Source organism: Homalodisca vitripennis, chromosome 5, assembly GCF_021130785.1.
Source record: "Homalodisca vitripennis isolate AUS2020 chromosome 5, UT_GWSS_2.1, whole genome shotgun sequence".
Lineage (NCBI taxonomy): Eukaryota > Metazoa > Arthropoda > Insecta > Hemiptera > Cicadellidae > Homalodisca > Homalodisca vitripennis.
The window spans coordinates 140817980-140962158 of NC_060211.1; the positions used below are offsets into that span (position 1 = coordinate 140817980).

General features: G+C 29.5%; 2 protein-coding genes across 3 annotated transcripts; one reads left to right on the forward strand and one right to left on the reverse strand.

The window, feature by feature from the left end:
- Positions 1-3928: 3928 nt before the first annotated feature.
- On the reverse strand, positions 3929-71816 carry LOC124362935 (lachesin-like). Of its 2 annotated transcripts, none has more exons than XM_046817833.1 (10): positions 71747-71816; positions 27250-27347; positions 20381-20588; positions 17972-18130; positions 17179-17307; positions 10215-10352; positions 8330-8479; positions 6646-6714; positions 6141-6254; positions 3929-4812 (listed from the first exon to the last, which is right to left on the reverse strand). In XM_046817833.1, the coding sequence occupies exons 1-10, from the start codon at positions 71805-71807 to the stop codon at positions 4670-4672; spliced, it is 1269 nt and encodes a 422-aa protein (XP_046673789.1). In that variant the 5' UTR covers positions 71808-71816; the 3' UTR covers positions 3929-4669. The 2 variants fall into 2 exon arrangements, with proteins under 2 accessions (XP_046673789.1, XP_046673788.1); XM_046817832.1 differs by having other exon boundaries at positions 20381-20594.
- On the forward strand, positions 11231-11628 carry LOC124362936 (H(+)/Cl(-) exchange transporter 5-like). Its single transcript, XM_046817834.1, has 2 exons — positions 11231-11277; positions 11473-11628. Exons 1-2 carry the CDS (start codon positions 11248-11250, stop codon positions 11617-11619), a joined length of 177 nt encoding a protein of 58 aa, XP_046673790.1. The 5' UTR covers positions 11231-11247; the 3' UTR covers positions 11620-11628.
- Positions 71817-144179: the final 72363 nt, after the last annotated feature.

Sequence of the window (144179 nt, forward strand, 5' to 3'; positions counted from 1 at the left end):
GAATGTCAGTCATTATTTCGAACAACTGTTTGAATTTAAAGATGATTTTCTTAGCTAATTTATCTTGGTAACATAACGCCATTGTATAGAGTTTAACCTTAGAAAACTACTATTAAATAAGTTTTCAGAATCTCGCGAAAAACCTGGACAATATTACGAATAAATAAACGTTCCTGGTGCTGAAACATACGATGCGGATTCTGTAGCAGGCAAGGACAAAAATGGCCCGCGTTGTATTTTAATTTCAGAGGTAGTTGCGGAATGGAAATGACTTCATTTCCTTATGACTATGGCAACAAAGTTAAATCCACCAGAACAATGCAGCGCGCAGAACAATAACATATCTACCAAATAAGTACCAAGATCTTCAGTCTTAAATTGTGAAAGTATTATACAAAGCATAACCAATGTTAATGAAAATAAATGAAAATACTGCATTTCTAATGCCTGAGAGTTAACAAGGGCTATTAACTAAGAGACAGGACAGTTTTCAATCTGACTGTATATATGTTATAAAAGAACAGTTAAATGGTTAACCTAGTTATACATTTCTCTGTATATCCAGCTAATATCACGAGAACGCACTGACATATAAACTAGGAATCCTGCATGTATCGTCAACATCGAGTTTGATGGTAATGAATATCAACTTCATGAGAAGAAAATGAATAAACGTGAACATTTTTACATAAGTTTTATAGTTAATTATAATGAATACCAGGAGCTCATACAATAAGCAATCTTTTCAACTGACTTCATTAAAAAATAATTTATAATGGTAAGGCGATTTTTCAAGTCAATCAAGCTCTTAGATGTTCCGTTGTATTAGTTTATTTATGAAAGAGAAAAGAGATAGAATTTGATTATACGCTGTCCTTTATTGAATTTAACCAAATGTTGGCAAAGCTTTAATTAATTGAGTTATAATCTTATACAATGTATATCTTGCATAGCTATCACTAAGAGATCTAGCAAAATCTATATTCTGACTTGTTTCTTTCAGCTGTGTGTCTTTTTTCTGCTATGTGACTCAAGAAAAAGTTGAGTCATGTACTAAACATTTTTCAACTGTCAAATTTCTATCTAGGTATCGATAGGTTTGATGAAAGACACGGCCCTTTATGTATGTAACGAAGTCTTTGTGCAGTCTAATTATCCGTAGGATATCTTGAGGACGATTTTGACTGTATCCTTTAAATGTTGCGTAAAGTAACATAAGCAGGAACAAGCATGAATAAACATGCAGCCTGTTAAAAACAAAATCTTAAGAGAATTCCCTTTGAGCCATAAGTAATTTATTATCAGTCATGCGAAAATATTAAAAATATATAACATGTTATTTTAGCTCACTTAATTTGTTTTAAAATTTTACTGCAATTACTATAGATTTAACGTTAAGGTAAGAGCTGATAATATTACAAAAGGAGTTTTACGCTAAGCTGTAGTGGATTAACTGCACAATCTGAGCGGCTATATTGCGGCTTTTAACTTGGCTGAATTGTTGTTCTCCGTCCAACTCACGCTCGACAATTGTTTCACCATCGCAGTCCAGCAACAACTTCAGGTAGTTTCTCCATTCTCTGTGGTAGTTTGAGAAGTTTTTCTTGAAAAGCTCGTTTTAATGAAATCTCTTTGGGGTTTAAAATGTAACACATTTTCAGCTACAATATTAATAACAAAAAACTAAATTTTCTACAACTATAGTTTTTATTAGAGCTCCTTGTATTATTTACATAATATCATCACAGATTTTCAGTTTACGGTTGAAGGTGTATTGGAATGTCATCGACAAACAAACATAAATCGGATATAAAAATAGATAATGTACAATCGTACAGGAAAAAACTGACAGACATGTTACGGTCGGTTAAATTCTGTAGTTAGAATGCACCATCACAGAACACTTTTATGTAGTTTCCTTTATAATTTTAAGACTGAGTATGAACTCCTTCTCAAATTAGCTTGCCACATAATATTATTATTTTTCATTAAGTTAGTTTTCATTGCATTTTTCAAACACAGAGTGTTGGTGATATCAGATCAGACATCTGTTGGTGGTTTTAAACTTTATTATTATGTTAATTTTACTCTTTAATTAAAAGTATTACATGTTCAAATGTTATTTAATTATAATTAGTTTGTATACACATTTATTTAATCTGGTATTTTCTCGTTGCTTTTCATGGTTTTCTCCGAATACCATGGAGTGACATGATTCATCATCAAACTCAATGACGCTTACATACTTAGGAAAAATTTTAAGTCTATTGTTCAGTTCGTTTCCAAGATATTGTTCGGACAGAAACACAGATAAAGAGAAATTGAGGTCAATCTAATTTGGCAGTAAAAATTTAGAGGACACACATATGTCCCAAGTCTTACTAAGGTGATTAGAATTATTTCAGTGTGACTATATCGTATTAAATTATCGTTATCTAAAATATATTATAATTCAGACCTAGTTGTAATGATAGAAAATGGTTAAGGTTATCTTTTGTCCTAACTAATTGCATGATACATTGAGTATAATATTTACCATTTTTATTGTTTATTTTCCTGGTTTCATAAACTAATAATAAAAAGAGCTTTTCATTAACTCCACATAAGTGTTGGTACCTGGCAGTAACATTCACTGTAGAAAGCCAATGTTACCCTTAATAAGTAATAACTGCAATCTCAGAGATGCTTTACGATCGAATATTTTGTAAACTCTGCACCAAATTAATCAGATTTGAGTAATTAGACGGAATAATGCAGTAATTTACCTAATATAAAAACCTTGTTGAAACTCAAGAAAATATATCATCTTTTAAGCTTTTATAAGTTATTCATAACAGAAAAAATTGTTATGTCTTGTTATGAGATCTAACAATCTTAAACTATTCAACTGTGTCAAGAAGTCAAAGCTGATACTAAATAACTGAATAATGATCAAACAAGATCTGACAGTAGCATACTGCTCCTTCGTCTGGATCATTCATTGTTTATTGCCATATAAATATCGACGTTGAGAAAACAATTCTTTTGTACGTCAAAAATTGTGCATAACTCTTTAGTATTTAAATATTTGCTCGTTCATAATTATATATATATATATATATATATATATATATATATATATATATATATATATATATATATATATATATTTATACATGGTTCTTAACCTCAACAACGTTTAAAACATGTGTGATCAGTTATTAAAATATTGTGTGTATATAGCAGATAAATGTCAAATATACATATTTAAATGGTTTAGTAAAACAAAATAACATAAGTTTTTTGTTATGAGCTTGTACAAATATAAACGTGTGAAAAATGCTTGTGAATTCATTAGGTTAAATTGTATACTTGAGAATAAAACATTACAGTAACAAAAAATAGAACAAAATTGGAGAACTATATATATATATATATATATATATATATATATATATATATATATATATATAAAGAAGTGATAGTAATGAAATTTGTATCCAAAGATAACTTGTAGTCATCCAATGTGATAGTAGATCGTTGTAATAGTTTACATCACTTAACTACAGACAGAAAGAAACATGACCACGCACAATTTGCTTAGCAGAAAATAGAAAAATCTGCTTAGTGTGATCTGTCAAACCACCAATGATAGGATGGATCGTCCCAACAGATCCGTGGTGAGGTACTCGCAAAGAGAAACCACGAATAATCAACCGCGCAGCCGTTAGTAACCAAGGAGAACCTTAGCTTGTTACCGCTTAACTCGGTTACTCTGCTATAACCACTATTGCACAAATCAATGGTACAAAGTCTTTAGTCGTCCTTTCCATTACTTTTAGGAACAATTTCATATGTTAGGTTCATTCCAAATTATCTATCATTTTATTTAACATATTTCACCCAATTTTCTTTTAATAACGAGAAAGGTTAAGATAAAAAAGTAAAGTAATAGCAATATAAACTGTTTATTTACAACAATGATTTACAACATGGTGTTCCTAAAATCATACCAGTCAGGAGATCCATAAACTATAAATTACTAACATATTGCGGGTTTATGTTTTATACATATTTTGGGACAGATATTTCCGTCAAAAATATCATTTAACACGCATATATTTTTACATATATTAATATTTATTTGAATTACACTGAAAATAAAGAAAATTATGCTTGTGATGAAATTATTAGTAATATACACAACCGTTTTTGAGCATTTTACAAAGAATTTCAGTTCAAATATTTGAATCTTTTTTTACATTTTTCTATTTACATTCTATACAATTTTAATCTTTCTGTACATTGATTCACACCATTAAGATCTTTGGTCTTAAGCCAATAATTAAATACAAATTCGTATATTTAATTCATAAAATTTTAAATACTATGGTAAATACAAAATTTTAAATAAACATATATTTAACATATTAAATATTACATAGCTTCATGATACATGTATGTAAAGTGCCAGAAATAAAATTTCACAATTTACCATTCTTTATTATAAAATAAATATACCACTATTAATTGCAGTTCTCAGTCGTGTCTTTGTATTATAAAAATGTCATAATATACTTTGTAACAACTATGAAACGTGTGAAAAGACTGTAACCGATAATGTTTTTGTAATAAAGTGTAAAGTTAGTTTATAAAAGATATAGCCCGATATGATATAGCAGCGGATGGTCTAAAACACTAAAATTAACGAGGTAAGGAACAGGAACATGAAGACACTGAGGGATGGATAACCCCTGACGTCACTGGATAGTCTGGAGCGGTCTGCCTCTCCTGCTACCAGCCTGTTGTCCCTCATCCCTTTCCTGGTCTTATCTGTATCAAAGAATAATTCACAAATAACGTAAAATATGAGTACTTCCAAGACTGCTGATATAAACTAAGAAAGTATATTTCAATAACCAAACTACCTACACTTTTGTGACAGAAACGGCCAAATCAAAAACAAGTTAATCGTAAACAAATGTTTTCTTTAAGAAGAAGAGTTCGTAGTATAGTGAAAATGCACTAACTTAATATGTATGAGTTCCAGGTTCGAGTCCCGGTAGAGCAAGTACTTTTGTGATCCAAAGTTTATTGAAAATAAAGTTAGGCTATTGCCACTTATACAAATTTAGATTATATATCTATGTTATAATTATACATATTTTATATATGTATATATATAATTATAATATATATATAATTATTATATATATATATATATAATATATATATATTATATATATATATATATATATATATATAATATATATATATATATATATTTATCGGGTTCGCTTATTTTATATTAAATCATTCTAAACATACAGACACACATACATTCACATTCATATATTCGGATTATGATATGTTTTTATTTACAATGTCGTTATCGGAGAAAATGAAAAAAACATTTCCAGAAATTCTGTCAGGAAGCCGATTACAATTAGCAGATTTCGTTCTAAAAACGTGACGTAATATTGTATTTTTATACGTATGAAAGTTTAAGATATGTAAAGTTTTAATGGAACCTTTCGCTTCAATTGCATATACTTTTGGTTTTGTTATGTCTAACATAACATTTTTAAAACAAAGTATATACACTCTTGAGAAAACTAAATCTTGCAGCATATAATTTATCAACGCTGGTCACTGTGAGGAAGAATTTTACACGGTTTTGTTGCTCTACAACATGAAAGTAATCTATTATTTACAGCCTATTGAATAATTACGTTGTAATTTACACAAACAGGAATCATTACACCTAAAAACAGTAGCAATCCATTTACTAAACAAATTAATGATTTAGTAATAAACCTTTGTGGTTAAATGCGTAACGGGACTGCTATGAATAACAAAATAAAGATAATAGTAGTGCACAATTACTACAGATGTGAAAGTTTTTCCAAAGACTTGCTAATATATGATTTTTCTTTTAAACGTTGTTGTTTCCAGCTTTGTATAATCACTCAGAAATGTTATAACTTTTTAAATTATGAAAACAATGGGAGTAAACTGCGATGTAGATTTAATTAAAACTCGTTCCTACTTAGTTGGGAGAATGCGACAAGTTTTAATGAGATTTTTCCTGAAGGGTATGACAAGCCAATCGGAACCTCGTTTGATCCGTATTCTACATCAGAAATTGCCTGGTAATTTACCGATGCCTGTGTTGAAATTGACTCCTTCTAGCATCAATCTGAGGTCGTTGCTCTCTTGGTTAATGCTGGGACGCTCCTTCTCTCGTTCCTTCGGACGTGGCGGAGTAGGGATCTCTGAAAAATGTTATTTTGTCTTGAAAGAACAGTTACTTGATATTATATGTTAATTTGATTGAGACATAACACTTTATCTCTATCAATTACAGGTATGTCACAAACCCAGAATGCAACAATTTATTAACATGTATAGTGCTAAACAGAAATATAAACAAGCTAGATAATGCGTAAATGGCAGTTGTATAGGTTCTTCCCTTAAACTGTTGTAAATTTAATTCGCACACAAGGCTTAGGAAATATTTGTGCCCAATACAAATATGTAAGATTGTACAGAAACAATACCTTAGATTCGCCTTGGACTAGTGTAACTGGAATTAACATAATAAGGAACGTAGTAGAAATTGTAGCTAAAATAACCATATAAGAATATTGTAAAATTAATTCTCACCTTGAATCATCGTAAATATAATTTGCGTAGTTGGTGGCGTAGTAGCTATTGTAGTTGGAGTTGGAATTTCTGAAAAAAAAAACAAAACATTGAGCAACGTAATTAATAAGTACCTAAAATTTAACTGTGCAGGTATATAAATGTAAAGTTTATCACATAGTAATTACTTATTAAATAGAGAACTTGTAAATAGTTTTATTCGTTGCGACCAAACTGTGGGGATAGTGAATAATGTGAGATTTGATGTTATGCTGTTTGCATATTTAAAAAAAATTGTAGTCCCTTAATTCTTGAGAACAGATTGGTACCTCGAAAGTATTTTTAAACTTTTAATGTAAAGAATTAAAAATTGTTTACAGGTTTAAACTGTTCATACCGTAGATTTAAACTCTGAGGGACAATGAACCCCTGACTAGGCCCCTTTCCTAGAATCAGGCAGTGACCTTTGTCTAGGGTTTATTATCGGGCAGTTGTCTAGATCGGAACTGTAGCCGTTTTCCTTTAGCAGGACTGCTCGATTCTTTTGTCTCATGTTTCATTATTCTGGCCTGACCATCTCACCTACCCCTCCCTACCTCCTCCCCACCCTTATTACTTGGCCGCGAGCTATAGTTGAAGGACTGGCTCATCGTTCTCCAGATCTGTGAAGCAGCCTGATATAAGTAATAAATGTCCCTGTTTCTCCAATCGTCATCAGTTTTAAGTCGCCATCTGACTTCATTAAATCGTATGATTTTGATATTTAGATTTAAAATTGACAATTAAATATAATTTCCTTATAATTTGTGAGGCCAAAAATCCTTACATATCAAAGTAATAATTTTCCTGTTTACTGTTGGCAACGTTTAAAGTAAATTTTTGTTTTTAGGAGACTTTCGAAATAGTTTTTTTTTACTTTCGATTTTTAACCATTTAAAATTGTGTCGGTTTTTTCTTTTGAGTAAATATTTTAGTTATAAATTTTTTAATGTTTTCAAAAGTTCATAAGTATTTAATTGTCAATAAATTTTTATTTGTATATTCAGTCCTCGTTACGTAAAGGAGCTACTTCTGCGCACTTTTCCAAGGTATTCCACTTCGAATAAAGGGAACTGAGTGAACAATCCTAACTTTCCACTGTGTCTTAGTCTTCAGTAGAAATACATTGGTGCAAAAATCTCCTCACCACGTCCCAACGTACGAGACCTGCTCAGAAACATAATAAAACAACAAGTTTTTCACAATTGTATTAAAGAGTACAGGCACAATTTATTACTGGAATTTTCAAAGCCATATATTTTGTCAACTAATAGACATGGGTTATAGAAGAATTATGAATACAATTTTTTGTTTCATAATTATCAATATGAAAGGATGTTGAAAAATGTTTATAAGAGTGCGTTTTAAACAATACAAAAACCGATTATTCCCATTAAGGTAACGTCGACATTGTAAATTTTAACGTAATAGTAATCATTGTTGAAATATGAAACACTTTACACATTATTATTGTAATTTTAATCAATTATCTATTCACCTAGAATATTTTATTAGGTCTATATATTAAAAACTAAAACAAACCACTACTTAAAAAAAATAGCTTTATAGAGACCTTTACAGTCCTAAATCTGAGATAAGCCTGATGTTATGTTATGTAATTTACAGCGTCTAATAGAGATAAAATGTAGCAGAAAGGAGGATTTACGGTATAGTTTGATGCTCCCGTCAGTCTCTCCCAGTGAGTTCTTGGAGACACAACGATAGGCGCCATAGTCTGCTTGAGTCACAGATCGAATTGTCAGCTTCATCTGTACTTTATACGCGTTGTCCACCAGCACTGGCTCGTACTTAGGCCCTATAACACGTAATATACAACGGTACAGTGCAAAGACTATTACTAAACTCGTAGATGTAGAAACATAATCTAATCACGCCATTGTGTTGCTCACATACATTATCATTTGGAAAATCTTAAACCATATGCCCAAATATTATTGAAAAACAGACAAAGTATATAACTATTACTTTATAATTTTATAAATTTATTCATTAAATTTCCACATTGAAGTGAGAGCAACTATGTTGTAAAATAGTTTCTACTTTTAAGCTAAGATTGCACTAACTCTTGCTCTTTTTTAGGAAGTCGTTGGATTTGGATGTTCTGGATAGAAAATTAATATAATTGTAATAATCAACATAATATAAACTTTATAAATAATTCATAGGAAACCTGTCATTATAGTATAATAAAAATAAATTGTTTTTGATAAATGTAACGTGAGTAAATTACTACATAAAAAGAAAAACATAATGATGTCAGTAAAACATAACACTTTCTACTTTTCTAACAAACGTGTTTCTTAATAATTCCCGTTATCTACTCTACATGACTTTTGTAGCTCATGTTTGATCTTATCAGTAAGGAATTTGTATTTCTTACCTACTGAAATCCATTGAAATTATGCAATTAACTAAATTTGTTTGAAACAGAAAGGCCAACTTACCATTAAATTATTAAAATAGGCGGAGGATTTCCTTTGATATAGATATTTGGAATGTTGGTATTTAAGGCCGAGAGCAGGGGAGTACTTTAGCATTTTAAAAGTGTCAAGTACTCACGAGTATCAAGTGAGTATAAATTAATATATTAATGTGGAAAGAACTCAGTAACTAACTTAGAACTCATGCGTACCTTACACGAGTCTAAAATTGTGATAAATCAAACCTACAAAAATATAGGTAAACATTATTTCACAACGTATTCTATGGCAACATTTATAAAATCTAGGCCTATACATAATCTAAATTGAGCTATACAGAATAAACATTTGGTGTGCAAACAATACGTTAGTATAATGTATTTTCTATATCAGTCAAAAAAATTAATATTTAACTTTTATGCTACAATATAAATATTATATTGTACTAAGACCAATCTATAAGTACCACTAGCTATTTTTTTAACTCACTCTTTCAGGAAAAATAATTAACTTACAGTACGAATGATGCTTAATAATAAAGCTTTCATAGTAGGAAAATGAGTCTAAGGTCTAGGCCTACTCGCTATGAGTACGTACATATATGACAATGTTGCTAGTTTAGATATATTATAATATTGACTTTTAAATTACATATAATGAATTCAATAATACTTATTGCTAATTCCTAAATCATACATTAACGTATACATAACAGCTAATTATACTGAATAGGATTGTTTTAAATATCTTGTGTGTAATTAAATGTATTCTGTAACAGAATAAAGTTAATTGGAAACAGTATTTATTTACAAAACCTGGAATTTCATTGTAGAATGTACCTTAATAAATCTCAAGTGGGAGGATTCATTCTCGTTTTCAAAAAGTCAAAGTGAATAACAGCGCGACATTGTCTGTGAGAACAACAGATTTGTTTTCCGTTGAGCAAACATCTTGTCGACAAAAACACCCGCTCTTTACTTGTATGTGATTTTCCCTACACAGGCTTTTGAATAAACAATGCACATATGTTTATGTTGTTTTGTAAACAAAATTTTTAATTTTTTCTAATTATAAAACAGTCAGCAATTATAGTATTTTACGTGTAATTACCGTGTGCAATGATGTCCCCCTTATCTTTTGTCCAGTAGTTGATGGATTTGGGGTACGCCTCTGAATGACACTCCAAGGTCATAGACTGTCCCAACATGGCACCCACCAGCTGGTTCTGGATCGTGATCATTGGCGGAACTAATAAAAACAAGATAAAAACCTGTTTACTAAAAGAATTTTCATGTCCAAAAATTACTACATTATGACTAAAATTACAAGTAAATATGAGACGCTAAAATATCCAACCATCTTAGTAAAATAATGTAAAAAGACAATACGTACACGTGTGAATTTTTGCTGATGTTTTCCTTTTAAGAACCGTTTGTATTGGTGGCCATATTAATTTAACTACATTAGAAAAACTTATAACCCATAATCATGTAGTGCAGATGCAGTATTTGTTTTAATACATGTACAATGGTTGGGTGCAGTATCTCTGGTGGTGATCATGTTCAAGCTGACTGGTGGAGTACGCTACATTGTCCTACTGATGGCAGCTGCTATGGCCAGTAAGTGGGTGGTGGACCGACAGGAAGTCTACAATACCCACATCCTCTAATAGTGCCTATAATCATGTAGTGCAGATACAATGTATGTATTAATACAAGTATAATGGTTGGGTGCAGTATCTCTGGTGGTGATCATGTTCGAGCTGACTGGTGGAGTACGCTACATTATCCTACTGATTGCAGCTGCTATGGCCAGTAAGTGGGTGGTGGACTGACAGGAAGTCTACAATACCCACATCCTCTAATAGTGCCTATAATCATGTAGTGCAGATACAATGTATGTATTAATACATGTATAATGGTTGGGTGCAGTATCTCTGGTGGTGATCATGTTCGAGCTGACTGGTGGAGTACGCTACATTATCCTACTAATGGCAGCTGCTATGGCCAGTAAGTGGGTGGTGGACCGACAGGAAGTCTACAATACCCACATCCTCTAATAGTGCCTATAATCATGTAGTGCAGATACAATGTATGCATTAATACATGTATAATGATTGGGTGCAGTATCTCTGGTGGTGATCATGTTCGAGCTGACTGGTGGAGTACGCTACATTATCCTACTGATGGCAGCTGCTATGGCCAGTAAGTGGGTGGTGGACTGACAGGAAGTCTACAATACCCACATCCTCTAATAGTGCCTATAATCATGTAGTGCAGATACAATGTATGTATTAATACATGTATAATGGTTGGGTGCAGTATCTCTGGTGGTGATCATGTTCGAGCTGACTGGTGGAGTACGCTACATTGTCCCACTGATGGCAGCTGCTATGGCCAGTAAGTGGGTGGGAGATGCATTGGGCCGACAGGGAGTCTACGATGCTCACATTAACTTAAACGGCTACCCCTTCCTCCTTTGCGGTATGGTATATTCTGCAAGTGTTATATTATGAAAATTTTATATTCTGCTTTCAGACATGCAGTAAGTCTATCGATCCATTTTTACTCACTATCATTCCAAATATTTATGACCATCTTGCCTAGAATGTAGTTATATAATATGATCTAGTATTTTTATGAAGTTAACAGACCGTATTATATTGCTAAGCTAAATGTATTAAGAATAAATAAACTTATATTGCAAACCTTTTGGTAACAGTTTGAATCATTTATACAAATCATGATTACACGTCTTGTCTTCGGACGACTTTACTCTCTTTATGTATATCATCCTTTTAAAACTTAAAATTTAACTTATTTTTTAAGATGAGGTAGATTATTAACTGATTTTCCTGTGATTATAACTTAAATGAATTATAAATGGAAGTTTTATAACTGAGTTTTACAGTTACATAATTATTAATTAAGCTAAAATTGTAATAACTGGAATGTTAACACTTGTCTAATTTACTAAGTAAAAGCTTGAATAATTAATATTTTTGTTTAAGGAAAGAATAATACCGTAATAAATTATGTTATTTATACGAGACCTCATTATCTACAATGACTAAAATAACATAGTACACAATATATCATTTTATGATAAATGCAAAATGTAATGAAACATAAACCACTACAGAAAACTGTTTTAAAACAGCATGATTACCTGTATAAAGCTATTAAAAGTCGTATCCAATAAGACATGTTAATTACGCATTAGTTCAGTTTAATTATGATATATTATTTGCATACATGATGAATGCCACTAAATCTAAATGATGACAAATTTGCTCAACACAAAAATCATATGCTATACATACACATATATTTATATACTTCGAAAGTAAAAGATGATTTACCACGTATTTTACAACTCAAGCTTAGTGACGAAATCTGTGTTTGGTCAGCACTGACAGAGGCACCTAGTAGGCTTATTGAAAAAATTTTATTTATATTTTATATACTATTTCATTATTTTCCGGCCTTGTTACAATAAATAAGAAAAAGAAAAGACATTGTAAAAATGTTGACGTTTTGAGTGGTATTTTTAAAATTTTCCTCAGTAAATAAATGTAGGAATTTCGGATATTTTCTAAGATAAATGTTGCAAGTAGTTAAAATAAAGTGGTATCCTACATTTTACGAACACAAATTAATAAAACTTTTCTTTGACAACAAATCATTAAGATTTCTACGATAGGTATAAAGGATACTTATTTTTACTCAGAACATGATATACTGTATAGCGTATAGTAAAATGTCCAACGTGTATTAGGTAAAACTTGCATTAATGTCAACAATTATGACATTTCAAAGGCTGAAATTATAATAAATGTAACTCATCTTTATGCTTCATTGACTTATTAATGTTATTTAATTTAAATTTTGGTCTACATCCAATATAAATCGTCAGTTTGATGATTTTCGCTCTCCTTTTTTGCAGCGATTTGGCCCCTTTTACTAGGCTCTATAGGGTAAATAAATGTTAATAATAGGTCAAAACAGGTGAATAAACGCAAATAGAATGCTCTAATATTAATGTGTAATGTTTTAATATTATTTCATTCAAAGAGAGAAACTAAAAATAAACTTAAAACATTTATTCGAACTAGGGACCTTGTGTATAACATTTGTAAATCAGAATCGGACTGTAAAATTAGCTACTCAATGATTGTACTGCGAACAATTTAGGCGTGAATGGTGGCATACAGGTATCAGGATTCATCGAAATGTTAGAAAGATCACCGTAATAATACAATATAAGATAAAAAAAATACCATGGAGAAGGACATTGCCCTCTTTCGAAGCGCCCGAGCTATAACGTGACACATATAATTGCTCAAATTTATATACTTAAAAATTCGTATGTGTTGGACATTGAAGGAAACTAAAGACTATGGTTGTAAGAAAAAACAAATTTATATGATGGAAAACGATATGTGATCGTGAGCCGATAAAGGCTAACATTAAATTCAGCTATACCATTGCTTAGCTCTAGGATGCAATATAAGAAGGTTATCAGACATAAAACAGCTATCTAGATTAAATATATTCTAAGTTTTTGTTCTGACAAGCACCTTTAGGGATATAGTTTGTCAGTGTCAAATAAAGGACTATTAGTACTGATATTTTTTATCACGACAGTACAGCATAAAACAGAAAGTAGGACCAGAAAACATGTGAAAATTAACTTAGGTGTTCTATATTGTAACATGATATATTGGAAGTATTTCAAAAGACAAATAGTGTTAAAAGCACACAAAAAAACTAAATATTATAACGAAGTGCTTATATCTGTCTCTCGTATACTGGACAGATGGATTGTCAAAAAACACTGACGTAACTACTTAAAAGTTGCTATGAGACCGTTATTCCTTCTCCCATTTCTTATATTATTGGCCCTAATGAAAATTATACTTTAATTATCAATTAAGAAGAACATTTCATATTTTTAAGGGCAATTTTATAGATAGATGGAAATAAAATTATTTTCAAAATATTAATGTCACTGACGTTGATTAATATTAAATATAATTCACAAAGATTTCTAGTGTAGGTTAAATTATTCAATACAGTACTGGCAGAGTAAACTTGACAAGACATCATTAAAATATCAACTACCATTACAGTACGTCCAGAATATACACTGTACAAGATATATACTATCGAAGGGTAGTTTAACATGTCATAATATTATTTAAACGGTATACATGTTCGTGATGTTCGCCCTTGGTTAAAGCTAATTCGATGTGTATAAACCACAGAGTAATCAGAACATAAACCCTCTGAGTAGAACAGCTGTATAATTTAAAACAAACACAGCTGGAAATGTACCCGCCAACAGTCTGCAGGCTAGTTTGGAACATGGCGCTCAAACAGAGCGGGCCTGACTTACGCCCCTAGGGCACAACTCCAATGTACTCGACTCGTATTCATCATGAAATAAATATAGAAGGATTACTTTTGATGTTAAACTGTTTCGTGAGCTTACGGTGTTAATTATTCACTTGTTGGCAATTTTTGTATTAAGGGAATAAGTCATTTTAATAAATGAAATGTTTACATTTAACGTGTTCTTTGCTAAACAAAAGTCACATAAAATTTGTTTTATAATCCTGAAAATAATCCACTGTACCTAAGAATAATATTGTTATAATATTATTCTCGATTCCACTTCATGATTTCACGATACAAACAATATTTTATAATTATATCTAAAAACTACTTCTCGTAAATTCCTAATTTTATTATTTAAATTATTCATGATTTCACTATACAATAAATATTTTGTAATTAAATATAAACACTGTTCCTCAAAAATTCCTAATTTTATTATTTTAAATTAAGGAAACAAATAAAGACTTATATCTTAAATCTTGATGTTGAAATGCTAATGACATTTCAAAATAATAATAGTCTAATCATAAAATAAAGGTATCCTGGTTCAATGCAGTTTGAAGTGTAGGGAAGCGAGTTAAGTACCTTACTGATAGCTGGAGTAGGCCCGTGAAAAGGAAATTGTATTCCCGGATGTTCATTAGAACTGCTATTGCTGTAAATGCGTTAAGCTGCAATTACGACCAAATGTAACGATCCTAAAATTCACCGGTTGCCTCTTGGTGTCTGAAATGGAGGTGGAAAAACGTCAACGAACTGAGAACTAACGCGATAATGTGGCCATTAAGTTTAGAATAGACTAATTAGTTTTTTGTTCCTGAATGAAGTCTAAAATGTGCCACAGACTATGATAACTAACAAGAATATTTTATCGATTTAAATCGAATTATGGGATTAATTATAACATTCTCACCATCTAAGTTATATTGGGCAGAAACAATGCCATTCAAATACCAATTTTAATAACCAATTACACTTTCATATAGATTATTCATTCTCAAGAATAATTTAGTCCAAATATGTAATAATTTAGTAAACGAAACTAGTAAGGAAAACAAGTATTTGTTTATTTAATATCGTTTGTTAGTACAACGTGATAAAAAAGTATTTTAAGTTTCACCAACTGTAAAATCCTTGCACATTTTCTAAGAAGAACAATTTTATTTCCCCTCGCGTTATACATTACATTATTTATTATACTATAAACACAGTTTTGGAGAAGTTGGACATAAATAAAACTAATTTGTGTTTTGGTTACATGCATCCGCTTGTTTTATCCAAATAAAAATTCTGTAATTGTATTTATTTGCAAGAAACAAGAATCATACATTTTAATTGCAGGTGCAAAAAAAAGATTGATTAGATCACCGGCAATTGGTTTTTTTCCCAAGCGTAATAAAAAAAATACTACAAAACTGTCTTTGAAACATTTGATAAGGGGAGTTTTGAATAGGATCTGGAGGATTGTAAGTGTGTCGTACCTACATATCGTGGAAAAATCAAGAATGTTAAACGTGCCACACATGTGGTTATCAAACTTTCAATTAAAAAAAATTTTATATATTTTAAAATTTCAGGCACTTTTATATGTTTTAACCCTCCATCAGGCGCTTAAAATTAGAAACACCATCAGGCGCTCATGGAAGTTTCCTCCAGGTTAGCGAATAATGGATATCATAGTAGTTTAAACTGTTTTTATTTGCTTAAATATTCATACGGATTTAATTACAATGTAATATATTCATTTTTTAGAAGTTAAATAAAAATTACTCTCTTATGTAATGAATTTTCCAAATAAGAAATTCAAAACCTTAAAAATGTTATTGTATAGTAACAAAATGATTTATTTTAAGGAATAATGCAATTAATTGTAAAAATATTTAGCCTACTGTTATAATATATGGAAATTAATTTAGTTTTTAACTTCTTACAAAAACAACTTACTTCAATTCTTGAGTTATTATACAATGTAATGTCAATTATTACTCTGAAATAAAAATTTATTCTTTACTAAATTTTTTTTTAATACTACACAAAGTTTCAAAACATTTTCCTTCTGGTTATTATAACGACAATGTTCACTCCATAAAAAGTACTGAAATGTTCCCTAGCACACGGGTACTATACTGACAAGTCTCTCGTCTTCTTTCTCCATTTCACAAAATTCAAATAAAATATATTGTAAAACTTAAAAAGAAACCATCACAGGTCATACATTTAGGCGCACACGGATTATTACTCCATAAAAACTAAACACAATAAGGCGCTCACGGAGATTTCGTCCAAGCACTACAAACACAACATCGGGCGCTCACGGAGGAATCGTCCAGTCTCGCACGGAAGTAGACGTCATACTGACAGATTTTGACAAAGATAAGCGGGAGGCTATTGTTTCGATTCCCCGAAAGATGTTCGTGAAGTACACTGCGGGAAACGACTGCCAACATCAGAAAAGTAGTACTATTTTTAATAATAAAAAATACACGGAAGAAAACTCCGTTTAGCGCCCGATGTAGGGTTAAGCACTTGATAACGAAACGATAGTTCTGAAACGTTTAGTGGACATCAAACACATTTTGGTAATTTTAGAAATTATATAGTACATATTTTAGGTATTTATGACTTTCGTTTTGAAGAGTAAACTGTACTGGCAAGGAAAAATAAATCAAACTTACAATGAACAATAAGCATAATCCTCTTGCTGACAGAGGGAGGTACACCATTGGAGGCGATGCAGAGGTAGGCACCCATGTGCAGTCTGTTAACCCGGGATATGTTGAATGTCGAGCCTTCAATAGTTGATACTGCAAAAAAATGTATAATAAAGTGATTAAACCATCCAGGATTATAGAACCGGTTTATTGAATATTGAATTCGTAATATGTGTTGTTATGTTTGGTTTATTATTTTGTATTTTTTTAATTGTACGCTATAATTTTTCAATATACAGGGTGTTATTATCAACCTGGTATAATTGTTTGGCTATACGTGTAAATCTTTCCAAATTGAAATATGGTATAAAAGGGATCATTAAGTACGTGTCATATAATATAAAGGTCAATACCGAGGCGAAAGCAATTACGTCCTGGCTGCAGAAGTCAGTATATCATATCATAAATGATAATTTATTTTTCTTCAGTGGGTGGTAACATTTTGTGTAATTCAGGCAGTTAATTTCTTTGTCGTTTGAAAATGTGTGTCTCTTTAATTTTCTAGGAAGCTATCAAGATAGTTAAAGAGTTACTTGAAAAGGCATTCACTATTACGATTGTAAACAGTTTTACAATTTGCTGGTGTTAAAAGGATTTTAATTATTTCTTTACCGATCTACAACTAATTCCAATTGATGTAAACTCTTTGAAAATATATACCTTGTACCAAAACTTGTATAACAATTTTTAAAGGTGTGCTAATTTTAAAATTTTATATACCAAAAATATAAATTATTATTATGTAAACGACTAATACCTTCTTGTCCATTGCCAAGGGGGATGCCCTCGCCTCCTTCTCTCCTCCACGTCACGTTGGGAGTGGGGGAACCTGACGCAGCGCATCTCAAGGTCACGTTCTGACCCTCTCTTATTACCATATCCGTGCTTGTAGGATAGTCCAGGATGTCTGGGGGCACTGAGGATTAACATTTATATTTAGTTACATTTAGATTATTATTAAGTTACGGGAAATAAATCCAAGAAGGATAATTTAACGGAATTTATTTAGTAACGTATGGATAGTTTCTACCACATCAATCAGGGTTTCCAAAAAGTTATAATACATGTACTACTCTGGTTCATATTCCGGTCAATTAAACTGTATATTGGTTGTTTTAAGCTTACGTTTTCAGGGGAATCAATGCATGTAATGTGTTTGGATTGAGAGATTCAAAACTATTCAGTTCTAAATTATAACGTATTCATTATTGCACATTGGCATACTATGGAATTAAGCATGAGCTCAAAATAGTGTATATTCTGATAAATATAATAGCAAATATATTTAAAAACTAAATAATTGAACTAAGTATATCTAAACATGAAATAATCTGAAGTATTTTGTGATTATTGAAAATATTCTTTATGTTACACACTTTAATCGTGTTATTATAATAAATATGGAAAAGGAAAAACATTTCAGGGCATTTCTTGTCACTATCCAAACTCTATAAACTTATTTTAAATAAAAATGTGAATAATTAAATCTGTAAATTGTGCTCAATGTTTTATAATTAAATGTTCCTTCAACTTCTAGTTACATCAATTATTTGATTTTTATCATGTGTTTAAATTGTATTCTACATTACAATTTAAAAGTTCAGTATAGCCATTGTTAATGATTAATGAAACCAATATATACCATTATTTTAAATATTATCTTAAGAATTTGGCAACTGTGTTACTTTCTAAATGTTTTGCTTAATTCATCATTTTCGCTTTCCGCCACCTAACTGATAGTGGTAGATTTTGTTATTTATTTAGTGCAAGATAATGTTTATCCGTATAAGAGTCAAACCTTTCATGGTGTTTTTGTTATGCCATGAACTCTCATTTTTCGTCCTATATGTAATTTTAGGCCCTTATGGTATTCTGATAATTATTATTTAATTTATTTTAAGGTTAAAATCTGTGGTAATATATAAATTATATTCTTCTTCAGTATGTAGATTACAAGACTTTTTAACGAAGAAGATATCAAATTATTTTTATTAGCATTCATGATAAGGTTAAATTGACTGAAATATAATAAATTATTACAGGCATACTTATCCTTTCAAATAGCCTACTGTTTTAGGGGAACTTTAAAGGTGTTTGATTAACTTGTACCGTAATTTTGATATTTAAAATGATATTTTTAATGCTTGTAAATTTCCAAATCAGTTTTAAGAATGAGCAAAGAAGACTCATTAAAACAATTTCTAAGTAATTAGGCTGAAATTAAATATCTGTTTCATTAAAACATGTACATTATACGAACAGATTCACAGCAAACAAACGGTTTAGTTACTTGGAAAGGTTTTTCTATGTATCTTTGTTTTCAATTTTATAAAATTTTATTTAAAATAACTACATATCTTTAATATTTACATATTGAAAAGACCTATTTTTCTGATTATTTTGAAGATTACAAGGAAAACTACTCATATAGATTACATAACTTAGGTAATGTTTCACCGTTTCAGAAGAAAAAATATAGTTACTTATTTATAATACATTATGGGTTAATACAATAACCGTTCGGTTTAAAACGAAAACCCCTAAAACAGGCATTATTAAGACATAAGTAAATTAAATAGAACGTGTTTTCAAAATAAACTATTCTACTGAACTAACAAAAAACGCTGATCTAAATAACAAATTATTTTTATTGAGTTAGGTTTTAAATAAAAATGTCTAAATCTTGGAAAATATTCGCCAAAAAATAAAAAAAATTTCAAATTTATTTAAATCCAAATACATTCTACTTAAATGTCCTCTTGTTCATGTTACAATAACAATTCAGATATTTATTTAAAGTAATATGAAGTATTATTATTATGAAGTGTTATGATGTATTCAAAAATACATGAAAACTTAAAGTCATACAAATCAATAGGTAATTAAGTTTTATTGGACAGATTTATAATTTGCATTTAAAAATGTTGTACATTGTTTTTGCTACTCAATAAATCCATCAAGCTTTAGAGCGGCTATATAGAGATAGTGAAGCATAACGTACGCTAGGTGGAATATATTTTAAGGGCCATACCAATTATAAGTCATATATAAGGGGTATTGCATGCCATTATCAGTGTAAACGATATTTGAAGTAAATGTTATTGAAAGTCATCCACGCTGTGCTGTATATTGTTCGCTAGCTTTAACAAAGTATTTTACAACTTACCTACTACTTCCAAATAGCCGACCTGACTCTTCATAGGGTCTGTGTTGATCTGGCACATGTACCAGCCCTTGTCTGTCTGTCTAACATCTTTGATGTGTAGGTACCAGGTGCGGTGGTCACTGTGAGTCACCGCTATCCTGTGGTTCTTGGTGATCACGTGACCATGGATCGTCAGGATGGTTTGAGTGTCCACTCGCAGCCATGCCACCTGCCACTGATAACGTTATAGTCTAGTGGGAACCTGTACTGTAGTTATCGTTAAAAGGTGGAGGGTGAGAAACTAATTAATCAAGATTTGAAACTAAACTTTGCACTCGCAGCCATGCCAGCTGCCACTGATAACGTTATAGTCTAGTGGGAACCTGTACTGTAGTTATCGTTAAAAGGTGGAGGGTGAGAAACTAATTAATCAAGATTTGAAACTAAACTTTGCACTCGCAGCCATGCCACCTGCCACTGATAACGTTATAGTCTAGTGGGAACCTGTACTGTAGTTATCGTTAAAATGTGGAGGGTGAGAAACTAATTAATCAAGATTTGAAACTAAACTTTGCACTCGCAGCCATGCCACCTGCCACTGATATCGTTATAGTCTAGTGGGAACCTGTACTGTAGTTATCGTTAAAAGGTGGAGGGTGAGAAACTAATTAATCAAGATTCGAAACTAAACTTTACACTCGCAGTCATGTCAAGCCATGCCACTGATAACGTCATAGTCAAGTTCGACCCTGCGCTTTGGTTATCATCAAAACACTGAGGGTGAGAAACAATTTTGACAAGATTAGGAAACTTAACTTACATTTGCAGCAATGTCACCTGTAACTGATAACATGTACTTTGTTTTTCTTTGTTAGGCTCAGGGCGAGGATCTCTCTTTTAACGCTTATAAAAACTGTATATAAGTTGAGATTTTACTCCAAAAACCATTATTTTAATTATAACCAAAACTATTACCGTTATTTATATTTCTTGTCTATATTCCCTTTATTTCGTTGTGTTTAAAAATATTAAAACCAAAAGTGTTCTATTAAAATAAAACTTTTTGTTTTTCTAAGCATAGTTTATGAATAAGGAAGTTTTAGATGAATCAGTCGTAATAGTACGGTAAATAGACCAAATAACTATTACATTTGCTATACGCAATCAAAAGTTAAAAACACTGTGGTATAACAAAAAGTAAAAATGTGGAGATGGGTTCTCTAAATGTTTTTATTCTCCGACTCTTTATTTAAAAGTAACAAACATAATAATCTGCCAGAAAGAGGCTTATTTTGAATTTTTATAGCACTAGACATGATAACACCTCGTGTACACATATTTTTCTTTTATATACACAGGGAATTCAAAAAGTACCAAGACAACTCAAAATGTGGAACCACTGCAGGTTTAGAAATAAGATATCTATAAAAAATCTACTGTTTATAATCCAATTTCCAACACTTATGGAGGACAGCCCAAGAAGGGTCTCAAAAAAATCTTAAATGATATTATAGGTTGATATATTTATATATGTAGCAGACATTTTGGTTATTCAGTTATAATTTTTAAGTCTGGTTATGACGCATAATAAACTCATTTACTAGTTAAAGTATAAATTAACTACTTTAATCTGTCATTATACAGAATATATAACGAGAATGCTCTAAGATAATAATATTTCCAGGAAAGAATCACTTTAATCAGGTATTATGAAAAATATCTTACTGAAGTTTCTCAAAGTAACAATTACCAGATGGTGGATAAAGTCAAATGACAAAGGGCGTTATGTAAAGACATGAGATATTGTGAAAAGACCTGACCTTACCTTATTAAATAAAGCATGAATAATCACTTTGACCGATTTCAGTTTGATATTATGACTAACGGCTGTGTTGGGTGATAAATAGATTATTATTAATAAATGTTACTAAAAGACTAGCCATAATATAATGACTATATATTGTAATAATAGCTGGATTATACACTTATGTGTGATCTACAGACTACCCATAATATAATCTGAACACAATTGCTACTTTACAAATTACGGCCATTTGAATCATTTTTAATCAGGCAGTTCGGAATGACGCAAATATGGAAATGACTAAAAAATACTGTTGCAATTTCATTTATCAAAGTTGAACATCTCGATATTAGTGAAAATGTAACAATGCTTTAAAGTAATGGTAGTAAATCTGCAGTATAAATTTAATAATTTTTATTTCTTTATTGGTAATTGTTAAAAAATCTATAACTGTCCTATACTATTTGACAACCCTATATAATAATCATCACAATGACAATACTCTCAAGTTAGTGTGCACATTATCTTGTATCCAAGAGTACTAAGATAGTAGAGTTTTAATAAGAATATTAAAAACATAAAATCCGTTAAAGCCACAAGTTGTTTTTACATTAATAATAAAAAAAATCATGATAGAAGTATATATTGAAAAGATCATATATTATTTAATACAAAAAATTCATTGTGAAATTGTATTTTCATTTTACTTAAAACAAGGCACAAAGGATACTAGGTCAGTAGTTTTCATATAATAAGGTACATCCAATAAGAATCCACCTTTCTCCAGGACGGTGGCGGGCGGGGTGGAGCAGGGACGCGAAGAGCTGTGAACAATAATAGCCGAAAGCCGATATCGAGGATTGACAGGCAGTGCTCAGCCAGCCCATAATTGGCTCTTATCCCAGCAACTGCCTAATCTGGCCTGATTGCCATCGATACTTCACTGTAAGCTAGACTGCGCTGTTGGCAAACCACTTCAAAATTGAGCACCACTTCAATAAATTAGTCTACTTTATTATGTGCATCTAGTTAGTAATCATCAATATGTTTTTCTTTTTGATGATACGTTTTGTAAAAGTGTAGTATATGTTTATGTTGGTAAACAACATATTAAAATTACTTTCTAATGTAAAGAGGCTTATACTCTATAATACCGTTTCATTGGCTGAGTAATGAAACGTATTAAAAATCCTTGTTGGACTGTTATTTTCTTGTTGGAATAAAAAAACCTCGAGGTGTTGGACACACTTTTTTTATTCTGTCTGTCTTTCCCGTAATGACACACACGAACATACTTTTCACATTTAAATTTCGCATGAAGGTTTATTTCTTTAAAGAAAACATCGAATTCTTTCATAGTAAATGTCATTCCACGAGGTTTGGCTGAGTGGTAATGTAAATGTTTACTTGCTCTTCAAAGTAACCATAATTATCCCTCGAAAATTTCATAGTATGGTAGCACTCTTAGTATTTTTTTTTTTTTTTTTTTTTTTTTTTAATACTGAAGATGAAAATGCATTTTGTACTTATGTTCAATTATGTTTGCTGCAAAAAACATTTTTCTTCCCTTAAATATTTAGAGTGCGTTCTCATATACCTAAAAGTCTTTTTGTGGAAGAAGTCTATGTACAGAAATCTGTTTTGCAACAGAGTGATTTAAGAATAGTTATAAATGGCTACGGTACGAATTTATAAAACAAAAATTAAATCTATTCAAATAAAAACGTCGCTATTTTCATCTTCATTATACGATAAAATATAACGTAGAAGCCAAGTATGCCATCTAATTTGTACGATTACCCTCCTATTAAAAAAAATTATAACGTTTACAAAACCTGTTTATGTTACAGATAGTCTAAATATGTATATAAGTATATTATTATATACTTAACAGTACTGCGTGCGAGGGGTTCCATTTATTTAAATACATTTTATTAGGAATAAATCCTATTGATTAAATAAAATTTTATTAGTAAAATATGATATTCCAATTTGTTTTTTTTTAATAAAAAACCTTTTACATACTACAGAACCATTTTTAAACAAAAAGTAAATATGGTTAGAATAGCATGCAGCAAGCCACTTCAGAGTGGCAATACCATATATAACATATTTAGACGACCCTAATTATTACAGATCAGATTCCTCTTTGTAATTACCTTAATCATAAATATAATTGATACAATTTATGCTTAAGACTTACTAAAATTCTAAATGGGCAAATTGATTTCTGATAATTGTGTGCCTTGAAAAGAGACAAACAATGGATATTTTGATTCCCACACAATAAAACAGTATATAACCAATCATTCATCATATCACATCGTCAGTCCATGTTTTGACGTCTATAGACTTAGTCAATACGTAAGCTAGTACAAAAGAGTGTAATGGAATACGGTGATGTGATGAGCAAATGCTAGTACTACCAGACTATCGGTTACCAATCAAACAATAGTTGGCGGAACAGATACACCTCAGTATTCGGACGATCACGTGACATGTGTCTCAGCTGACAATCCTCTGAGTGCTCCATTCGTGTTGTTACCCACATAATCACTGAGGTATTGTACAATAAATGAGGTAGTTTGAAAGAAATTGGATAAAAATGCTAGAAAAACATAAATGATAAAAAAAACTTAATCTAAAGAATACAATACTAATTGTACTAATCTAGCCAATGAAACTGTAGTATACTAATTGTTTCAATTCGTACTTAAAGAATAGCATTCTAAGTAATAGCTGTTGTGTTAGTGCTCCTAAATCACTTTTAGTGCTTTACCACCACAACAGTGTTTTACCTTGACTTTTCTGTAACACAGATTTTTTACATAGCTAATTAATTTTGTTATTTTAAAAAATACAATTTTTTATTCTTTTCTGTATTGATTAGAAAAAATTACTTTTTATAACATTGGTATTTAAGTCCAACTTTCACCCAATTGGCTGTTAAAAAATTTAAAGAAAAATAACATTTAAATTCTTTCAAATAAAACAGCCGCAGTAGGTTTAAATATGTACGTTGATAATTGTAGTAGTTGATGCATTCTATTTGGATTGTAGTGTGTAATAGCTTGGTATTATTACTCATACGTTTTAAAATATCATGAAATATAACAAACCTTGCTAAGATAATAATTGCACTTATGAAAAACTCTAATTTTTACGTTTCAAATTTAAAGAACGCATTAATGAATGACAAGTAAATTTTTAAACTTACAAAATTTGGTAAGATTAAATTAAAATACCTGAAGAATGAGGTAAATATTCCAATGAAAAAATAATGATTACACAACAAAAATCCTATATACATGTTTCAGTTGTATTGGTGACAGTGATGTTTTAACAGTCCGGTCACGGGAAAAAATGTTGTGTGTAAATACACGGAGAGTTAATTAACAAAGTAAACATCTACTTGTTAGCTTTGACAAGCATTTTCCCCTTAAAAAGAAACGAGAATAATCATGTAATAAACCCTTGGAGTGAAATAAATTACTATTTAACGGATTACATATTTAATGGGAGAAATCTAATTAACGGAACTAAATATAAGAAATACGTTACCTTTACGAAATAACTTAAGAAATATAATGATTTAGCTTTGAACAAGTGTTTACATGTTTTAATCAATATAACCATTATAAGCAGAATATTACATAACAAACATTAGTTAATTTGACAGCAGGGTTTTTACCAAGGATTTCTATTAAACATATTCCGTTACGTATTTCTAAGATGACATTATTCCCATAAATAAGCAATATTTATTAAAATTCTAGTAACAATTAATCTAAATATGTTGAAAGCAGAACAATATTAAATTTTTTATCATGCCTTGCAAATGATTATAACGAGTTCATATTTAAATTAGCTTTTCAAATTCATAAACAGGTTCATTTTATATGAATAGGCTAATTTTACTTTACGTATTATCGATCATATTTAAATCGTGAAATTTAACAACAGTTTAAATTTTTACGGCATCGTATGCAATATAGTTGTTAAGTTGCGCAGGTAATTCTCTAAAATAGTCCATTAAAAAGCTATTATTTCACATGGATATTAATACAAATGAATTATTTACACAAAAAATAGTTAAATTTTTGTCAAATATGCTGTACTTAATAAAATGAGTCTTCATACATATATCGGCTCAAATAACGTCATACACGTTACGTTTTCTGTTAAAAATACAAATATTGACAACGTTGAAAGAAATAGGAAAATGTATTTAAGAGACGTTTATTCAGGACAATAACATTACAAATAGTTTTAGCTTTGAACTAAAATTAAAATTTTATCTATGGCTTTTACATAACACTTCATATTTCCCATTACATAAGATTCCCCTCTTGACAACTAAAGTCAATAATCCCTCCCTTGATCATACATCTTTAATTAATTGAAAATGAGTTTTGGTCAACTACCAGCTGAAATACATCCTGAAAAAGCTTTCAAGGTCGTAATCATTACATGATTTTGGAACCAAAAGCCCAGTAGATGGGATGAAAATGACTTAGAAATAGTTAACGTTGAAGAATCGTGTTTTTGTATGTGTGGACATTGAACAGATTAAACGTGTAGCATTATAGATGGGGAATGTCAGACCCGATATGTGATCGTTGTTGTATTACTCAATCTGTAGAAAACACACCAATTAATTACTGCTTTATCTAGAGAGTTTGGCTGGGTTGTGCAAGTGACAAAAGGCTCGAATTGCTGGAAGTTTAAGACTCACCTTATGAGTGAGATTAGACCAAACGTTGGTCCATTGTTAATGTGCTTTGTTGCCCGAAAGAGTTTTAATAATATCTAAACATTAATTTTGTACTTATTTCTTATTTCTTTTACAAGAATGATACTTGTAATGGAGAAGCCAAACATGACATAAAAATAAATAAAACTGCTACACATGTATTAATAATATCGTTGGAAATCACGCAAAAGTACATCTTAGTTACGGAGTACGGGTTTTGTTGTTATGTGTAGGTTTCAAATGAATGTGCCATTGATCAATGTGACAGATTATTGCAAAATTGTTAAGCAGTGTTTCAATTTAATATGATCTAAGTACTAAAGGCCAACTCACCTTGTAGTTGGCGAGGTCTTCGACTACGCATGTAAGAACTGCCTCTCGACCAACTGGAATAGTCACGTTGGATATTCCTTCACTGAACTTTGGAATTTCTGAAACAATGGAATTGTCAAATAATAAATATATAGAGATTACATACTCTTTAATATTAAAAGCTTCTTTAAGTTCAAGGTTATTATGCTAAATCTGTTTTTAAATTCTAATTAATGTTTAATTAGTTAAGACCGAGCTATGTTTACCATTTTAGTGTATGGAAAAATCGAAAGTTTTCTCCGTCTGCCTGTCTGTCTATCTGTCTCTATATCTGCCTGCACGATATCTCGAAAACAAACTGAATTATAGACGTGATATTTTGCAGTGAATTTAATTTCCAAATAGACAACTCACAATTTGATGCTGGCGCATGTCCATTGGATTTGGCTGAGATTTACTGAACGTTTTTATATGTGTTATGTGTAGGTAAAATGGCAACTAGAAAATATCAGAATTAACAATATGATTATTTTTATTATTAATTTTATCATATAGATTTTTATTCATAAATAAATAAAACAGCAGAAATAAGTAGTGTTAATGTTTTGTTGCAATCTTTTATTTCAGCGCACTCCTGCGTCGAATTATCCTCCCAAGCTCACTACAACTTTCATTACTTAAACCCAGCTACATAACCGAATTTAATTTATAAATATGAATCTATTAGGCCTACGTGGCAACATTTGTCCAGAAAATGTTATTTATATAGTTAAGATGTCGTAATGAACTTCAGTTCTACAAGAAAAATAATGAATTCTAATATGGTATGTATCCAAGTGTGGAGTTTGACTGAGTGTAAATAATACCTATCCCACAGTAAATCAGCAAAATTTTTCTTTGTCTGCTGGGAGGGTGTAAAGATTTATTTTCTGTGTATCTGTCCGCAGGATATCTCGAGAATGAAATGAGCGTTAAATTTGAAAGCAATTTAGGCTACAAGGATAATATTCACAAACTACAATTGCTAAATTATTACAATAATGTTTTGTGCAATAATTTTTAAAGATAAGGATTATATTTTGCATTTTATGAATAATACTAATAGCAATCTTTGTTGAATTCTTACAAATTCGTACGTTCATATTTTATAAATAAGTTTACTCGCATCAGTTCATAAATTAAAAATTGTTGTTACAACATGAGTTTGATTATAAGAATGAAAAACTAATATTTAAATCCTTACATTATTGCAAACATCATTCTAAATTGGAAAGGTAGAGTAATCAATTCAATAATATAATCAAAAGCATTCCTTTCATGTAGACAACGTTTTAAAGTTATTAAATTAAAAATAATCTACATCGCAGAGGTTTCAAGGAGAAAATCACTTTTCCACTTTCTAAAGCTAATTAATTAGCTGTTTGTCACAACTTTGAACTTTTACTCGGGTAACCTCGGCGTGTTATTGAAACCGATGTTACCTAACTTTTTCGTTTAAATAATCTACAGTTATTCAAATCAACACAGGCTGATTAGAACGCAAGTAAACTTATTTATCCTAATTCACTATAATGTTTTTTTAAATATTCATTTAAACCTTAGATTACCTAAAACCTATACTTTTTCATTTATTTCAATAAAATCATTGAAAAGTGCACTATTATTGATGACATACATAAAGCGTTAAATAAGTTAATCGGTATTATACTTTTTATTTTATAAAATTCTACTTATTACTCCTAAGATGTATTTGTATATTATTTTCGTAAGACGAATAGCGTAAAAGTCTGAGATTGCTTTCAAAATTTTAAAATTAGTGGTTCATTTAATTCTCAAGACATAGAGACAATCATGCAGCAATGAAATGTTAAAATACCCCTCATTGGAAATGAGAGTATTAGCCTTCTGAATGATAGGCTTCAATAACGCTCAGTTAAATTCTATGGTTTGTCATGCACCGTCAGAGAAATAATAGTTTCTTTGTATAAATGAAGCTTCGTGTAAAATTTTAATTTCAGAGATATATTTTTGATGTATCTTTCTATAGTATAGTTCAACTTTGTAGCGATTTAGTTTTCAAAAGCAGTGTTCGAGTAATAACAGTTTTGGTGAGCTATTTTCGGTAACTTTTATGTCATTAAAGTTTATTTTTCTTTTAACACTCAAAATACTAATTTCATTAGTTTAAATTTTATTTTATTGTACTTATTTGGTTTGCCAATTGATTTATTCTTGAATTTTATTTTTGTCATCATGTTTACCTATAAGACTAATGTAAAAATATCACTAAGGCTCCTCCAAATTCTATAGAGTGACATGCAATATAGTTAAACTGAGTGCGGTCTATAGAGTTATCAAGATACATGCAAGCCCATAGTTCTTATCGTTTTCGATATAGACATACAGACTGAAATAGATTTAATTTTTCTAAGGCTGTCCCAATTTCAACTAATAAAAAATAAATTCTCAAGACTTAAAAAAGAGTTTTCATGTAATAATTTTGTAAACAATTTATCATGGTTGAAAAATATTATTCAAAAACGTATCTTGAACATACACGAAATATAATCACGTGTTGAGTTAAAAACAATGCATTAATAGTGTCAGGTTATATTAAACACTCCCAATATGTGAGTCAAGCCGAACTATGCGACGGCTATGTCAACCGTGCATCAAAATAAAGTACCAAAGAGAACTCATATTTTGAAAATAACTAATTTAGATCAAACGCAATTAATTGGAATCTAAAATAGATTTTTCTTAGTTACATAAGATTAGTTAGAGCTTAAATCTGTTTATACTATAAGAGCTAAATAAGATTTTTGGTACAGAAAATGAGGCAATTACGTATGTATTTTACTATTAAATAATATATTAGGAGGTTCTCCCAATACCACATATACATTTCTGAAACAATTCAGACCAGCTATTGTAAATATTATGTAGATAAAGTGTAGTTCATCATAAAAGTATTGAACATTTTTCTGAAAGGTAATTACATGAATAATGTCACAGGCTTGTAAGTATCTACTTCAAAATGTTCAGTCTGCGAAAGGCAATTTGTAGAATGATTTTCATGGACCGGAAGCTATAAACTGTTTATGGAGTTTAGTCTGTAATAAACTTTGTAAGTGGGTCAAGAGTGGTTATTTACTACTAGACTCGTTACGTGTGTCATTGCTGATAACGATATTTAAGTTTATTAATGTAGATCACTGATTACGATCTATAATAATAATAGGCTTAAGTAGTTTCAAAAAATAAGATTGTTATTTTGAAGCTGATGCAAGAATTGTTTTTTTTACAATGATTATTATAAGAAAAAAGTTAAGTTAATCAAAATTCAGAGCATTTATAGCTGTAAGAAAAAAGTATTTATGGGGACAGAAAGATTTCTTTAAACATATAAATTAAGTCACAGATTAGGTAACCCTCCACCCTTTAAATTCGTAATACATTTATGTTAACCCACAATTTTGGTAGTTGAAAATATTTAATTATTAATTTACCAATTATTGACGTAAGCAAAAAATGTGAATAGGTTTTAAAAATATACCCATAACCATAATATTAATCAGGTGTAGAGTTGTTTTAAAACAAAACTTTTTAAATGGAAAAAATTTATTATTATTTTACGATTGTGATTGTTAAGATATTCTATAAAGCTGAATAATCCCTTAAATGGCTACTTCCTACATACAGTTCTGAATCGATCAGTAACTTTTTCATACATTATTGAACCAGAAACAGAAAGACGATAGTATTAAGTCGCTGAAGTCTTTGTTTGCAGGGCAGTTGGGCCACAACGTCGCCGGCATGTTGCCAGACCTCCATCACCAGATTCATGTATTCTCTCAGTCCAACTCGGGCTGGCCCTAAACGTAACTATTTATTTTACTTGTTTGTGTTCGCCTTTTTATTAATTCCGTCCAAAAACCACATATAAATACAACCGGAACAGTACAATGAATATGTTATAAAAGTATTGAAAGCGTTACGCTCGTTAGTGCGTGAAGTTTTAGAATACTAAACCTATAATATCGATTGAGATCTCACAAGTTAAATATATAAGGTTTGCTTGTAGTTTGAAAAATAAGTCATTATTATTGCCTTCTAAATTATTATTTTGATCATCGCCTTCTATTTGGTTTGATTCTATTCATTAAACTTGTTAGTGATTCAAAATTTCTCGAGCACTGTTTCATTTGCTAACATCGCATTAAAATTGGAAGCATTCCAAATTACCCGACAGCCTTTTTTAAGTTTCCTGAAGGCAATATACGGTGCGTGTTTCGTAATTCGTATTATTTAGGTTCAAAACCTTATTAACCCACCTAAAAAGAATATTATGTGAACACTGGGCTTACTGATTTTCTGTAATCAACGAATTCAGTTGCTATCGTGTTGTGTTTAAGGCAAATGTACACATAACTTTTTGGTGTTTGATATTTTTTAGTACTAATTACAAGAATTTAACACTTTATGGAACCTAATACTTTTCCAATCCAATCTATAACGGAATACCCATATTAGCTCATAGCGAGACGATTTATCAATACCTAGCTCAAATGAGGTTATAATGACGTATTTTTTTGGATTATTATTAATGAAAAAAGCTAAATATTTAAGTATAATAATAAAATATAAACACATAGAAACACAATATTTCATAGTACAGATGGGGTAAAAAATAAATAATAATCTTTGCCTACGCAATATTAAAAATGTATAATTTACGTAATAACCAAATTAGCTTTAATATATTTATTAAAAATGTGCTGGTTGCACTTGTCATTCCTGACTGTTCTCATTAGCCCTTACTTCCCGTATCTGAGAGAGAATTATAAAAAAAATAATGATTTAGAATAAATCAAATGTAAAGTAGAACTATTACTTTATGTAACTTAACTCATTTTTACAAAGAATACGACCCGAATGTTGAACGTTCCGGGTGGAAAATCAGACAAATAAAAATACTATTGAATTGCCAATATTTTATTTATCAATTATATATTATATATATATATATATATATATATATATATATATATATATATATGGAATTTTTGTTGTTTTTATATATAGTAAAAAATTCATAATATACATTTTCAGTTAACTATTGATCTAAATACAGCAACATTTTTGAAATCCAATCATCTGTTAAAACAGCACTACAACGTTCATCTATTTCTATTCAATTTGCCACTAGTCAAATTGCTGTGCATCAGCTGAAAGATCGAGCGTAATCCCGTAGAGTGCAGTGATCTATTCCTGTTTGTGTAGACTAGTTTATGGGCAGAAATTTACATTACAGCTACGTATACGTAGGAACCTGTACACTTTGTAAAAATATTTAGAAGCTTGTTTCCATGTAGTTGCTTTAATAATGTTACTTTTTATGAATAAATTTATTTAAAAAAAGGTTTTTCCATGGCTGAAATTATTATTTTTTATTATTAGTTTATTGCTATAATATTATGTTATTAATATTAAAATAAAATAAAATTCTATTTGTAATATCGCGAATAAAAAGTTGATAGGCTTATAATGAAATATTGGATTCTGATGTATTCTGTTCTTAATATCTTATAAAATAAAAACTGAGTTCCGGATATGCGTTTTAAAGTTGTTTGGTAGAAAAAGCTCTGACATAATTTATCTATACACAATAATCTATCAATCTCTAACTCTTTTATATATATATATATATATATATATATATATATATATATATATATACGTGAAATAGAAAACAAACATTTGGGAATTCTAGAAAAAAGGTTTGCAGCGATTTTAATTTGTGTTTTTTAAATCAGCAAAAACTAATACATTCATAGCTTTATAATTCCTTTCCTGTTTATATAATTCAAGTTTCATGAATAATAATAAGTATAAATGTAAGTAATCTAAGTTAGTTGTAAATACGATAGGCATGGTGTTCGATCATTATTCAGTTTTAGTTATATATTATTTATATATATATATATATATATATATATATATATATATATATATAGTTTAAATATGGTTTAAGTTATGTGCATGTGCAGGTATAGATAACATGAAAGATACGTAACTTTTTGAAGTCTTTAAGCTAGATAATACCTGTTTTTTTTAAAATCGTTCTTTGAAATTGATAATTTGTCTTTGGCAACGGTTGATCTATAGCAGTTTCTATATTTGCTGTTTTCACCTCTAAGAATACCCGTTGGATTTTTGGTTAACATTTTTATTCTCAACTACCATTTGAGTTTCGAGAGAGTAAAGGGTATGAAAACGTTAAATTCTTTTCTTAAATTACCTCCTATAATTAATGCCCCCTGGCGTCCAGATGTATACAAAATTATTTTAGTGACGTCTATGACATGAGATTCCTATAACATTTACTATTAGAGAGCTCCTGGGTTATCAGAAATCGAAGCTTATGTGATCAGCATTACTATATGATTTACCGGTATCTGAATTCCACTGCAAGAAGGTGCTAAGCGTTGAGAGTTACCGACTAATTGGAACTCTCAGAAACCGTAAGCTCCCAGCGCTACATACGTAATCTTCTTGAAGATTCTTAATCCCAGGAGTTCTTGAAATTGTACATTATTGGTCTCGAATGGATTCCTATCTCTTGGAAGTCTCAGATTGGCCTCTCTATTTTAACCCCTAAAAATATGGGGTTATTATAAGCTGCAGTGTAATGAAGATCCGTGTTTCCAGAAATGTTAGGCCAGCGTACATTCTGAGCATATAGAAAGCCATTATTATATAAACCCTTCTTTTCCCTGTAATGGAAATTATCAACATTTGTTTGAACAAAAAGGTTTCGTTCTCTCAACTACTGAAATCTCTTGATCTCTAATAACTCTTGGCTTCTTGCCTGTAGTATATTATGGTCCCGATTAAAGTCTTTAATATTTAGAAAATGAAGATTAAAATCTTAAAATGTTAGATTAACAAATATTTTGGTCTCTTTGACCAACAGAGCTGTAGCCACAAATGTAACCTCAAAAATCATTCTAGATATTAAAACCTTTTATAATCAAAAGTACATGTTTTAACCATACCAGAATACTTAGATATCCTCTATCTTTGTACAGTAAATATCAAAGTTAGAAACTATAGTTTTAGTTTTAGTTATTTTAAATTAATTTGCTGTGGTATCGAAACGAAACAAAACGAAACAAAATGGCGTACCGAGCTGGCCATTTAAATTTTTTATACTTTTATAGGACAATTAAAAACGAATTTTAAACAGGAGTTCTTGCATTCTTTAGGTAGGTAATTTAAAAACTTTCTTAAGTGCTATCAGAATAATTTCCATAGGCTAATACCGCAAACAATATCTATCTAAAGCAAAATTTTGACTATACATTATTTATTACAAAACAGTTATATCATCTTTAATACATAAAATTTACGCATAAAATAGTAATATTAATAAAACCCATTATGTTTAAGCAGTGTACTACAATCAATAAAAATGCCAAATCGTTAAGTACCGCTGATAATAGCGATACAATAATAAAAATTATTATTTTACATTATTATCATACAATACTAGCAGTTACAACTTCCCACGCCATTTTGCAGCTTTTCACCTGCATGAGCACTTCTGGTTTGAGCGATCACTTAAGAAAATGTATTAAAATTACAATGTGTGGACATAAATTGTACATACATTATATGTGTATATATTTATATTCATTATATTTGTATAAGTGGCTATAGCCTAATTTAATTCCAATAAACATTGAATCGCAAAAAGTACTTGCTCCGCCGGGACTCAAACCCGGATCTCTCACATGCCAGGTGAATGTGCTACCATTACACCACAGAGCCCTCACTTTTTACGATTCAATCATTTTGTATTTGGCCGTTTCTTCCACATATGCGTTTAAATAACCAAAATAACATATGATCGGAAGACCAAATACCTGTCAAATGACTTCTGTTTACACTCATTAAACTTGTATAAATGGAAATAGCCTAATTTAGTTTCAATAAACAATGAATCGCAAAAAAGCACTTTGCTCCGCCGGGACTCGAACCCGGATCTCTCACTTGCCGGGTGAGTGTACTACCATTAAATGAATTTATACATATACATACATATCATCGTACATATACATATAATTATATACAGTGCATACACAGCTCTGAGAAGCCTACTCTATCAAATAAGCTAAGTTAGTTTTTATATCAGTCTTGAAATATATATCACAGGATGAACTTTTTAAATAAGCATAACCCTATATTCATACCAGGAACCGCAAGAATGACCATGTAACATTTTATTACTATTAATTGAATAGTTTACACGTGAAAACAAAACAACCAAAAAAAGGTTTGGTATGTAATATTATTAGAAAAAACAGTAGCAGTCGTGGGACTGCCGATAGAAGTGAAAACGGAGCTATTAAGTTGAGAGTAATTAAAACTATATGCAAAAATTATACAGATGTAGCATACTGCTACTATAACGTATTGTTGACGTGACTCACAAAATTATACTTATCCAAAAAGCGTCCAACGCGCACATAATACAGTCAGAAATAGTCGATGTATTAGTGACAGTTTTATAATAAACATCGGTGATTCTGAGACCAGCGATAGTGAAGAGGATAGTGACGCCAGTGATGTGGAGTAACTCGCCGCTCCATTGTAAAAAAGTACTGTAGGTATTAAAGAATATTATTTTAATGAAAAATGTTTAATGCAATCATTATACTTGTTGTAATTGCTCAATATTAATAGTTAGTTAAAACATAGAATACAAGTGAGTTAACACCGTTGTAAATAATACAGTTATTGCTACGGATAAAGTATATAATTGCAATAAGAATTAAACCCACAATATTTTTAAGACTAATAAATTAGTTAAATTAACTTGGTTCTTTCGTAAAGGTATTTTTATTGCACAATAAACTAATTTATTGAGTTAATACGGTATCAGTGAGCCAATGCGCCAACTACAGTTCCGGCAGAAACGTTCACTCATCACTTCATACGCTACTACAGGCTAAACTAAACTTCCAATAAAAAAATGATAAATTACAAAAAAAATATTCATCTATTTTCACACAACTTTCTCGCTGACAAATTTTGTCTGACCAAAAAATAAAAAAAATCCTCGCTTACTACTTTTTTTCTTGTCATTGTAAACGCTATGTAAAATGTAAACCCTAATCAAAATTATTTCGAAATTTTTTTAATATTTAAAAATGTAACCAATAGATTGCCAATATTAAGAGCTTTAATTTGACGCATCTTACAGAATTGTACGACATTGGCTTCACTTTTAAATCGCGAGAGGAAGCCGTAAAGGTCACTGATTTTCGCAGTCTGTTTTCATACTCCGCCGGGACAGTTTTAACACAGCGAGACTGACTTTTTCATGCAGGTTAGTAGTCCGCGGCCAAGTCTACGGTTAAAATTTTAAAGGCAAATTAGAAAAAACCAGTACAGTTATAAAAAACTTACTAGACACCAATTAAATAAAAAATTACATTACAATTCTAACGGTACTTGTTTCATTGAATTCCGTCAATCCAAGTAAACACAACCACGTTAAAGGTAGGCTTGCACAAGCCTGGAACAACAACCAGTTTGTCTTTTGATAGGGATCAGCTGTTTTACATAGAGTATTATAATTAGCATGTCGGTGACGCGAACCGAGGATTATACCCTCTACCAAAACGCTCAACGCGCCTAAAGAAGTTTTCACTTCAATAAGATTTGTATGAAATATTATTATAAGTATCAAACTGCAACAGCTCATTGGATATAAATTCTTGTATCCTTGTAATCATAATGTTTAATGTGTATGACATTAAACATTATGAATAATATATTAATAATGTCGAACCAAATGTAACTCGTAAACGTGCAATAAAGGTTACGAGTAACAAATCTGACCTAATATCTGACAAAATTGTTAAATATCATTTAAATTTAGTTTTGATTTGTAAAATCTGAAATCAATGAAAGATGTTCTATGCAATGTAATATAGAACATTAGATATACTTATAAATGAATTTTATTATTGTTAGTGATTAATCAATAAAAACATTTCTTGTAATGAAAGAGCTGTATATATTTTAGTATTACTTTAGTATTAAACTAACAGGAAGGTTAGCATCATGTAGGGTGAGTAATAAACAGAAACTGGCCTGAAGCCACTGCGAGCTTCACATCTCTTTATCCTCCGTCTCACTTACTCTTTACAATGTTTGAAGTACACCACTACTCTTTTATATTGCTTTACTGCATTGTCTTTACACTTGACGACTCCCTTAACACTCTGTGTTGGGTTAAAACCCTCCTTATTTGTTCTTAAAAATAGAACACGTATGTTTATGACCTGGAATTTGTAACAGTTTTTTATTGTATAAATGGAAAGTATCTATTTTGTAATTCTTTTAAACTGTAAACAATATGTTATGTGACAAATGGAAAGGCTAGTAGTTTACTGTCAGGATTTCATCCTGAAAGGGAGAGAGCTGGATTCTAGTTACAAAGGGAGGACATAATATCTTTATTATTTTTTTTTAAAAACAATTTACACATATATAGATAGAATATATAAGAAATATAATTCAAAACTCAGGTTAATGATCACCACCACCACCACCATCTCTGCACCTGCTCTTTTCATGGGTAGATTAAAACTAGCAACTCATTTGAAATATTTATGCATATTACACACTTCAGACTTTCATATATTGATTAATTTAAATACCACTCTTTTAAAAAAATCAACGGTGTTATGTATTTATATTTGAGGAAGATATATTATAAATATATTTATCTGGTAAGATCATGAAAAATACAATTATTTCTGAAGTCGATACCTAATTAAACATTTTTAAGAATACTTATTGGTTTTGTTTGAAATTTATAACGGAACGTTTTCCAAAATCATACTATTTGTAAATGCAGTCAGAAATATTTAAGAATATCAAATTATCCTTGTCAAAAATTATATATGTTGAGCTTAGCACACCTTAAACAACCATCGGAAACTTAAATACATTGTTTATCGTCGTTAGATTCATAAACCACACATAGAGTTTATTTGGCTTCTTTTTTAGTCCCTTTATCTAATTCTCTACAATGTTTATAAGGGTCAGCGTTTATAACAACTTGTTATACGTTTTGGCGTAGATATACCCTCAATAAGATATTATTTATTACCCATGAAATATTAAGTAAATATTGAAAAATTATTATATTTCAATTATATTGATACCCACTATATATATTTTCAGTTTTAAATCTATAAACTTTAGTAATCGTAGTACTTTTTTATTTTAAATATTTGGAATGTAAATTCAGCAAAATCTGCGATGAAACTTGTACTGCTATTTGCTATTTATGCAATGAATTAAAAAATATATTTTAATATAACTCTCAGTTACTAAAGCTAAGTGAGTTAACTCAGTACCTTTTGTAAATGAAAAGATGATGGGACGAATATTATAACTCAAAATAATTGATTTCGGATTTAGTTACTATACTGAAAAAAGCGCTATAAAAATCTTATACCAACATTGATAGTATTTTTTACAGTCATGAAACTACGATCCTAAAAATAGGCATGTAAGAGGTAATTTTGTTACTGTAAGTAACAGCAAAATGTTTTGAAAACCAATGGGTAACATTTCGTAAGAGGCAGTTTGATCGAGAAACAACTGTACTGAATCTTGTTCTGTGATTCCATAAAATACGAATCGTCGCATCTTCTATTTATTTAATTTGGAATATGACTTACCTCCGTTTTCTTTCCACATTTCTTGTATATTTAAGCCTATCATTTTATATTTATTTCAAGCGTAACAGCAATGTAATCAAAGATTTTATCCACAAAAAACACAAAACTTTGAAACTATAAAAGGATTCATCACGAAATCCAACTTAGTCCTCCATCGTATGCGTTATTGTAGAAAACGGCTCTCAGCTCCATGCAGTAAATTTGAATGATTTAGAAACTTTGTTTTATGAAGGGTGTTCAAACATATTTGCTTTTGGATATACCAAGTAAAAGTGTGTAAAAATACTAGCCTGAAATGCTTAAAAGTTCTTCAAAATGTCTCGAAGGATCGGTTTGAATCAAATGAATACGTAACATTATTTTGCTAAACACGATATTCTGTATGTTGCTCCCATATGTAAATTAAAAAATTCTAAAATGATATCAAATAATGTTTTTAGAACATAAATAGCACCACATTATAAATCATATTTACGTTGGTTTTAGTTTTAGCCCAATTAAATTATCAACATTTTTTTAGAGTGAACTATACTGGAATACACCCGGTTTCATGTGTAATAATTTATGAGAGTCAAATTTTAAGCTATAGTGAGCTAAATAAACGTTGTTCTTTTCTTAATAACAAGTTTCCTCACACTCAGGAAGTATATCCTATGATTTAAAAATATTTTATGTCTAGTACATAAATTTCAGACGTTTCAAGTACACATTTATACTGTAGGATTATTTAATATAGGAGCTATGCAAGAAGAGGTAAATACAGTCAATATATATAGTATAATAGAAAATATCCCTATATCCGCAGTAGACAAATACTGAACTATTCCCTTATTACAACAAACTCCGGGAAGAAAGTTTAGCCATATTTCAGCTTTTAACAACATATAGAACGTATGTATTGAGATAGTATTAAATTATAGGTATTAATTTAATTGAATATATAGCTATTTATGAAATTTGTATAACTTAATCGTAAAACGAAAAAAAGTATAAATATTTAAAAAAATTATACGGAGTTATACTTATTAAAATAACCCGAAGTTCATACAATATCCTGTAAATTTACTTACTATGTATGTTTTATCACGTAATTTTTTCCGTAAAACCACATAAACAGATTTGTTTTCAAAAAAACTTCTAATTTGAAGGGATAAAAATGCGTACTTCCACTTTAATCTAATAAGATAATTATATTTTTCAATATAAAATTTGTTTTTATATTATGAATATCTGAGAATGTAATGATTTATAACTGTCACTATATGGTTTTCAGACACAATACAATATAACAACATTCGTTATTTATTTGTGATAACTATGTTTATATCCCTTAATAGTCCCTAGTACAACTCAAGTTCACAAAATATTAATAAACCATGCATTTTTGTGTAGTACTGCACTTGATAAATGTATCCACATATACTCGTAAACTAACAATCTCAATACAAAATAAAAAAAGGTAGATATTCCGATGGATTTTACAACAGTTGTATTCACGTTGGAAATTCAACTCTAAAGTGCTTCTTTAAATGTTTCCCGTCGCACAACTGTTTGCTGTAGGGGACGCGGACGGTGCAGTTGGAGAGTTTACCGTGTAATCCAATCGGAAGGTTAGCTGGCCGTGTGCGCCCAAAGTGGATTAGGAGAGCAGACAGCCGTGCTCGGTCCATGTTGTAAAACTCTTGCTCTAACCCACCCCGCCGATTTAATATGCCTCAATTAACTTATTCCGTCAATGAAGCGTGCTCAATTAAGATTTGAAACATTTTTGGAATGCCTTGCAAGTTTTGAGACGATTATTAAACACTTATAGATATCTCTGAAAATGATGATGTAAATAATATTTTTTATGTTTGATTTCTTGAACATGATTTAAATCCAGCCCCTCTTAACACTTAATTTTGAAAGACAAATAAATCAGAAATTTGCCATGTAAATTAAAGTACAAATTTAAGTTTTTATTGTGTGGCTGTATTTGTGTGTATAGGAAAAAGTTATCTATTTAAATTAAATAAAGGCACAAAGTTCAAATTTTGCTAAATGATTTAGTATTAATTGTTATATTTACCTTACATATACTTTAATGCAATGCTCTTACGTGCAATACCATGCCAAAATAATTTCATTCATAAAGCTTGAATGATAGATTTTCCAAAACATTTAAAATCTGTGACGATTCAAAACAATCATATAATTTATATTCTCTTATATCTCCAACTACACCTCAATTAGGGTTGGCATTCCCATGAACAGTTTAAACGGAAAAATACAAAACATGTTTTTTCAGAAAGGTTTTGTTCTGAGACACATTTAGTTTTGTTGTTAAACAAGAAACTTTATTTTATCAAATAAACAAACTACGTCATGAAATACACCATTCACTGTATTGAGTGATATATACAGGATTTTATTTCATGGTTACTAGCTAAACACTTATATTATTCGTAACGAATAAAGGTGTTTTCATAGCTTTGTTTAAATTACTTTTTTTATTTTAGACTTACACTATCGTATGATTTTTAATTTTCTATAAACAAATATGCAGCAATAATAAATTATTCTTCAAGCATTAACATAATTTCATTTCATTTTTAATTTCATCCCCTATTACGCCATGGTATGCCTTTGACAATATTTTGGTTATGTAGTCCTCAGGTTTACAAGTGTTTAAAACATACAGTCGATTTCGAGTTCAATATGGTCTATTTAGATTAAGTTCTTGTTTCCATATTATATTTTCCAACTTTTATTTTAAAATGTTTTTATTGATTTAAAAGCTTAGAGATGTAGTTCATATAAAAATAAAATAGTTTGCCATCCAGGATTAAGTACAAGAAGTCTAGCTTTTAAAAATCACGTATTTTTTCTAAAATGTAAAACTATTTAAGAGAACAAAGGTTATAAAATATACAAATAATGGAATACTTAGCCAAATTAAAATTCACAACTATTCTGAGATACTATATGAGATGAGAATAAACATTCATGATATTCTTATTTACGACATAGATCCGGAATTAGTTATATTCCGTCAGTTTTAGTCAGTATCTTTTACTAAAATTACAACAAATACTTGTGGTGAGAGATACGAGAAACTCTGCCCAGAGCTTTGTAAACGAGCCACGTGAGTAATCAAGACTAATATAGTTACGGAAAAACACCGCAGTAATACCCAACCCTGTTATAATCATCAAACAATCTGCGGAGGGCTGCTCTAATTATTTGCGCATGAAGTGAATAATGTTTCAAAACTGAGAGTTCCTTTGTGATTTACTGTTTGTCTGCAATTTCAAAATTGTTTGGTTAATTATAAAGTTTCGTGCTGAATACACGACTATTTCAGAACTATGGAAAACAGCAGTTTATATCAAAGGCTAAATGTGGAGTGCATGTAATTGGTTCGGAGGAAATCCTATATATTCATTTATAGCTCGTTACCGACTGCGAAATTTATTTAGGATAACAACATTGAGTTTATTTTACGCATTCATTGCCGCAAAATATTACTTGTTCGTCATGTTTTTGTTCTTTAAATCAATATACATCCTCATATGCAATTTGAACTTTTCAAATACCAAAAATAACATAAACAAGAAGTTGCTGTTGTTCATTCTATAACATTTAAACAAGTATTTTTTGATAGAATTGATGATAAGTAATGATTTTATTATTACCTTGAACTTCTATCCCGCTATTTATTTTGATCTGGTACAACGCTCAATTTACCCATACTGTCATATTCCTCTCCATAATTCTTAACAACGAAGATTCGCCATATCGAATTTTAATGAATTTATTTTGTCTTACAGGCGTATTAATCGTGAGAAACGCTTCAAGCTCAATAAAAACTGAAAAATAGAACATAATTTATTATTCTTTATATTTCGTGTTAACAAGACATTTTCAAGAGAAATAGGTAAACGTATTTACAAAAAATAATAAAAAAGAGACATCATATGTTAATTATATATATATATATATATATATATATATATATATATATATATATATGTGTGTGTGTGTGTGTGTGTGTGTGTGTGTGTGTGTGTGTGCGTGCGTGTGCGCGTGGGCGTGTGTGTGTGTGTGTGTGTGTGTGTGTGTGTGTGTGTGTGTGTGTGTGTGCGTGTGTGTGTGTGTACATTCCTCTATTCTTGATAAAACAATTACATGCATATTCTTACATGCATTACGTGATTTTAATTAGAAAATCGTTATGGCAATTCTTCATTTAAAATGTAAATTAAACATTATTAACCTAACAGCTCATTGCAATAACGTTTTTCGTAATTTCGTTTGTAATCAAACATTTCTACTCTGACTTTGTTAGAAAAGCTATTTTGTCAGTATTTGCATAGAATAATGTTATGAGTTATGGAACCAACTGGATATGACACGTTGTATTTAATCCTTCTATTATCCGTTTGACAAACATTCATTTCATCCAATTATTTGTTCATGTTAAATCATGACACGCTTCCTTTCAGAATAAAATACTCTTTTCTTTTATATTAAATGTATATTGATATTTGCCATAAAAACACAAATAAAGAGTATGAGATAGCAAAAATATCATTGTGGCATCACCTGGGGCAACTTTTATATATTTTCAGACATGATTGCAAACAAACATAAAGGGTAGGATATATAAAAACACAACATTCTTTCGGGAGTATCTATTGTGTACAGACTGCTTCAACAAAAATACTCTGGAACTGTAGTTTATTGGCACTTGGGCTAATTATTTTAATGAGAATTTATTTAAATGATAACAAAACATTTTTAGTATGGTCGTATAGTCTATTCATTGACTGTTAAGAGTGAGGATGACCCAGTTGTGGTGAAGGTCTGGTCCACATTCAGTCTACAGCGACTCATCGGACTCACATCGAAATCAACGGATAAACATCGAAGCGCGAGTGACCGCTTGTGAACTCTACACTCCAATATTTTAGGACTCTCAAGGTCCACGTGGAGTTTCCTGGATTACTATCCCCAATTTCTCACATCCTCAGATGTTTGTCTGTCTTTGCTCTTAACACCCGATGTATTGGTTATATTCAGTATGCCGTGTATAGGTTTTGTCTATCATTGATTTAATTGTTCTGAAAATTGAAACCGAAAACACAGGGGTATATTAGCTAGCTTTTAATTTCTCTACTATATATCCCAAATAAATAGAAAATTTGCCCAACTTCATAGGTTAGCAGTTAGTTAATGTTGTATAAGTAGTTGTGTTAGACCAAAAAGCCCCAGCAAGGAAACATCCACCGCACAACTCAGGAAATTATATAGCCAGGCATTATTCCTTTTATTAGTATAATCTTCTCAAATATTCTTTACCTTGCACATCTGAAAACAACCCTTACCAAATCACACCTCCATCAACAACTTTAGTAGTGCGAGTTATAGTATCTCTGTATTTATTATCCTATATACATTCCTTCTTTTATTGTTATGGGTATTCCTTTCCTCTACTTTGATTCCGAAGTCTAAGGTTTAATTTTCATTTAGACAACTCTCTTGCAGACTGCACATTTCTATTATGTTGGCAGGCCGCACGTAATTCTCTCTGGCAGTTTACGCACCCTATATTCTCTTTGCTAACTTTAAAGACATGACCAATGCCACGGTGAGAGTAACTGGGCTTCTTCATATTGCAATTCTCTGCCACGCACCCAAATCTATAGCACCTTTAATATCTAGCCAAGTCGATGTAATACTTAACAATATATATCTGCAAATTACAGAACACCCCTGTATTTGTGATTTCGTCTGGTAGGTTTTGAGTGTGTCAAACTAAAAAACTACTATTTTACAAAACAAACAATTTTTGCACTTTAATATCATTCCATTTTTATTGCCACAAAAACTAGCACGACTGATAAATTAGGCTATTATTTATTATTAAAAATGTTTAAATCTATTTTACGAATAACCAGCTTGTAGTTTTGTACAATTCTGAATAGTTCAAAGTCCCTAAACAAACAATGCATTCAATGTAGCTGCTTAAACTACAGTTTTAACTTATAGTTTTTTTAGTCACATATTGGAAAAAATCCATTGTGAAACTACATGGATTTAATTTATTGCTTTATAACTAGTAAAATGAGTGATCTAGTTTCACAGCTACAGTCACGTCTAATGAGCAGTGCTGTACGCTTGATTTCTTGATGCATTCTGCCCTTCACTGAACTCCTTTGTGGAGCAGAACATGTTCATCCAAGTGAATCCGTTCGTATAATCATGTCGGGTTCAGTGAAATATGCATGGTTCTGTTTTAGTTTAGCAATTTGAAAAAATAACGGTGATACTTTTCAATGGAAATTCAAGTAGAGAAATTGTTGTTTTGGTAGCTCTGATAGTAAAACTAAAGCACGCTATGGTATATGGACACTCAAAATTATAAACATTTAAATTTCAATTAGATACCCCGAACTCATAATATATATATATATATATCAATTATTAGACTTCTTGATATAAAGTTCCTTTAATATTTCAGCTTTGCCGTTTTCAAAAAGGTATAATAAGGTATAATAAAAAATAAATAAAAATTGACATAAATAAATAAACAGGAATTTTTGAACATGTGATTAACACCAAAGAGAAATAAATAATATCATGAACAGAGAAAGAATTTAGAAAAATTATTTATAAAAAATAATTTTGAAAAAATAATACATAATAAAAAACAATTTATCATTTCATCTTTTATTCAGACCGAAGGGTACTTTTGATTTTAATATTAACTGATGTGCCTGTTCTAAATTTTCTAAGTCAATTTTTTTTCCATCTTCGGGTACTTTGCAAATACCTTTCAGTGAATAACATTGTTCAAAATTTTGTTGGTGGCCTAATGCGTGTTGTGAAACCAATTTTTCATCCTGTTTTTTAGACGAACAACGATGATTATTCATTCTTATGTGCAATGGATTTGTTGTCAATCCAACATAATCCATTGCACAATTTTTACACGTTAATTAATAAATTACATTTTTACATTTGCAATTAATTTCTCCTCTAATAGGGTAAGTTTTCTTTGTATTACTACTGGTAAAAAAATTGGACGATTTTATAATTTTGCAGTATTACATCGTTTGTCTTTACAGGGTTGACACTTAAAATGTTTCTTCTTTTCTGAATTTTTAATGTCAGTAGGTGGCAATTTGGGCCGTTTTATTATGAACTTTATATCAAGAAGTCTAATAATTGATATAATAGAGCAATTCTGCTTTTATACACCCGAAGTGAATATATATATAAAATATGTATAATTTCAATGAACATTAAATCACAACAAGTACTTGCTCCGCCGGGACTCGACCCTTTTTGACAGGTATTTGGTCTTCCGATCATATGTTAGTTTGGTTATTTAAACACATATGTGACAGATACGGCCAAATACAAAATAATTCGATCGTAAAAAGTGAGGGCTCTGCGGTGTAATGGTAGCACATTCACCCGGCAAGTGAGAGATCCGTGTTCGAGTGCCGGCGGATCAAGTTGTGATTGTGACTTGTTGTGATTCAATGTTTATTGAAATTAAATAAGGCTATTGCCATTTATACAAATTATATATATATATATATATATATATATATATATATATATATATATATATATAAAAGTCTATTTAAAGACACAACTTACAGCCAATAAATAAAATCTCTTTAGATTTTCTGTATGGATCAGGGATTAATATCGTAGTCTTTGTTTCGTGTGATGCAAATGTTATTTTAGTTTCATAACTGTTTTGAAGACTCTAACACCAGTTTATGTACTGTATTCCCTTAAGGCTTATTATTAGAAAAAAACTCGTTTGCGTTTTAAAAAATTTACTGTGCAGTGATGTATCTTCTAACCTGCATATATTTTGCCAGTTTCGCTGAAAATCAGAATGAATACACGTATATAATTTAACACGAATAATGTTTTATTTTAAAATCCTCAAAACGGAAGAATTTTTTTAGAAGGATTTTTTGACAAAAATTTCATTTTAAGGAAATTTTAATAATGTGCGTTTTTTTACTAACAAATGATAAAGACTTTGATGTTATAAAATGCTTGAAAAATTCTCCAACAATTTTAAAGAAATTTCTACATTGAAAATTTGTAAATGAGAATGCCTTAAGTTATGTTACTGACAATAAATAGGTGGGGATTTCCAGCTTTACATAAAAAGCCTTTTTCTGCCAGTCATAAATAATTAATATTATACACAGATTTTACATAAATAAACACACAAATGTTTCCATTTAAATTGTGTTTAACAGCTATTATTATGTGAAAAAACTGCAGTAAGATATAATGACAGTTATTGGTTGTTTATCCTTATGGAGTGGATTACAAATAATGCAATAACAACAAACTGATAAACCACCTTATTTAATACACATGTTCTGCCGCAACTCATAATATACTTTCTAAATTATTGACATCGTGTCCTGAATATTCATTCATATCAGTTTCTGATGCTCATAGTCGTGCCTGTTTTATTTCCGGAGATATAGCATGTTCGGAATGGGTAAGCGTGGAGTTGGACCTCCTTCTGGCAAGATTCAGTGGTAAAGTCACCATGATAGCGAATATTAGATACATCTATCTCTGTCACACCCTCTATCGGTAAATGAGAGCATAGATGGTGTGTCTATCACGTATATGCATATGGAGTATCCCACCCATTCAAACTGACAAAATATACAGTTATCCCTTGATCCGAATATTTTAACATTCAAAGAGAGAGGTGAAAAATAACCTACGACAAAAAGCTTAATAGGCTCGTATAATGTGTTCAACCCACTATGGTGCACGAAGGGTGGTTTAATTTCCAGCTGACCACTCTTCAACTTGTTTTCATTTAATGATCAATACTTACGAGATCGTACGCTTTAAAAAGCAACAGCTTGAACAAGACGACTAGAAAGAGGCATGTATGTTTGAAGTAAATCCCGTGATGAAGAAACTTTTACAGTTGAATTAATACACGTTGAGTGGACATTGCTACGTAGCGCTTGAATAAACAGTTCAAAACATCACATGAACGGTATGTCACATCGGTGGCAAACATGGCATATCACATCGCCAGTCAAACACATCGCATCGACGCGATCAAACACGACCTCCAACGTACATATAAACTTGGACACTTTAATAATGTATTGTACCACGTGCTAAGGTTTACAAATGAAATTAATAAAATATTTGAAAGTAATCTAATTTAAATAATTTTTGTTTAAATATTACATTAGAAAACTATAGGGAGCATAACGTTTGTGATTCCAGATGTAAGGGACAATTGCACTGTCATCGGGTTCTAACTAGAGAAATTTATACTAATTTAGTTTTTTTAAATCTTGTATTAAAGAAAGACAGATGCTTGTTAGTAACAATACTATAACTGGATGCGGCCGAAATGCACGCTATTTTCGTGAGGAGTAAGAATAGGGACACACGATCGTGAACAGATTAGATCGTGACGAGTACGATGCGGGCTGTGGGAGAATATACAAGTCTTTATCATGTGACGAAGTGGGTTAAGAAATTATCATGAGCTTTTTCGAGTGAGTTTATTCTAAAAGTTACTAGTACAGAGTATCGGAGTTACTTTAATGACATTACCGTATAGATAACAAGGTTATAAGTATAATAAATGTTTTAAAATATTAATCAAAAACCATGCAAGAAAAGTTCTACTATTTTATTTAAAACTTTACTAATGTTAAAATGTTTACTAACCTTTAAAAATTATAATACATATGAAACTACACAATGCATTTAGAATATTAATATATTAAAACCTGTTTCGAAGGAGTTTGTAAAGGAAGAGGAACGTTGTAACCAAGAAGCAAAAGAAACAGTCGAGTTGAAAATGAAAAAATTTAATCTTGAAAGTGAATATATTTTGATATAATTAAGATTTGATCACTTATTTCAACACAATTGTAAATTTTGTTTTTCTTTTACAATTTTTTTAATATATATTCTTTTTTAATAAAAAAATGTACTTCTTTAATAAATAAAATTTGAATAACTTGAAGAGTTTTATCGTATTAAAAATAAACATTAACTTTGTAAACATTGCTTATTTTATAATAAATTTAACCATAAAACTATTTTATATACGGTATGGTTTACTTCCCTTTACCATGAATATAAGAATTTGAGTAGAATTATTTTTTTAATTATACGGGAACTAAAATGAAAAATTACTTAGTTTGCTATTTATTTCAGAAAATAATAGAGCATAAACTTGTATCTTGTGTTCAGGATTATATTTTTACTATTTACATAAATCTATTATTTTATTAATAACTTGTCAGCTGCAATAAGTTGTAAGTGGAAATAAGAAGCAATGACTAAAAGAGTTTATTTCATAATCGTTTGAAAAATATAGAATATTTCACTAGGAATTACAATATATAGCTTTCAGCACCAATAGTATCTCGTCTGCTTGTACCTTTCCTAAAATTCAGGAAAATTTTAGGTGTAATGTTCATCACGTACACGTATTATATACCTAACATTTAGAATAGTAAGAGCAAGATCTACTATATTCCGAGATCTAATAGATATACCATATGTTAGATAAGGTTACTAAACGTAATTGCCATATAAAATTAAATATTTACAGCTAGTTACAGTGCTTTTAAACTTTAGTAGTGAGAGGTGTTTAAATTGTTACCTTTACTAATCATTATATTTAGCTATAAGTTAAATACTCTTTAAATTGATACACAATTCTTCATCATACATAACAGTACGTGTCTGTAGCAGCTTTCCACCGTATTTTTATTCAATTCAATTCAATAATTCTTTATTGATGCTACAAAACAGATATAAATCCAATAACATTGCAGCATATAAAGCAAATAGATTTACAATATTTTTAAACCTCGTACATATAAATTATTTTAAGCAATATTAATAAATAAATCATATATTATTGAAGACATTTTAAATAAATGGTCACAATATAAGAATGAATTTATAAATAAATTAGGATAATAAAATTAGGATAAATAAATTATAAATATACTATCAAGCCTTTATGTTTAAGTATTCATGTTTTTTTTGTTATGCTAATAATATATTTCACAATAATTTATATTCAAATTAAAAAAAATCTTTTTGAATCATATTTAAAAACATTACAATTTTAAATAATACACTTTAATCGACGATACTCGAAAGAAAAATTACAAAAAATAGAAATCTTAAAAAGTAGTAGTATAATTTTAGATCACTTACATACCTCAACAATGTTTTTAATATAACACATGTTTCTGAAACAAGCTACCCTACATCGAAAGTGAACTTGATGTTTGATACTTTAATGCGAAGGAAGCTCTAGATTTAGTAATCTCAGACTAATCTGCTTTCACGGCAACAGATTTTCTGAAGAGAAAACACAAACTACGGAGGGAGAAGTGACACTCACGTTTGGGGCGAGCGATTGGAGCCAACACATTGTTGTTTGGGCAAACACCGGCTGTGTACTGTAGGCAAACTTACGTTACACAGGCAACTTGCAAGCAAACTGTGGCCTAGTGAGATGTGATATGTGGTGATGTAAGGCCAACATAATTGTGTATTGGGCCGCTGTTACCTGTTTGATTACTCACAGGACCTTTACAACAGAATACTATGTTTGTATTATGTTGTTATATTAAAAGTTAATTTTAGACCACTCATATACGTCAACTTTACTTACAATTCATAGAATTTTTTTTTGTTAGGCAACCGATGTATTTATATATTTTTTGAGATCACAGGTTATTCCAAAACACATCTGGTAATATGGTGCAGTGAATAAATAACTTATTCTGATTGCTTGTTATTGGATATAACTTATTTATACTTGATATTGATTTTCTATTGCAAGTATTTGCTGAGAATTAATCATTCGTTCATAATATCAGGCAATTAACAAAAAAGTACATAGAAATTAAAAAGTAATTATAGTTAGATAATATTTACTAAATCAATATGTCAGGAATGTACCAGTTTAGAAAAACTATTTAACTTTATACAGTAACCATTTTCACATTCATGATGCAGTTTTTCAATATATTAAAGACTTTTTTATTTGTATTATGTTTATTATTCGCTCTGAATGCATATATTTATGCAATTAAATTAGAAATCCAGGGTTTTTGTGATGGAGTTGAATATAAAACCAATTTTAATGAAATAATTAAAGGAAAATGTGTTTTAGGAAGCTTTAGAGCACACACTGAATTGTATTTGTATTGTATTTGTTATATAATAAAACCAAGCATTTGTACTATTAGTGTGGAATAATATACATACCATTGAAACTGTAAAATCTTTACATCTCTCATAATTACAACTAAAAATATAAAGCTAAAAAAGTCTCTCAATGGAGATAAGGGTACTAAATAAATCTCAACTGAACTGACTGGATTGTGCTATTGGATAGTATAGTGAGTTGTATTACAGTAATTTATTATTGATTTTTCGGACCAAAAATTTGAAATATTTTTGCCCCCAAAAATGTGCTCAATAAACCACTCTTCGAGACATTGACTTAGAGCGTAGTAGGAGATAGATATTCTTGAGTTCCCCGGAATGTCATTGACCGATTGTGTGTTTAGGAACAAGCTATCAATCCTATAGTGGTACTTGATTATTGCAATACTGAGTGGTATCCAGGGGCTTATAGGTCTGGTTACTGTGGTAGCACTTGTGTAGAAATGTGGTTTTAACCTAATGACCACCGTTTATTACAGGAGTGCTTGAACATATTGCATTTCTTAGTAATAATATATGTCTCTTTTATCAAGATGTGCTTACGAGGAGCTTTTTATGCAGTATGACATTTAGTGTGAATTCAATGTAAGGATTTTATCTCACAAAGGTTCCTAATTTAAATCTTGTTTGGGGACCACCTACTATCCCGATATGTGTTCCTGATGAAATCCTTGCTGTATGTCAAGGGAGTCTGAAACTGGCTGAGTTACTTCATCATTCTTTTTCCATGTCATCCCTTAATATTGTTATGATCAGCATCACAGAAAAGAAACGTTTTTCCTTTGCTTAAAACAAAAGCCTGTAAATATTCGTTGTACTTAGCCTCTTAAGGACCTTTTTGAATTAATCCACATTGGCAACAATAAGGAAGCTCTACAGATTTCAACATTCATCATCTGCGGTAGACTAGACATAAAAGTCTACTTTTAAATCTGAATATTTGAAAATGTGCAGTTAGTGATGTGCTTCTCCATGACAGCCATATAGCCTCCTACATATAAGCAACAAATCAATTTTAATGAGAACATTGTAGGTTAAACTGAAATGTATATAAAACATTCAGAAGTGAACCCTCCTGAAGATTATCCTTTAGTAAGTGTCAAAATTTGGCACAGGTTCGTCATCATAATGACATATTCAAACAAGTTCAGAAGAATTACCTTGATAAACATTCGTCTATTAGGGTACAATCTCAGTTATCTAGGCTCCACAACGTTTTCCTTTTAAAATTGAAGGACTTAAAATATAAGGTAAAAGTGTAACTGACTAAATTATTCCATATAGTTATCATTATTACATCTTGAATACAAAAGCGGAAACAAAGCAGAGAAATCATACTAAACTATGTAAATTATAAACTTCGAAAATTGATAGGTAAACTAAATTATTGACGTATTTTCCAGTTTTTATTAGTTTATCTTCATTTTGCAACAATAAGAAGCCTTTTTATTGATTCTGCATTAGTAAAATTAAATATTAGTTTTTAATAAAAACGTATGGTTAAAACTAAATTACAGAACATAGTTTACGACGTCATGGGAATTGTTACCAATTTAATTAGTTTTACTACGGGAAATATACCGCTATGATTTTATTCCTGTAAAACAAAGTTTTCTATAATTAATTATCAGCTTACAATTGTTATATATTGAAATTCTTCAACCACTTTCCATAGAATACTTTTTGGAAATCATTAATCAGTAAATTAAAATAGAGCTTGTGTGGATAAATTAAATAGTATATTTTCTCATTGTTGGTATGTATAATAATTCTTTCATCCTATACATTCTTAAAAAAAGACGATAACACGTATACCATAGAGGAAGATTTACTCTAAGAGGTAAAAATTCAAATTACATTAGAGTTATTACAAAACTCCAAAAGAAAAACAAAACTTGATGAGCCTACTAGGAGCGATAACCGTTGATTGGGATCTTACCCGTTCATCAGTCTGGGAAGTATAAATTAACATTCAGAGCGAAACTGCCTTGAGTTTTTCCGTAGAAGAATGATTTTAATCCTTTACTATTTATGTCCTTGGCATTAATCGTAGCGGTTTCATTGATATATCATTTAAAGGATAAAATGAATAAACGTAAAAGGCTTTTATGTTGTTTTGTAGAGTTATATTCTTAACCTATACCAATATTTTTTATACAAAAACAATTTTGTTGCATATAAATTAAAGCTTGTAAAAATGCAGGATGTTTAAAACTGTTCCTATTAGACTACAATAATACTGCCGCCAGTACATCCTCCTTTGCGTTGAGAGCCCTTTAGCTCTGAAGCTACTCTCTTGTCCACTCAAAGAGGACTATGAGCTGAAGCCTTAGAATTAGTATATACTCTGGCCTTCGTGCTAGCTGACACGTGAAATTTGATCTTTGGGAAATATTCCTCAATCTAATTCTATTTACTATACACTATACACAGGACATACAATGTTGTTTTATGAACTGATGAACAGTTTACCGCCCTTAATTTTGAATGTTATTTCCATGTTCCTTTAGTAGGTGTTATTTGAAAATAAATCTGATTTCCGTTAGCTGTTCACTTTACACCAGGCCTCAAAGTTCACTGCGCTGAATAAGACGTGAGTTAGCAATACTTTGTTAATGCCATGCCTCTATTATACCTAATTTCAGATTGTATGTAGTCAAGTTAATGAACGATTAATAATATTATTTATTTAATTAAACATTGGCCATGTGTTGCAGTGTATTGTATTATGGCAATTGAGAATGAGAAGAAATTGATATATTTTGATCAGTACAAGATACTCCCACCCCACACATAAGAACCATTCTTTTTTAAGTATAGCTGCCAGAATATCCTTGCATTAGTTATACAAATAATTCAAGGATTTTATACCACTTTTCAAAACTGCTTATTTGTAATGACTGAACTTTAATATATGTTTCAAGTTTAGTTGAAAATATAATTATTAATTTTATAATTTTATTATAAATTATATTATTACGATATATTCACGTTTTAATACTTGATACAATCTATTGTTTTAACATTGTACTAGTAAAATGACAGTTGGGAGATAAATTACTAGAAGATTTTTAATTCTATGGTTTTGTTCCTATCATAGCAACTATGCATATAACATATTACATTTCACAATAATTCTTTACATATCGAAATTAGATTTAAATTATATAACATTTGAGAAAACAAACATACAGAACATTTTCACAAAGATAAACGTACTATTTAGATAGGTGGTTGCATTCTATTTCAGAATTATAAAGGTGGTGATTATCAATTATTAATCGTATGAATAGGTTTAATATGATTATTATAAACCTATTTTATTATTCAGACATACAATCAAAGCTTACTATCGTGGATTCAAACACAACATTATTATAATAATATGAAATCCTGTCTACTAAATTAAAACAGTGTTCCTCATTACTAATGCTTGCATTAATGGTGTAATTTCCTAAAATTGTTGCGATACTATAAAAGTGAAAACTAAAGTATGCGATAAAAATAACTCAATACATTTGGCTTTTCTTGTTTACATCTGTCCTAATTACTGACAACATTGTATTCTTTGTTTGAAGTTTGTTTTTGACGATGGAATCATTGTAAAGAAAACTATATTTTCCGGAAATTTGCAAAAAAATCAGTAATAATGACTACATGTTACTGATTCTTTAATGAGTAATTAACTAATGGCAAATGTCCGGAAATCTTGTTCCCTTCAGCATTCTACTGATTACAATAAAAAGTTTTAAATAGCTTTTCAACCGGTTCTCTTGTTCTTACAAATAATATATTTCCTTATCATGTCAAACGTAAAGTTATAATAACGGCATTATTATTTGAAAAAGAATTAGTCCTTCTAACTACAGGAAACATGACGGAAACTTTGGGGAGAAAGTTTCTTAACTGCGAGGCTTTATTGAGACTTGGAACTTACTTCCATTTCACATAACTAAAATAATTACTACTTCAAAGTGGAAGTTGCCGGACATTGTTAACTTCTACACCAAGGAATACGTTCACGATAGTTAGTTATTAAACATTAATATTATACATTATTTTTAATGACTGACGTTACCAATATTTTGTAGATTTAATCTATGGTCGTGTGTAATATATATTTTGTATATTATTTCTATATTATTGATTATATAGAAATATTGTATTGGTTTTAACACATAAAACGAGGACTATCTTACTGTTAAAGTTTAGTCCCGCTTAAAGAGTAACAGTGTCTGCAGATACACATTGTGATGTGTAATATTATGAACATTTTTACTAATATTTTAATCTCCGGTCGTTTGTATTATGTTTTGAATTGGAATAATAATCCAATAAAGTTCATACAGCATATATCACTCGGAAAAGAAGTGAGATTTAAATTCCAGTTGATATGACAACATTTCTTAAGAAATTCCCGTTTTACAACAGGAAAAGAGTTACCATGAATCTCAATAACATTAAAATACGTTGCAAGGAGTTCATATTGAGCTTTTAAGTGCTTTACTAATAGTTAGAGAGCTTAATGAAAAATGTATGTTGTATGCAGGATAAAATTATCGTTATGTATTATTTTTTTGATGGAGAGAAACACGAAAACACAATAGGATAGCAAAAAAACATAATGAGAGAGAAAAAATTTTTCAAATATATGGAATTAGAAAGTTTTCTTGAATCATATTTAGTTATATATGTTACTATGTGACACATTTATTTCGCCCATATTAGGAAACCGCCCGTAATTCGATGCTATACAAGTAAATATGTGTTAAATTATTGTCAACAGTACACATACCCTAAAAGTGGCAATTCCAATATCGTTATCTTGTTGTCGGGCGATAATATAACTGTTATTATTTTGTATAGTTGTCAGTTTTAATTGTATCACACTAAAACAATGAATGTTATCTGAAAGAAAATTTATATTTTGCTTTTAACACTTTTAGTGCCCTGCCATTTCATCCTTGATTACATCAGTTCCCTCCATAAATCTTTAAAAAACTCAGATTGTGTATTTATAGATTGCATGTAACCTCTTTCATTTATAATTAATTACAAACATGAATAGTGTTTAAAAACTATCAACATATATATGCTTATAAATTATGTTGAAAATTACAACTCGAATCAGTTTTTTTTCACAGTTAAATTTAATAACAATATAATATAAAACATCATTGGTACAATATTTAAAATCTTACAACTAAACAAAACACTTTTACAGATGTGTGAGTTACGACTGTTAACTTTTCTTTACTTCTAGCAAACCTACCAGAAAGAGCACCTGTAATGGGGTATGTTAAGAGTGACGTAGTAATGCGCTATTTGAACAGAGAGACAGGTGTCGTCCCCTCATTCACCAATTGCGGTGTTGGATAGAATAGGGTTGTGGGTGGGGAGGGGGGTGTTTCATTACAAATGTCATCAGCAATGTAATGACACTAAAGTATAGTGTTATTCATTAAGCCCCAACTCTCATTTGGATGTTTGTTTATCGGTAATTTACATTTCGCAAATTGAATGAATGTTAAAACTGTTTGACGTAAACCGGAGAAGTATGATTTACACTCACGGATTAAAAGCTAACATACATCGGCTTACAATACGTACGCTAAATATATCCGTCCAGTGATTTATATCCATATACTGTTCGGAAATGATATTATACTTATATGTTTAATAATACGAAATAATCTCACTAGTATTATGGCCTCAATATAATTGCGTTAGAACTTTATTTAAAAACGCAATACATTATGCATAAACAAATTAGTTGGAAAGACTACTGGAAGAACGTCTATTTTTTTGGAACTAACAGCATGTTTTACATGTGAGCTAATTTGGAATATTAAACTAATTATTTTCCTCGCTTTAATCGTATTTAAATTAGAAAACATAAGTGCAGTCTTTTTAAAAATTACCAAAAAGGATGAAATTTAATTTAAATTATACCTTACCAAATAATGACAGTTTACCATGCATGATTACAACATTTTAATTCTGGTAATAGCAAAATTAGTTATAAATTAAAAACATAATCTCAATATCCAGAACATTTTAAATAGCTTGTGATAGCGACCGTTAAATTATTTTACACATGAGGCATAAATTAAATATTTCTGATACTTTGTATTTATTTCAATCTTGTTTTTTTTCTTTTTTATGAGAATATTATATAAATTACTATTATTATTACTTTTCAAGTGCACTACAAGGGTAAAGTAATGTTATGAAAATAACAAAACATATTACAATATAAATTATACCATTACGAAATAAAACCGAAACAATAAATTAATGTTATAAAATAACTACATAATTTTAGTAAAGTGATTTGAATTATATCTGTAATTATGTTACAGGTTACTCATTTACGGTTAACTAAACTATAATAGTTAACTAAAGGAATTAAAAATAATATTACCAATAAAAATACAATGTACTCTATGACTATTTTCATATAATAATTAAATTTCTAATTACTTTAAAACGGATTGTTGTTTTATTGCTAAAAATGTATCATAAATCCAAAACGTTTAATAGTCGATTATGATATACCTAACTCTGTTCAAATGATACGTATTTGACAACAAGGGAATTCATTCAAACAGAGAATGGCTATTGTAGTGGAAACTGGATGGCCTAAAGCTAGCAAACAAAATGTGAACAAACATTGACAACTACATTTCATCCTCAGTCATGGTTTCACAGCATATGTTTTGATTGTTTTTATGGAAACATTTGATACAATTTTACAATATTTTTCATTTACTTAAATACTATTCACTTCAATAACGAGTAATACTTTACAAAAAACTATATTTACAACTTAGACAAAGCATTTACTGCTTTACAACAGTTTTATTCTATAGTTACTGTTAAAATAGGTTTACGTCATGAATTTTAAAATTAATATCGCTTTATGTACCGCGTAACTATAGTACTCTGGTCCCAAAACTCATCCAAAATGTTTTGCAGCTCACCTTTTGCTATAAATTATAACTCTTTAGTTTAGTTTTATACAGTCCATAACTTTGTCTGCTCTATCGAATTGATTAGTATTATGAGGCATATAGATAATAACTAACTACTTACTTACTGTAATACCAGTACGGTTCAAAACTTCTTCTACCACGATATGTATTAAATATAAACTATTTCATCTTTCCAAGTTACCGAAGTTCCAAATTAAATGTTTATAAGATGATTAAGTAACAACTTGTTGTTTGGGGTAAACACCTTTCTGGTTTCATCATAAAAAGTTCATTATCGTGAATTATATTAAGGAAGATTTCTGTAAATTATAACTTCAGTGATGCAATAAGGAACTGTTTGTTACATAAGAAATGTCTTACAGCTATTTCTGTTACTGTTTAGCAAAAAATGCCTCATAAATAAATCAAGTCAAAGATAATAATTGAAAAAGTGTTATAGCAAATAGAAACGAAATATTCTTAGATTACATTATAAGCAGGGAATTGTTGTGACTGGCTCACTTGTATGTTGCCGTACCATTAACACTTAACTTTAGACCTTGATTAGTTAAATAATTAAAATATAATCATTGAAACAATATTCCTTTAAAGAATAACCTTGTCAAGCTACTCTTCTTGAAAATACTGTAAAAACGTGTTTTCTTTTCAAAATGTTTGATGCATTAATTCTTTTTTCTATATTGATAGCACACTGTAGTTAGAGATTACTGATAAAATAGAACCATATTAAATATTATAACAACAGCCATTAATAAATATATTATTGTTTATAAATATAGATATTAATTATAATAAGACTGCGATTATCATGAATATACAGTTTTACTGCTACATGCACATAACATATTTTATACCACTTACATGTCACTCGTTCGTTAATGCGAATCTCTTTTTCATGTTTAAAAGTTATGCTACAAAGTTCTCTACCACTGATCAGAGAAGTCCAGGTTTAGGTTCTTTAAAGCATATAAAAATGTTTTATCTGACTTAAAAAGAATAAGATTGTATCTAACAACTATATTAACTATACATAGAAACGGATTAATTATTAATTTTGATAATAAGTAACGACATACTATTATGCACACTTAAATTATGTTTCAACATACCCTATAATATGAATAGTTACACCGATTGAAGAATTTATAGGCACACAGTAATTGAATAAATACAATAAGTAGATAAATAATATCGAAACATGTTATTATAAGAAATTAATAAAAGTCGTAGTTTTACATTGGTTTATGCACAAAAAATCATACGTAATTTTTTCTGCATATAATCTTCTACTCAACAAGAACCGGCTAATGAATTCAAACTACATTTACGTAGTTTGTAATCATCTAATAATGCAATAATCCAGTAATATTAATAATTATGTGTAACTTAAACAATACCATCTAGTAAATACAATTTACACAAATTATACAATATATTAAATGTATAATGACATTTTAGAGTGATTGTGTGATGAGTTTTAATGAATTGTAAATTCGATATAAGAACAAAAGCATTACATTCTAATACACAAGATTTGGGTAATATTTTTTATTTGTTACATATAATAAAAAAAAAAGTAAAAAGTAAAGAATGTCTTATTTTACCAGGCGAAGTTAGGGCAAAGAAGCCCTCTCTAACACTTAACCTGGGGACCAACGGCTTAAAGGTGACTTCCGAACCACCACCAATGACCGGGCAGGCGGGCCGCTTGCAAGGACAGGATCGCTCAGCGGTCACCTGTCCAAGCAGCAGCCACGCTCGGCGTTGCTTGATCTGGTTATCTTGCGATAACCGCCGTACCCACTACACTGCGCCATTATTCGCCATTATTTGTGATATAATCTTATCGATTGGAAATAATAACAAGTATTGCTCCAGATGACCATAAAAATTAAATAGTTGTGCGTTACTGACTTATACGTATCGAAACAGCAAGTACATTTTACAACAAATAATGAAAGTAGTAATCAGTTTATTGAGGGTCTGTTCTAGATCCTTGAATTAAATTCACCCTACAGGGTCGATAGAAAAGCGGATCAAAACAATTAATGAGCGCGACCTTACCTATGTCGAACCAAAACTATAGCTAGTCGACAAAATTCCGTTCTAAAATGTACCTGCAAGGCAGTTATTACTACTTTAATTATTTGCTGTAGCATGTAAGTACATGTTTTAAGTCTTTTGGAACTTTTCAGGCAGGTATAGATAGACAAGTATTTAGGGGTTAAAACTAAAACAGCTTTGCATGGAATGACTTCGCTTGTTTCGAAGCTCAAAGCTGAACGTGATTTGAGTACAAATTACGTCAACTATGTTGGTCATCCCTCCCACCTGGACACTTCCGCTTTGTAATATGACGAACGTATTACTATAAGAATGTTCTAATTAATGATTGTGGAACATTCTATCAAGAAACATTTATATTGATACGGGTATTGAACCAAAACTTCTAACATGTCTATGTAATACTTCATATGGAGTTGAAATAACTCGTAAATTAAATGTGCTGTAAATGTTTATGAATAAAAGAGTTTTTCTAAGACTATATTTACATCACTTTTAAAGAACTAAACACTTTATACATAGTGATATCACTTTTTACATCAAACTATAAAAATATTGTAACAACTGTCTACAAAGAGGCATGGTTACACCCATTTAATTCCAGCTATTAAATTCTACCTCATCTAATTTGCAGTGCCGTACTCATATGATAAGATCCACTATCATTATCTTGGTAAAAAATATGTTTAACTTATTAAATACTTTACCAACCATATGGTCAACACCGTACACAATACAGATTGCATTTACAGTTTGAAACTTTGGTTATAATTGAATATCTTATAATAAGCAGTTGAAAAATCGCATACGATCTGAAATGTTAAAAGGTATTACTTGTTAAATAATGAAAAGTATTCAAAGTTTTTAATAATATAGAAGTTGTTGAAATGTTGTTAATAGATCATCTATAGCAAATTATAATAATTAACTGTCTAAATTCCTTTAAGATTATTAATAAAAAATTTTGATATTAAATTTAGTACTTCGCGTAGTTTTATTTTAATTTATAGCTTCTTTAAAGAGAATTCCTTATTAGAGTTTACTGATTCCTAATTTGTAGAAACTATGACAAATAATGACTTACAGAAATATATTTTGTCACATACTTTCCATTAGTACCGTGGTGATCTAAATACTTTGTAACCGTGTGTTCGAACTTATACGTTGACGCAACGGACCTAAAGCGTTCTAATGCAAGAAGATAAAATTGGTTAAAATTTTGATTTTTCCATATAACCCATATTGTATGGCATTAAAGCCTAAATACTCGTATATCACTATCATAATTTAATTAAGATATAAGTAATGGTCTAGAATGTTTGAAGGTATTTTTTTAGAATTAAGGATTTTACTCAGTAGGGCCTACTCCTAAATATCTGTTAATATTGTCAAGCCATTTTACCACCGTTTTCTAGGTAATACTTTATTAGTAATAATGTATTCTCTTATTTGGATCTACACAGGGAAATAATAAAGAAGGTGAGATCAAGAAAATTTTGGTCAACGAAAAAAAAACTAAACAATACGTAGAATCTTCTACCGGAGATATAGTTTAAATCCATCTCATACATATTTAATTGTTAAGGCAAAACGCTGAATATTCATATACAATTTAAGTATTATAATTTATACCTGTAAATATTTTTAGTGGCACTTGCTTCACTGTCACCGGAAAGTTTTACAGCACTGGGGATTTATTTGTGTTGCATGTGTGTAGAACTCGTTTAATTACAAGTTGTGTGACATATTTTACAAAGATATGTACATGAGAATTTTTTGTACACATTGCGATTAATAAGTAATTTTGAACAAGGTTTAGTTATGAATAATTTCTACTAATATTTTTGTATTTAACTGTTCAAAGTAATAAATAATGTTAATTTGGTATACGAGTATGTAACATTATTATATTAAAATTGCAAAAAGAAATAAGTATAGTAAAATCCGCATCGTGTTATTCAGTCTTAACAGGATAGTGACAGTCCTATGTACTTCTATCAATTTATTATCATACAATTACTATTTATATGTGTAGTTTTTGTGCAAATATTATTTTATTTTAACTCCAGATCATGAAAATAGACTAAATTATAATCTTTTTTGGGAAAATGCTGTATAACAACAGTCTAAATAACCTAAACAAGTATACAACTTTTAAGCCAATATTTCTAATGTTAATGTTATAATTTTCATCCTTAAGATATTAAACATAAAGAGTAAAAAAAATTATTTATTGCATTAAAATATTATACAGAAGAGTGAAGAAAGAAATCTAAAGACATGGGAAAATGATATAAATAAGAAATTTCATAAATAAATGTGAGACTTGTCTTATATCTTAGTTGTAATGTTGCGATATGACTGTTGGTAACTAAGTTAATTCAAAATGATAAATATATTACTATATAAGACTTATATTTAATTGACTTCAATACTTGTTCTGAAATTAAAGAAATAAAAGTTAAAAGTTGTTCAAAGTCAGTACAACACAGTTATTAACAGTGAAGCAAGATTTCAAATAAATTACAAATTAATTATGATAAAAAGTTTAAGGTAGCACGTGGTTATGTAAAACAAGTTTAAGCGTTATCACTTTTTATATAACATAATCTTATGATAAAATCCTGTCATTAAATTACGTTACTGTCAAGTCAGATTAAAGTCCTGTGCTTATTGTTTATACTTTCATAGAAGGCTCAACTTGTTATATACATAAACATATTGTATTACTATGCTTATATACAGGGTGTCCAAAAAGTCCCGGGTCGGTTCAATATTTTGCAAAATATTTAAAATAGAGCTATAAAAACATTACACAAAGTTACTGGACATAAAAATCTATTTTATCACATATTCAGTGATCCGCTACTTCCTCTGAGGGGCGGCCCGCTAGGAGTCAGAAGAAAATCTTAAATGTAAGCATAGGTTGATATGCATATCAAATAAAAGGTCTTTATTATTAGAGTACAGAGCCGCAAACCCGACCTCAAACGGATAACCGAGTCAAAGATGACAGCCGTTCAAAGATGGCTAGATTATGGGTCCAAAAAGTCCCGGGTCGGTTAAATATTTTTCAAAATATTTAAAATAGAGCTAAAAAAACCTTACACAAAGTTACTGGACATAAAATTCTATTTTATTACATATTCAGTGATCCGCTACTTCTTCAGGGGGGCAGCCCGCTAGGAGTCAGAAGGAAATCGTAAACGTAAGCATAGGTTGATATGCATATCAAATAAAAGGTCTTTATTAGTAGAGTATATAGCCGCAAACCCGACCTCAAACGGATAACCGAGTCAAAAATTACAGCCGTTCAAAGATGTGTATTTTTTACATTAACCTAAGTTGCAAACTCTAGCCATCTTTGAACGGCTGTCATTTTTGACTCGGTTATCCGTTTGAGGTCGGGTTTGCGGCTGTGTACTCTAATAATAAAGACCTTTTATTTGATATGCATATCAACCTATGCTTACATTTAAGATTTTATGTCCAGTAACTTTGTGTAAGGTTTTGTAGCTCTATTTTAAATATTTTGAAAAATATTTAACCGACCCGGGACTTTTTGGACACCTTGTATAAATATGTAACTGAGTGTGTGTGTATTGTACATTGATAACAGCCAACTCAGTGTACCTATCAATATTCAATAATATAATGTCATAAATATTAAATCTTTTCGTTGGGTATGAAACATAAAAAATAATAATAATTTCTGCAAAAAAGGTTATATATTTTTTATATATAACTAAAGCATAATTGATATAATAGAAGTGTCATAATATGTTGCACCGCTTTCAAATATTTTATGGTTTTGGCTTTGAGCAATTTAGCATAACATGTATTTTCAAATAAAAAATGAAAAGCATATATTGACTGAAGCCTTTCCATAATCTCTTGTAAAATTTAGACAAGTATTAGTATTAGTAGATGCGTATTTTAAATGATAAGATCGTTAATCTAAAGAATCTTAATTTTGTTACTATTAAGAAATATACTTCGGTTTTAGTGCATAATATGATAAAACAATTGTTAAGATGTTAGGAGAATTAAAATTTTCTAATGGCTATTTATAGATTTTCTATGCTTCGGTTATTACATGATAAAGTGTGTGTGTTTAAGAAACAAATTCCAATTTAATGTACAAAATAATTTTGGAATATGGTATAGTTGATATACATGAAACTTCTATTTAAAATTATTAAAATTCTTATTTTTGTTCGTTAATTACTCCTTTCCTAATGCTTGTAAAGCAGTTTTCAAAAAAAGATCAAAACCATCCTAAAGCTGTAATTATTACAAATTTGCTTATCATACTCAAACGCAACTAATACATAAAAACTGCCTCATGCTGCAAACTGCTAATATTTTGGCCTATTAGGCCAAAATAGGCCTTGGAAGTTTCCTAAAACGTTATGATTACCCCACTAGCAGATTAATATAGAATAAAATTTGGGAACTACAGATTTAATATCTCCTTCTTTTAATTTAATGTTTAATATATATTTTACAGATTAACTATTCATACTCTGTATTTTATACATAAAAACTCACAAAATTATTACATGGTTGCTTTTAAAACGTATAGGTCCTAAACATAAAAAGTCCGAAATATAGGACAATCTATAATTCCTTTCGGAGACAATGCACCACGCTTTATGATTAACCCACAATTTTAAACTATTTGGCTACGCAATTTTTGTGTATTAATATAGGCGAAGTCTCCTCAACTTGTATATTATGAACGAAAGAAGGTTTCTGTATTGATGTATGCACGATAACCGTTGAAAGAGCTGACTTGTGGGGTAAACGTTCTGGGAAAAGTACCTCAATATGTATTAAAATAGCAGGCATTGGGCATTTTGGATTCTTAATTACTGCCTTTAAAAAAGTTGTCAAAAATAAAATAAAGAATAAACTGATTAGAAATAAGAGTAAGTTATAGTGGTTAATATATATGTTATATTTTGTATTATATATAATTATATAATAACAAATTTTTATTTGGATACGTTGTTGGATTTGTTGATATCATAAATGTTTGGAAATGTAGCTTAAACTGCTATCTATGTTTGACAATAAGATGAAAGAAAAATTGCTTTTAATGTATAGTTTTTTTTAATAACATTACGCATGAAAAATAGAACGAGGGAAGCGTGAATTTTAATTTTGGTAGTTTAAAAATTTATATTAGTTCTCTGTTAAGTATAAATTTTCATTACCTTTAAACTAATATTGCGAAGACAAATTGTCTCGAAATTTGATAAAGTTAGAGCATAATTAAAATATATAATGTACTACTTTACATAGAAAGCACCGTGTATGCTCATACAAATGTTTACATGTGTGTACAAGTGCACTTAAAACAGAGGTAATAGCCACCGCCACTTGAGATTTTAAATATGTATGTCACTGAATAATCAATATTTTGCTAATTACATGGTTTAGCAGACGCGAATGAACGCAGATGACAAACAATGTCGCAACAATAAACGAAATATTTTTAAAATTGTATGAATAGTTTGTAACCTAAAACCGTTTTCATATATTTAAAATGAGACACTACGAAGTTTAATTAGCGGAATCTCTCCTACCACTTGATTACAACAGCAATATTTTTTCGTATCTGTCTTTTTGCATACAAGATAAGTTTCAAATGAGTTAATTTAGTGGGTTGAAATTGGGTGTGAAATTCTAGTCTAACTGTATCTATATTGTAATAGAAAAATGGTCAACATCCTAACATTGATTGTGGGTCTCCGGGCTAGGAACCTTTAACGAACACTTTCACGCTGACCTGAATTCCATGCGTTTAACCTAGTATTATAAATATTTAAAAAATTATAACCTTAATTGTATTATACTATCAGGAGTATAACTTAATATTGTATATAATTTATTTGTGAGTTTAGGAAACATAATATATAATTTTAATGGACATGTATTTTGAATGTAATCAAAACCATCGTTAACCTATTCACTTCGTTACTCTAAAAAATATGAATTACTTTTGGTTATAAAAGTTGTGGAGCTGAAATTTTTGTAACATATATCAAACTCTATGATATCTAGGTATGCATGGTAAAAATTATAGTGGAAAAACATTTGAACAGCTTTAAAATGTCATTATAAATATATACAAAATTAAGTTAGCTACAAACAATTTAACTATGAACAATGTATGTGATTCATAATATCGACATGATATCAATCTGTATGAAATTCACCATTAGATGAATAGGAATTATAATTTTTTTTTAGATGAAGTGTTCACTATTTACTCCTGTGTGAGGCAGAAAATGACGCAATCTGTGTTCTAACAAACAAAAGCATCCTTTGAAACTGGCATGTGAGAGAAAGTGTTTTATTTTGTTGCTTGTAACGAATAAGGAACCGTATAAAACTCATGTGGTGTATGTTACGCACAAGCAAAAAATTCTGTTTGTGCTTTCAAAGCAAATGAGATGTAATATTTGGACTGTCTTCTATACTTTTTATCTCTTAACAACTTTTTCTCTTTCTATGTTATCCGTTTTGTGATAGTAAGATAAAACGAAAAATATTGTCAATCCATTTAAAAAAATATTTTCTTGTTACGCCAGTAGAAGTAGGTATGGTTAGGTTAATATTAGTATTAGATATAAACGACTTCTAAATATTGGTTTTCTTATAACAGGTGTGGGAATCGACCAATAATTATAATATTTGCTGCCTAAAACGTATCTTGGGTTATTAACCTACTAATGACCAATTTCTTGCATCAGACAGTTCTTTAGAACAGTTTTAATCTAGATAGTTAATAGGGGTTTATCACGTGCATTCTTTTTAATTAAATAAGAACATATTTAACAGGCATATAAATGAAACTTAAATATTGTCTTTATTATTCAAAACACGTTAATAAATGTATGTATTGAATTAATAAATAAAAGTTTTACTACTTATATTGTATGACGCGCTAAAACTTACATTACAAGGCTTATGTTTATGTTACATCTAATTTTTTTCTATTTAATAAAAATCTTTTATAATTTCACCTATATAAAATTTTAGTTTTAAACCAGTTTAATTTTAGCTAAGAGATAAAAATGTTTCCTCCCATATTTCAAAAGAATTTTATTTTGGTTTAACTTCATCTTCCTTATTTAAATAGACTTATATTCAGTCTAAATTTTAAAAACAACAGTAAAATTTATATTTTTATTGCTTTTTGGAAGGATAAGACTCTATTATTATTTAAATGTGTAGTTTAGCCAATAAATATATATTTAGGGCGCTTAATTATATTCCATTGGAAGTATAACTTAAACGGTAATATACCTAGTTTGCGATCATGAAGCAGTTTATTTTTACCTGTATATAAACTTTCATTATCCTCTTCATTGTCACACATTTTTTAAATTTTTAAAATCTCCAAATTGCTTAAAACATCTTTTTCATAGTAATAGTGACTGTTATAAATCTATTATACCATAATTGTCACGAAATTAAGTTCAACGTTAAATTGTGTGCTTGTTTCATTATAAATAAACTGGAGGCAATTTAATATAGAATGTACGATGTTTTTGGCAATCATTGTTTTAGATCCGTATAAAGTTTTCACAACGCTGTCCTAAACTTTTGTATCAAATAGCTAATGTACAAAGTCCTAAAAATTTCATTATCTCCAAAAAACTCAATAATAGCAATGAGATTGGACCAAAATTTATACCTAAATGATGCTTATATATTACAAAACCCTAAAAATGTTACAGATTTTGATTTTAAATAATACAAATTGGGTCCTTTTCTGCATAAAGTATATAATTGCTATAATTACAATCATTAAACATTTATAGCACTACTAATCATAATAAGATCTTAAAATAGCTGCAAAAATCAGAAAATCCAGAATAATTTCACGCCAAAGAAGTTGAATATTTCTTTCTAAGTTGTTAATTTGGTAGTAATGATTATTCTTTTAAATTTAAACTAAAAATTCATCACTCAGAGTTAAAATTGAACTACAGGCATTCATTGAACAACAGTAATAAATGACTTAAATTGTAAAACGTATCTTCGCACAATTAAATTAGAATACAAATGAATGTTAACAAACTATTTGCATGTTTATCTTTTAAGATTATAGCAATTTATTTATTACTTTTAGGATTATCACGTTAAATCATATATTTAATTCTTTACAATATTATGTCCACAAAGATGAGATATTGTATGATGCTGATGAACATAATTTTACTGTGATATGCATACTCCAACACGTTTAGAGATGGTTTTTCTTTATAGATCTCATTATAATTGAAATATTTCACTTTTAATTGATATCCAAATACGTAAGAATACTTTCGCTATATTTGAGATTTGCAATCATTTTATTAACAGTGATATTTTTCAAATGGATTATTGAATTATTACAAAAAACTCTAAATATATCGCTTTTTCTTACTCATTAAACAGTCAATAATACTGAATCTTTAATAATAAAAATACCTACTGTTTTTAATAACAGAAACTTTAATGACTTTAAATAATTAGACGTTTTTTGGCGTATTCATATCTGATAAAAACGGTCACATCGTTTATTGGGTTGTAGTTTATTCTAAAATAATGTACAGGCATTTTTTGTGGTATATATATTTGATTTTTAACAGAAACATTCTGGATTCTGGCAGAGAATTGTAAGCATTTAGCGAAAGTATTGATTGCAATTTGATCTAGTTATGTAAATCATCCTACGGGTTATTTAAAGTTAGATTACTTTAGTGGAAAAATTATACATAACAAAATTATAAGATTATACTGGCAACTAAACTGCAAACCAAGAATGGCACTGTGTGTTCGTAAATCTAAGTGAATATTAACTATCCTTTTTTCACAAAGTTTAATGTGGTTTAAATTTATATTCAGAATTTAGTTTTTAATAGCTTTACGTGCTTATGGTATTGGTAGCTCACCTTAGTACACAGTCCTTAAGGCTAATGGATATGTTTTATCTTGTTAACTCGTACGTAACGTTAAATTTACAAATAAAATCATATGAAGTTACATGTTGCTTTGCCTATTGAATTTTAAGTTTGAGCATTTTACCTAAATTTAATTACTAGTAACATGTAGCCTGTGAAATCTGCATCCTTCAAAAGTAGATATTATTTGAATTCAATCATCTTTTAAAACTGAATAACTACTGACATTTTCAGTTTGTAATTAATATAAAATGGTCAGACAGATGTAAACGCTATTATTTAGGATTTCAAGTCTATGGTTACAACTGTCGTCGTTTTATGAATATTAATAATACTTTTTGTTGGTTAGTATGTGAGTGTGAAAAAAAAATGAATAAATAAAATGCATCCGCTGCAGGTTAAGCATTGATAATGTAAATGTTATGTTAAATACATACATAACGTACGTCTTATGTTTAGTTACACGTCTCCTAATCTATAATTTTATACAATTTCGAAATAGGGCACTGTGTTTATTTAATGCTATATATTTATTTCGGCTGTGAAATATTGCTCTTAAAAATTTAATAATTAACTAAAGTGAACTAAATGGTAAAAATACATAATAATATGCATCAGGCATCTAACAGTTGATATATTATTAGTTTTATCAATGTTACTGTTTATAGTATATTCTCTCTTCAAGGTACAAGAGACCACGTGTCAGCATTGCTAAGACTACGTTTAAAGTTTACGGTTGATTGTTTCTTGAAAGATTTTACTTATAAATAAGGGAAATTTATTGCTATCCCATATGTTAAAATATTATTACACTTATTTTATCAACAAACTTACTTATACGTGGTTTCGCTTACAGTTTGATAGTCTTTCCACGTGTATGAGCACTTCGGGTTCGAGTGAATTATAATTATGTCGACAATGTTGAACTTCCTTGTTGCAAAGACCATGACAATATTTCAGTTGTAATTTTACAATGGCTATTGTAATTTACTCAGGTCTTAGTACATGTTGTGCCATTTGTAAATTTTGCCTTATTTCCCTGACCTAGAAACTTTATACATATACACAGCACTGAAAAGGCTACTTCTGACGAAAGACAACTAAGTTGGGTCTTATAATAGTTTTTCTAACTGCATTTGATATTTAAATTACAGCACTTAATGAGCACTACATATATGCGGAAATGGACAATTAACACTTTACTTTTACTAACACATTTATTTTGTTTTTATTTGGATATTTTCTTATCCTATGCTCTCCGAAGATTGTAGAAAAGTTTGAAATAAGTGTTCTATCAATGAAGCTTACTTTATGCATTCAAGTGTATGAAATACCGTACATTGAAAAGATAGATAATTAAATTAAACATATGGTTGCGATGTCATACAATGATATTTACACAGACCAATTCATTTTATATAACAGGTTATTTTAATTAGTAACATTTGTTTGCTCTAAAGAAAACATAGAGACTAGTATGGAATTTTCGGCATTTTAGAGAGCAGTGAGGAGTAAGCCAGAGGTTTAAGAATAAGAATGGGGTTAAGTGTTAGCCTGGACTACAAGAAAGTCTCTGTGAACTTCCAATACAATCGTTCCAGTAGTTTAACGACATTGAATAACACACAAGACAGACAAAATTAATTTTTATAATATTATAATAGTGTTGATATATATTTCTTGCGAATATCTTATTACCATCATGGTTTCCCAAGTGAGCAATGTAAAAATGCTGCCTCATGCCCAGCCACATCTAATGGACACGCACCATAAAATATCTCCATGTAACGAAAATATAAACGGATGTTGTTTGCAAATTTAATATCAATAAGTGAGTTCTTGAATTAATTTTCAGACAGGCAGATAGACATACTATCTTTATCCTGCTCTCTAGTTAAAAGCTTTCTTAACGCTCAGTAAGTTAGCTTAAACCATAAAATTGTAATAAAATATAAGCCTTATTTAATTTTGAACAAAACACTGTGTATACAGCACGCCAGGTAAGGATTGTATACGAACAATTAACAGTCTTACCCCACATTTAAACGCTAACCCCGGGCACGGAAACACTAACAGTTAGGCAAACACGCTCAATGTACTTACATTGACGTAAATTTATAGCGAATAAAGCTTATGCTGGCAGGAATTGGCAAGGGTTGAATCTGGGTTGTATCCACTTAGTGTACCGAATGAATATTCAATATCTTATGGATCAATCAAGCACTGTGATATTTATTCATGTCAGTTTTAGAATGGGTGCTTCACACTAATGATTTGTTTTTAATTAAGTTTTTATAGGTGACAATAGCATGAATAGTTGCAAGTTAAAAATTTTTAACCACACTTTAACTACGCACCTTTTCAGTTATCTTTGGGAATAAAGATTTCTCACTATGGAGTTATTTTTTTAGGATATTTTTGGAAGCTGTGGATTCATGTTAATGTAAACTGAGTTTGCACTTACCGACATTGTCCTGAGTGAACACGAGCGTAAGGGGTAGCAGCAGCAGCAGGCGGGTGTCCATGAGGGCTGACACATCACGACTGGCGCCCGGCGAGCGCGCCGCCCCCAGCGTCACTAGCCCCCACCAACCCCCACCCACCGCCCGCGTTTCTCGCACTAGTTGATCTGATTCACCCCCAACCGAGCACCGGTATTAGCTTAAGGACACTCTCTTTCTGCACAATGTGTTTTTAGTTGAATGGCTTCATGAAGCTGCTCCCCAGCCACCCCTCGTGCCTCCTGCCCTGTAATATCCTGCTACACTCTCCTTGAACTGTCCATGATTTACCGATTACTGTTATTTGGGTGATAAGTCTACTCATTTGTTTTCAGATATAGATTTGTTATGTATAACCCTCGGGAAGTATAGAATCATACATTAAAATCTTTACATCGTTATGGTCTTGGCTTACTCAAAATCTTGAACTTTTTATTACCAAATGCATTCGTGTGTTATCCCTTATTCCGTATATCCTGCACATCCAGTTTAACAATCCGTGACCGTATAAAAACTTAATTGAGATCGAATATCCAATGTAACTTTCTCTCATCTGATAATATCCTATGTGGATGGACATTTTTTACAATTATCTTTAGCAATACAAAATAATTAGCATTCCCTATAAAAACTTGTGGGGTTAGAATCGGAGGTTTTATTTACATATCACGCTATTTACTCGGAATATTCATTATTTAAGAACGCGTTTATCATTTTCTACCATCTGTTTGTATTTTTTTATATTAAAATGTTTCTTGCGGAATTTCGTCGGGATGCGTGCGCATGTGTCCTTTTCCTGTGTTACTAAAATTACTTATTATAGTAGTGACTAAATAAACTTGTCTTTAGTATACTGAGTAAGCATGGTAGTACTCATTTGAATACCCTTAATAATTTGACATCTCTTTTCATATTTCCTAGTAATCAAGTCTTAATCAAAGTATGAAAGTGTATTACAATCATTGTAAACTATTTTAATGAGCTCAATAACTTTGTTGAGTTAAGCTTGAATGTATAATAAAGCTTCTATTTCGTAATCATCAACGGCCATAGTAGTTATTTGCTTTCAATTTCCAGAGTTTACATTCAGTTTTCATTAGGTAACGAGTGGATTACATTTGTTTGCTTTAATTTGGATCATGCCAATAAGCTATTTTGTTTACTTAATCCAAATTTGGAGATAAACTCTTCTAGTAATTAGTATGCCGATTCTGGTAAAAATCCCAAAATTGAAACTCATGATCAATGCTATTTAGTAGCTACAACACGAGTACATATTTTAAATAATAAACATGTTTTTGATTTGGATGAAATATACTATCAGTTTGCAGTATATAATTTTTAATTTTAATACTACTATATAAACTATCTACCTTATCATAACGAGCCGCATCGTAGTTATTTGAGTGAACAAAAACAACGAATTGTTTAAAATATACGGTTAATGAACTAAGTGTCAATGTTATGAAATGTTATATTAATAGGATGATCATCAAATTACAGGTTTTAGCATTTAACTATCTATCAAAGCTAGTATATTCTCACCAGCCTACTGCGTATTTCAGCAGTGATATCACAACTAATTTAAGTGATGGTCAGATCTAGGGAACAAATTTTCCATAATAGACTTATTCTCTGAAAACTGAACATCTCGTGGTGATGACCTTGTTCTCGGGAAAGTAAAAACATTAGTCAAGAATCAGACATCAAGAATCACAAAGTTACATCAAGAATTGTGGTTTCTTGCTGTAGGAAATGAGTTTTTGCAAAAGATAACCAATATCTACCTGTAGATCTTTTCTTTATTTTTTTCAGAGATTTCTAATACTTTAGTCTTATCTGTGTTATGCGTCAATTTTTTTAAGTATCTTTAAGTTCTTTCATAATATCGTATAAAAAATGCTCGTTCTTTTAACACTCATGTAGCCTAATAGATTATAATTCGTTTACACTTTACTTTTTTTGGGACTGAAAAATAGCGCTAAGAATTATTCAGATATTTTACAATATATTTTGTAAATTTTTTCCAGTGTTTCTGGACCTGTATATTATTATAGCGCTCTATTACTGGTCATGTGAAAAACAAAATATATATTTCCATGGTATGATAAATAACGTGGATTTATTTAAGCTATTAAAATTTATTTCATTAATACCATCTTTAACTGAAAATTAATATTATGACAAAAACTTAAATTAATGTAACCATGAATAGCATAGATAATTCATTGTGATTCAAAACATTGTCAATGTTTTAAATGATTTTTAAACTATATAAAAACTTTATTCGTTGGAAATGGGTATGAAATTACTATGGAACCATTTGGTAAGAAGCACGTAAAGTATAGTCTTTTAATGTGATTTACTTTTCCCTTCTACGATAGCGTTTTCTAAAATTGGTATTTCTTGAATAGTTATATTTTTCTGCTTCATTTATTTCAACCTCAATGATTGGTATTTATATGGCTAGAGTCTTATAGTTTAAAGTAAATATTTCACTAAAAAGTCATAGTGTTTCTGTCCACTCCACAATGAAATGTAAAACTTTATGGTCCTATAAATCTTTTGTCTTTGAATACTATTTATTCTTTAATCTATTATACTCAATTACCTATAAAGTATTAGAAATTAGCATGCAGAACATAATATAAGTCTTGAAGTGTTCATTGTTTCTTGCTATACACAAGTTTTTATGCCTGGTTCACACAGAAGGTATAATAGAAAGGAATAATCATAACTCCGTTTTAAAATATAATACAAACTACTTTTCTTCGAAACATTCGCTAAGCTGAAATCAGTACAGCACGTGAAGCTATAATATTCCAAGTAATGACTAGCAATGTAACGTATACAATCGTGTGCACGCAATAACCCTGACCTATAACTCTTTGAAGGGAATAAGCAGGTGTACGTCACTTTTATCCAGTGAATCTAACATAAATACATAAAATACTCTGAGTTATTCTCAAATATATATTTAATAATTTTACAATACTATTTTTAAATTTCTTCTAACGTTAAAATTATTCAAGAAATTTTTTTATGTATACTCGAGAACTAAATGGATTATAGACTTTAAATTTTCATATTTTCCTCTAACTCAGCGGGTTGAAAAATCTATTTTTATATACAAAAGCTTGTTTTACACAGGATAACTGAAGAACGAATAGAGCTATATATGTAAAACATTTTAATTATAATGTAGAGAAGTTAATCATGCAACAAGTTGTATGGTGTAAAGAATAAAACGCTTATACAAATAATAATAACACACAACCTATAAATAATACAAAGAACCTACTACATTTTTTAAACTATTTATAAGTTTGTTGTCTCTCATTAGTATTAAATTATTATGAAAGTTATTACAGTGAAAAGCCGGTTTCCGAGCGTTAGCGAAGGGCGTATTTTTGAGCTAACAATTTTGTAGGTACAATCCCTCTCTGGAACCGTCACTTTTTATTAATACTGTCAATTTTGTAGTGTTCCTTGAATCTTTTTGATAAAATCCTCGCACAGGAAAGTGGGGTTAAACCCTAGCATGTCAAGGACGGGAATAGCCCTAAACGTTTTATAACAAAATAATTAAAACAAGCCCCTAATATATATATATATATATATATATATATATATATATATATATATATATATATATATATATAATATAAACTATACAATTCTATAAAACATATTTCTAACCTTACTTTAATGTCTCATTGATATTTAAAAATCTTTAATAACTAAACAATGAAGCATACAACTGTGTAACATTATTGCATGTGTGGATAAGCAAATCTGGAAACTCGAAATAGTATAAAGGAAATTCTCAAAATATTTTGTTGTGAAATAAACAATTGTAATTTAACTACTCTGCGCCGTGTACGATTGCAGTATTCAATAATAATGACTTTATTCCGTGCCACAATAGCTCGGATATAATGGAATATGTTCGTGCAAGTTGGTTTAGTGCAGATAAATAAGTACTCCACGTTCATTTAGTTCGTATAAACTTTATTTAGAACGATTTTAAATAATTAAGTAATGAACTCATTACATTAGATATATAGCATTGTATGTAGTAAAATTCTCTACAGCTAAAACTTAAAGTGAAGCTTGGGATACGAAATAGTATAAACCCTAAACATTGTCAATTTAGTCTGTTCCAGTAAATATGTTCACACGCTTCGAACTCTGTGAATGAATTCTTTTTTTAATGGTTTTTAATAACGATGGAAAGTTTGAAAGTATAAGAGGGCTTAGGTCATTTGCCATCATTGTATGTTACAAAAGGTAGTAAACTAATTTTTAGGATTGAAATCTACCCTCTTCGTCTGATGGGGGACTTGCATTATGTACGGTGACAACGCCTGAACTGGACTCCAAGCAGATTTTGCGTATACTATTTGTTCTTTACTTATGTGTATAATAATACCTTCTCTGTTCTGGTGAAATTTCCGGAACCCTGTTATCTCTGATTACCTTTAGTTTTCGATGGAATTTGACTATTCCAGTTTAAGCCAAGCTGTATGAAACATGCCCCATTTTGACTTTACTAAGATCTACTGCTATTTAAATGGACTGACAGTTTCAATTCTATTTTTAAAAGGAGAGGCGAATCTTTTTAGATATTATTCTGGTCTCCTTATGGACCATGGTCTGTGCAAGGATCTTAACAGTAAATGGGGAAATTCAATAAAGTGCATGGTGGGTGGTAGGATTTTAAAGTGCGCTATCTCCAACTAAAATTTAACAATTCTCTTTCGAAATATTAGGGTAATTTTAATTATAACCCATTTAAACGCTAACATATTAGTAAAATTATAAGGGGGATAAACAACAAACACGATATATCCAGTCTATCTATCAATTATGTTTATAGAAATTCTAATACTATTGAGGGCTCGGGTACTTTAAATTGTCGTAATGTAAAGTAAAACTAAAGTGATACAATTAAGATACGATTTGATTAATTAATGATCATCCAATTCAAAGAAATATATACGGGGTGTAACAAAACTATATAAACAAACATTAAGGTATGGTCCCGTGAAATACTAAAACTTATTGTATTTATAAATAAATAGTTGTTACTACATCAATTTACTATTAATATGTAATGTAAAGTAATGTAAGTTGAATTTTTTACAGGGTTTTGCTTTTAAACTATTTGGTTATAACAGTTTTTAAGATCTAGTCAATACGGCAAACCGATGAAATTCTCACTACCGAAAATAATGAAAAATACAATTGCAAGAATCTAATTACGTATATATCTAATTTGTATATAAGAAATTTTATGGATTTTAAATGGATTTTAATAACTAATACTTATAATAAATTAAGCGTAAGGTTAACCAATAGTAGTGTTACAAAAACAATAGATTACTATTCAGCCATGAAACAGTTATTACAATATATAAATCCCTATTGTAAGTAAAATCGGTTAGTAGTAAATTTCCGTAAGCCCTAAATATGGTTTCAACGGATAAAATAACAATTTGAATTACAATATTACGATATTTAATCAACGAAGTATAAAAATAAAGCATCATAAATAATACTGGACTTTGGTACTTTTGTTTCAGCAATTACCGCTGATAAGTTTATTTTCTCTGCACATATATCGCGTATAGGTGTGTAAAAACAATGTAATCACTTCGTGGTTGTTCTTATTTTGATGAAGACACATTTTGATGCCACTTAATAATTTTTCTGCTATTTTACTGAACAAAGGGATTTTATTATCTCCTTTGAAATCAACCAAATTCGTCCCAATCTTAGAAAGGAATCCTATGTCAGGAGGCGAATCTAGTTTATGTATATTTCAAAATTCTTCATAACGAAATATTAATGACACATAGTTTCCTCAAGGGATCATCTCTTATTTTTTAGTATGTAAATTCACAGATTAAACTCAGTAATCCACAATGACAAATATTAATATAATGTTAATGGCACGCCTTTCTGCTCTAAGAAACAACTCAAAGTTTAAAATCAAATCATTTATTGATATTATTACTTATATTTAATATACAAACAATTTATTCAAAATCAAGTACAAATAAACATTATCCAGGGCATCTAACAATCTCACTGACTGCACCTAATTTTGTATATATTTTCCTCAAAGCCCTGATCACCACATTTCTATGGATGCCCCTAGATCGAAGTCTGACGTACGTTTACTTGATTTTATGTAATCTGTATTTAACTCTTATACGGATTCTTTTTGAAAACTAGTCGAAAAATATTACCCCTGTAATTTTAAAGATGACTTAATATGGTTTAATACAGCTAAATCACGCATACGGAGTAAGATTATGGAGGGGACTAGTAAAATATTAAACTAAATTTTAAGATTATTTACACTATATAGAAATTAATATAACCGTTGCTAATGTTAATCTCTAAGATTCGGTTAGATATGCAAAATATTTCAATCTGTCTTGTTCGTACTTTTTACAAATGATCATGTTATTTCATTTTATATATTGGTATCATACAAGGCGGCGATGGTAAATACCTCGAAAGAATATGAAGATGTAACCACCTAGCTCAAAGCCAAATTTTCCAGAATTTCTTGCTACAAAACTAATCAATAGGCTGCCTGATAAAGTAGAAGAATTATTGAAATAATTAATGGAAATTTTCAGGGCTTAGGAAAATATTTTTAAAAGTCTATTTAATCTTCAAAAGTCTATATAATTTTAAAAATCACTCAGTTATATTCGCCCAGGCAAAGTTTGATTTTAATTTTAAAAACCCCATCACTACCTGTAACCAATATCAAGTTTGTAAAGCACTGTATTGAGACATTTTGAAATTTAAATATACTTAAACCGTCGAGAGAGTGAAGAAACAATAAAAACCGTCGAGAGAGTGAAGAAACAATAGTATTTTAGACATTTCCTTATGTTTAGATCTAAAAGAGAGATCTCAAACTCTGTATTCTTATTATAAGAAAAAGTGCAATTTTATATTCTCAAAAATCAACTTTAGCGAAAGATTAAAAGAGTAGAAACTATTTAAACGTTCCTGAAATAAATTCAAAATACATATTATAACCGAAGACACTTGTGATAGATTGATTTTAATCCATTACAAATTCTGACAAATCTTGGTAGAATCTATATATATTTGGAAATTTAAAATACTTTATCATGAAAAGAATCTCTGTGGTGAGTGGAGTTTCGTAGCTCAAGTATGGTTCAGTGCCCAGAACTTGGTTTACATTCAGGATCAGAGGGCTATTAAGTAATGACAGCGCTCTGACTGGGACGACTGTGAGTTGGGTGGACGGATGAACTGCGGTTGGGCACACAACACAAGTAACTCTTAGTCCAACATTTCCTGAACCGTTACTTAAGCTAATTATAAGAGATTAATCTGCCTTCAGTATTTTTTTATTTACTTGAATATACATATATTTTACTTTAAGACAGTATTCTTGAACAACTAATCATTTAACGGATAAACCAATAGTTTTAAATATATATTTTAATAATGAATAATAAATAGCAATGGCTATCAATATCACAAAATATATTTACTTGATACATGGTACTATTAGTGTATAATTTTATAAATGTATTTGTTGACTTTAATAATAATGCCAAAAAACAACAAAACTGGGCTTGTAAGGAATTATATATTTTTATTAATGTTCGAGGGTCAGTGGAATAATTAACAAACATGCATAGTTTTTAAATTGTTTAAGTTTTACATTGAAAGAACATCCCAAGTCCATACCATCCCGTTCCTCTAATATTTGCCTGGAAGTTTTATAGTCTTCAATAAGACTTTTATGAAGGATTATATAAATAGATTGAACTAGCAACACTTTTAACTCTTCCAAATACCCAGTTTATTAGTAAATATTTCAAAACCATATACGATGCAACTTTTTTCGCACGTATTTCAGAATAGGGACATAATCACAGATAAAACATATACGAATGAAACATTCCTAACTTAGGCAAGAATTAAAAATGCTACATACGGTAAATAAGTGCTTTATATTTTAGGGTAATATTATTTATCGTAATAAATAAATTCAGTAGTATTTCACTGTAATGGAAGTATACGTGATTTTTATATACAAAGAACATATACAAACACTTATAATACTTGATTTTTATAAAACAGAATTATGAATACATTGTACTAGCACAAAAATCATGCTCAAAAAATTATTAAGTATAACAAAAACAAAATGTTGCTACAAAATTTGTAATAGGTTTTAAAAACCTTAGGTAAGAACATACAAACATAAATTGTTACAGGTTCGCGTGTTCCTCCATTCACATGACAGTTCACCTATCTCCCTCTACATCAAATAACCCCAGTTGTTACTAAGGTCTGAGGGGTCATATGTCATTATCCTCCAGGCTGTAAACTCTATAATCACTGTTTTGTTGCTCCTAGCACTAAACTACGCTCACCAAGTTTATTTTGTCCGTTAGTGCAGCATAAAGTGAGCCCTCATAACTCGCGGGTTATGAAGGTCTCACAAGTCGGGACCTCTGAATATGATATATTTTCTACATATGCCATATATCGGATTATTACTTACGTATATCATAATTACTTGTCTATAATGTTTGAGTTTTGATTATATCATGTTAGCTTCACTTTAGGTATATTCCTAACATTATTTTAAATATTGTATTCTTTTTAGAATATTTTTATAATTTAATGTCAGTTTTTCCAACTTTTAAATGCCAAAACTTCACTATTATACACAGAAGGTTTTGTATACAAGTACGCACTAGCCACTGAAGCTTTACTAAAGTTGTGACGTAATCTTGAAAGCAGAAAGGTGGTCTCTCGTTTACGCATATCTTAGGCAAAATATTTAACTGTCAATGCACATGAAAAATATAATTTAAAATAAATATTTGAATGTAAATTTATTACAAGAATTAAGAACACCTATTATTTATATCAGTAATAGTGTATCTACAAACCTTTACAGTGAAAATGTGTAGGTAGCCATAATTTACGTAGATCACAAGTCCAAAAGTTGATCAGATTGAAATTTTTATAATACAAATGTAGAGATCACTGCAATAAAGTGTGAAAAATCAAACGTTTTAGGTTTATCTCTACTAACTCAGTCTACTACAATCGGCCTTATAGTAACACTGCCCGAAAATGACAGCGTATCGTCATAGAACATGACCCCCGGAGATCATAACAATCCAGAAAGGTATATATAGTATATATATATATATGGTGTTCGTGGAAAGGACAACTGTACAGAAATAGCTGAAACAACATGAAACTTAGTACAAAAATAGAAGTACGTAAATACGTCGTATATGCCTAAATGTCTCAGTCATAATGCTTCTTTGAATGAAAAGTTTTTAATATGGTATTATTTCATCACAATAGGCTTTATGGATCCATTACACTTAAATGACTGAAAATAATCAATTATTATACTAAGAATCTGTAAATATTGATATTTATAATTAAATTGTTAATAGCTTAGACAGTAAAAATACATAACATTCAGTACAACTTAAACGAGAATGTTGTAAAATATATATGTTTACAATAGTAATAATTCTATAAATTTATAAAGAAAACTTTAGTTTATAGTCTAATTTAAATTTATAAAAATTTTTTTTCTACTTCATTTAATATTTTGTTCGTAATTTACGCATTTTACGTATTGCTGATGTAGATTTAAACGGTAATAATAGGTAATATTTCTCAGTATTTCAATAAAACGTATAATTTGATTAACTCACGTAATGAATACATTACTTCGAAACTTGCCTTTCAATGTAATTATATTAGAATTCCAGTTCCATTACTCTCTAAGAGATTACAAAATGCTGATTTCAACAAGAAATTCGAGACAATCTGTTTGAAATATTTTAAATGGAGTAAACAGTAAAAGCTTGTTATTTAAGTTCTTGCCGCTATGTAAGCTTATATTTTTTCGTATTATTAACTTCTAGGTAATAAATTAGAATAAATGATGGTATTGTTCTTAGAAATCGATGGTATTATGTCGTATGAATTAATGTGAAAAAAATATATTGTTGAAAGGTTTATTATTTCTATAAAATATTATATGTATTATCATTATTGTTACTGACCTATTTATCTTTTATGTAACGATTATATCCTTGCTAAACTTATATTCTTTGGAAGAATTATTAAAATATTAACTTTAGATATGTTCATTATGGGCTATTATGGACAACGTTGTGTGGAAAATCTTCTGGTGGATGACAAAGAACTTTTTTATTTGCGCTTTAATAGGTGCTGAGCTTGCTGCATTATTGCTACTGCATTTACACAATCATGACGTATTATATTTTCTTATTTTTATTCCTTATGTTTAGTATAATCCTAAAGTATGGTGAACAGATTTTTCCACTTTTAATATACATATTTACAATGAATTAATTTCTTTACATCTTTATAATTTATTAGGTAGATCCACTTACAACTTAAATTATTTATAAAGATATTTAAACAGTAGGTGTTATATTTTATCCTTGATGATTGAAATACTCGTAGTATGTCTTTACCAAATATTGTATTATTTGTAATATTTAAAAAGTCAATAGAAAAACTTTCGTTGAATGTATGTAGTGATAAAGGTGTATTTAGATTTTTTATCTCTGCCCCAAGAAATATACATAGACTACCCAATATTTAAAATTAAATGTCTACTTCCAAGATTTTAATGTTGCAATAATTTGCTTATTGATTTCATATTAAAAAACAGTATGTAAGTGAAGATGTAAAACACATTAGTGAGTATCTCATCCGATTCCCTAACAATGAGCAAAGATAGAAATATATTATACAGGTAACCGACTTTGACAATCTAAATAATTAATACTGCTGTGTCTTTGAACGAAAAATTTTACTAAAAATAGGCTATCAGGTTGCGATAATATTCAGTCAGTGTATTATATAGCCCCCTCAATACGATTTAACACAAAAGTGCTATAGTGTAAAAATGAAAGCTCAAAACTATAATGAGCATTATTCAGTTTAATCAGATTTCGATTTAGGTTACATCCAGCTCACAATAAAACCTTTTAGAACAAAGGTTCTATACTAAAATACAACATTTATGGAACACAATTTCTACATGATCTACCTTCCTACTTTACATTTATATCCAGCACGTCCATAAGAAAACACATGCATTATCTCACTATTAGTATATTTTTAGATAAAGCAGGAAATGAGTAGTAAAATATTGTGCATGATTCGGCACGACAAGGCCATCTTCAGGAGAAAACCGTTGTAAGGTAAGAGACAGATTTTACTTTTTTTATTAGTTTAAAATTTTGTTGGGTAGTTTTACTAAGAAACGTATACGAGATTCAAAACTGTTTAAAACTCCTCTATGAATCATTCTAGTACATAAAACCACATCTCATACAACTGGCAGAGTGTGTTAGCGTGCATTACCTTCTGCTCTATATTTGTTGAATTTGTTATGACTTGACCGTTATTGCTTGCAAACATGCTTCAAGCGCTTTGATTGTATGGTGTCAGCTCGTATAAAACTGAAAGCCATGTATTCATATGACATAGTATAGTAGAAGTTTATTACAAAACCAATAACATTCTTTGTGATGAGTGACATGACCTTTGATTAATCGGACAGCTCGAGCGTGTTCAGAACTATTTTATTACATTAAATTTTAATCGCAAACCTTATGAGCAAGACGTACAATATTTAAAGCAGTCATTAAAAAGTTTCACAAACAGAGTATATTATGCATTCTTTCAATTTTACATTTAATTATGCAAACAAAATATCCTGTGTATCTGTCCGATCATTCCGAATATATGTGTTATATTAATTAACGACCCATAAGAAGGGGAGACACGTTATTAGAAAATCTAATTCATTAATGAATACTATTTAATATATAGTCTATTATTCAGTTTTATCACTTTTGGAAGGCTTTCCCCGATGATAATATATGTACTTAGGACCATGCACGCTCCGAGGCAGAGGCTAGGGGCTTGTAAAATATGGTTGGGGGAGGAGGTGTCTGTGGGGGTGTAAGGAGGTGCTGCTTGTTGCGTGCATGTGGTTAAACGGTGACTTAGAGCGGTCGAATAAGTCTTTGCTCGGTCAGATATTACTAAGCTTCCGATGAGACAGGAAATAATATTAGTATCACATAATTTCAGTAAACGTTTCGTAAATAAACTACAAAAACCATTATTGAGAAAAAGGTTTCATGAATAAACATAAACCCATGTTACAAAAAATCTGCGAAATTAAGGTATTACACTGGCCAAATGTGGTAATATAGTTATAAAACTTTTAATTGACGAAGTATTCTTCCCCCTTTAATATTTTTAATCCGCTTGGGTTCCCTATAATCACTTTAAATAACACTGTTTTCCATGATAACGACTTAAAAATTACTGAACGCTTTGATGCAAATGAACGCAAATGAAATACGATTTGTATTACATTTTGTAGTACTGAGTACTGCCTATCAGAACTACAATGAACTTATTCTTGGATATCTCTTAAAGTTACACACTAATTCTAGGTAACTCCAGCTTAGCATAAGCATCTAACATTCTCATCTTGTTCTGGTTCCAGCTGCGTCATCGTTATATAAGGTAGTCACCATGGCATGTAGTTACCACTTATTAAGATCTGGTTTATTAAAAAAAAAACTGGTTTATTAAAATATAAAGTGGTAAAGTTATAACTTTTATCTCATATCTGCAAATATTAGGGAGCAAGAAACTGAAGGAAGCAGCTGGCTGAATAGGCTTCTCTGAGGTGGTTTAAGTGCAATTTTAAGTGTATAGAAGAAGCCATTCTCGACATGCTCTTTGAACAGAAAAACAAGCAAACACTACATAAAAGAAATTCCTACTTTTACGGCACAGAAAAACGGTATTATTTTGATTATTTTAGTAATGAGATCTATTTACGCTCAACAATTCCACTGTTACACAAGTATTGCCGTTAAATTTCTTCTTGTCTACATCTGAATTAAGTATCAAGGATAATTTAAAGTTTACAGATACTTTTTGAGACATCATGCCACTTTATACATTTATGTTTTTTTTTTTCATTGAGTTATTTTTCACAGTAGTGTTAAATAATTAAAGATCACGGGTAGGAAATCACCTTTGGAGATATAGATTTCGTTAGTTCAATAATTTATAAAACCTACATCAGAAAAAGTTTTGAGTAACTCTGCATGGTAAATTTGTACTTAGGACACTATTAAAATATTGCTTTTCTATGTTTTTAGAGAAGCAACATTGTAATATTTGTTTTTTTTTATTTTTAGCAGTAACGGGCAAATGTTATCCCGAATGCAATTACATAAATCTAATCCACACTTAAAAGAGAGCCCATTAAAGTGAAGGAAGTTTGATTTAAGCATTTTCAAATTAAAAACCCAAAGTCTCACACCTTAGAATATTTGTTAGCTGTCAGTAAATACCGCCCTTAACATGCTCGATAATTATTTACTGTAATGATTCTAGTATGTATCGTGGAATTCGTATAAAGCGCGTGGTATTTGTGATAAGCAGATTTCAGTTCATATGTAAAACCAAATTTATTTACGGTATGCTGGATTTTAAAACCACATCAAGATCGCTACAGGTTACATTCTATGAGGTCACAAAAACTATGGCAAACGTGATTATGATTGAAAGTTAATCCACATCATACTCTACTGTAAACTAAACAAAACAATTGAGGTATAATGATCCAGTCGGCAGAGGGTCAGCGAAACATATATTTGTAAAACTGTATATCTTTATATTTGTCCGAATGACGTCTTGAGAACGAAATTACCTATACTTGTAAATTTTCTTGAAGTTTCATTTAGGTGTAATCAATGTTGAGTTTTATAATATTGCGGGTCAATTCATGTGACTTGACTAAACCAAAATGGCAGCGAAGATTTTTGTTGAAAGAAATACATTTTTAAGTGAACTGATCGTAGTATACCATGCATAATAGAAATATCCATTGATGAACAAACCGAGTAACTAATGATTCGTCGCGTAACTTATATGTTTACATATACTGACATTTCGATCTGCTCTAGCTGGTATCTGCGTCTGCTACATGTCGTATGACGTACTATAGAAAACGAGAATGAGAAATAAATAAAATAAAGGTTGATTAGGGATAAGATTACTTAGTAATACGTATTTACATGTCTAATTAATATATAACACGCAAATTTCAGTAATTATTTGACTAAAGAAAATAAATATGACTGATGTTGAAGGCCCATATTAGTAGCCTTATTTAAGATAAAATGGATTTGGATGTGCCCCCAGGAAATAGACATCATTCCATTAAAATTTGTCCATTCCAAAGTATGCTAATAATCTGGTCTTCTTCACGTCTGAATCCAAATAGGTCAATTAAAAAAAACGTTTTACATGAATAATAAGTGAAATTTAACTTTTAAAACAATATATGATTCCATTGTGCAAAGTCAAACATAAAATTTCAATAACCACGTTTTACTCAACCAGGCCTAAACGATCTAAATTTATATTGTAAAAAAAAAATACTTTATCGGATTTATATATTTTTAAAGGAATGTAATATTTTTTATCGTAAGGGTTTATTAAAGGTAATGTTGAAAGCAAAACTAAGGTTGATGGTAGCATTTTAAGAATACAAATAGTGTTATTTTATTACGTGTTTAGAGTTACTTCTTGTTAAGTTTATTATTAATAGAGAAGTTAGTAATAAAAAAGCTCAATATTGTAACAGACGTTAGTAATTGACCTAAACTTAATATAAATTTTCAATATAATAATTCTATATCGTCTACTATTTAATCTTAATTTTATACAGGCAACATAAAAGTACATCCTAAATACAAACATCACAGTTCCAAGGTATAAATTGCATGACAACTCACAGTGGATTAGACTTGTTGTTATTTGTTTTAAGCAGGCAATGATACAACCAAAACACGGCAATTCTGGTCTTCATTAAAAATAATTTTAATCTAAATAAAAATAGTTTACTTATTCAAGAATATTAAACTAATTTTCACAATCTTTTACGTTTACATAGTGGCTATTTCAATATTAATACAACATAAAAACATATCCTAAATTGTAAATTATTGAAGGATTTGTAAATAAACCTGAGTCCAAGTAGGAAAAAATTTAAAGGAGAAATAAAAAATATAATAGTAACACTGAAGGCGGTGGTACTTAAATTCGTTCCTAGAAATCCTCTACACTGTATGACAGAATATTCTGCCGATATTGCTCCATGAAAACGTTTCCATTACTTACAAAACAGCTATTTTTCAACTACGTTCCTAAATCGTATTATTGAGCATAATATTATATTTCTCCTTTATGACATTTCGTATAAAACAATGTACAACACTAAATTAAAAATTTGATTACAGATTACATACGAAAATAAGTAAATAAATAAATAAAATACTAATATTATGCCAAAAAACTATTACCTATAATATTATATTGCAATAGGAAATTTTACTGCATATAGTTATGTTAGAAGAATATTTTAAGACTGTAATTTAACTTTTCAGCGTAGTCAGAAATAAGAAGAATTCTCTCAGTGGTTGTAATGAAATGAACAGATGTATTATTACTTTATACATTTTATTTGTACAAAACCATTTTCAATAGGTCATGATGATCTATGATATATATTAAATGAACTTTAAACCAATTAAAAGTTTCAATGATAACCGTATTGGTTACCATTTGTTAAAACTATTTAAAAAGGTAAAAATTCAATGTAGGTGGAAATATTATCTGTGAATTGAATATTACGGCAGTTATCGTGTTCTTAATAATACCTTCAATGTTGAATATCAGTTATCACTTTTGTACTGCCACTATCTGAAAGTTTCAGGAAATAAAAAAAACAGGTAGGAACAAACATAACCTGAAAAATATAAATTATAAAGGGTTTGTTATCTACAGAGGAACAATACCTCAAATGTAAACCTTATTATTTTTAAGTCTTTAACGAATGCCATCACCAAATAGTTTATAATTACGTAATATTAAAAACCAGTTTCATTTTCAATATAAATTACAATTCGATGTCGCATTGAAACAATTCCTGGCTCAAGTAAAGTGTGTTCGCAAGTTGTGTTTTACTTATGTTTATTGCATACATTCATAAATATACTAAACAAAAATTTAATAATCTTTATGGTTTCTGGAAGCATAATTCCAGAACATTCAAAAATTCTTTGTTAAATTCTGTCATTAGGGTGATTTTTAATAGGCACGTGTTTTTGTAATCTGCCTAAAAATTACTTTGTGTCTTAAAATCCTTAAAAGATCCAAGTATCTAATTTCCGGATTATGATGGTTACTGGGGGCCATAATTATGAAACATAGAAACAATCTTCCATAAATTCTGACATTAGGGTGATAGCAATGGACAGGTTTGTTTTTTAATCTACTAAAAATATTTGTATTTGCCTTTATTATTTCCAGAAACAATGCTAATACTAGTTTAAAGCAGATCAAGCGTGCTTAAAAGCATTAAGAAAATATATTTCACATTTGGAAGAAATAATATTGGTCCCCGGATACAATATGTATCCATATATTGGCAGCCAAGAGGGCGGAAACCATCAGTATGCACTTTATAGTCAAGCATGTACGAGTAACAGACGCTGTGATAATGCTATGGGCCAACTACTACTAGATATTACTTTTGTTCTGTCACTATTTTACTATATAGTACAATGTACAATTACATTTTTCATTTGTAATACTATACTAATACTGAAATTTGTTTAGTAAATGGATTAAAATATGTTAGTTTCATACTTAACTAATAAATAACTTATTGATAACTAAACATATAATAAATATTTTTGTGCAGCTTTCCACTATTATTCATTACTTAAGAAAAGAAACACTTCATTAATCTTATGCATATGCGCTATGAGTTAAAAGGAAACCCCTTAGAATTTTATAGATATATTTCTAATAAACAAATGTAGAGTCACAGAATGGTTTTTACAAGCTCTTATAAATTTAACTAATACTAAAAAGACCCAACCTGTTCCTTATTTTGCTGTAATCTATTTTTGGTCGTAACGGTCACTATTTAATATTTGCCTTTTGTCAGTTTTCATTGATCACTTATTCAGTGCAGGCCTATCATAGCCCTTATAGTATATTTTGGTGTTACTTAGTAAGATATTGAGAAAGGAGTCAACAAACAAAATATTTTTTTATGATCAAAGATACTTTTGCGTGTCACAGGACTCTGGTATAATTTGTTTATTATGATCTAGGCTGTTGTTATGTTAGCTCATATATAAACCTGAGGTAGAGATTAGATTGAGATTATTTTCGTTCTTATTTATTTATTCATGCACGGTTAATACCATATTTATATAAAGTATTAAATATATGATTTTCGACATGTTGCATTAAAATATTATTTTAAACTACCGTTAATGATAACGGAAAATATTTCTTATAAGTATTAAAAACCCAATCAAAAATATTAGTAGGTAACTACAATAACAATGGCTATTGTCATGCTTAATATTAAATACCATGGCAACATAGAATAATTATTTTATTTAAATTTAGTTAGCTATATTTTTTGTATATCATAGTTAGCATCAGTCAAGAAAATGTATACTATGGGCTGAAATAGTAGGGCATAACACTCATCATTGAGAACTTTAACAAGAATAGAACTAGTAAAGGGACATATTTTTTATTACACAGTTATTATAAATAATGCAAGGTTAGCATGCTTAAAATAAATTATTGGCATGAATTTCCTAATATTAAACTGTTTATAAATCGTAATTCGAGTAGATCCTAGACTTATATAGTTAAGAAGCATATTCTTGTAAAAACTCCGCAACTTTTAACCAGTATTTGTACTTAATCAGTAGTATTAACGCTTATGTTATCCTTTAACAAGTCAATTATGTGATTTGTGGGTATTTTTTAAGTAATGCATTGATATTTCACATACTACACAATTTTCATGGCATTAACATTCAACAAGTATTTGTTTTTAATAATATTATTTAAAACTATCAATTGAACTCATATATCTTTACTAAAACGCTACCTGTAACTAAATATATAGAATAAAATAAGTTTTCGCTCACACTATTTTGGAAAGTATATTGTAACACCTACTCATATCAGTAACACAAGCAATCGCCATTTAATAATCTGTAGAAGAGTTTAAAAAATGAGTTTGAAATAAAACCTGATATATACAGTTATTAAGTGGGGAAAAAACACCATTAGTTCAAAAAAGGTTTTAAATGCAGATATAAGCCCGACTAGTTTCGAGTATAGATTTTTTAGCTTATTCAAGAAGCTAATAATCATGCATCACGGAAACATAATCAAAATAATAATTTCCATAATATTAGTTTTCAACCGTATAAATGCTTACACAAACAAATAAAGAATAGTTTTTTTTTACTCTAAATCTTTTTTTATAAGCTGTATGTAAAAGAATACATATTTTAGTAAAATTTGGAATAATATATACCATGTGGTAATCCACTGAATAGTATTAAACAACTTTTACCGCAAATCAATTTTAAATAAGCCTGTTCCAATAATTTTCACTTCAGAGAGTAACTTTGTAGCGAGTTTAGTATTATTGATAATGCGTGGTATAATTCAGAGCTCGCCTGGAAACCTCAATGTTTACTGCTCATTTATTATCTATTTGCCCAAACTTTTCATCATTTAAACGCCAAAATAATTCTGTATTCCTATATAGTTTATTTTAATTTATTAGTTTATAGCCTTTAGCAATCATATTTAATTATTTGACGCCTTATCCAAAGGTCAAATAGTAAAGAACATATAGTAAAAATAATTAAGAAATATGTGTCATCTTTATTTAAAAATTTCAGTTAAACGAAATTATCTAAACAACTTATCTTGCTTAGCAATTGTTTAGATTAAAAATTCCGTCAGGTTTTGGATATCAAAAATATACTTTTCTCAGCTATTACCCAAATATTCCATTGCATTCTATATAGCATAATATACATATATCGTTAATATATCTTGCGGATATAATATTATTTGTTTATAAGCTTGCTGCAGGTAAAAATATTGTTAAGGCATTTACGATTTGTTCCATTTGAATAGTGTCTTATTTCCAGTTCAGTCGTATTGTTTTCAATGCTTTTCTCTAAACCAAAGCCAGTACTTTTATAGGTTTAGTTATCAGTACATTACATGGTTCAGAATTAGAGAATCTTATCAGTAGAGAAACTGAAAATCTTATTTCTGCGTATACTTACAACATCTAGAAAAACAAAAATGTTTTATACATTTTTTAAATTGTATCAGTTTATCAGATTAGTGTCTATATTTTTAAATTAAAATAATATATTATTGCTTATTCGTATTTTTAAAATTCAATTGACCTTATAACGTTTGGTAGTATTTTTGAGCAGGGGCCACCTTATATACTGAAAATGTGTCTAAGCTACAATATATTATTATTCAAATCTTCTGAAGTCGTCTTAAATGCCATTTTAACTTGCTATTTATACATTGTGTAAATTTTCTGTAAGAAAATTATACGGAGTAATGTAGTAAGTCTTTATGATATAAGATATGTGTATGATATTGACATCATTATTGTGTTTTAACAACCAATAAGAAATATACATACTCAAAAAAATCTAACATCAATTTATTTGAATTTTAAAATACATTTCATCTTCTATAAAATACTATAAATTTCATCCTCTCTCGTATCTTCAGGCTTAAAAGTCTGCCAAATGTAACAAGAGATAGGTTTTGTACTTATTATAAAATATAATTGGTCTACTACGAAAAGCTAAGTATTTCCAGTTCCTATGGTCCTTTTATATTTCTATATTTTATGGATTTTCATGAATACTGTTCAAATATAAATGCAATAATTCCATTAAAACCTTAATTGCCACATTTTTTAGGCTTTTAGTTAATATTTTTTTATTTTCATATAGTTTTGGACTTCATTGGCAATTTTTATATTGCAAATTTATTATTGGTATACGAACAGTACAACACATGAGAGCACAGTAGAAGTTAGCGTTTGTATAAGAAAAGTAGAAAGTATTTGTATAATAGGGAACAATACCCTTTATACTGCTACATTACTTCATCGGAAAAAACGTAATCATTCTATGAAGTACAAATTTTTTAAACAAGGAGAAATTAATATTTTTTTCTGCTCCTTACAAAAGTCTTTATTGCAGTTAAAATAAATAAAGGGTTTCAAAAGAAAAACTGTAATAAATAAAAACTTTAAAATTATTAAGATGAAAATCAGTTTTCTCTATAAAAACTGATAATATATAATAATCAGAAAACCATGATTATATTTGCATCATTATTCATGTAATACAACACAATATTGTTTCAGTAAAATAGAATGTTGCACTTAAAATTAAATAAACCGGATGTACCTCATTTGATTAAATCATAAAGTGTGGAAATATTAAATTCCGTCTCTTTTAGTAAACATGAAAATGAAAGTACCACTAGTATGTAAAATTAACTATGTTAAATACATTATCTTTTATATATACAGACATTTTAATAAATACCTGTAATATGTTACCGGTATTTATTATGCACCGGTATGTAAATGTCTTGTAACCTAAATAATTTTACAATACATGTTACACTGAAAATCTGCTGTAAAAGCTATGCATGGTTCTTTTATTGAAAATACTATATTTAAAAAACTTTTTCACTGTTTTACACGTTTCATTACATTTATAATACAATGGTTGATAATAACAATCATTCTTGATCAAAATAATTATAATATTATGAGTACTTGGCGTTTTGTATTTTAGTTTTTAACATTTTAAATTACAAAAAACTTTATACAAAGTATAAATCTAACTAATACTAATATTTGGTTTATTTTAATCGTAAAAAATATACTACAAATCATCCTAGAGTATAAAAAAGCATTTTACCTTCATATTTGTTGATAATACTCTTTGCGAGCAGGTCTGAATATTATAATTAGTGGTCCCATCAAAGTGAGCAGGTCTGAGCATCGTCATTAGTGATCCAATTCACAGTGTGAAAGTCTGTGTATATTTACTAATTGTTCCATTCGTAGTAAGCTTTTTAAAATATAATCATTACCGGAGAAGATCCTTGAGTTCGATGAACATAATAGTAGCGGTAAGGTTTTTTCGGTTACAAATATTCTGCTTCTTTCCAATTTATTCTACATCAGTGACATATTGCAAATATGTGTTTAATTAACTTATTAAATATTATCAAAGAAACACATATTTTGTAACGAAACTGATTGTTTTACATTAATATTAAAGATTACTAACTATATGTATTTCCCAAATACTATTAAGTGTAGATGAAGATTTAAATATAATTAAAAGGTAATACTAGTACAACAATATTATATCGATAAACATTACATTTAACTATGCAAAACTACGAAGTTTCACTACATTTATTTTAGGGATATAGTATAATCGTTTCCGGGTAAACAATTTGTTCTGTTGAAATGGCTGTTGCATGCACAAGTAAACAGTCAAGTCAAAGCAATATTGTTTTTACGAATTACCCTCACGCTAATTCACCGTTTGTCAGAACCTACAACCTTTGTGATTCTGTTTGACTTCAGAACACATAAAACAGCCAAAATTAACTAACAAGAATTAGCCAGAATAGTCTTATATGAACACTACTTACTTGCTTTTGATGAGTAACTTTTTAAATCTATTAACATATTTTTCAGGAACAAAATATTATCCTCAGGAAATATTATTGAAAGTGTAATATTGTGTTTTATTAGTTTTAAAAATAAAATTTAATAGGCCAGTAACTGAGAACCAAATTTATTGCATTAGTACATAGCCATGTTTTCATATAAAATTGATTTCAGTTTCCTCGTAAAAATAAATACGAGTATAACGTCACGCTAGTTTTTTGGGGATCCAGACTCATACATATATTTACCCGTAGTGGAAAAAGAGTAAGGCCCCATTTTGTGCCATAAAAAGTTCTTGCTTGACCTGTTTCTTTGTTTACGAACGATCTTTTAGAAGTACATGTCGGTAATACTGACTTATTTAAACAATAATAATTGTTAACTACAAAAGTAATTATTATAATTTCCAATTATGGAGGGGGGGGGGGGGGGGTTCTGGAGCTCTTGGACCATCTTGCCGTTTCCTAAACTGTGTGTTAGGAAATCATTAAGCCCTTCCTCCGTTTTATAGATTTGCCCGTCTCAGCGTGACGCGATGCCCGTCTATCAGTGGACTCATTGTCTCAATTTTAGTCGTAAGTTTGTTTCACTCCTCGCTTGCAATCGCAGCCTGCTTTTATTTCTCGTTACAATGTTAAGGTGGGTTATGTTTAAAAATTTATGAAATTAGGCTATTTATGTGACAGTGAGTGTAGTGAAATAAAAATAACAAACCGGTAACCCACTATTTTCACCTTCGAGTGTCAGTAACTTAAAAAGTCAGAGTCTTAAAAGAGCAGTTAACTATCAAGACAACGTAACTCAAACGTCTTCATTGACCTCATAACCGCCATCTAGCAATTAAAATGTAACCAACATGATTCTAACATAAAATGCTTTCAAAATAGGACCACAGACAATACATGTGACAATGCCTTGCCAGATTGTTGGAATAATTGGCAAAGAACTAAGTTAAAAAATATGACTAATCAAAACGGAGTGATTGGATCAACTTATTTTAAAAACAACAGGAATAAAAGTTTCAAAATAATGGGCAAATGGTGAGATAAAGAAATATGGTGAAACAAAAGTAAAAAAAAATATTTAAAGACACAATTTATTACCAAAATAAAATTATTGGAAATGAAGCAGATGATATAACTTTATCCAAAGTTAAGTTTAAAACACTGGATAACACTGTTTTAAGACAGCTCTATCAAGAAAAAGAAGTTAATGAAACAATATTTTGAACGGTATATAATACTGTTAAAAGAAATTAGTCCTTTGACGTAATTGAAACAGAAGTTGATTTTAAAGATTTAATAGAGGTTAATGTGGGTTGCATTTTACACAGTGAAAAAGCTTTTGCTAGCATTTATTTACAAATTAGTAAGTACTGATGATTTATTTTTTATTTATTACAGTGTAAAGTTGAGCTGTCAAATCTTTGAAGTTTCAATCATAAAATAGTCGAAACTAGAGGTAATTATGAGTCTCTCATGACCCATTTTATTGAATTATTCGAAGCATATAATAATTAGATAGTTATAAAGCTTTTGAAATACGTTTTAAATACCACATTCCTATTTACTTATGGTTCACTCAAGTCATGGTACCAGCGAACGTATTTGAGGCATTGCCTAAGTCGTTAGCAATGTAGCTTTGAGGCTGATTACTACGGAACAGAATTGGGATATACTAAAATTATGTTAGTAATGCAAATATTACAAAAATTATATACGTTTTTCAAAACTGCAATAATTTATATTTTTTACTTTTACACTAAAGAAACCTATATAGTTCTGAGTAGTATAGTTCTAAGTACCCAGCGTAAAAGGCACTAAATGTTTTTCCTTTTGAATAAAAAGATAATTACACAGTTTTTCGAGGAAGTAGTTATTTTCAAACTAGAAATTCGCCAATGTGCGTCAAATTTGTTGTCTCTTACGACAAATACATTCTTCTTTTAATTAGGTTATAGTTATTCTTTTTACGTATAACAATTACAATTAACCGTTTAATTTTAACGATATCTCCTTGCTTTCTCCTACTTATCCATATCTGCACTTTCTTTTTTATTTCGCTAAATGATATTAGTTCTAAATATGTTAATAAGCAAATCATTTTAACAAATGGTGTACTAGGTACTGTAAAACCGGGTTAGTGATGATTTAAATGAGAGTTTAAATTTCAACTCCTAAAACAATTGTTTAGGACAACTGAGTAACAAAGTCAAAATGGTAGTGAAAGGTAGAGAGATGCAGAGTACATCCCAAATTGTTGTAAAAGAGAACTGCCAACAGTGAAAAGTTGTGTCACTAACGCAACTGTAACAAAATACCCCCGGCTAGCGAACAAACTGTACGGCTGTCAAATCTGTTACTGAGTTCTATACGGTTTTTATCCAACGCAAACTCACTGAACTCTTACTTTGTTTGATTGAAACACAAATTAGAAGTCATATTTAGACAGTTCAAGTCATACTTGAATAATATGAATATGTCGGTCATTACGTATATAAACATTTAGTTTTATTACTCTTCATAAAAAACTTTATGCTGATACGGTTCATATCAAATTACATAACGTGTCTGAAATGTGTGACGTACTAAGATAACAGAGCCAATGGTAGACCCGTTGAAAGCATCGGTCATTACGTGTAGGTAGCACAGGTTCTAATGCTGTCTGTAACTAGTACTTCATCAAATATTCTTCATTTTTTTTATTCTTATTATAACAGAAAAAAACACGTGTTTCAATTCAACGATTAGTATTAGTTAACATGCGTACAAAAAGTTATATTTCCATTTCAAAATTAATTTTTTCACACAATATCCTAATGCGAATTTGGCTTTGTTTTTTTTCATGCGTAAACTATTTGACAGATTGCACTGAAATTGTGCATGGACATTCTTATGTTTCCCTGAATGTTATGAATGTGGGCCTATTCTAATATTTCAAATTCCCACTGGTCTTTAAAGTAGAAAAAATTCCCGTTCTAAAGTTGTGAGATGTTTATTAAAAATACCTGTCAAATGTAATATACTGTTGTGTGTAAGAACTGTTTTAACAGCACAACACTACCATATGCTCAATTAAAATAACGCCCACTTCCAATTATTTGTATAGATTTATAGTAAGTAAAACCACCAGCAGTTTTCACATTATGTTTAGATTTCAGCGATTAGGTAAATACTAATTAAAAAAAAAAACACAAGATAGTTAGAATTTGTCCGCAAAGATATCCTTTGAAACAGCCGGAAAGAAGTATATTAGATGAAAGTTCGATGGATTGTGCTTTTTATCTAATAAGCCAATTTTAGTTCTAAATCTTCTATAACATCAAAAACTGTTTAAAAGAAACAAACACATAGATAATATATTAGCAATAATATATTATTCACATAGATAATATATTATTCTTAATGTAAATTAAATGTAAATTTTCTAATAATAGGTATTATATATAAAAAAAATTTCGTTCAAACGTTCCGATCTAACTTTTAATATAAATATAAAGACTTTTATGAAACCCATCTTAGTCGTCTTATGAGATAAGTACGTTTCTCTGATCTGTGATATATACTTTCTTGATTGGAAAATCAACTATAGAACAAAAGATAAGAATACCAGAGTAAATTACTATTACCATAAATGTACACTTTTTAACATGTATTCTTCATCGTTGAAAGAAGAAAAACTAATAACATTAGCGTCAGAATCATAATTGAATCAAACCAAAAGTACTCGTGCTAATGCAAAACCTACGAAATTGCGTGAGAAGCGATGGGCAACTGCTATTAATATTATAAATGTGAAAGTGCCTTTGTTTGTTTGTTTTGTATACACTCGGGATTTTACACAAAAAATAAACACACACACACAAATTCCACGTAATAATTTAGCTTTAATAAAGGTCCAAAACTGGAAATCTTAATTTATTTAGATAAATATTTCATTGCCTTCATTCAATATTTTCCAATACAATTTGAAAATCACAAATTTAGTACATTAAAACAATAATGTATTAAATGATACAAATATTTAACATTATTTTAAAGACGGCTCTTTACCAAGCTCAGAAAATAAATACGCAGTGAGTTCAATATTTTGCCGCGGATTCCATAACCACCAACCACCAGGAAACCGCATTGTTTACTGCTAATTTATTATGCATATACGCCCAACTTGTTCAAAGTTGTACACACGTGCAAAATTACACCATATTATAACACTGGCATGTAATACTTCTAGCTGTGTTGTTGAAAAGTAACAGTACAGAATTTAATTTTCACTCCTCCCTCTTACTGTTAGGAAACTTGTGGTTTTACATGATTTCCGCACATTTATAATTAATTCCATGTGGTGTGTAATTTGAATACGTATATTAAACGTGTATATTTAAATAAGAATATTATGCGCTTTGAATAATATTGTTAACAAACGTTAAATAGGTCTTGTTCTAGAATGATACTATCATTCAATTTTATAATTGATATTATTGTATCAGAAATTTGGACGCAACAACCAATCACGTAATATATTTTGCAAACAATTACTATATATAGTCAAAGAGATCCATATGACTCTCAGTTTTCTTTTTGATTATAATTTTATTTAAATATATTCCAAATACAACTGACAGGCGGGATTTCAGGTCGTGCGTCGCACGGAAGGCACAATGAACAGCGTGTGTATGTGTGCCCACCCACTTGGTGAGTAGAGTTTACATAAGTTACCCTTGCTCCCCTGGGAGATTGGACGGACTCCATACCTGTCGTTCCCACCACAAAATGTTATTTATCTAGAGTTTAAAATGACATACAAGAGCATTATACTAAAAAAATTTGCATTTAATAAATGTGGTTTATTTCTTGCTGAGGCCCACATAGGCCTACTGCTATACTGCGATTACGTAAGTACAATGACTGCTCACTAAGTTAATGGCTCAGCATTGTGATTTCAATAGGGAATACAGCTCAAAATATTTAATACTAGTGATTTTTTTCAATTCTGCAGTTTTTTTTAGGAATCAATATGCATTTCAAAACTTTGGTTAATTTAAAAACTTAAGGCTCACTTTCCGAAATTCCGACACCTCTTGAGTGCATGGTAGTGGTCTTAATTGAGTGTATATGAAGGTAGGAAACTTTTCGTTGTCGGAGACCTGCTCCTCACACTCCGCCAACAAGAAGGCGCCCTTATTACAGAGCAAACCATAACCAATTGGTTACTAGTCCATCTTAGTGGCTACTAATCGCATACTGTCACACCTCAAGAACCTGATTGCCCTACCACATGCAATACTCACAACCTCCTCCACTGTTCGTGGCCAACAGAAATTTCTAACCCTCGAGCTAGGGGTGGGATCTCTTGCTCATAGTGATCTGTTCTCGGCGTTATCACTATTGTTTGGTAACAGGCCTGCGTGTCGTCTTTGTAGGTTTTATTCACTGTGAGCAGATTTTAATTTCATCATTAGCCATCCCATTCATGGTGAGTTTTATATTAATTTAAAAATATAACCACAACCAGAGTACATTCTTGAATATGATAAACGTAAAAATTTGTAGTTTTTCAATAGTGAAGAGATGGAAACAGAAATATTTCCCCAATGAATCATTCTTACACATCGTTTTTATTTTTTTTAATATATTTTTAATGTAAAGGCGCTCCTCCCGTTATGGATTTGATAAGAAAATAGTTGAGATATATAAAAAGAAATTGCAGGTCAGGAAAATTCTTTACGGTTATACATTTTCAGCTTTTTAGCAATTTTGTGTCCTATATCAATGAGCTACAACAGATATGTTTTATTTAACTTTTAAAATGATATAAAAACACATCGCTTGTGAAGCTTGTAGTTTAACGATAAAATAAATGTTATACAAGTATTTTTAAAAATATTATTAAGTGTAAGTGAAGGGTTTACGTAAACTAAAGGATAATATTAGTACAAAATATTATATTGATGCATTCTGTAATGTAATTATGTAAAGCTACGAAGTTTCGATAGATTATTGTTAGTTTTAGAGGATAATTGTTTCTGGTTCAGTAATTGTTTTTACTTAAATGGCTGCTGCATGCACAAGTAAACAGTCGAGTCCAAGCAATATTGTTTTTTTACGAATTACCCTCACGGTATGTTTGCCAGAACCCATAACAGTTGGGTTTCTGTTTAAGACTTTTAAACGCCCAATATTGATTTACTAAAACAAAAAAGATTACTTTGCACTATCATTGTACTTACAGTAGTTTTATTTTAAATTGATTCTCTTACCATATTTTCCAAAGTGTAACAGCTCATTATCTGTAACCTTTAAATTACATAAATAATATTAAATACGACAATGTTTAACTTTTTTGTAATCGGCATATAGCTTTTTCTTTTGCAAAGCGCATAACATTTATAAAGAATACCATAAATAATACATGAAATATTGCATATGTCATGTAAGTGTGTAATAAATTTCATTGACACAGTGTATCTCGTTACTTGCTTCGATGTATATATATATATACATCACGATATATGTATATATATATATATATATATCGCTTCACAAGCGATGTGTTTTATATCATTTTAAAAGTTAAATAAAATATATCTGTTGTAGCTCATTGATATAGGACACAAAATTGCTAAAAAGCTGAAAATGTATAACCGTAAAGAATTTTCCTGACCTGCAATTTCTTTTTATATATCTGAACATTCATATTTACGAATATACGTGTATAGCTGCATTATTATCATTCCAGTTCATTCATACATAACTTGAGATAATTTCGTACTGAATTCGAGAGGACAGTGAAGAGTAGACAGATGGAGAGAACATTTTTGTTAAAGATAACTGCCAACAGTACAAAGTTGTATATTGTGGCAGTAACGCGACTGTAACGAAATACCTCCGGCCAGCCAACAAACTGTAGAGCTGTCAAATCTGCTGCTGAGTTCTATCATCTTTTTTAGTCCACATCATAGGATGTGGACTAAAAAACATAACTCTTACATGGTATGATTGAAAAATAAACTAGAAGTCACATTTAAACTGATCATACTTGAATATTAAAAATATGTCAACCAACAAGTGTTAATAAACATTAGTTTTTTATATGAATTTGTAAACACATTTTATTGGGAATGCGCCACACCAAATTATATAACCTGTCTGAAAATTTTTTATCTTGTTTAGATGGCAAAGCCAAATGTTGACTGGTTTAGGTCGACCGTCATTGTTTACGGATAGCACAAGTTCTAATTATGTCTGTGACTTTAAAATATTTTTAGTGTCATTAACCTTTAATTGTATCGACTCACCCTATTATACTTTTTTTTAATCTTTAACACAAAACAAAATAGCATGTGATCAAACTCAAAGATTACTGTAGGTTTACAGGGGTACAAACATTTGTATTTATATTTTAAAATGGTCTAGCGCTATGTCGAAAAATAGAAAATAGAGTACAATTAAAACATAAAAACATAAAAACATTAACATAAAAATATAAATACGTAAAATAACTAATATATACCAAAAGTAATTATTCAAGACTTTACAGTCTAAAGTAATGACACATCAGCCAGATTATGGCTCCATTATATCCATATCAGCAACATCTTAAGTATATGTATTGTAAATAACTTTACAACAGAGTGTACACACGTGGTCTAGTTTTATTATATAAATTAATATTTAAAATTGGTTATGTTACTCAGAAGAGTAATAAAGGTGTAGTTAAATAGTATCCACATATTTCCCTCGTTTAACGGTTTTACTATTTTATGAATATATTACTTTGGATTCACTTTTCCAAGTAACTACAGTAGAAAAGCAATATCACAAATGCATCGACAAGCAGTTCATATTTTTAAATCTGTGACAAGCTTATTTTCATTTTACCAGAACTTGGATTAAAGAATTTTGTTATGCAATATGGTTTGTGATGAGAGTTTTACAATTAATCCTTTTTTCAATTTACATTTTGTGTTATAACGTTGCAATCGTTCCATATTAACTGGTATTTACAACATAAATTATAACAGTACTTTATTTATTACTGCATTTTATTACATGATTACAGTTTTACACCTTTGAATCTTTTACACTGAAATATCGGAGTTAGTGGAAGTGAAGTTCGAGCTACTTTTATAAAACTTAGAAACCACCGTGTAATAAATGGGCAATAAAAATTTTGTAATTTACAGGAAGATTAGTATTATACATCACGTCCTTTTCAATTGAAAATGTTTAATTGTTTACATTTTAAATTTTAAAACTTTATAATTGAAATATCTACCTACATAATTTAAATTAATTTTAACTTAATTAACAACGAATTAGGTTTTTAAATCATGATCTTGTAAATCATTTTACCAAGCAATTCTTAAAATTAATAATCTTTTCTCGTGAAATTTGTTTAATTATACGTAGCAAATATTGTAGTAATAAAGAAATTTCCATGTAGAGCTAAACTGTTCTCAGAATAAGTTTTTATGTGTAATATTAACTTTGGAAAACTATAATCATGTATACAGGTTTTTAATAATATAAATCATTATGGTGGTAGAAATAAGAATATAATATTCCTTACGTAGCTTACTCGGGCCTTATCTCGAATTACTTTACGTTTATTTTATATTCTTTTACGATATAGGAATCATAACTGTAGTAAATGTTTTAACATTATCTAATATATGATATGAACATGTGCTTCTCATTGAGCTCTATACTAAGCTCCGCAAAAAAGTACTGTGCAATGAGTTCAAAATTTTTGTCACGAATTCCATAACCACTAGTCGACTGGAAACTGAATTTTTTCCTGCTCATTTAGTATGAATATGCCCTCAAATTTTTTGAAATGGCAGACATATACAAATCAAAAATAACATATTATCGCAGTGGCTCATTCTTATTAATTATAGGAACGTTCTTGAAGAAATAATATTACGTAATTTAATTCTCACTTTATCCGTAATCCTCATACTAATCCCTTGTGGTGTGCACAGTATTCTCTCTCTCTCTCTCTCTCTCTCTCTCTCTCTCTCTCTCTCTCTCTCTCTCTCTCTCTCTCTCTCTCTCTCTCTCTCATCTCTCTCTCTCTCTCTCTCTCTCTCTCTCTCTCTGTGTGTGTGTGTGTGTGTGTGTGTGATTCCAGTACATGAAACGTGTATATTTCTATACAAATAAAACGCATCCACATTGCATAATATTGTTAACAACTTTCTTGAACCTATTGTTCTAATAAGTCTAAGCTAATACTTTAATTTACTTTTTATTGATATTTTATATTAGGAAATGGAATTTATCTATTAATGGTTTTATGGAAATATATGTTGCACATTTAGTCACAGATACACACCTACTCCACAGTATTTTTTTCTTATACTACTTCTGTATAAATATAAATACCACTCACGAGACCAACGCATAATCTATAAAAATACATAAAACATGTATATGAACCTTTTTACACATGTTTTTATTACCTTATATGTGCTGGATAAGAAATATTTTAGAACGTTCACAACATAACAGCAGAAATAAGTTTAATGACAGTCGTTATCGCATTTACGATTGTTAAAGTTTACCATTATCTTATACGTTATTTATACAATTTTATATGATTCGCGCTCGAGATAAGTTTTTCTTGTTTCATATAAAATCGCGGAAGTTGTGTAAATCGCAATTCCTCTCACAACATCTAACAATCTTCGTAAATATTGGTCACCGGGCCTTCACGTATGGATTTAAAATTGAAATTGATTCCTTATATGATGAATATAATAGTGCTCTATATTGATCATATTTAAAATAGTCATATTTGTAAACAGGTCCAGACCAGCGTAAACATTTCTGTGATGACTTACCTCTGAATCACAAAATAACAAAGACACAACGAACCTCTAGTTATCAAATGCCTACATATTGACATAAGTAACCTAAATATGTACTAATAATAGTCCATACTGACAAGTTATTAATGAGTAAGTCATAACTTAGTATTTTATTGTAAACAAAGAAAATAAATAAGTTCCATGAAATATTTGGTTAAAATTAGAAAAGTAATACCGGCATTTTCTAAACTCATTCGTAACACTGAGGAACATTGTCTTGTGGATAATAAAAAATTGGGTTGGGGATATTTCAATGCTGAGTTCTTGTCTGTCGTGTTGCCAAGCATTGTAACTAGCCATCAGTAGAGTGCCGCGGGGACACCCCACTCAGCATCTGTCACTGCATTCTTCCCCTAGATGCTTTGTATCCGACTTTATGACGACTGTATGTTTCTATAACAGAAAATGTGTGCATTTCTCGGACAACTTGTGTATGGTAAGATATATATTAGTGAACTATTAAAAAAAGTGGGAGAAAAATAAACTGTAGAACAAACCAATATTTCTACAATTTGAATAAAAGTATTCCACGTTTAATCATGCGACATAGTAACGAATGTTATAAAATTACTTTGCTGAATTAATCGTTAAGATTTCCTAACTCCCTTTCGTGGCTTTCAATACTCCTTTGTATTTAATCATAACAGTTTATATCTGATCATTGTTTTAGTAACATGAGAAGAAATTCTTTTAATTAAAACTTTTACGTTCAGGGAGTATATTTTCACAATCCATTAATTAAAACCTTAAACCCAAACGGAATCACTTATTAGTACTGCTACACCACATTTTGTATACACTTGTGTCTAAATTGCTAGTGACAATCAAAAACACGTAAGTTTGATCTTTTTTTAATTTGTCTAGAATATTTGTCTTGTTATTTTTTTCATTTTGAATACCAAAATCTTAAATAGTCTTAAAATAAAATATTACCGAGACGAAACATGTTATGTTCACTAAACATCAAATAAAACATTGATAATTCTCTTCAAAATTTAATGGCAATGAATTTGTTTAATCTCAAAAATGTAAATGACAAATATAAAGTGTAACTATAAATAAAAAAATTCAGCTAGGTGCAGCTTAACAGTTACACGAAGGAAATGTGCATTATATTCTATTTTATGGTTTTAATTTATTACTCTCTCTTGACATGGCGTCAGTAGATTTTATTGCTGTGAGGAAAAAAACATAGAATAATTTAGTAAAACACGCCATGCACCTCAAACGTAATTAAGATTTTTCCACACTAAAAAGACTTGCGTTTAATCTACACAATTATTTGAATACGAACTAATGCCATTTCATCGTGTGATATTTTAATTAATGTAATTAAATACCACTCATTATGTCAAATAAAGAAACAACTTGCTGTAAATGAATATAGAATATGTTTAGAGTTTCTAAAGTTTTGCATCAAACTTATGCAATCGTCATTTTATTCCTTTATTCGTAGATTCAACTATAATAATACATTATAATTCCATTTTTATTTTTATTGAACGAATTATAATGTAATATGTTATATCATTAATAGGTATTATCATTTAATTGAAAAAAATCAGAAAATATTAGTTATTTCTCATTAAAATAATAGTGATACATGAATTTATTATTATCATTTCACAAAATTGAATTTTATTTAAATTACCTTTTATATGTTCGAGCAAACAAGTGTCACAATAAAAAGTGTTATGTTACAATAATTTACAATAACATACACTGTATGGTATGGAGCAGAACATAAATGTACAATGACGTCACATCCCGTATCCAGAAACCTGGAAGTCCCCCCAGTACTTTCTGTGATCCAGTTGACGTGGTTTGAATTAATTATGTTGATCACAACGTCTGATAAAAGTAGTTAACTATTTGAAAATATGGCCGAACTATATAGCCTACTCATGATTTATTATTTTGTTATAGTTTTTGTGATAGTAAATTGTCAGAAATTGTTGGTAAGATTTCGAAAGTGTTGTGTTGTTTTATACTGCATTGGAATTCCTAGCCCAACATTACGTACAGGGTCTCCCAAGCATTTTCATAAACCAGTGGCGTTGTCTTTTGAGCTGCCAAGTGGGAAAGGAATGTGATTCATAAAAATCACTAGAGAAAAGTAATACAAATTTGTAGGAAGAAGGCAAAGTTAATATTGTGGGCGGAAATAATTCACTCGAAACAGAAGTGCTCTTACATGTGCAAAGAGTGCGAAATTGCGTGCGAAGGCGCGGGTAACTAGTAGTATCATATAAAGTAAAGATCTATACTGCTCTCTGTACGGCACGTCTCTTTGTATTTTTAGGGGACAGTATATCTTTGATTTAAATGAAGATATACAATTATATTTATGCAACAATATTAGCTAAATAAGACCTTTTAAGGTTAAGAAAAATAAAGAAACATTTATATCAGATTTCTTATGGGCAGCTATACAACTCTGCAACTTACAATTATTCCAAAACATGCAATCTTAAAAAAAATCAATAAATTTATAAAACAATCTTTTTATTAGCAAATAATTGGTAATTTTATTAGTAGTTTATGCCCATACGACTATTATTAACTGAGTTGAACAGGGGTTACTGGGGGCCATTTCTCACTTAAAACACGTCAAAAAATTATTATTGTTAAATAACTGGAAATGTATTAATAAACAAAGGTTTTTTGCAACAAAATAAATCTTTTGATAGTTTTAGCAAAAGTATATGTTGTTTTTACTTTTTTAATTCTTTTATATTTTTTTAACGTAACTACTGGTTATTCTCAGGAGAATCACTCAGTACAACAGTTTCATATAGCTACGTCTGGGTTAATACTCCTGTTTATTATAAGAATAAAAAGTTATATTGCTACTGAGAGTTGTTTAGTAAAAGAATCATTCAGATCCGTGTCATGTGTAGTGGGTGGCGCCACTTAGGTTTATGTGTGTTGGTGTAAACACGTGTGGTAGTGTCGCGTGCTGCCATGGAGTAGCGTGACCGTGGACACCTCAATGTGAGAGAAGGGGTAACCGCGGTGCCGCAACGTAACTTTGCTACAGACCGATACTTCCTAATTTCTCTCCCCTTCTGTCCACCTCTTTTACGGTTTCATATTGGCCGAGTTGAAGTTATGCCCTTTTAAGCTTTTATATCAAATTACTAATATGACAGACTACATATAACATATGTTTTAACTGAATCAAGAATAATTATTTCAGCTTCATTTGATATTTATATAAAAACTACTAAATTTAGATATTCTCATTAAAACCCTGTATCTTTCCTAAATATGTTTTTAAACCCTGTTTCCTAAATATGTTTTTATATGTTTTACTAATTATGGCGCAAAATATTTCCCGTTATACTGTGTATATTAATGGTTTCCCTCAAACCATGCGATATTTTTTATTTTTTACAAAATGCACTATAAGATGTATTAATGCTAAATGCCACACTCATAACAAAACCCAGTTTTCACAGACTTTGTGAAGTATTACTTTCCAACTAGTGATGTTCGCTTTATTCAGTGTCTCAATATTATTGAAAAATTGCGAAAGAACGTTCAAAACGCTGCTTAAAAGTGTAAAGTGTAGATGTAAAGTTAAATCTTACAATAAATTCACGGTGTCATTGAACTGCTGTTTATGAAAAACTAATTTAACTTGTGAACTGCTGCTCTCAAAAAAACGTTTCTACAGATTATTTGTGCAGTGCTAAAATATAAAGGTCTGGAATTTGATTTGTTTATACAGTTTTTCTAACGTAACATACGTAATATTATGCAAACTTTTACGCTAAACCAAAAACCATTGTAATCCAAATATTTTTTTATTCGAACTATCAAATTAAACACCGGTTAGTGTTTAACCGGTAACAAACTAAAGGCAATAAATCCTGAAGTGGCGTATTCAAATGGGGTAGCATGATACAGTTGTTTTAAAAATAGTTTGTAATAATTAAAACAATCCAACATGGACATATTTTAAATGTGTATTCTATATTTTAATTTACCCTTACGTTTGTTTTGTTTTTAAAACAAAAATATAACAGAAAATACATATTTTCATGTGACTAACTTACATTACGAATTTTATACTTACAACGGACTCAAAAATATTGAGTAGTCAGCTCTGATATATTTATTCAGGGTGATAGTTTAACGTAACTTTATAACCGTTAAAAAACGTTAAAAGTAACATCAATATTTCAATTTAAAATATAACTAACATAAAATGTAATCTGGAGTAATGTATTATTCGTTAAACTAATATATCAATATTAAATAAAAAATACTTTTCAGAGATTTTCTCAGATTAAATAAGTTTAATATGGTAGTAGTTTATTTTACGTCTGCTACGTAGCAGGTAAACACATGCCTTAATGAGCACACATTTAACAATTTTTCTTTTTTGTAATATCATAACTTTATTATAACTTTAATGGGATGTGCAAACATATTTCTGTGATGTATTCATTTTACATCAATACAGGTCAGTAAATAAAGTACAGCTAAATTACTAAAAAGAATTACTAATCTGCAATTGATAAAAACTCGTATCATTAAAGTATATTAAAAGAATAATATTTACCACATAAACAAATACTAAGTTGTACTTGTTTTTGTATAATATCAGAATATTATTCCATATTAATTCTTCCACTCTGAAAATATAAATATAGTTAATTTTAGAGACATATTCAAACGAATTTGTAGACTATTATTTATTACTCCAGTTCCACACGTTTAGCTCACTTCACAGAACATTACTTAGTCACAGAAGAAGACTTATGATTTCAGCTGAATTTTAAGATTATAAAATAATTGATAAGGTATAAAAACCAGTGATCTAAACTGTACATTAGGCGTCAAAAGATTTAATGCAATCTTACCTCTAATCCTTTTCCATTTAAATGTTCAGTTTTAATCAATACCAGTGACGACTAACTAATATTAAGTATTATTTCTTTATTTATATTACATCTTTTAGTGTAAAGATTATATATGAAAATGTAATACCCTATGCCATTAACCATGTTTTCATGACACACGAAAATACCAACACATATATGAACATTGTAGTATCCATGTAATAAATAGTAAACATATATTTTTAGGCGTGTCTGGGGTATTTACAGGTGTCTTTTGTTCTTACTATGAAATCATAGATTTTACAGCAGATTTACATAAAGAAAATCAAGTAACGTATGTCGCATTTATGTGTAATGTAAAATATACCCTGACATATGCATTTTAGAACATGATTTGAATCTTTGTTCTTGATTTATTTTTATATATAATGTAATAGTTTTTTTTTGTTTTTTGCGTTTATAATATGGTATAGTGTGGTGTATACAGCTATCTGGGATTCAGTAGATATAAATAATTAGTTGAAGGCAATGAAAAATAAAAACAGAGCTATATTTATTAAACTAAAAACAATAGTATTCTTATGAAAGTTTCATTACTGGTATTATTATCCTTACTTTAGTTAAGTGTAGTCCCTGAAAATAGAAAAATTAGGGCTAAAATTCATTAAATATGAAATATGAAGCACTTAATTGTAGCATTGGGCAGTGCTTTAACTCTTAACTTAAATTCAGTAATAGTAATTTACATTAAAATAAGTAAACAGTTTAATATAAGTAAACAGTTTTTATGTTTCTTTAATAGTCAGTTTACTTTACACATTATTACTTAGTTATGTAAAGTCATTCTATATAAATTTCTATACATTGAATAATGTAAAAGAATTATTTTAAATATTAACCTATTTGCACATTTCATCGTACAAGTTAACAACTATTGACTTGTTTCAAGAGGAGTTCTCTTGAGAGAATATTAAGTCAGGACATCGGGTCAACAACTAAGTGTACTTCATAGATCTCCGAGCAGAGTACAACATTGTTTGTAGATCTTCAGAAAATCTTCACTCTGAAGTGTCTTAACTGAAATATTCATTTAGTTAATTACGCTATCTTTGAATAACATTTAAACTAATATATTGCTTTTAATTCTTTAATGATAGATTGTAATAATCAATGGACAGTTACTGTTAACATATTATAACAAGATTGATTTTAATCTTGTTATTTTTGATGTAAATATATATATATATATATATATATATATATATATATACGTAAATTATTTTTTCTTAACTTTATTTAAACGCACTAATACACTATATGTAGGAACTGTGAAGCTAACAGGTATAAGGAAATAATAAACGTGTATATATTTAATCAAGGAAATATGCCTGAGTAAATTAAAATCAAAATTGTTGTTGGATACTTGGAAACGTAAAGCTATCTTGGAAACCATGACTTATTACTAATTCCCCGAGATTGCCTGATTTGTAAATCAGATTACTGGAATACCAAAAACTAATCATCATAATGAAACTGGAATTATGTATGTTGTTTTAATTGACTTTAATTATTTTGCTACCTAATCGTACTAGGTTTAGCAGTAATATGAAAGAGTGTGATAAGGTGTAGGTATAGTATTAATTAAACTCTAGATAAATTTAATTTAATTAAGTTATGCTAGTGAAATTGACACCATTACATATTTTCCACTTTTAATGTAATTATTATAATTCAAATTTACCTATGGTATTCTAACTGTCGACAATTTTAAAAGTTAAAAGACCTCTTTCATATAATAAAGGAGGATCTACAATATTTACATAGAGAGATTTAGACTCTACTTACACAAGAAGGTTAGACCTAGAAACAAATCTGGTTTTTGTTTTTTTTTTTTTCAAGTACATAAACCCTAGAAATTTTGGTTTAAAGGAAATGGTTACCAGACGACATTATATGGCTTTTTGAAACGTATTATTTCAAAAATCTTTCTGACATTCTTACGTTACAATATTTGTGTAGTAATTATAAAATGTAACTTACATAGGTACTTACAATTTTGTACATAAAGGAGTAAAATACAACATTTTCTTTTAAATATAATCCTACTTTGCTGTAACATGTGAATTACAAATCCCGTTTGTAACTTATACCAGACAACAATATTCCATGGCATATTCTATAGGCCACATCTTCATCTGACTAATTTAAGCGAAAATAAATACAGTAGTATAAATAAATAAATATGTATTGTATTATATCATGCAGAAATTACCACTGAGTCGCAATTAAGACTACGAGTTGGGGTCTAGGTTGAATATTTTCTTGTGGATGTAAAAGATCCTTCTACTCCTATACAAACGGAAAGATCTCACCTAACTCTGCTATAGTAAATCGTCTTCAAAAATTTTCTTATATCCTGAATTTTCACTTCTTTTTTTTGTGTGATTATGTACAGAGAAGCACAATACATTTTGCAGGTGACATTATATAGGTGCTTACAATGATCTACCCTACGGTATATACTTGTAATAATATCCTAAATATAACACAGATGTGGAAGGCTTTTGTTGAGATAATTACTGCACTGCCTGTCCAGATCTGACAGGACGAATTCTACACAGTCATGCTTAAATAATTTAATAATAGCAACTCTGTAATCAATTAAGACATATTAATATTTTTTAGCCTGGATGTATATTTTATTTTAAATTATAGAATGTAATGTAAGTGTGGAAAATTAAAAAGTATTGTAGCTTATTTTGTGTTTCTTGAACTTTTTTAAGCTTAAAAATAGATTCAATGATGAGCTTAAGCTTATCACAATAAGCTTAAGCTCTTTTACAGAACATATATAAATTATGTTGAGTACCATATTCCACAAATTAGTTACAAGAGTTTTGGTACTCCATCCCAAGTTATATATCATAACGGAATTATGGTTGACTTTCGAATGCCCTGTCCTGCGTGTTTACACAGGTCTTAAAACTTTACTATAATAACCTACAGGCACATGTAAATAACAATAATTTTCAATGAATATTGGGGAGCTCAAACTTGAGCAATATATAACTATAAATGTTGCTATTGAACTGATTTCATAGCTTGTGAATGGCTAGAAAATTGGCATTCATATTTATGGTTAGAATTTATTATATCCCTAAGACTTTGTAAGAAACTGTAAACAAATACTTAAATGCCTCTAAAATAAGGATGAGAGTTAATGATTGCCAGGATAATCCAGGAAATCTTTGAAAAAACTTGTCCGATCATGTTATAACTCGAAAACTGTTTATATCGGTGGATGAATTTAATTTTTCTTTGATATTGACTGCACCAATATCAACTCAATTTATTATGCCAGGAATGTAATAAATTAAAGCAAAGTAAAATAAATTAAATAAAATCATCCACACCTACATGTGCATGTTACAATATCTCATTATGGGTGAATTGTTACTGGTACAGAACATTCGGTAAGGTCTCGTGTAGGTTGTTTAATATTCAACCTTGTCACCTCTGGCATGCCTCCCTCTTTGATGATTTTAGATTATGATATTGAGGGCGCTTCATGTCGTGGGTTAGGGAACTCCTATACATCTATATCGGGATCTATCTATAAATCTATTTATATCTATAAAGGGATCTGTGGGGGTGACAGGTAGAGCGGCTTGTTGCGTGCAGGTGGTCAACCAGTGTGTTACTGTGGTTGAATATAATTTAGCTTCTCGTTCTGAAATTTGAATTCTTCATATAAAGTTACAGTTTTATATATATAAAAGCTTAATACAATTTTTTATTTTGGTATTTCAGGTTTATTTAAACTCATTTTAGTTTACATATTTTTATTTAATCTTCATTTAATTCAAACATTCCAATCAGTTTTGTAATACGTTCTTAAATTATACATCAATAATTTACCGAACCTATATTGAACTATTATAAATTATTGCTGATGTGGTTGATTATTATTGTTGTAAACCATAATATTAGGTTGAGTGTTATAGAGGGCTTGATAGCCTTAATTCCGCCTTTTTATTAAATACAATTTTTAATTTCTTAATCATTTGATAAAAAAGGATAAAACTTATGATATCTTATCATTTCATTGCTCGTCATGTAAAGTAACTACATCAAATATTACTTATATGAAATTTGTTTGAATAAATAAAAACGTAATTTCCAACATTATTTTATTAAATGGTCTACTGTAGCATACAAGTTATCAAATTTTCATTTTAACAACGAACTATGCAACAGATTTTACTTTTTGTAGATCTGCATACAATAAATTCAATGAACTTCACCATTTGTTGAACGTTTACAAGTTGGGTATCTCTCTAAGTTCACCACTTATTGTAGGAAACTCCTGTTTAATAGAAGCTTCCAACATCTGTTCCATTTCCAATTGAGTCCTTGTATATGATAGCCATCATGAGATTTAATTACTACTTATTCAGATATGGATTATTAAAATAATTATTCCAATACAAAAATGTAAAGGTAGTACTTTTAATCAAACCTACGAATAAGAAAGAGTAAGCAGCTGGCAGAACTGATGTTCTATAGTTGTTTGGCTGAAATGAGTTTATGTGTTACAACTCTCGGACGTACCCTTCGATTCAATACTGTTTCAGGAGGTCTTTTCAAAATATTATTAAAATATTTTAGTATTATACAAAGTAGAAGTAACCATGCCACGTATTGCGTAACAGGTTGTATTAAAACTTCTCATGTATCTAGATCTTTTCTTTCTTGAATTGTCCCGTGAATAAAAAAACAAGGATACACCATACAGAAAAGAAATTTTTACAACCCCCGTCAGACATAAACGTAATTATGTCGATCTACGGAGTAACATGATTTAATGTCACTCATTCCAATTCCACTGTTAGAAATGCATCGCCATAGATTCATGTTTCAAGTTTCATGCAAAATTTTAGTTTAAAGATAATGTTTTCTAAACGTTTTGTTACATTACGCATTTACATTTTTGTTCACAGCAGTGTTTAAATAGTTTAAGTCCACAAGAATTGGGAGTATCCTCACGACTATAGGCTTCGATAACGCAACAGTTCGTTAATTTTATATAAACTATAGTTTTGGGTAATTTTGCATAGTAAACATATACTTAAAATATTATATATATATATATATATATATATATTAATTTTCACATGTTTTTGACAATCGAGCAGAAAGGTGATCATTTCGTGAATTCTTATCGCTCACAGGAAAATATAATACTAAATAGAATTACATACTAAGTGAACATCACTCTTAAAAGTCTATTAGAGTCTAACGAAGGGTTTCAACTGAGTATTTTCAAATATAAAAATCCAATTTTAAGTCTTAAATCTTACAATATGCGGAAAATTACTACGAGAAATAAGTACTTTCTTTAACAGTTTTCATACTTATTTACAGTAACTATTCAGCTATGAACTGCTGAATATGTATAAAACAAACACCAATGAATTGTCTGGGAGATTGTAGATGAGATGAAGAACATAACTTATTTTCGGTACACCAAACTCCAAACCACATCAAACCTCGAGTGTGGTGGTAAGGATTCCAATGTAATACCATCGCTAAAGTTTACATTCCATATGGCCACAAAACTGAAGCAAACGTAGTTGTGGTTTAACGCTAACCTACACCATACCCTACTGTAAATTAAACAAACGATGTAGGGATAACCCTCCAGTAGGCAGAGTGTTAATGATATATTAGTCGAGGGCTGGGAAAATTATAAATATGTCTGTCTGTATGTTTGTATAATCTGCCTGTCTGACCAAACGATATCTAGAGAACCAAATTACCTATATACTTGAAAATTTCAATAAAGTCCTTGTAATTACTGTGTACCATTTGTCTACATATTTTCTCAATGTTGAGAATTTGCATACGTCTCCTAACGAAATTTTATTTTTAATATGGATAGTATCAGGTAATTGTGATGAAAAAATAAGTTTTTAGCTGATTATCATATATATTACAAATAACGCCATTTTACGTACACTAGCTTTGTATCTGCGTATGAAGATACAAAAAGTAGATAACTTTGACTGGTTGAAGGCTTCTATTAGTGGTCTTCTTATAAGTAAGATCAAATGGATTTGGACATGCTTCAAAGGATTTTTTTTCACTTCAAAAATTCTTCGATAATCTTGTCTCCTTTACGTCTACATCCAAATTTGCCAATTAAAATATTTTTCCCTAGTATACTAAGAAATATTTAAGTTTAAAGACAATAGTGGAACTCAGCGAGGAAAGGCAGAGGTATTTTCAATAGCAAGATATTACGCAACCAGATCGTTAGTACGATTTATATTTGTATTGGTATTTACAATCATTTACGAGCTTTGCATATTTTAAACGTAAGGGTTTATTAAATGTAGTATTTTCAGTAAAAATTATATTTATAATAACATTTAAAGAATTCAAACAGTTAATATTAATCATGAAATGTGTTTGAACCTTTATTTTCTTGTTACAGTTTTAGTGAAAGTTTTTGTTATAAATTATATTATTAATACAGAAGTTACTGATATAAAGGTAAAAATTTTAACTGTCATTAGCAATTAAACTAGTCATAAAATGCATGTAGATTTACATATATCTGATTCCCCATTATTTAATCTTAATTTCAAACTAACAACATAAGACGCAAAAGGCAAAGGCTTAACAAACACTAGTGCCAAGTTCTGATATGCAAGAAAACCCACAGTAAATTAGACTTGTTGTTGTTATTTGTACCAACAAACTGATGTAACAACCAGAAAACGGCAACTTTGGTTTTCAATAAAATAATTTTAATTAAAATACTATTGTATTTAAGAATTGTATTAAAATGTTTACATACTTTTACGTTTATATAACTGAAAATTTTAATAAAAAGACAACATAAACGTACATTCAGATTAAATATATATTTTAAACTGGTATATAAAAAAACTCTATGCAAGTACGAACCTTTAAAGAATAAATAAAATGGTAATAGTAACACAGAATAAGGTGGTGTTACTCACGTCCGTTCCAGGAAATCCTATACACCTTATTTGTGAACCTTCTGCCGATATTGTTCGATGAAAACGTTTCCAACACTGCATATAAGCTCTAAAATTGTACGATCCAGTATGTTATTATATTTCTCTCATACTAAAGCATAAATATAGTTACACATTACAAATAAAATAATTATTAATGTTACGCCACAGAAACTAATACATATGATATTATTTTGAAATCAAATATTTTAATAAATAAAATTCTGGTAGAAGAAGCATCCAAAAATGTAATATTACTTTCAGGTAAGATCAATTTCACATAGGGGCTGTTATATAATTAATAGAAACATTTAATTTTAATATTAGCTTACACATTATATTTGTACATAACAAATTGTACAATGGGTGTTAAGGTTATTATGTGAATATATCATTACTTACTAATATAAATACTTTAAATTATACTAAAAAAACTTACAAGGGATAATACTTAAATAAAACAAAAATTATGGTTGCCTGTAAAGTCAGTTTTACGGGCGAAGATTTTACGTGACAACGCCTTTTTCTCGGTAGAATATTTATTGATATGAATATTATTAAATTGCACAATAGGAACAAGGAATTGGATGAAAATAAGAATTGCACAAATTTTAACTATAGAAATATATTTTGTTTACTAAAACATTGTACATAATTTGAAATTAATTAAAATTTGTTATTGTAAATGGTAAAGTTGAATAAAACATTTACTAAAATTGGAATTTGAAATTCTTGCTAAACACAGTTAAATTCTAACTCCGCGCGTGGTGATTGGTCGGTTTAGTTCGTTTGTTTGGTCGCACTGTTATGACAGGTTAGAGGTTATAATTTGTTATTTTAAATGTTTGACTAGCAATACGCGCTGTTTCTTCTCAATCGACTGAATTACGATTGATTGCAGAGTGATTTAAACTAATAATTTACTTAACACTATCAACATTTGTCAATAGTATGACATAACCTATAAACTCAGTTTCTCAACTTTTGTGTCAACCTAACAATTAATCAATCAATCATAGTTTACAATAATTAAATATCCGTGTACAATTATTTACCTTTATTGTTGTAGTTGTTGTAAATGACGAATCTAAGCACTCCACATTTTCACGAATAAACATAGTTATCTGCTTTATCCCGTGCGGCGGACCCAATGGACGGGCATCGTAACGTTATCGGGCGTTACACTTTTTCATGAGTGACTCCGAGCCGCAACCTAATTTAAGACGTTGTCACGTCAAAAAGAATATAAATTCAAACGTAAAATTACGGACTTCATGTAGTTATGTTTTATGTATTTAATTACAACAAATTAATTCCTTTTTATAGTTATAAACCATTGATCGTAAAGCATATTGAATCCTTAAGAGTGATTCAAAATACGTATAAATATAAGGCGATTTTTAATGCTTGCAATCTTTATTTAAATGTTATAATTCGTGTTGAGAAATTCTCGTATGCTGCTCTATGATACAATAACTATATCCTCTTTCAAAAGTTTGATTGATATCCGGTTTACTTACCATTGATTAAAATTGGTTAAAAGTCTTATTCAATCTAGGTAGAAATACTGTCTATGAATTGGCAGTTTCGGCATTTATCTTGTTCCCAATGATAATATCTCGTATAAAGTAACATAATAAAAAAAATATGAACATTCTAAAATTAATTTGGTTCTCTAAGAATTCACAATACATAAAGTAAAATAATTATTATTTTTCAAAGATCTTATCTACCGTCATCACTAAACGTTAAGAGGTATTGAAAATAATAAAAGAATACTTTATATATGCGTTATAAAAAAATTGTCATTTTACCTTTATTGCGATTGGTCGTTTTATTGAGACTTTCATTGGTTAAAACTTTTTAACTCATCTAATATAGGCAAATAGAGTTTATGTACAAAGTTAAGTTTAGATCCTTAAAAGATACAATTATATAAATTTCCGGATTATGGTGGTTATTGGGGGCCATAATGTTAGAAAATGGGAACGATCGTCCTTAAATTCTGACATTGGGGTGATAGCAATAGACAAGTTTCTTTTTAATCTACTTATCATTTCCAGAATATTATGCCAATGGTAGTTAAACGAAGTTATGGTGTAGTTTAAAAGCATTAAGAAAATATATTTCACATTTGGAATTCCCCGGATACAATATGTATCCATATATTGGCAGCCAAGAGGGCGGAAACCATCAGTATGCACTTTATAGCCGAGCAAGAATGAGTAACAGATGCTCAGATAATGCTACGGTCCAACTACCACTAGATATTACTTTTGCTCCACCACTATATAGTACATTATACATTTGTAATATTATACTAAATCTGATGTGTATTATGAACATGCATTAAAGTATGTTAGTGTTAGTACCTGATATAAACTCTGTAGTGCAGCTTGGCGCAAGGTAGTTCACCTAGTATATATATATATATATATCTTATTTCTTATATGTATCTTTAATTTTACATATAATATATATATATATATATATATATATATATATATCTTATTTCTTATATGTATCTTTAATTTATATATATATATATATATATATATATATATATATATATATATATATATAATATTACAGGACCATCGTAACAGGTAAACAGGGAAATGGAACTACCGTTAGCATATGTAGATTACGTTATATTAAGTAATTATGTTGAATGCTAAATGTTTAAACCATAATTGTAATATATAACTTATGTATGAATAATTCTTTTTAAGCTAGATTTTGGAGACAGAAGGATTGTTAAAATAACAGTACTTTCTGAAATTTACCATTGTTCAGTGATCCATTCTGCAACAATACGCCTCGAGATCTGCATCTGATCTCTTCCAAATATGTATAAGTAACCTTACACATAACTGCACTCTAGGTATAAAATGGTTCATTATGAAGTGTTGCAAGACATGCGTTTATTACAATGCACAATAGTTATTATCAGCTGAACTAAAAAGTACAAGTCATGATAGGTCTCCACGCAACTACTAACTCTTACATGAATCCGGTGGCCATTATTGAAATAGTGATTTCCAAGGCAAATAAAATATGGCGGGAAACCGGAAATGGAGTGAACCTATATTATTGCATATATTAGAAGGATTTTGTAAAACGATCCAGTGACATTTTTATTGATTTGTTAGAAATCCCTGTTCTTTATAATTCTGTATATATTCTTTTTTTAATCCTAGAAATATAAGTGGTCTAATTACGACTAAAGTTTTCACCAAACACTTGTACTTACAATTTGTTAAGTGAATTCCTGAACTATTTATTTCCTCTAAAGTAACAAACTTAGAGAGACAATTATTTCGCGATAAACATTTTGAAACAGAACGAGACCAACGTAATAATTCCTGCTACTCCTACACTACTAATCGCATATGAACAAGTAATGCTTGCCTATAGGTATATATATATATATATATATATATATATATATATATATATATATATATATATATATAAGGAATAACATCAAATTTACAATAATAATTGTCCATATTCATAAGTTAATCATTAGTAGTTAAAAACTCTGTATTTTATTATAAAAATAAATATAAATAAATGTTATGAAACATATGGTGAAAATTTGGAAAGTAATAACAGCATTTTCCAAACTCAGTCGTAACACTGAGGAACATTGTCTTGTGGAGAATGAAAAATGGAGTTGGGGGTATTTCAATGCTGTGTTGTCTGTCGTGTTGTCAGGCATTGTAAGTAGCCATCAGTAGAGTGCCGCGGGGGACACCCCACTCAGCATCTGCCACTGCATTCGTCCCCTAGATCCTTTGTATCCGACTTTTTGACAGCTGTATATTTATTTATACACCAGAAAATGTATTTTTTATTACAAATACAAACCAGTAAATTTATGAGGGGCTTGTCAGTATGGTAAGTACTACACTTGGAAACTAACAGTACCGTGTGCATAAAATAAATTCCTTAAACATAAAATATTACTATTCCTTAATTTTAGTGCATGCAATATTCCATAATATTTCACATTCTTATTCACAACTAATTTACATATGTGGCGTAGAATATATTATATAAATAATAGTTTTAAACTAAACTATTAAGTAACTAACAGGGCTTTTGAAAATCGTGTATGTGTCCATCCGTTTCCTTGACCATCGGAGCGACAACTCACCTTGGAAAGTTTATAAACATTTTAATCTTATGAGTATGTATCGCTAGTTTAATGCCTATGAAAGTTTGGGTATTTTCAAGGTAGAACTTCAGTGATCATAGCATTAAAATTAAAAGTTAAATATTTTAAAATTTTACTAATGAGTAACTATGGGAAGGCAAGAAAATTTTACAGTAAACCAATCCTTATATAAATAGAAAGAAAACTTGTAAAATTTTTACCACGCGACATAGTAACGATTGATATCAAGGAACTTTGCTGAATTAATAGGTAGCTTTTCATTAATTTCATTGAAGCCTTTCCGTTCTGTTGGTTTATTATAATTTATATCTGATCCTTGCTCCACTGGTATGTAAGTCATAGAACCTTTGAATAATACATTTTATTTCCAGTAATTATATATTCACAACGCATTAAACTAATCCAAAACCAATAATAGGTGTACATTTCATTTCTGCTAAAACACATTTACAGTTTGATAGTATATTTTCTATCTGTAAGTATTAAACATAGAATAATTAAGTAAAACATGAACGTATTTTAAGCGTAATTATTACGAAATTTGTCCAAATGAATATCACCTTTGTAATGTATACAAGCAAATAAATGCCATTGTCATGTGATATTACGACTAAATGTAATTAAATATACATTTTATTACAATTACAAACAATTACAATTAAATATTGTATAAGCTATCTCTAATTTATAAACTTTTTAGACTCATGAAATCTTTTGTTTTAGCACTAGAAGATTACTTTTTATTATATGTCTAATGTCTCTGAAAGCTGATATTTAATTTTTGTTATTTCTATTTTGCAATGGCGCCTCTAATCAGGTTTTTTACCTTAGAGGTCCTAAATTTTCACTTTTGATTTAATATAAATACTTGTATGTAATATGTAATAATTTCTCTGGTACTTATTAATATTTTTTGTTGTTGTTTAGTGCCTAGATTAAATGTAAATGTGACTAAGATTTTTTTTGTAGTCATTCCTGGCATGATGCTCTATTATTCTTAGTGCTAGCTAGTGCTCTCTTTTATTGTTTTCATTTTGTAATTATTTTTTTAAGAATCTTTTTACTGCACAAGTATTTATTTTTGTAAAAAAAATTATGTACAAAAGAAGTGAAAATAAATTATTTTTATTCTTATACCATTATATCAATTATTTAAACAATTCATAACCAATCAAAAGGTAACAGGATGAAAAGAGGTAAAAATTGTCATTATTTTAATGTTATTATCATAGTCTAATGGAAGAAGAAGATACAAATATTTTATAAATATTTGAACGTCTCTTGAATTTCCAAAGTACTCCATCGTTCTTACAACATTACAATAAAATAAAAAAAACTTTGAACATACATTTCATTACATTCCAATGGATAATTTTAGTTTTTAATGAGTTATAACCTAATTTCCTTAAAATTTTTGTTGCTACGACATCATTAAATTATTATATTTGCCCAACTATTGATATAGGAAATACGAAATTACTGCATTTACCTATAATAATACATGATAGTTGCATTTTAAAGACCATTATGTTAAAGATATATTATAAGATAAACCTAACATCAATGAGTATTTTATATTAAAGAAAAAAGTCACTAGAACTTTACTAATAATTTTGAATAAACTGACTGAAGTTATTGACATGAATTTATTACCATTATTGAAAGAACTATAATTTTGTTCTTATCATCTTTTATTTGTAAGAATAAACTAATGACACATTATAAGTTTAACGTTACAACAACGTACAACCACATACTCTGTTTTGTGTGGAGCAGAACATAAATATACAACGATATCACGTCCCGTGTCTAGAATCCTGGAAGTCCCTCCAGCAATTCCGGCGATCAAATGTCCTTGTTTATATTATGTTGAAAACATTTTCTTAAACTAGTTACATATTTGGACATAATTATGAGTTATGTAACTTAATTATGATTCTTTAAGATGTTATCCTTGTCGTGTTAATAAAACGTCAGAAATTGTTCACTAGATATCAAATATGTTATGTTGTTTTCTTTTGTACCGCGTTAAAGTTATAATCAATACCCAATATTGCGTAAAAGGTGAGCAAATTCTCGCAAACCTTTGCATAAACCAATAGGGTTATCATTTAAGCTGCCAAGAGCAAAAGAGATGTGATTCTTTTTAAGGAAAATTATTAAAACATTTTTGAAACGGACTACTTTATAACATTGTCAATGGATAACATTGTTCACGTTTTATAAATTTAGGGTTAACAATTCAAACTAATTATCTATAGGATATCCATAAATTATTTCTAGTATAAAAAATTTACTATTTAAATAAAATATCATATAAAATATAGTTCTAATCTGCCTAATTTACAAAGTGTGTGAGTATGTTTAATGGTGACAGTATATCTTTAACTATTATATATTTGAATAAATCTTATTTTTAAAAAGAGTGAACTTAGAAATGGCCCAATGGTATTTCCTCGTTGCTCTATTTCCAGTCCCAAAAATATCTCTCAAATTCTTCTCGTAAATAAATTCTTAGCAATATCACAGCTTGAATTATTCCTTAACATTGTTATGATACTAAATTTTGTCCGGTTACATTCGGTCTCGAGATTTAAATTAATTTCTTTACAAAATCCCTTGAACATTTATATACATGACACACGATTTGGCGGGGCGTTAGCGAAGCATTACGACCAGCACGATTCTTGACAACAAATACAACTGAGAACATTGAATTTGAAAACCTCGCCTCCAAATTCAATTAAGACCTAATTCCTCTTATCCCCAAATTCGCAAACATACTACTCAGGTGTCTGGGGTCAAAGTGGATTAAGCTTTTAAATCCTAACTATTCAACACTTTTCATGTAATTAAGACCTCTTAGGTATTTAAATATAAAAAGTTCATATGAGTTTGGAAAATGGCAGGCATAAAATTTGTAACCTTTCATAACTCCAAAATATGAAAATTAAAACATTTTTCAATAGAAAATAATGGGTAGTTTTTTTATTTTAATATTAATATATTTTTCTACGACTAACACTAATTGAGAGGTACAAGGACTACTGACCACGATTTCTAGCTTTTAATACTCTTATCGAACTATAATGTTATTTAACTGATATTGATAAATAAGGAGATGACTTTTGAAGCATACATTTTATAATGCTGTTCATGTTGTAAACTCCAAAATAAATTTACTTTCGGATTTTTATGTATTTGTGTACTTATTTAAACATTACAAATTTTAAATTAGACGCTACATTGTGTCAAAATATTAACCACTTCAAATGAAGAATAAAAAGTGTTACGGCTGTTGATAGTTATTTTATAACAGATGTAATCAGATTCACGTTAGATTTAGGTGTTGGCGCCACTCGAAGTTTCCGTGTGTTAAGGTATACACTTGTGGTAGTGTCGCGTGCCACCATGCAGTAGAGTGACCGCGGACACCTCAATGTGGGAGAAGGGGTAACCGCGGTGCCGCAACGTAACTTTGTTACAGACCAATACTTCCTAATCTCTCTCCCCTTCTGACCATAACATATCTTTTACAGTAACATATTGGTCTAATATTTGTTTAATCGGTGTCCCAATAGTATATTCAAGTCATAGTATAATTATTCCCTAAGGTTTATAAAGATATAGATAAAAAGTTCAATCACGCAATAAAAAATCTTACAAAGGTCTCAAATCGATTGTGAGTGAACGTATTATATTTAAATAATCAACTCAACGGTTTAACTACAAAATTAATTTTTAGGAATAAGTTTAAGATGTTATGAATTAATGTAAGAATGCAATAATTCATAGGTCTTGGCGGGCATTATCTAATTAAAAAAAGTAAACATATGTAATAGTGTACAAATTTTTAAAGGTCTTTGATATCCAAAAACATTATTAATCTAAACTAAAACTGTTTGCTTGATTCAATCGATCACCCACTATCCGGTTATAAACTTAACACATTATATCCAGCAATGTTATATTCACATTACATCAGATGACAGGGTGTCCATTTTTAATTTTTGAACTTGGTAATACTTAATTGTATTGGACTTTTAGGTTTGATCGGTTATCAAACCGCAGCAAATCAGAAAAATATATTGTCCTGCTTGAAAAATCTAGAAAAACCTACGACGACCGATAAAATGTATTTTTAATCAATTCTGATATGGTTACTTAGCGTGATGGGTTATAGTTTATTTAAGAAAAAACGATAACAAAAACATTAATAATGAAAAGAAAACAGAACTAAACATAACGTATAATCTTGTTTTAAATTCTACCCGTTAAACAAATACCTTATGATTGCATTTTATTACATCTCACTTTTTGCTAACTAATATGTAGGCATATGCATTGTGATGAAGCTTATTTAACCAAAAATATTTATTTACACTTAGTTACAAATCTTAAGTATTATAAAATGGTCATTCGACCTTAGTATCAATAATACACAAAAATGCATACGTAATGTGATAGTATAATATAAAATCTTAGTATAAATATATAGTATTGCAGGGCGTACAAAATGAATGTACGAGTTATATTAAAAATTTTGGTTATGCACATATTTAACAATTTTACTGATTTAAAAACGTAATGGATCTAGTGCAATAATCTACACACCCATGCTTTCATTATTAAAACAGAGCACATAGTCTAGAGTTTATTATCAGTATTAACGTGTCTCTCATAGTAAAGCATACCCTTGTGTTTTTGAATTGATAGTGAACGCAGTGTAATATTTCTTTACAAAGTACATTTCCATAAAAATATACATTTCATTTTATAATAACATTTAAAAAATTTTTATATAAAATCTCTCACAATTAATAAAAATATACTTTAAAGAATTTCTATTAATTTGAAAGCTAAAGATATAACGAATATCCATACAAATGTTACATGAAAGTATTTGTTCTATTCCTTCTTTAAACCTAACGTTTTATTATTATCAAAATAATCAACATTATTAACAATTTAATACCTATAAAAATTCAAACATTAAAAATATGATAGATAACATTCTAAATGTATTAAAATCTATAGTTTTTTAAATTACTCATTTTTGTCAGATATAAATTTCTTTTAAATTAAAATGTCCTTAGATCTATATAGATTTGAGGAAAATAATTTAGTAGCTCTAAACTTTTAGAGTAGGTAGAATGCCTATCTCGCTTTGAAACTTTTTGTTCTCCATTGATACAAGCAACAAAACGTAAAAGATCTTTGGGAGTTCTTTGTTAGATCTAATGTTTAATTTAAATGTAATAATTAAAATAAGGTAATAATTCAATGCAGCAAATTCACACACATTAATTAATTATATTTAAACGTACAATTTTTTAAATAATAAAATTGTAATGACTTTTCTATTTCTCAGTGTTTCATTTTCCTGCTTAGCCTAACATTAAGTAGTAGAATAACCAAAGTCAATTAAAATTATTCCAATTTATTAATATTGATTATATTATGGTAATCCAGTAATTAAATTTGCGAATCCGGCAATCTCATGGAGTTAATGATAAGTTATGATTTCCAAGATAGCGCTACGTTTTCGTAGCACTCCAATATGATTTTGAGTTTACTTTAGTCATGCACTATTATTGCTTTATTATATTACCCGTATATAATTTCCTTACATCCACAAGCTTCACAGTTCCTTTAAGCAATGTATGAGTACATTTAAATAAAAGTATGATTAATAACGTTCTGAAGATTTAAAAATCAAAACGGTACTCATGTAGGAGATATATAAATTACACTTAGTTAGTGACCCTATATACTGCCTTTCTACTATCTTAAGAGAGGTCCTATTGAATTAGTCGATAGCTGTTGGGTTGAACGATGCAATGTGCAGCTGAGTGAATATAATAAGGAAAAATGTTTTATTGTTCAGCTAGTAGACAATTATGCAGAATATGTTTCACACGTAAGTATGTCAAAAGTGAACGTAATATAAGAGATACATTATCGCAACGTTAACTTTGAACTCATACGAACTGAACAGACTATTATTGCAGTTATATTATGAGTAAAAATTTATCCAATACTAAATTTTAATTCTTTATATTTCATATCTAAATGAATTTTAAGCCTATAACTTTTTTCATAAACAGGTACTAAACTTAAATAATTTTAGGACAATAACATCATTCATGAAAATATAATAAATAATAATATTCATTGTAATTTAATCCTTATAGTTTATCATTACCTAAACCAGATTATTTTTTTTAACTAAACCCCTTCACACTTTAACCTAAAACGAACATATCCATATCCACTTTAGAACAGATGTCAGGATATACTTTACATTGCGCATTATTAGTAATTTGTGTTACGTTAATTATTTTATATAGATCTCCTGTAATAATGTAAGGTTTACATTACTAAAAAAAACAAGGAACACCTGGAAAAATCCCAGAAATGACAAAACAATTGCTTACTACTTTACAAATTAATATTAGTATTTAATTTGATAAGTTTTAATTTCCAGTGTTATGTAATTATCTTAAATAGTTTTGATTGCTTAGGGCAGGGAGGACCGCAAACCGGAGCCAACTTATTTTGTGCGGATCTAGTGTTAGCAATTCAAAATATTTTACTTATTTAACTTGAGTACGTGAAATTGCGCTTTGCTATCGTCGTCGATTTGCCAACGTGTCGGCGCGGATCGCAATATCGTAAGTCATCGCGGTGTGTAAATGGTGCCGTGTGACGTGTTTTTTAGTGTGAGGGGAGAGTACACGCCGACGCGACGCCGCCGCCCGCCCGCGCCTTCATTCAGTCAGTGTTTTGTATTAATGTTGAGTGAAGTACGCCAACATTGCGTGCGCTTATTATGTTTGCGTTGCTATGCTACGATTTAAGGTGCCTGTTATTTTTTACATTGGAAACGAAAAAAAGAAAGATTGAAGTTGAAAATAGACAGCTTTCCCTAAATGATCTGATTTGTATTGGTTTACGCTTCAAAATCGTGTTGAAATAGTACCGATGTGCTTCATTTGTGAACCAGCAGTTGCGTTAACTAAAAGAACGAATATAAAACGACACTATTACACCAAACACAAATAATTTGACAAAAGTTTTCCACTACAGAGTAACATGCTTAAATCTAACTTTGCAAGTTTACTGCCAAGTTACGTATCTGTGAATAAAATCAAGAGGTGTTTTATAACTGAGCAGGAGAAATGTTGTCAGGTGTTTTCACACATTTCCACAAACTAATATTCACCGGTTCTAATATAGTTAAGAAATGCATGGTCGAGGTAGGCAATATTTTGTTTCATAGCAGAAAAGATAGTTTCTAAACTATTCAACGGACTCCGTTAAGTGCGAGTACTCACTCAAGAAATACACAGGTTTCTGCAGAAGAAAATCATTGTTACGTGAAAGAGCACTTAAATAATTACAGCTGTTATGCCTTTTATGCCTTGTGACATTACTGATAAACCACAACTAGATAAAATAAAAAGCAGTTAGATTAAAAAAAAAACATTCATCAATAACTACCAACGGTACACCAGCGATGGCTGGGACCAACAATGCACTAGTTCACTTATTGAGAACTAATACAAAATGTAAAGAAAGTTTTATTTCCTACCACTCTATCATTCATAAAACTCTCTTCGTGGCAAACTCAGTCCTAATCTTGGGAGAAAAATGCAAGAAGTGATGAAAATAATTCACTTTCTTCGTACAAAATTAGCACTGAAACAATGAATCAAAACATTTCTTAACGAAGTGGGCGCTGAATATGACAATCGGTTGCATGATAATGTGAGATGGCTAAGCAAAGGCTTATTACACAAACTAGATTACACAACTTTTCAACATTGATCTGGAAAAGAAAATAAGCAGTGACAAATAACCTACTTGGCGTCGGCCAATACAAAACTTTCATTAAGGATCTTAAATCTGAATTTGAAAACAGTTTCACATATTTTAAGAAGATTGAAAATATTGCCGACATACTTAGTAACATTTACTCTTTGGATCCTGCTGATGAATGGAATAATAAAGCTGCTCTCCAGATGAAGAAGATTGATTACTTCCAAGAAAACACAGTTCCAAACACTAAAAAGTGTTCAGGATAAAATGTGTTTATGCTAATAAGTATTTTTTTTAATAGCCATGGAACTTCTCACATTGCTTGGGTTAACATATTACGTTTGTAAAGCAGAATTTCTAAAATTAACTTTATACAAAATAAATTTCTTAGATTACAAAAATCTCCAATATATTGTAATGAAAATAGCCTGCACAAAATTTAGCTGAATTTCGGGCTAAGTTCAAGGAAAAAACATATCACTTTTATTAATATTGTAAAATCCCAAGATACTTCCTTTTAATAATGACGTTTCTCTATTACTTATTAAAATAATTTTCCGAAACCCATTTGTTTTCTTTATTGATTGATACAGAATCTACACATATTTCTATAGTATAGTTTGTCATTTCAACTGTAAAGTTCATAGGGGTGTTTACAGGCCGCGAAGATCAGGTTATTTCAAATAAATGTTCATACTTGAAATTTTCATTAAAAGAGTCCTTACAAATCAAACTGTACCTAATGCCTTTTAATCACGACTAGTATTGATTACTAGTATTGAAAACTGAAAAAATAGATGCAAAGAGATAAGAAGTCAAATTTCCTAAAATATTTTAACACATAATAATTATAGAGTTCAGATGACTGGTTATCGAAAAACTAATTTTTATATAATCTCTAATCTCTGTTGAAATTATAGGTTTATTCAAGTTCAAGCTAATTACGTTCTACGAAGAGAAGTTACACTACTCTTATTTTGACCAACTTAACCAATGTTGTCATCATTAATTCAATGAGCGATGTTACATGATACATTTATAATTAATAAATTCCTTGAAAGGTGTCTTTGTGGTAAGTGTAATTACATTATTAACGTGGTAGAGTTATTACGAATTAGAATTCTCATATTCTATAAATATGAGCAACACCTGATGATCATTTCACGTGAACAAACATGTTTTTACTTCTGTTACACTTAAATTACGTGAGTCTCCCATCTCCGGTTTTGTTTAGTGAAGTGCATGTTTCAGGGATAAAATGAAAGGAGTTCACTAAGAATATATTTATTGTGGTCAAAGATAATTACGCGTATCACCTGCTCCGCCATGAAAAGTTTATAGTTATCTTTACTGTTTTTGCATTAGCTTTTCATCCACGTGAAGGAGAGATCGTGTTGTAAATTGTAATACATAGTGATACTGATTTCTTGTATCCTCGGACAATGGAACATTTTAACGACGTTGTGTTACCTTCACTACAACATTTATTTATTGTTTGTTAGATGTTTTATTTTCGTGTTTTAATCGTTATTGAAAAATTGTAACTATAGTGGAATTCACAATTAGTAGGGTTAAGAAATTAGGTTTAAATCCAAACGCGATTTATGAAATTATTGATTATATAACAAAATAATATATTTTAAACGCAAAATGTTAAAGGTATTAACTAATTCAAGAATATAATATTCATGTATCACAAAAACCTCACCAAAATCATTTACTTGATATTTGGTTTTAGATCGCCCAATGCTTTCACAAAAATTTATATTCATTATAATGGTCATTTCTGTCACTTGAGAGATCAAAGTTGGGTATTTCCACAGACATATAAATTTCATTATTTACCCTCAATCTGTATTTTCCTCTACGCATAGTAAACAATCGAGTGGTATTAAAATTACATTAACAGAAACCAATTTCACATAAGCCCTTTCCACGAATTCCCACTGCGGTTTGCAATTCTGCATTGAATTTTAGTATTTGCTAGGCATTACATAATCACCGACTGTTAAAACCGCATTTACAGCTCGGTGATTGTATTTTACGCTCAACTTATTCAGGGTATACATACATAAGAATTGTATTATGGTTTCTCTTTTTGTATCGTCTTAAGTATTCAAAGTTAATTTTTAAAGAACAGTTATGAAATGTAATGCTCAAATATCAAGAAAAGATTACAGTGAAATTAAGACAGAGTGTGATATTTTTCCTAAAAAATTGGCAAAAGTAGATTATTTAAAAAAATATTTGAGTTAACAGTGATTTAGATAGATAATGTCTTCATAATTCGGCAACTAAAGTTGTACTGTCTTACTTGGCTTGTTTTCAGTTATTACCCTAAGTAAAGTTCCCATTATACTGTATATTGTCCATCCACATATATTTTTAACATATCTCTTGTAGATATTATTGGATTTTACCACAAAAGTGTCCGTGGCAGCAATAATTTAAAGACTTTACATTTCTAATCAACTGTAGGAATTCTCCCCAGTACTGTCGTATGTTTTACAATGTATATCGTACCTGTGGTGTCATTTGTTTAACAACCTGTAAATATGTCGACTTAGTATTGAAGTAAACATTCCAGTGACTGGGCAATTTTAATTTCCTGACTGTCTACACATCTAAAAACATTTAGAACTAATATACGTTTTAAAATTCTGTATGATATGCAATACCTATATATTCAATTCTGAGTTCAAAGATGCTGCATATCACTCGATGCTGTTTTCCAGAGCGTTAGAGTTTATTTTTACTTTGTTCTTTTAGGTAACCAAGATAGTAACAAGAAAATAACATAGTAGATATCAACTTGGTTCCAAGTGTATTTATTGTTATTAATACCATGGCTACGTATAAGACCATTATAAACATGTTCTGTAACGCACAACATATCCTACAGCGTGACTAATCCTACGATCAAACTCTATGTTGCTTATATTTATAGAACTATCTCCTCCACATGTCTGTATTTTGCATTGTGTATTTAAAAGCACAAATATATATATATATATATATATATATATATATATATATATGTGTGTGTGTGTGTGTGTGTGTGTGTGTGTGTGTGTGTGTGTGTGTGTGTGTGTGTGTGTGTGTGTGTGTGTGTGTGTGTGTCAACTTATTTAGGCATGGGGTATAGTCATTAAATAGACTTATAATACAAGAAATTTTTGAAACTGATTCTGTAGGATTATTGGAATATGTCGCATGCAATTATATCTTAAATATTTAAACATTTTTATTTCGTTAAATTTCACTTCACACTAATCTTTATATAAACGCGAGGATTATTACTCCTGTTATCCAAACTTACGTGTTAATAGAATCAAATCGTATTAAACAATGGTATATTAATTATTCTTTAAATCGAATACAAAATACTTGAATAACAAACCATTTTAAAGTGTGTCGTGACAACAAGATATATGTGTTGTTATAAAAAAATGTGTAAACCTCATTTGTGTACTTCTCATTTTCAATACATTTTAAGTAAAATAAAATTAATTATGAAATAATACGTTTTATAACGTAAATGAATTCTTATAGAATTAATAGGACCTTAAAAATTTTGACAATCTTTTAGTGCTCGAACAACTTAAAATACACATAATCTAAAATAAATATTTTTTCTAAAATTTTCTTAAATCTTCCTAATATTCCCATGTCATAAGTTTTCAAGAAATTTGGTAAATTTTCGCATGAAAAATTTCTAGATAAATTTAGTAAAACGTTATACCATAAGCAATTTTTATTATATTGGATTAATTGCGGTTCATTTAAACTCGTCCAAAACAAAATATAGATCCTAAAAACCAATTTCACAACAAAATTTAAATAAATTCTATTTCATTCCCTCATTCTATTCCCTCACTTTATATAAGTCCTGGCTATTGGTAACAAGAGATGGCCATTGTTCTTTCTAAAACGTTTTAGTCGAATTATACAAATAAAGCAAAATAAGTTTAGTTCTTTTGACCATTTAAACACTGATTACGAGTATTTAAACGTATAAATATGCTGTCATGAAAAATCTTTTACTACTTTAGAGACCAGTGGGGCGTATCCCAGAGAGATTTTAGGAATAAGAATAAGCCTAAATTCATACCAGAAACACTAAGAATGTCCATGGAACTTTCAGTACAATCAACTGAATACTTGACTTGCAAAAGCAAAGCAAAATAAACTAATGCGTGCTTCGCATTAATATTATTTGAAATTTTGCATATCATCAAAATAAGATCTAGGAGTACAGCATGAATTGGACAAATATTTTTGTATGAAGGGCTGCAACATTACTGAATACAATTAAATAACCCATAATCGCATTTTTATTTTAAATCATGTAAATAACGAATAATGAAACCCTTTTAGCAGCATCATACAGACATTTATTTTGTAAACATCACAAATAAGAGGTTTTATACATCGAATTTTATACTTATAATGGAGCACTCTAAGTAATCCTGTATTATCATGTATTATCTCCACAACAAAAAAGATACCAATATTTATATCATTATTCAGGTGTTAAAACAATGTTAACACAATGGTGTAACAGAAGAATATAAGGTTAAATATTTTAATAACGTACTGAATTGGCCTGATTAGAATATATAAACGGTATGCAAATATTACAGTATCGTCACATCCGCTATAAAGGCAAACAGAAGTTCCATCAGCATATCCGGTGATCCAGTTAAAGTTATATTAATATAATTATGTTGGGTGAAGTTTTTAAAAAACTATACATTTTAATTCATGTTTGTTTTATGTGACCTACTTATGAATAGTTTTTTAACGTTAGTTTTTTAGAGACAAAAATTCCTCAAGATTGGTAGATAATTATCTTAACTCTTTCTAGGTCTACATACTAGACATACGAGACATACTAGTCTCAACTACACTCTAGGAGGAAATAAACAGTTACAAAATGTTGTGACACTATTCAGTCATAATGTTTTTCCTTAGTAATAAATTAAATATCGTGAAACTATTTAGGTACATCGCTTGGTCACTGACATTAAAACATATTTGATAAAATACACGTTAAGTATTATCAACTGAACTAAATAATACAATTCAAAATATATGTGGACGCAATAACACTCTAAGTTTTTCCCAAGAGGCCATTGATGAAATCGTAATCTTCACGGGGAATACAATATGGCCTCGAATCTGGTAATGGGGCACACCTTTTTATTGGTTCTTTCCAGTTATAAACTTTACACATTGCTAATGCAATTTTCCAGATAATGCCTTTTAAAATATTTTTAATGTTCTTCAAATATACATTATGAGTTGGGCAGAACATTCTTGAATTCATGATTTCATGTATTTTCATTTCTTAATGCACAATATTAATCGTACCCTTAAATATAAAATATGATTGATACAGGATTAAATGTTTCGATTTGAAAAATAAAAAAAAATAAACAGCTTAAGGCAAAGAAACGAAATGATGTATAAATTTGGTTTACTATAGCATTAAAATAATTATCCAACATTATCTTGGTTAAAAACTATTAAACTCTAATATCGTGATATAAACACTAATCGTTAGGGTTTCTCATCCCCTTCTGAGTTTATGTGATAAATACAAGTGCGAAGTTTTATTTAGTTTTCCTTATGGAAATCTACTTAAACAATTCCAAGTTTAACAACGCCACTGTAACAACCTACTTAAATTTATCAGCAGGGCTTAATAATTTGAAATTAATTACTAGGAACAAAAGTGAAATTTAAAATATATCGTAAAGAAAAATGCATTATGATGTAAATTAGAAAGAAAATATAAACTTTCTAGGCTCAGCTGGAATAAAAGGATATTTAATAAACTCAATTTATGTGATGAAACATTATATAAAAAATTGATAAATTGTGCTATATACGTAGCTGGGTTTTTATTATTTCAATGCGCCAAGCAAAATAATATCAATAAATTTAAACTTATTTGCAAAATGCTTAAACAGTTTTTCTATGGATAAGCGTCGTAATATTTAAACTTAAAATAAAAAAAATGTGTTACCACGCTTTTATATTCAATATATTGTGGAGTAAGACGCTTTCATACTTGTTTCTCAATAGTATAAAACTGATTTTGTAATTTACAAACATTTTGATATACGTATTTTTTAACTCAAATAAAATAGCATGCCCCTCTCTTTTTTTATTAACAATTCTTATTGTTATACCTTAGCAACCATATCTGGATAAGCAAAAGTGATACTTAGTAGTCATTAATGGTCATACTAATTGTAAGCGGGCCTGAGTATCGTCATTAGTTGTACTATTCTTGGTGGGCAGGTCTGAGTGTCGTCATTAGTGGCCTTATTTATAGTGAAAAAGCATAGGTGTGGCTATTATTGTCCTTATACATAGTGAGCAGGTCAAAAATAGTTTTACTAATCCTAGGAAGTAGGTCTGAGCGTCACCTTTGATGGTTTCATTCACAGTGAGCAGGTCTAACTGTTTTTATTAAGGGTCATATTTTTAGAGTGAAGGTCTGAGGTAAATCTATGAGTTTATGAATATAGAAATTCATCTTAATGAATCAATGGTAAGTTAATACAAATTTTCCAATAAAAATTATAAAATTGCAAGGCCTTTTAGAATCAATGATTCCATCATCAGATACAACTAATCAAAAGGAATTTTTAGAATTAAATGTGATATATTTGTATACTGTGTGTTATTGTATAGTTACAAAGTTAAGTGAAATTAATTTTAGGTTTCTAGGACGATTGTGTCTGGTTCAGTAATTTGTTCTACTGAAATGGCCGTTGCATGCTCAAGAAAACAGTCGAGTCAAAGCAATATTGTTTTTACGAATTACCCTCACGCTATATTTACAGTTTGTCAGAATCCACAACCTTATTTACTAGGCTGACGGACGGTTTTAAGTATATGAAGGTAGAAAAAAATATAAACTGAGAAATAATGATCGTTTCACGTGTAATCCGTTCGAAACCGTCCCATTATTGGTATGTTATTACCGTCTTTTCGTGTTGATGACACTCGATTTCTTTGTTATATAAAATTACTCTATCCTTTTAAAGAAAAAAAATAATTTGTGTTTACAAAATGATAAAAATTTAAGCTTGAGTCGTTACCGTTTAACCGGTATGCAGTCGTTGCCCGCCTCGTAACTATTTGTTAACATCATACTGATCTGTTTTCTCTTGTTCAGTATTATATTATATTGTAATGAGTTTTAACAAGCCTTAACTGAACTTTGGATAAACAATTATATTGTAAATAACAGTAAGAAAGTTGGTATAATATATGTATCATCCTTTAATATTCATTGTATTATATTTAAATAATAATTTTAAAGTGGACCAACTATTTTTACTTTCTTCTAAAAATTCCAGAGGTACTTATTTCAACAAAATCCATCAACGCATAAACGAGCACGACCACTTTAAAGATATGCTTGCACAAGCCTATGTAAAGAAAACTATTTGGAATCTATATTGTACGTGCAGTAGAATATTAATTCCAAAAATCCTACTAACAAAAGATTTTGTACTGTCGTAGAGTCTTTTATGAATTTTTAATAAAGAGATTGAAGTTTTACAATAAATAGCTTTTCAAAATGAAGTCTGTTTACTAAAGATGCTAAGCTAGGAAATTTATCGGTTTATACAGTACATATATGACAAAAGATTAAGAGATTTTAATTACTCCTCCTATTAAAGATTTTACTTCTTTCAATATGACTAATAATGAATGATAAGATATGATTACACAATGTTTTAGTATCCCTTATGATATAACGTCTTATAATCACAAGAGCGTTTGGTAAATTAAAACATGACTAAATATAAGAAAACAGACAGTCAATATCATGACAGTGTACTGTCATGCCTAAAAGCTCCGGATATGTCTGACAGTAGTGAAAAACCTGTTTAGGACGATTTTTTAGTGCGATAGTTAATCATTAGAGAAATAAAAAGTAATATTAAAATATTATTATGATAACTGTATGCGCCACACAGCATTTTTGTACTGCATAACAAATAATTCAACCAAAATTTATATTCTGTGGATTTGAACTCGTGGGATTGTTAGCGTGCACACTGTCCTGCTCTAAATTTGTTGAATTTTTTATGACTTTACTATTATAGCTTGTGGACACGCATCACGTGTTGTTGAGATTGTTTTATGTTTAGTCATCGAAACCGGAAATCCAAGTGTTAAAATAGAACTATTCAAACAAATATAAGTGATCATTCAATGGTTTGAAACTTATAAAATTTAATAACTCTTCTACTATACAAAACTCAAAATTTATTTTCGCAACACCATTGTAAACTTAGTTTGAGTTATATTTGTCTTTGTAAATATAACCTTACTGTGTTTTAAATGTTAGCTGAAGTATACGTTAAGGCACTGTAAAATCATTTTGCCATTATAGTTTTTTTCAATATATTTTTTTTAATTTGAAAATATGACAATACTAATTTAATATATGTTCTGGTGTACTTTGTAAGGCATTAAGGATATTTATATCAGATTTGCAAGAAATAAGAATGTTCCCCGGATACCATCTGCATCCATATGTTGGCAGCCAAGGGGCCGAGCACAATCAATATACATTTTATTGCCGAGCTTGTACATGTATTAGACGCTGAGATGATGCTATGGGCGAACTACCACTCGGTAGTCGGGTATACAAACATTTTACTCTTTTATACCTTAGTACAAGTTGATAATATTACATATTTTAGTATGTTTTCTGTGTGCATGCAATAAATAATATTGACGATCACAATAAAGGGTGTGTTTACAAAATCAAGATTTGGCACAAGTTATAACTTTGGAGTATAACTTATGTATTTTAATATTGCAGCACATTAAACTCTGTTTTAATAAACTACGTACGGGCTACGTAAACCACGTATTAAACTCAATGAAGAACGAAGAGACTCGTCGGTTGTTTAAAATGAAGTCATTAAATTATATCAGCATGTCACAATCCATTTACTAACACGTGTCTGTAAGATTTTGGCCATCACAAACTGTTTTAAAAACATATATCGGAAAGTGAAATTAATTTATTACATATCATTCCAGTATAACCCCCACTTGGTACGTAAAACACAGGTTTTGTAACTCACATTTATTGGGTAGCCTAAATAAGGTCCAATACTGACCATACATTTCAGTCGAGTTACTAGGCGAAATATAACTGAACCCTTAGGTCGAGTTTACTGCTAAGAATACTGGAAGGAATGACTGGCATATTTTGTGGTAATTATCTCAATAATCATACAAGGGAGAGCAAACTATTTCAAATTCGCTTTAACTTAATATATCAAAGAAAGCACTAGAGTACCAAATAAAACTGACATTTCGTTATACCTATCCACGAAATATAACTGATTTGGACGCTTAGTATATTTAACATAAATGTAAGTGTATTACTTAAGCTTAAACGAGAACCCTTCCAACTGGCTGAGAGTTAACGAAGTCTAACAGTCCCGGACCTCGTAAATGTTTGTCTATTTATATTTCTCTCTAAGCCACTGTTTAGAGAGAAAATGCGTATATAAAAAGGAACCTATCGAGTTAAAACTTTGCACGAAGCTTCTTCTATGTAACGTAGGTAACACCTGGTTAGATAATAATGCATGTCACTTCATGCGATTTATTTGAGCGATAACAAACAGTTTTATATTAGTTTTAAGGATAACCATAAGGTAAACAAACACATTTCAGATTACATACATTCGTAAACATAAAAGTACAATAATATAGAATTGTTTTTAGTGCAGTGTTTTCATAGATCGATGTTATTTAGTTTTGAATGGGTTGTAACTCTTTAAAAGTTAAAAATGATTTTTCATTTAATCCGAACTTTGCCCTAATAACCCAAAACCAAAATAGACTAAGATTTATTTATAATAAATATGTATGTATCTTTGTACACAATAGAACGGGCTTTTAAACACGAAACTGGTTAAATATTTTAAAAACCCAGATTAAACTTGCACGTAAGTACAGTGACATTACATAACTTCGATGAGCTATTTAGCCTCAATTAATCAATAAACTTATTAAACGGAAGTAATTTTTTTTTATTTTTACAACGAATATTTAAAAACTATATTACCGACTTACATTTAAAATTAGGGTTTCATAAAACACTAAAACATTTTAAACAACTATAATTTAAAACAACTATAAGTATAAAACTATCAATAATAACAGCATTTTATTTATTCGCATTTTGCCTTCAGGTTTCATCATAAGGGACAATGATATTTTTTAAAAGGAATACTTTTATCTCAGTTATAATACATCGTACGGCAAATAATTATCCGTTTAGTAAGAATAATATTTGTACTCACATTTACTGATGTTTCGTAATGATTTTCATATGCCACGCGTACAATACTCGTATTTTTATTATTATCTATTAACGCTGCGGAACATTTTTTTGCGGTGAACATTATAAGTACAGCTAATTCTGATCGATTCAAACTAAACTAAAACAATACTAACTTAATGCGTCAATAACTTCTTTACCAAGTCTTAACTAATAACATGGTTTCAATATAGTGACCATTGACATATTTGTCCATTTTTACCTCCATTATCTTACAGCATAATAAAAAAATAAAAAATTACTATTAAATTTTCAAGGTGTTTAGTTAAAACTTTAATTTTACCAATTCTCCGATAACTCTTGAGTATACAAGATGGTAATGGTTTAAAACTTGTAGATGTATACGATAACACTGGCTTGGTATAAGAAAATTAATATGTTCTCAAAAACTGTTTTGGGTTGATTATTACTATTATCAAATCTAGGTTTTTACATAATAATAAATTATGCTGTTATGGTTTTGGTATTAATGGCTTTCTAAATTTTTTTAAAGTGATACGATGATGTTAGCATGCAATATTTAGAGCCGTTATGGAAATTAAACCTTTATTTAACGATATATGAAAATTACAACCACAAATGAAATCAATCTTTCTTCTAATCTAACACGGAAGGAGGAATGTGTAACATGATATAAACAAAATTCTTAACTTTTATTATTCATACTAAATATTGCGGATTGATTGTGTGTAAGTAATGGAAATGGGAACCACGGTGACAGCGTATTACCATATTGTTTGACCTGTTGAAATATTGGTGTTTGATTCCTACGCTACTGTTTGGCGATCAACGGTTTCCTGTATTCGGTAAATACTACAACTGAAATACTCAAGTGGTAATTAGTTTGGACTATATACAGTATGTATTTATTACGGGATTGTAACTACAAATAAAATGAAGTTTCTGTGCTTCGTGAATTAAGTACTCAAAACACTTTCCTGTATGATTATTTGCTGTTTGAAACTAAATTTTCACGTACCCTAAAACTATGCACACGGTTTAACGAATGACAGTATTTTAGGTATTTATACAAGTATTTACAACAAAACAGAGTTTCTACCTGAAAACAATAAACTCGTTTTCTTTATTTCATTATCCCATATACATTGTTTAAAAAGTCCAAAGTGGCTAATCTATATTAAAATACACAAATTCTCTTTAACTTCAATTTATCACCTTGTATGTTTTAGTAATTAGAAATCAATCAAAATTTGAATTTGGAATTTACAGGAAACCGACGCATATAAATAGATTTATTGTCAACGAATCTAACCATCCACCTCAACAAAAAAGAGCTAGTTTCAACTCAATGATTTACAGACTTTTGAATACTCCACTATCTATCGATAACTACAACAAAGAGTTAAACTACATAAAAGATATTGCTATTTTTAACGCTTACACTACACAACTTATTGACAACATACTTCACAAATCAATCAAAAGAAAATTAAGAAAATCTAGAACAACATTACTACCACTTCAAGATAATAAACAAGAATTCATCTGTACAACATACATTAACATTTCAAATCAATTGTAGAAAATCTTCAGAAAGCATACAAACAAATCTTTCACTTATAAAACAAACAACAAATTATCACAAATATTAGGAAATCCCAAGGACAAAACCACATTCGAAAACAAATCAGGAATTTATGAAATTAAATGCAACGACTGTGATAAATTGTACATTGGCCAAAATAAAAGGAACATTAAGACACGATTCAAAGAACACTTTGCACATATAAAATATGGAAGAAATGAAAAATCTGCTGTGGCGAATCACTGTATTGAATCTGGACACACAATCTCTAATAAAAATTTACGATTATTAAAAGAAGTTACAAACACAATACACTTAAATGCTTGGGAAACATTTTACATTAACATAAATCAAGAAAAACTTATAAATAATGAAGATGGACCAATTCAAAATTCAGTTTTACTCTCATCTCAATTTATAAAAAAATTAAAATTAAATTCTGATTAAATATTTTATACTGGCTAACCGTACATCCAAATTGTTTACCATATGTTATTATAAAATTAATTATTATTACAAAAATATAAACATTTGATAATTTTTGAAGTGCCTGATGATTGAATCTTTGATTCAGAAAGGCCTTGCACAAAATAAAAAAATATAAATAGGAAAATATTGTATTCCTTTATCTAGTGATACTACAATAAACCGTTTTTCCAATGCTCCAAGATTCTACATACATCTTACATATTAAAATAAGCCTTTACCAAGCTCCACAGTCTTCAGTAACTTTACGGTGAGTTCAAAATTCTACCACGAATTCCATAACCACCAGCCGCCAGGAAACCGCACTGTTTCTGCTGATTTATTATGTATAAGCGGCCAAACTGTTTACAACTGTATTCCCATACAAAGTAACATTATACTATCACACTGATACATATTTCTTATGGAGACATTGTAGATAAAGTAACAATTTCTGAATGCAATCCTAATTCCATCCTTAAACATCATACTTATAGTAAATATGTGGTTTTGCATGACTCTTGTGCGTTTAATAACAATCATTTGCGGTGTACCTACAAGTGTTTTTGTATGGATGTTTGAAAACATTTATGGCATTCAGGATAATGTAAATATTAAGACGAACATTATGTTATAAACATTATATAAGACTAAAATGAATACTATGTATGAAATACGCTCGAAACTAGTTTTATTTCTATTGAGATATTTGTGTAAGTCCGCTCTATCACTCACGTGACACAGAAAATTGACGAACGGATATAAAATGAAAAACGTTTGCTTAAATTGTGTACATAATAGTACTCCACAATGACCATATTTGAACCAATGAGATTACAGATTTAGCATTGGCGACAGTTAGAGTGGGAAAAGTGATTTATTCTAATGATAAGTATATATTTTAGGATTACTTGGAACAGGTCTCAACTACAAACAACTCTTCCATTCCTATACGCGGAATCGCAACGGACTCAGTCACCTCTATTTAATTTTACATAATGAATAAGGTAAAAAGAGAAGAAATATTTGTCCAAACTGACATGTTACAACTTAGTAAGTATAAACTTAGATTAAATTGTAAACAAATATAATATTGCATAACAACATTTGTTAATGTTAACATTTAATGTTGATACTACGAGAATTCAAAATAAATAACTGCGTTGGTCAAACTTTTTCATAATACGGAATAACATCGTCTTGTAGAGAATGAAAAATGGAGATGTGTATATTTCAATGTTGTTTTGTCTGTCGTGTTGCCAAGCCATCAGTAGAGTGCCGCGGGGGACACCCTACTCAGCATCTGTCACTGCATTCGTCCCCTAGATCCTTTGTATCAAAACTTTTAACAGCTGAAATAACAATAACATTAAATGTATTTTCCTTATCAAAACACATGTGTGCTCTTTTTGCATGGGAAACACTGCATTAGTAAACTAACAATGCCGTGAATGTAATAAGATGAATATTATATATTAATACGATAAAAATGTGTTAATTTTTCATTACAATTCATGCAATATTTTATTCTAAATAACTGAATTATTTAGATAGTCTTTTTATATACGTGCACTGAACTAGCCTCTCCAGTCAAAGCAGGTAGGGGTGGTACACCCTCGTTAAGGTTAACAAGAACCTCGAACCCTTTGGGGTTTACAGTTATCTCCTGTAGTATACTAGACCAATCTAATTACCCTTGTATTCCAGAATCTCGACATTTGTGGTTAGTGATGTGGCGCTCCTGAACATCCATAAGATTACTCAGTTTTAAGTAAAATGTTGGATTTTTCTGTGCTCAGTAGTAGGTTCAACTGGAAGGTATGAATCAGCCAGAAGTGATCTCAGCTGGGTCTGATAGTCTCTTTACATTTGACATTAATATTAATCTGTTCACTTATGACAAAAATTATTCTTTTACATTTTTTAATTACAAGTTTTTTTAATATTAGCTTAGCTACACATTTTATCGTTCAACAAAACAACTACTGACTTTTTCAGGATGACCTCTCTTAAAATACATCTATTTAATGATAATAAAATGTTCAATTTGAAGTGACTTAAGTGAACTCTTCACTTACGGAATTACTGTCTTTGAATAAAATTTCGTTTTTAATTTATTTAAATGAGTAATTGTACTGATCAATGTTAAATAACAGTTTACAAATTGAAAACTATCGTTTGTAATTTATTTAAATGTCTATTTTTAATAATCTTATAATGAGGAACAGTTAACAAATTGTAAAAATATCAATTTAAATCTTGTCAGTTTTGTATGTTTTTGGCTATACGTATGTTAAGAGTCTTAATTCTATTGAAATACACACACGTACACACATATGAAGCATACAGATGTAAGGAAATAATTGATTTGTATATGATACATGCAGGAAATGTGCGTGAGTAAATTAAAACCAAAATTAATGTTAGGTATTGGAATACGAAGAGCTATCTTGAAATTCATAAATTATTATTAATTCCCGGGAATTGCCTGATTTGTAAATCAGATTACAGGAATACCACAAACTAATCATCATAATGAAAGTGGAATTATTGATGTTGCTTTAATTGACTTTATTTGTTCTGCTACTAGATCATATTAGACTTAGCAGTAAAATTAAAGAGTGAGAAATGGAAAAGGCGTGGTTACTAGTACATACAAATATATTCAATATTAACGACATAATATCAAAACATACAGAGATAGAGACTCTTCTTACTCATTAAGTTAGCTTTACTACTCTATTTCTCAAATCTGTAGAGATTCTTCAAAGTGTTAAGTTAAGAAAAATCTGTATCCAAATAAAATAAGTGGATTTATAAAATCCATATTTTAATACATTCCGAAATGTATGTCGCTTACATTTGCAATAAAATTTTTATGTTTTTCTATGTCAGGAACTATGTAGGACTTGCAGTATGCAAAGTCCATATAAAAGTCCAAAGTTTTATATTTTTCTGTTTTTGAATGCTGGTTATGAAAAACTGTGAAATATGTATACAATTATAAACCGTTCAACACTTTTAAAACTTTTATTTTCATACTATGTACATTTCTGATTCTTGGAATTCATCTTCAGGTACTAAGGTTAAGTTAAATTAAATAAATATAAAATATATACATATAAATAAATAAATATATATATATATATATATATATATTATTTTTGTACTATTTCTACTATTTGATTATATAAATACATTTAGAACGTGTTACTTAATTTGAAAATATATACAATGGGTAAAATTACAAACTTAGATTGGTTGTTTTTTAAATATTCCATATTCCTTTAATAAGGTGTTATAGAAATATAAAATTACATTTTAATCTTATCGGTAACATGATTATATGTAAAGATATAAAGTGGAGAACGCTTTAAACTGCATATTATTGCCCTTAAACCTTAATAATACTTATATACATAAGTATATTTATGTTACAGTACACATGAATGCCAAAAATGAGGATTAGAGTTTGGAATGTATTGCAGTCTATTAAACAGTCACAAGATCCCCATCACTTCAAGATTATCTCCATTATTCACCTTCCATCCTGCTGTAATATGATTACCTTTACATCCCAACAAACTCGCTTTACTTTTTCATAGCCACTTCATTGATTATTGACAGAGTAATAAAAAATTCTACGATTTACAATTTTCAAAAGTTGAATACAGAATTATTACATTTATAAAATCTGGTCTTGTAATCATCCTTGGTTTTTAATACTAGCATAACATTTTGGAACATTTTTATTTATGGTAATGCCGATCAAAATCTAATAGTCATTGTTGTTGTGTAGAATTTGGTAACTATTTGAGTTTTTAAACTCAATTATGTTTCATATCGAAAGCGCTATCTTTTGTAGCATAATTTAAAAAAGAAAAGACCGGAGTATTTTAAAGTTACGTCAAATACATAAAACCGTAGTTTTTTTCAGAAACTATAAACATCATGCACTATTTAAGTTAGGAAGGATGATTAAATAATATAAAATATATGATTTAACCTTTTGAGAAGAGAAATTTATGTTCATTTTATATATTTTATTTTTCAATAGCGATATTTTACGAAAAATACAATAAAAATAACTGAATATTTACCAAAAATAAAATTTACTCTATAGTGTTGGAAATAATAGACTACAGAAAATAAACGTTACATAAAAAAAATAATTCCGTTTGAGAGTATTACTAACATTTTCATACTTTATTATATTTATGCAGTGGATTTTTAGTAATAATACAACACATACAAACCTTGAAATCGTAACAAAGTTATGTTTGAATAAAACTATGTGAAAAATAAAACCCCTGTTGTAGAAATAAAATCGTGATAGTAACAGAAGAAGGTGGTGGTACTTACGTCAGTTCCAGGAAATCCTCTCCACTTTATGAGTGAATCTCCCCCGATATTGTTCCATGAAAACGTTTCCAACACTTCCAATAAATCTTCTATTGTTTA

Coding starts and splice junctions, on each gene's coding strand:
- LOC124362936 (XM_046817834.1), top strand. CDS start 11,248: ATGTTCGAGCTGACTGGTGGAGTACGCTAC. Junction 11,278..11,472: donor TGACTGGTGGAGTACGCTAC/ATTATCCTACTG, acceptor GGAGTACGCTAC/ATTGTCCCACTGATGGCAGC.
- LOC124362935 (XM_046817832.1), bottom strand. CDS start 71,807: ATGGACACCCGCCTGCTGCTGCTGCTACCCCTTACGCTCGTGTTCACT. Junction 10,353..17,178: donor GATTATGCTTATTGTTCATT/GTAAGTTTGATT, acceptor TGTTTTTATTAG/TTCCGCCAATGATCACGATC. Junction 6,255..6,645: donor TATATTTACGATGATTCAAG/GTGAGAATTAAT, acceptor AACATTTTTCAG/AGATCCCTACTCCGCCACGT.